This window comes from Sebastes fasciatus, chromosome 24 (assembly GCF_043250625.1).
Source record: "Sebastes fasciatus isolate fSebFas1 chromosome 24, fSebFas1.pri, whole genome shotgun sequence".
NCBI classification, from domain to species: domain Eukaryota; kingdom Metazoa; phylum Chordata; class Actinopteri; order Perciformes; family Sebastidae; genus Sebastes; species Sebastes fasciatus.
In genome coordinates, this window is record NC_133818.1 from 14,563,530 (window position 1) to 14,682,826 (window position 119,297).

Below are 119,297 nucleotides of genomic sequence, written 5' to 3' on the forward strand. Positions count from 1 at the left end.
TGCTCCAGACAGGAAGTCTTTGGTAGCGACATGGATTAAAGGAATAGCTCGTTCGCTTTATGTCCCAGAGTGAAATGTTAGATGGATATCAATGTCATGTCTGTGTGTTAAGTTTTGGAGTCAGGACATGGTTAGCTTAGCTTAGCATTGAGACTGGAAGCAGAGGAAAATAGCTTGCGGTACTCTGTCCAAACCTCTATAGCTCACGACCTCCTCTCCACGCCAGATAGATAGAGCCAGAGCAACACGACCTCCTCTCCACGCCAGATAGATAGAGCCAGAGCAACACGACCTCCTCTCCACGCCAGATAGATAGAGTCGGAGCAACACGACCACCTCTCCACGCCAGATAAATAGAGCCAGAGCAACACAACCGCCTCTCCACGCCAGATAGATAGAGACAGAGCAACATGACCTCCTCTCCACGCCAGATAGATAGAGCCAGAGCAACATGACCTCCTCTCCACGCCAGATAGGTAGAGCCAGAGCAACACGACCTCCTCTCCACACCAGATAGATAGAGCCAGAGCAACACAACCTCCTCTCCACGCCAGATAGATGGAGCCAGAGCAACACAGCCTCCTCTCCATGCCAGATAGAAAGAGCCAGAGCAACACGACCGCCTCTCCACGCCAGATAGATAGAGCCAGAGCAACACGAACTCCTCTCCATGCCAGATAGATAGAGCCAGAGCAACACAACCGCCTCTCCACGCCAGATTGATAGAGCCAGAGCAACACAACCTCCTCTCCACGTCAGATAGATAGAGCCAGCGCAACACGACCTCCTCTCCACCATGGAACTTTGAGAGAGGACCGTTTTTTTTTCATTTTCCACAGGGTCTTTTCAACATACTTCTAGGTAGTTCTGTCAGCTCTGCCATTCATGCAGGGTGCTCAAGTCTAGTCTGACATGCCGATGAGTCTCTCCCACATCACCAGAAGGCCAGCCAAAAACCCAGCAAGCTTTCGAGGGGGTTTTGGATGCCATATATTGTACATATGCAGCTGCGTGCACCCTCTACCCAAGCTCTCACTAATGGGAATCAAAAGTCCACCCCATTATCATCCAGGTAACCAGTGGAGCAAATTGCCTGGTGACACGTGTAGGCAAATTATCCAGGGTCTACCCGTGAGTCTTTCATCCTGGCCAACTCAACTGTCATACTGTCAACTGTCTATCGGGGATGGAGAGCAGGCCGGTCAGGTGGAACAGTGCAGTACAGCCCCTCAGAAAGTTACATTATTTATAGCACGCTGTGTGTTACACAACATGGATGTGGCGTTGACAGACGGAGGCAACATTACAGACGGAGACAGGTCCTGTGAGACGGATGCTGGTGAAGGGTGGCAGCTATTTATCAAATAATGATGTAACAATATAAAAATGTCTGAAACGCAAAAATAAACAAAAAAAAAAGAAAGAAATGACCGTCCACCTCTTCTGCCTTTTTCTTCTTCTATGATAATTTCATGTGACATCTGCTCTGTTTTGGGGTGGTGCAGGTGAGGCTGGCATCTGGACACCGCTGCTGTTGGTCCGCTCTACTGCGTCTGCCAGTTTCTTACATTTTCCAGTGATGGTGACCAGCCCTGAGTGCATCACTCGTTCCATCCTAACGAGGCGGATATTTAACACGCGTCTAATGGAGGTAAATCCCTCTTCTGTCATATTAAACCCGCCTCGCTGGAGGCCGAGGAAGCACTGGTTACCGTCATCACTCCTCTGTCTCATTTTTCAATAAAATGTTATCTGTGTTATTTTTTCTTTATAGTTTCAAAACTCTATTTACAAGCGTTTATAATTTGGTTTTGTTGATGCAGTTTTAAATACACAGTGTGCAGTTCTTTACTAGAAATGCCAACCAACTGTCCCTCCAATGAGATGCCTCCATCCACTGCTTCAAGGGCTTGCTGATTGGACCACGGTTCTAGTTGGTCCAGAAGACTTATTAACCAAATTAGTAATCTCCTCCCAAGCCAATTTGACCACATCTGGCCATGTAGTCGGTCTTGGCGATTCTCCACTTTCTGCACTAGGACACCACTTTCTTCTGGGGAGAATTTCTTTAGATTTGTGCCAGCTAGGGGCGTGGCTTAGGTGTGTGTGTCTACACAGAGAGGCGACTGTTGATTCTGTCACATACTATGTTATAAACGGTAGTTGAATTTGCTTCCGCATGTACTGTTGAGATTTACGGAAGTAACTGAAACGATCCACTTGTAACTCAACGGCTGTTTGACGGTGTTCATTAAAAGTCAGGAAAGTTAAATAGAGCCTAAATTCAATCCCTAAACAACAATGGTGGCTCCTACAGAGGTTTGATGCTGCAATAGCATCAGTTCTATCCGAACGGGAGAGGATTTCTTCATGAAAGAAGAGCAAAGAACGACACAGAAAGATTTTCTTGATAGAGAACATGTTTTCGCTCTTCTCCCGACTGGATTCGGCAAGAGTTTGATTGACAGACGGTTCATCCAATCACCTGGCAAGTATTTTTTTGTGCCTGCCCTTTCCCAAACAGTTTCCAATGACAACTTCTCAGATCACCCATCCCAGGTTAATCTCTTTAGATTTAGGCAACAGAACTACTTGGTTACCTATCCCAGGTCACCTTAGAACCAACAGAAAGCATCCTTAATAATGGAAGAAGGAGCATGAACACACCTACTTCCTCTAGTTCCTTGATGGACCTCCTTGACTCATGAAAAGGTTCCTCGAAGGTTCTTGCTGTAAACACAATGCACAGGCCTGGTTAGTCACACCCAATTAGGCATGCATTATTTTGTGCTTTACACAAATGAGTATCCTAAACCCTGAGGCGCTTTACAGGACGGCGCTTATATTTACTTACGGAGAACGCCGGTGTTTTCTGTAAATAGCAGGGAGGATGTGGAGGGCTGCGGCTTTGTCCCGCTCTGATATGAATATTTTATTGGACTGCTCAGGGGTCAGTGCACGTCAGCCACGACAGCCACATAAATCAAGGGGCCGTATCAAACAGGAAGATGTTGCCGAGGCGCAGCAGACTGTTAATGCGGGGCAACTGTGACCCAAACACACAACAGGAATACAGATAATGAGCCTCATTTATCAACACATTAGTGTGGTTATATCTGCACAAAACAAATGAACTAAAACACCCGACACATCTCCATCTGGGAGCCACCACGTGAGACTTGAACCATGTAGAGACGTTGAATTGTTAAACAGCATCGACAACCATTAAATACATTTTCTTTGAAAGCAAAATTAGTTTGTTCACAAGCTTTCATAATTGTGAACACAATTCCTTTCAGTCCTGGTTGTCCTCAGCAGGTTAAAGGTAGAGGACGCAGGGACACTGCTTGTCATAAATTCACATCAAGACCCAGTAGGGCGACCATAAGACCGTTTAGACATATTATTAATACATCAACCACTCATTTAAAAGTGTGGTTGATATATGTTCCTGCTTCCACTTAGAACTAAAGTATTTATTTTATTTTATTCTATTTTATTTTATTTATTTTATTTATTTTATTTATTTTATTTATTCTATTTATTCTATTTATTTTATTTATTTTATTTATTTTATTTATTATAAATCCTATCGCCCATATAATCTGTTGTAAAACTGTGTCCCCAGATGACAGATTAGTATATCAGGTCAGTATTGGTATAATATAGGTCTAAGTGTTATAACCCTAGTTCTATAGGCACATGTGGAGCCCTCTATATGGGGCCTGTTGCTCCTGTGCTGCTCGTTGAAGAGGGTGTGTGATGGCAGACAGCGCTGTGTGCTGCCTTTTTTATACGTACGTATTCGGTAGGCACGTCCCGATATTACCCATAAAGGGCTCCGCATGTGCTTATAGAAATAGGGTTACAATCTTGTAACCTTTTGTTAGTGGACAAGTTTCATCACCGTCTTCTATAAATCTGATTCGATGAGAACGGTTGTTGCCCTCCGGCTGACTGCTCCCTCCGGCTGGCACACTCTGAACTACTATTTTATTCCATTCATATATTTTATTAATTCCTCCATCTTTCAAATGGGTGCCGCAAAACTGAACAGCTAAAGACTAAAATATGAAAAAAGTAAATCTGAGTTCATTCATACTTTATGTAATAAGTATACTAATATCAATGTACTAGTAGTATACTTGCAAGTGTCCTACTTCAATACTTCTTGGGACTAAATTGGCCCACTTTTTAGTTTATAAAAGTATACTTTAAATGTAAAAGTAGTAAACTTTGAGTACACGACTAGTTTACATCCAAGTTGTATTTTGAACTGCAACTATAATGTGAACTATACTACAAGTGAATTGATGCTGTTAGTTTACTAGTTATATACTTGTAGCCCATTTTTTTTATAATGAAGGTACACTTTAACGTATACTCTCAGTAAACCACAGTTTAATAGTTTTTACTTAAGTTTTCTTAAGTAAACTTATATAACAATGTACTTTTCTGTATACTTTTCAGTATAAGCCAAGTATATTTGGACTTCTTTGTATACTTGCCAAATACACTTAGACTTTTCTGTATACTTGTTGGTATAAGCCAAGTATACTTGGACTTTTCTATTTACTTGCCAAGTACACTTAGACTTTTCTGTATACTTGTTGGTATAAGCCAAGTATTTCTAGACTTTTCTGTATACTTGTTGGTATAAGCCAAGTATTTCTAGACTTTTCTGTATACTTGTTGGTATAAGCCGAGTATACTTGGACTTCTTTGTATACTTGCCAAGTATACTTAGACTTTTCTGTATACTTGTTGGTATAAGCCAAGTATACCTAGACTTTTCTGTATACTTGTCGGTATAAGCCAAGTATACTTAAGTATAATTTGTTAGGTTTATATCTGATAAGTACACAAAAAGTAATCTGAAAGCCTACTCTCATATTTTAAGTTTTAAAAAAAGTATACTAATAGCATACTTGCATAAACTTCTTTTTTGTGAGGGTACATACTTTAGTAATGTGGAAGCACCTTTAGGCACGCCAGCATGGACATTAAATCAATTGATTTTTTGAGTGTGCTGTTGATGGACACTGTTGTCCCACAATGCAATGCAAACACACTTGTGGTTTCCAACACCATGACACTGTGACAGCCAGCATTGATAACTACGAACATATGACACACTCACTGCAAATGATATGATACAAACAAAACATCCCAATAACTTTGAAAATGAGGGTTTAAGTATGAACAGAGTCACACACACACAGAGAGAGAGAGAGAGAGAGAGAGAGAGAGAGAGAGAGAGAGAGAGAGAGAGAGAGACTGGGTAATGTAGAATGAACTGTGTGTTTATTGGTATTTTATTCAGAATTTAAAGCATGAATATTGCAGCTTTAAAGCAGGGCAGCAACAATAAAAAAGACACAAGTCATGTTGTAGGGAGATGAAGTGAGGCAACAGCACTGATATATTTCTCCTTTTAACTGCTCAACGGTGGAACAACAGACGTGTTCAGGCTCAGCTTCAAAGCGCCCTCAGTAAACACACCGAGCCTTTGTGCATATTGTATGTCTCTAAATGGATCTCTGCATCCAAACTTGAGGCTGCTCGAACCTGGGTCATCTCAGGTTACATTTGTTTAGCACTTGAGCAGAATCACAATATAATTTCATTCAACTTAAGAGACAATTTCACTGAGTCTATGTACAGCAGGTGAGGGGAAGCCGCTGCTGCTGCCGATGCTCATACGAAGTTGAGAGCAACACAGATAATGAAGATGGAGCACTAAAAATGATCTAGATACTGAGGATCCACTGCAGTAATTGATATGTCTGTGCAGTTTAGTGTCTGGATTTCACAGCGTCTTTCACGGCATACTTGGCATTCTCGAGGCAGAAATGAATCAATGTTTCAATTGAAGAGCCAACAATGAAAGAATGAAACGAAAGAAAGCCACTGCAACGGCTAATTGTGCAACAGAAAGCATACCCTTATCTCATTGCATGAGTTTATAGAAAATGTGAGGATTGTGATAAATACTTGTTTACAACTGTTACATACATACAATTGGAATTTACATAGTTATATCCTTCATTTCCTTTTCTCATATTTTCTATTTAAACGCCACCACCCTTAGTGGTTTATCCCTCTAGACCAGTGATCTCAAACTCAATTTACCTGGGGGCCGCTGGAGGCAGAGTCTGGGTGAGGCTGGGCCGCATCAGGTATTCCACAAAAAAAGCTTTGTTAAAAAAAAAACAATCTTCTCAAACGTCATTATTAACAGTTCTTTAACTTGAATGGGTTCTTCTGAACATGAACTGTCCTGAACATGAATGGAACATTGAAGAACATGAACGGTTCTTCTGAACATGGCCTCTATTGCGTCTCCCACTTTTCCTGAAATTGTCTGTGCTCGTCACCAAACCTTTCTCTTCACTGCAGGCTTTGAAAAAGACATGATTGGGGCTGTGTGACAAGATATATATTCATTCCACTTGGTGTCACTCCGCAATAAAGTTGTGCCTGCTGTGTTTGTGTTGCTCTGCAATTACACCACCAAACCGCTAGTTGGCGGCGGCGTCTCTATGAGTTTCCTTCTTCTTCTTGTACTACAAACAGAAACTGAGCGGAGTTGGAGCTAATAACTGTTGAACCACAGAACTTTTACTGACATTACTGGAACGCCGAAAAGAGAAAATATATCTGAGTGGACTTGTGTGAACAAACATTGAAAAGATCGAGGCAGAGAGAAGTAGAACTTTCTGTGGTTGTCCGGGGTCCTGGCCGCTCAGCATCGCTGAGAGACTGGACCAATCACAGCTGTTGCGGTCTGCGTCGCCGCGACGTGTAGTTACATTTCTGGAGAGGTGTACGTCAGGCTACGGCGTCGATTCAACGCAGAAGTATAAATCGAGCTTTAATCAAGCTTATGCGATGTTACACGGGCGCCGCCATAGTTGTTGTGAAATGTTTCTCTGCTTGCATCAAGCCCGGCCGATTGCCCGTCCCCGGGAGCCATATACCCCGCTGTGATGGGTAGGTTCGTTCAGCTCGGGCTCGCGCAACAAAGGGACCTTCCACACACAACGCGGCAAAGTGCCATTCACATAAATCTCGCGGGCCGAGGGCGCCTGGTTAGCTCAGTTGGTAGAGCGGGCGCCTATGTAACAAGACTTGGTCCTGACCGCGGCGGCTCGGGTTCGAATCCGGCCTGTGGCCCTTTCCGCATCCACTCTCTCTCTCTCCCCCCTTTCCAAGACTCTATCCACTGTCCTGTCAATAAAAATGAAAAAATGCCCCCAAAAAAAAAAACTTTATAAAAAAAAAAAAAAAGAATTTGCGGGCGCACTAACATTAAACTTTCATATCAAGGTGGGGGCCACAAAATATCGTCTTGCGGCTCGCGAGTTTGAGACCCCTGCTCTAGACGCATGGACCCACACGCCGTGTCCTCTAGCACCAACCTCAGAACAAACTTAAAGGTCCCATATTGTAAAAAGTGAGATGTTTTTTTATATTATAAAGCAGGTTTAAGTGATATATAAATACTGTGAAAGTATCAAAACACTCAATCCATGGAGAAATACACACAGCCCGTATTCAGAAACTGTGCGTTTGAAACAAGCCGTTAGGATTTCTGTCCATTTGTGATGTCACAAATCTACAATATTTAGACCATGTCGCAGTTTTAAACGTAAACATACTAAATGTGTCCCAGTTTATTTCCTGGTTGCAGTGTATGTGAATGACATCAGCTGACAGGAAGTAAACATGGACCCAAACTGTTGCCCAGCAACGCAATTCCATTGCCAATCCGTTGAAATGTACTAAAACGGAGCGTTTCAGACAGAGCGTGAATACAGGTATATTCAGGCAGACAGTATGAGAAAAAGAATGTGTATTTTGAACATTTAAGCATGTAAACATGTTCTAGTAGAAACCCAAAATACAAACATGAACCTGAAAATGAGCACGATATGTCCCCTTTAAGGTTTTAGCATGCAACCTATGTGGTAGTCTCATACTCTCGTCATTGTGGTGCGTTCAAGTGCAACTTTTTGGCCAAAACAAAAGCGTAGTGAGGCGACTCAAACGTCAGCCTTTGTTGGCGCTAGTTCTTTTGATGTCGGGTTGGTGCGTCTGGATCTTTAGGAGTGCTCGATGTCGGCTTTCAGCACGTTCTGTAGGGCTCAGGGGGTTCAGCTAAGTTTTGAATGAACTGGGCACACCGAGCTGGGCTCAGAGTCAATGAGAGACGAAAAAAGAAGAAGGCAAAAGAAAGATCTTTAGGGCTGTCCTGTTCTTAAAGTCTCTGTTAATGAGGTGGTGTCTGCTGCCAATGGTGCAAAACTTTACACCTCCCACCATTGAATCTCTGCTGTCTCTTTCTTTTTCATTTCTACATTTTCTTTTTAAAGGAATAATCATGTTAACCACACACTAATTATCTCATGTTGGCACCCGCCGGTGACCTTCTCAGCCAACAAGACCATACTTGTGCACATCTCACAGTGCACAGAGCTGTCTCCAACAAGTCCTGAACTAGAAGGAGCTAAATATGTATTTAACAACTGTGAGAATATGTCTTCTGCTCATGACTCTGTGGCGGCTGAGACTCAGGAGGAGGGTGCTGTAAGAGTTCACATCAACAGTGAGAATAATACAGTGGACTCTGGAGTCAATGAGACGGGATCTGTCCTCACGTCCTGTCCTCTCTGATCCCATTCACATGAGGCTCGTACTGTGATCAGGATGACTCAACTAATCATGATGGTTAATGTGGTTAAATCACCATTTACTCCCAGTAGCAGAACTCTGCTGTAGATTTTAATGGATAGCCATAGCATGGAAAATAAAGTGAAATACTCATATATGTTACCAGTAACCTGAGGATGACTGAGAACAATGACAAGAAGTCGCACAGCAACGTGTTACCTGTTCTGTTCAACTAACATTTCAATGTTCTAGTAGGTTCAGTTTCAGGGCTAGAGTGAAGACACAAATATCATATGAAACTAGAAATCCTAAAGAAACTAGGGATGCACCGATACCACTTTTTTTCAGACCGAGTACAGGAACAAGTACTTACATTTGGGTACTTGCCAATACCGAGTACCAATACGAGTAAAGATGGTGACGAGAGGTTAACATCATGCTGCCGTAAAGTGGTATCGGTGCCATTGTATCGGAGCCGTATTGCGAGTACGAGTACATGAGCAAAGTATTGTACCCGATACCCAATACTGGTATCGGTATCGGTGCATCCCTAAAGGAATCCATTGGTACCAACCCTAACCCATGTTGTCGGGAAGATCACTAAATAATGCTCCCAAGTTGGGCTAAATTTGTCGAGGAAAAACTGTCATGTCCATTTTCAAAGGGGTCCCCTTGACCTCTGACCTCCAGATATGTGAATGAAAATGGTTTCTTTGGGTACCCACGAGTCTCCCCTTTACAGACATGCCCAATTTATGATAATCACATGCAGTTTGGGGCAGTTATTGAACACAGTATGAATGTGTTATTTTCTAAAATGGTCTGGTCCATGAGTCATAAACCCAGTAAAACAAGAAGAGCCGCAACCTTTGGGCTTGCAAACGTAAGATGCTATGCAGTGATTTGATCAGAACCACTTGATTTTACAGGGCAAATGTTACCAGAAGAATTAAATATTCAGACAAAGGCTGTGGTATATACTGTAAATAATAAAATAAATGATTACGGCAAGTTTAGTTTTCAAGCTTTTTGGCCGTTTTCTACCGTAATAATGGTCCAAAATGATATAAAATTGCATGAAATTTCAAATTTTCTTGGGGAAGGACCCTCAAACCCCCTCCCAAATTGACACCAGTTCTGTACCTGTGATGTCTGCAGGTTTTTAATTGAAAAGACCGATCTCCTCATGTTGCACACAGGCCTATGTGGCTCAATAACCTAGCTTTGTCTTGACATATAGTTGACGTGTTGTCTTATATTGATGACTTCCATATTCTGTTTACGGATCAGGGGGGGCTGTCCGTTGACGGTTGGGGTTCTGAAGTAAAATTTCCGTGGTATATTGTGAAGGGAGTGAAGCGCCTTCAAAACGTAGTAATAAGTAATAATAAGGCGCCCTGGGCCGGGGGTGACTAAAAGAAAAGAGACTGCTATGAGACGGGATAATTCACTGCATTTGCTGCACATGGAATTGGCAAAATAAACTAAAACATAAATGTGTCTTTTTAAAATATTTATAAAAATCTGATACAATTTTCTAGTCGTGTGATACTGCTTCACATAAACTCCCTCTTCCTGTAATCAACCTTCTAATTGAAAATGGAGATGCTTCCAAATAAGCGCCATAATTACCATTATCATTAGTGAAGGGAAGCCACTTCACAAACACTTCAAGCCTCAAGTGCTTACAGCCTCTCTCGGAGTAATTTGGTCCAACGCAGTAAAATAAGGGTGGTGGTGGTGGTGGTGGTAAATATCACTTTATTCAGGCTTACTTAGTACTTAGTAGGCGGTCTCTGGTCTTTAGTTAGCGTGGGTTTTCTCCGGGTGCTCAGGTTTCCCCCCACAGTCCAAAGACATGCAGGTTAGGTTAATAGGTGACTCTGAATGTCCCGTTGGTGTGAATGTGAGCGTGAATGATTGTCCGTCTCTACGTGTCAGCCCTGTGATTGACCTGTCCAGGGTGTACCCCGCCTCTCAAACCAACGTCAGCTGGGATCAGCGCCAGTTCATTAGCCCCCCTAATAGCTAAAAAAAACAAAGTTGTTCATTCCCCGTCGCACGTCTCTTTCCTGAGTATGAGGGTGAGCGACCCCTTAGAGGACCGAGATCTACATCCGACTGGTTTTCTTTTCACCGTGGCAGCTCTTTCTTCAAGGTCCAGGTGGCTCACAGACATCCTGACATCCTGTATTCCCATAGCAACCTCCACACACCCCGAGGGACACGATCTGAGCCTTCTTCAAGTCACAAAACAACATGCAGACTGGACTCCTAACTCCCAGTCCACTGGGGGCCTGACTGCATCCATTAAAGGTCCCATATCATGCTCATTTTCAGGTTCATACTTGTATTTTGTGTTTCTACTAGAACATGTTTCCCTCTCCTAATGTTAAAAAAAGCCCTTTATTTTCCTCATACTGTCTGTCTGAATATACCTGTATTCACCCTCTGTCGGAAACGCTCCGTTTTAGCGCATTTTGACGGAATTGCGACGGAATTGCAACAGGATTGCGTTGCTAGGCAACAGCTTGGGTCCATGTGTACTTCCTGTCAGCTGATGACATTCACATACACTGCAACCAGGAATAAACTGGGACGCATTTAGAATGTTTAAAACTGCGTAAAGGGTCTAAATATTGTATATTTGTGACATCACAAATGGACAGAAATCCTGACGGCTTGTTTCAAATGCAGAGTTTCTGAATACGGGCTGTGTGTATTTCCCTGTGGATTGAGCGTTTTGATACTTTCACAGTATTTATATAGGACTTAAAACTGCTTTATAATATAAAAGACATGAAAATGTTACTTTTTACAATATGGGACCTTTAAGGCCACATTGAGGAGTTAATTTCTTCCATCAGGTCCGCGTGGTTCTTTCTTCAGAATAAACTCAGTTTCTTTCACAATCTTCTCAAGGTCCTGATACTGATGATAATGTGCTGCTGATGAGCCAAAAGATGAAGTATTTGGTTATTTGTGAAACATAAACTAAAGTAGAATATCACAAGATGCTCCACATTCCTCACTTTCACACCATTTCACCCTCTAAAATAACACGTGCAATTATAATATTATGACTTTATTCTCATAATACTACAACTTTTTTTTCTCAGTCAATACAGAGAAATGGGAGAAAAATGTATTATTCCTACGACTACTTACGGCTTAATGTACTTTCACATACTTCCACATTGATTTACTGAATCAGTGTTTAAGGTCTCTGAGATGCAGCGTTAATGGAAGCTGCCACACATAATGGTAGTTTGTCTGTTTTGTTGAGAAATGTCACGTCTTTCACCAGGAGAGCTCAAGGACACCACCGCCAGGTACTCTGCTTGACTCTATTCCCCTGGGTGAACAGTATTGATCCTAGCTGCCGAATTAGCATTTTCATATCACCTTTCCTCATTTAAAATGGTGATTGCTGATATCTCACCCAGGACAAATGGTCGTCTGGGGGAATCGCAGCTGAGGGGCGATAGCGATCAGCCGCACAGAGTTAACGAGCTTATCATCACAATGTAAATAGCAGTGTGTGTGTGTGTGTGTGTGTGTGTGTGTGTGTGTGTGTGTGTGTGTGTGTGTGTGTGTGTGTGTGTGTGTGTTGATTGCTTTAGGGCCCGTCCCTCCTGTGGAAGTGTCACGGTTAGTAATCAAAGGGATGAACTGGAGGAGAATTACAAATGACTGTATCATCTGTGGATGTCACGGTGTCGACGGTAAAGGATGAGCAGCCTTGGCTGTTTGTCACACTGTAAGAAGACGGGATTTATCAGCTGCTGGTGTAGTAATAACTCAGAATGCAGTTATTGATCCTGGTCTACCGAAATCAAAGTGAATTCATTTACCGAGCAGGTCGATGAGTCCATCTCCATTCTAACTGAGGACCTTCCTAAATGGATATAATTAGTAATATTTGACCAATAAACATTTTTGAGGGGTTGAAACCAATACCGTTGATAGCTAATACTCTGTGCTGACACAGAGGGCTGTACAGAACCATACCAGTCCAGCTCTATAGGGGACATATTATATTAAAGTGAGATTTTCATGTTTTTTTATTATAAAACAGGCTTAAGTCCTAAATAAATACTGTGAAAGTATCGAAACGCTCAATCCACAGGGAAATAAACACAGCCCGTATTCAGAAACTCTGCGTTTGAAACAAGCTGTCAGGATTTCTGTCCATTTGTGATGTCACAAATCTACAATATTTAGACCCTTTACGCAGTTTTAAACATTCTAAATGTGTCCCAGTTTATTCCTGGTTGCAGTGTATGTGAATGTCATCAGCTCACAGGAAGTACACATAGACCCAAGCTGTTGCCTAGCAACGCAATTCCGTCGCAATTCCGTCAAAATGCGCTAAAACGGAGCGTTTCAGACAGAGGGTGAATACAGGTATATTCAGACAGAGAGTATGAGGAAAATAAAGTTTTTTTTTAACATTACAGCATGTAAACATGTTCTAGTAGAAACACAAAATACAAGTATGAACCTGAAAATGAGCACGATATGGGACCTTTAATGGATGCAGTCAGGCCCACAGTGGACTGGGAGTTAGGAGTCCAGTCTACATGTTGTTTTGTGACTTGAAGAAGGCTCAGATCGTGTCCCTCGGGGTGTGTGGAGGGTGCTATGGGAATACAGGATGTCAGGATGTCTGTGAGCCACCTGGACCTTGAAGAAAGAGCTGCCACGGTGAAAAGAAAACCAGTCGGATGTTGATCTCTACGCAGTTACTCATAATGGGCACTTTGGGTCAGACTCAGAGACGAGTTTTTGACATGACTCAACGTTGTTTTGCGTGAGTCCTTGTTTCTCTGAATCTCTACAGCAGCGGTGGAGACAATGGCGCCTTAATGCATGGGACCCTGAATACCAGGAGGGCCTAACGAGACACCAGCTTTAAAGGTCCCATATTGTAAAAAAGTGAGATTTTCATGTATTTTATATTATAAAGCAGGTTTAAGTGCTATAAAAAATACTGTTAAACTATCAAAACGATCAATATTTGGAGAAATACACACAGCCCGTATTCAGAAATTGGGCGTTTGAAACAAGCCATTTGTGATGTCACAAATATACAATTACATTTAGACCATTACACGGTTTTAAACATAAACATTCTAAATGGGTCCCAGTTTATTTCCTGTTGCAGTGTAAGTGAATAACATCAGCTGACAGGAAGTAAACATGGACCCAAGCTTTTGCCTAGCACCGCAAGTCTGTTGCAAGTCTGTTGCAATTCTGTTGAAATGCACTAAAATGGAGCATTTCAGAGGGTAAATACAGGTATATTCAAGCAGACAGTATGAGGAAAATAAGTTTTTTTTAACATTACAACATGTAAACATGTTCTAGAAGAAACACATAAAAAAAAAGTATGCACCTGAAAATGAGCATGATATGGGACCTTTAAACCAGAATCATCCCTCATGGGTTCTGCTTTATTATACGATATTGTATCCCCATCTTGAAGAGGGGCTTACCACCTTCGTTATTTCAACTGATCTAGGTACAGGTAGTATTTTAACACAGACAAAAACTGTCACAGAGTGGAGGAACAAAGGGTTAGCAGACAATCATTTTTGCAGAACTTTGTACAAAATGCATATAGCATGGATGATATTGTGGACAAAGCGAGGGAAATATAAAAAGGGGATTTGTGGCTGAGTTGAGCCAATCAGTGTCTTGATCATTTCTACATTGAAATGTGTGTTATCATCACATCAAAGACGGGCTACACTGGTTGGTGTCTGAACTGTAATGAAAAGCCGGCGCGGTGTTTATATATGGATCTCGGTGTAATAATTAGGCAGGCAGACATAAAGCTGTGACTAGCAGCATCTCCCAGTCTAATTGTAACAGTGTCTCTCCGCAGCACTCCAGAGGGAGATGTGAAAACTAACTAACTGTGTTTCCTGGCTGTGATTTTTTACCACTCCACTATTTATATCTACAGACACACGGGTGTTTCAGCGAGACAGCAAAGAGTCGCTCCGGGCTAGCTTCATAGCAATCTCCTGCTACTTCTCCCAGACTGTCATCTTTTTGTAGTTGTGTTGATTTGTGGGATTGGAGGCATCATCTACTGCTGTTTCCTCTGCAACCACCATCCTGCTGGAACGAAAATACTTTTTGTCAGAGTTTTTTACACCAAACAATAGTACTTTTCCTTAGTAAGACACATGGTTCCTGCACCTACTTAGTGTTCCGAGCTGAGTCTGAGCAATTCCCTAAACTACGCAATTTGGCACAAAGCACACTCGACGGAACCGGAGCCTCCATCTCACTCTCACCGTCCCCCAATTAGACCTGAAATCCATAAACTCATTAGATTGTCCAGGTTACAGGGTTCTCTCATTCCCCTGACATTTTCACACTAACAAGACAAACTCTGTTAACACGGAGCTTCCAATTATTCAGAAAAAATGTGGCAGCGCCGCTGACAATGCAGTGAACAGCCTTTTTGTCAGTAATTTGCCGCGGCCCCGTCTCGGTGACACACTCTGGAGGACGGAGATGTAGATGTACGCGGAATTTTAACTTCATAAAAAACATTTGTTATTCAGCGTGTAGGAGAGGGGCATCTGAGAAGTTGTGTGTCTTATTTAAAAGTTGTGGATATTCACTTATAAAAGTCAGTTTACTTAGTGGAACTCAGCCTGTGAAAATACTTCTGTGGCCATGGAGGACCTTTGTCAAGTCTGGGAAAATAATCCTGATGATGTCATGGTGATGTCATCATAGCTGGGGCTTGTAGACTACGAATGTATTATAGAAAGGTATGGAGTTTGAAAAGATATGGGCTTTTACAAGGAGGGGAGTCTAATGACAATATGCAATTGAGTTGCATCATGGGAAATGTAGGATCCAATGTTTTTGCAACTTCTAAAAGTCAGAATATCGGGATCTCTATTGTTTAATTTCATACCAGTCTTTATGGTCATGTGGCTAATAAATGTCTATTAAAGGATTTCATATTTTTATTAGCCATTAGAGTCGACAAAAAGGGTAGAAAGAGATGACAGATGGCATGCAACAAAGTTCCCATTCAGCCCTGAATCAGTACTGTACAGTACAGTACAGTGTGTGTGTGTATATATATATATATATATAAATATATTTTTATTTATTTAGTATTTTTGCATTTATTTTATATTTATTTTTAATGTATGTATTTATTTCTGTATTCTTTTCTTTATACATTTCTTTAAGAATTTCTGCCTCATTATCCAAATGAGAGGGCTGTCACTCAACATTTATCATAAATAAATGCATCAATACATGAATAATTACACACCTTTAAAAATGAATAAATTTTAAAAAAATAAGGCAACAATAAATAAGTATATTTCAAAATTAATACAAAATAAATACATAAATAAAAGGGATAATTAAACAGAAGAGTAAATAAATGAGGGAATTAATACAAAGATAAATTTTAAAAAAGCAGCAAATTAAAATAGAAATATCACTTTATGTCACATATGTTAACATTATTTTTGCTGCATTTAATATCATATTTATTTATCTTAACTGTGTTGTCAATAAACTGAGTACTGAGTACTTACAAAGTGGAAGTTGCACATTAAGGGGATGACTTCCGGATGTTTCTGGACACAAAAAAACAAAACAAGACAAAACAAGACAAAAAGTTTCAAAATAGAAATGAAGCAGGAATTCAGTGTGGACTTAATTTGGAGGGACGACTAAAAAGCATCCCTGAGCAGGCTGAAGCTCGATTTCACACTAAAATATGTCATTCGTGGTTATTTTTTTGGACCAGTTCAGTTAAGAACGTGTATAAACCATCTTTGGGTCTGTTTTAGAACTATTACAAGCATTAGCAGCCTTTTTTATGATAGAACATATACACCGGGTTACTTTTTTGTCTGCCCCTCTCCCTTCATTATTCCACCCGGAAGTAAGTCCATAGTCAAGCATGTCTGCACCGAGTACCTACCCACTCGTGAGCCATGTCATTTTCGACATGGATGGATTGTTATTAGGTCCTGAAACGTCCTTATTTGTGTCATATCTTGTAGTTGTGTGTAGGTTGCACCTACGTTAAAGCTGCGTTGATAGAGACACTCATTCATTCACTTTTGAGCTCGTAATCGTGAGTGGTGCAGAGTTGTCACGCCGAACTCCATAGAGAAAAGTTGAAATTCATGATTTCTTTGCACAGGGTCAAAATAACGTGTCACACCGAGCAATATGACTTAATGGGTGTTTTATTAATAACCTACGGTCGAATTCGGCATACATTTAAAATACCTATATGTGCTGCAAACCTTAGATATGTGCTATTGTTTAACCTGGTTGCCATGTTACCCTCATAAGAGGCTACAGGAAACCAACATTTGAAAGTTGATGTTTTACAGACTTTAGGTTTAAAGTTCATTAATCAGACATGTGCCGAATTAAATATGTGTATCTACTGACCAGTTTAAATATGGATCAAGTCAAAAATGACCTCATATTTTAAATGATGTGAAGCTTTTAACCCTGATCATGTATTTGTTTTGCTATTGTCTGGTCAGAAATAGCCTAATCAGAATCAGAATGGTGTTTATTGCCAGGTGTAAGAGGTAGATGACTAGGAATTTGCTTTGGTTTTGTTGGTCCAAGTAAACAGTATAATAACAAAAGAATAGATAAAAACGTTAGAATAAAATAAGAATTAAAAAAAATGAATTTCTACCAATATACAAAGTAAGCTATAAACATGATATAAACAAATAGTGCAAATATTGCCTAATGTTGAATTCTGCACTTTTTTATTAGTGCATAATAACGTTTTTAGTAGTATATAATAACTTACATTTTCTTTTGACTGAGGCTACAGTTTGAGGTCACATCCAGCTGTTAAAGTCATTTTCTGAAATAAGCTAAAATAGATTTGTGCCCCAAAGGTTCCATTCATATGCAATCTTAAAGGTCTGAAAGGTATTCATTTTGTATTTTCTCATTTTTTAGACACAGAGCGGCTGTACACTGTGTCCTTCCAGGAAGTGTGCGACCGCTTTGGGAAGCGGTACACTTGGGACGTGAAGGCGTCGGTGATGGGTAAAAACGCTCTGACTGCTGCCCAGACGATCCGGGACGCTCTGGAGCTTCCGATGACGGCCGAGGAGCTCCTCGCTGAAACCAGACAAATACAAGAACGGATCTTTGCCTCTGCCGAACTCATGCCAGGTATGCTTGATTTACCTTGCCGTATTTGACACCAGAGAACAGAACTATTAGTGGCATTTCCCTTTAAACGCATGATGGACAACTGGCAACCAGTTCATGACAATATACCTTTCTACAATGGCCCATTATTACCAGTATATACACAGTGAGGCTGTAAAGGAGGACGAGTCGGCGTGATGACGTCAACAGTCTTGCTCACAGGACCGGTAGTTAAGTGGCAAGTATGAGTGCTCTTCCCAGGACAAAGAGTGGAGTTATTGCCTGGCTTCCATTATTTACACCTTTGTGTTGGTCTAGTTTAATAAAACATTTACCTGCCGTGGACTTTTATATGATTCAGAATTAGGATGCAGCTGTGATATGTGGTGAAGCATGGAGCGGCAGCGTTTACAGGGTATGTAAGTGTTCAGTGTCCATGTTCTCTTCACCTAACCGGATCGTGTTCCTTGAGGGAGTTTTTATTACATCTTTATAGACCGTCATCCTTGAAGCTGTAGATTAAAATCCTCCCACAACTCCGCTCGGCTCTCGGCTCACCATTGAACCATTGATAAGAAAAAACATATTCAGTAGCTGTGGGGCCATTCCATACCGACTCACCGTGAGCTCCCAGATCATGTCGTGGATTTTCATGTGAAAAGAATCATGTCTTAAATTCATGGGACCTTGTAAAATCCTATAGCTCTACTCCAGATACTTTTTAAGATTTGGAAGTTGAAATTTGTACTGAACATCCCAGAAAAAAATGTTTTTTACTCAAATGAAGAATCTCCACTAGTTTTCACTTTCTTTTTCATTTGTTCCTGCATTAAAAAAATGGTGCCACATATCTTGCTAAATATTTATTTTTTAAAGGTCCCATATCATGCTCATTGTCAGGTTCATACTTATACTTATACGTATTTAGTGTTTCTACTAGAACATGTTTACATGCTGTAAGGTTAAAAAAAAAACTTTATTTTCCTCATACTATCTGCCTGAATACGCCTGTATTTATCCTCTGTCCGAAACGCTCCGTTTTAGCTCATTTCAACGGAATTGCAACGGAATTGCGTTGCTAGGCAACAGCTTGGGTCCATGTTTACTTCCTGTCAGCTGATGTCATTCACATACACTGCAACCAGAATTAAACTGGGGCACATTTAGAATGTTTACATTTAAAACTGTGAAATGGTCTAAATATTGTAGATTTGTGACATCACAAATGTACAGAAATCCTGACGGTTTGTTTCAAACGCACAGTTTCTGAGTACGGGCTGTGTGTGTTTCTCCGTATATTGAGCGTTTTGATACTTTCACAGTATTTATATAGCACTTAGACCTGTTTTATAATATAACAGACATGACAATCTCACTTTTTACAATATGGGACCTTTAAGATATTTTGACTGTATACTTCCCAAGAAGGATTATCTTAATTTCCTTGAAACTTTTTGAAGGGAACATGTTAATATTTATGGCAGATATATACAAAAAAATATAAAATATGTTGTATTACTCCTTCAACATTTAATCTTTTTTTTTATTTTGTTGTACTTTTCACATGGCTGTAATATTACATTCAGTTGTTTTATTTCAAATGTACATATTTGCACTACTGAGGACCCTGTTTTTCATTGGTTCAGGAAATGTGCAAGTTCCAGCTTGTAATGGCATGGTGTGTTGCATACTATGATCACTACTATGATCAAAATATTCGGTTCCTTAGCTCAGTGCACATATTATTTTGCAATTTCCCACTTTTCTGAGCTAATTTCAGACCTCGTCAACTCGTAACATCTGGCTAATCCCACCTGAAACGGGTTTGGGAGGATTATTCCAAAATGCATTGCAACACACCCAGAAGTATATAAAAGAGTGCAATCATAATTATTTTCATCATTAAGCAGTTTGATGTGATAGTGAGATTTAATATTTCATAGTGAATGTTTCTCTGGCTTTTACAAGTGTAAGAAATGCTTGTTTATTTCTTATTTTATTGTTGGTCATTGGTGCTTTTTATATATATTTGTATACTATTTATTCATCCACCTTTTGTCTATTCCTCACCTTTATTTGCCCAGCTTTGTTGTCCTTGTCCCTATAGCTGTTATTTCTATTTCTGTGTAAGTAGAGAGATGCATAAAAGCTGCAGTCAAATCCCTTGTGTGTGTGTACTTGGCAAATAAAAACGATTCTGGTTTGCAGAAACTTAAATTACTCCCATAAAAGTAAAGCTCTCAAAATATATATATCTCTATCTATATATCTATAGTAGAGTTGGTATGGAATGGCCCTGTGGAGCTCCGTATAAACAGGGATTTCTAGCCTTCTACAGTCATATATTAGTCTAACCCTCAGTCTCATTTTGCAACATGTGTCCCTCTAGGTGTGGAGAAACTGGTGCAGCATCTACAGAAGCACAACATCCCCATCGCCGTGGCCACCAGCTCAGCCAGCGTGACGTTCAAGCTGAAGACGAGCCGACACGGAGACTTCTTCGGTCGGTTCGACCACATCGTTCTGGGCGACGATCCCGACGTGAAGAACAGCAAACCTCAACCGGACTCCTTCCTGGTCTGCGCCAGGAGATTCAACCCTCCAGCTTCTCCAGAGAAGGTTAGTACGACCGGTTACACATGTACCAGTACCTGCTTGTTCATCTAAATGTAGGCTCTGCTAGTTCAAGTGTTGTTTGAAGCGTATTTAAATGCTGTAAAATGCATTTAGAGTCAGTGGAAAGCTGTGTGTGGAGGGAGCTAGATGCACTTTAGGAAAACACAATTGCGTTTTTCACCTTTGATTAATCTTAGTGTATGTGAACGTAAGCCCAGGAGCCTCACGCTCTCTCCAGCAGAGCTACAAATGATCGGTGTACATAATAAAATGTGACTGCAGAATATAAGAACGGAGTTCTGGACCAACTTTGCCACCCACACAGTATTGACTGTAAGAGTGAAGTACAAGTTTGCTTCCCACAGAGCAGTGAGGGAGTGTTGGACTTTCACTTCATAGTCGCGACAGGGAGGAATGTATTGAAATCTGATCGATCCAGCGGTTCCTTTTGCTCGCAGACTGTATTCTCAAATAAAACATGGTATTCAAATAATGGCCAAATGAAAGCTGGTTGCCACTACAACATTTATTACTTTCCAACTGCTTTTCTTTCCTTTTTTTGTCATTGCTGTCGAGCTCTAGTCAATGAAACTCAACATTTCACATCACAGAACAGTATTTATTAAAATACTGCAACATTTAAGAATACAACAAAACTGAAAACACACATTTCACATAATACAGTATTTCACGTAATGCAACATTTCACATGTCACGACATTTCACGTAACACACATTTCACGTAACACACATTTAAAAAACACAACATTTCATGTAACACGTAACGCAACATTTCACGTAACACACAGTTCACGTATCACGTAACACAACATTTCACGTAACACAACATTTCATGTAACACGTTACACAACATTTCACGTAACACATCATCACGTAACACGTTACACAACATTTCACGTAACACATTACGCAACATTTCACTTAACACATTTCACGTAACACAACATCACATAACACGTTACACAACATTTCACGTGACGCAATATTTCACGTAACACGTAACACAACATTTCACGTAACAACATTTCACGTAACACGCTACACAACATTTCACGTAACACAACATTTCACGTAACATAACATCACGTAACACGTTACACAACATTTCACGTAACACAACATCACGTAACATGTTACACAACATTTCCCGTAACACAACATTTCACGTAACGCAATTTTTCACATTTCACGTAACACGTAAACACAACATTTCACGTAACGCAACATTTCACATTTCACGTAACGCAACATGTCACGTAACGGTGTCACACTAACGTTAACAACACTAACGTAATGTTAGTGGAATGGCAATAATAGTGGAATATTGTCTTTTTCGGAATAAGGGCAAAAAACAGATTATTTTTTGTGCATGTCAGCGTCGCCAATGATAGCTGAACATTATTATTAAAGGCAGAATTTATGTCTGAGCTGCTGTATTGGATTGCATTATATTACAGGTGTACCTGATAAAGTGGCCACTCAGTATCTGCATTGTTTTTAATTGACTTCTGTAATTTATGTGTTTCCTCTATGTGGCTCTGATAACACGGGTATGTAGCACACTGGATAAACATCCTGGATTGATGATCTGATGCGGCAGTACGTAGAGGAGACGTATAACTACATGTCAACAGCATGTTGAACATTACGTCCTATATCTAGTTGCATTTAGCTGCCTGCACGTCAGCCGACGGCTTCTTACTCGCAGGTAATGTGTTCCATTTGCAGTAATGCAGGCAGGGCGTGATGTCAGCCGCTCTCCGCGCTGACAGACGCACGCTTCGACTGTGGCACTTTGATCAAAAGTGGTGAGCTCTCAGGGTTCACGGGCTGTTTAAGATATATTTTCAGACACTCTGGAAGCCTTTCGCAGTGTTGAGTCAGTCTAAAATAGCTGCCAAACATCTCACTAAGAGACACCAAATAACAGTGTGAGACCTGACCTACTTTCATGAAAAGTAGATCACATGTAAAAAAAATAAATAAAAAAAAAGGGAATGCTAATTTGAACAAATCTACTGTTGATCATTGTTCAGCGCACGACTTGCTAATGAATATGTAATTGAATGATATGCTCGGCTTCGTTAATACGATTCCATTGTGTTTGAAGCTCTTAATTGTTACTGTTCAGAACTTGAGTTTGGATTTGAAAGTTTGTTTAAGACGAGTTCTGTGGCCCCCTATCTAAACCTCGACATGCCTCTGAGGTATATTTTGCTGGTTGACCCCCCCACATGCCTCTCATATAGAGCGGCTGGTAAAGTTAGGAAGCCTTCAAGTGATTTATTCCTCTTCTGTGGCAGTAAACACAACAAATGGGCCAGCTACACTCTGCTATATGTAGAGCTTAACGTTATATTCAGGGCAGTGAGGAGCTGACTTTCTTTAAACCCAGCTTGGGGGCCCTTCTGTGTGGAGTTTTACATGTTCTTCCCTGTATTAGCGTGGGTTTTCTCCGGGTGCTCAGGTTTCCTCCCACAGTCCAAAGACATGCAGGTTCATCGTTGACTCTCAATGTCCCGTAGGTCTGAATGTGAGTGTGAATGGTTGTCTGTCCTGTGATAGTCTGGAGACCTGTCTAGGGTGTCCTGAATAGGATAAGCGGTTATAGGTAATGGATGGATCACGCTGCCGTAAAGTGGTATCGGAGCCGTTTTGCGAGTACGAGTACAGTATCGGACCCGATACTGGTATCGGTATCGGTGCATCCCTACTATGTACTATCACTACTACTCAAAGACACACATGTACCCACAAAGTGACTCTCTCAAAGGGCCATAACTGGGCTTCTGATGACCTTAAATGCACCGCTGTCAGTAGCTGCTCATGATCGGTGAGCTCCGACAGAAATGCAGGCCGATATCCATACTACACTGTGCAGTGCCACATGATGGGACATGTTCAGTGAGAATGTTTCTTCTGTGAAAGAAGAAAAGAACATTCACACCCCCACAGAGCTGCCCACCACAGATCCTCACACTATCTCTTCTTCTTTTTATCCAGTGGCTATCATGCTGTACCTGAGAACGACCAGTATTTAAACCAGGCTGCATAAAGATGTATTTTTTATGCTGATGACCATATTTCCTATATTTTTAAATGGGCTGATCAGTTGGTGCTGTGAGGATTCAGAGGAGGGCTTTTTTCTTTTGAAAGGGTATATTCAGATTTTATTTTGTGGGGTGGGGGGGGAACCAGACCATGGACTTTTTCTTGTTCTTTTCTAAGCGTTGCCTTCGACTAGCACATCTCCTGTATTCACTTTTGTTCGGGACTGCCTTGCACACAAAGATTGAACTGGCAACATGCCCTTGGAACATGAATCCTGTAAAAACTGGATTTTTTCAAAAAATGAAAGTAACTTTTTTATATGAAGTGTTTCTTATTAACAGCGGCCCACTCGCATTACTCATTGCATTCAACTGTAGTTTTCAAGAAGCAGTCGTCGGCAGTGAAATCCTTGCATCTCAGGTTCCCTTCAACAATGTTCATTAAATATGTATCAAAGCAAATCACACAAGTAAAAAAAAGCAAAATGAGAATCTAAGACAAAATAGCGCAGAAGGGAAATATATATTATATATGAATCAAGTTAATGTAAACAGTAAGTGATAGAATTCAGTATAAGGGTGAAGCACCGGGACTGGATGCTGAAGGACCGTCTGCCAGACGGCAGCAGCCAGAACAGTTTGTGACTGAGGTGGTTGGGGTCTTCCTCCACCTCTGGGTGTAGAGGTCCTCCATGGATGACAGCTCCATCCTGGTGATGTGCTGAGCAGTTTTCACCACCCTCTGTAGAAGTTTCAGAGTATCCTGGCTAGGGATGCACCGATACCGATACCAGTATCGGGTATCGGGTCCGATAATGTGCTCATGTAGTCATACTCGCAAAACGGCTCCGATACAACGGCACCGATACCACTTTATGGCAGCGTGACGTTAACCTCTCGTCACCATCTTTCGGGTCCGACCCCGCGGGGCCGGGATCCCACCTCAGTCGGTGCGTGCCGGCCCCCTCTTTCATTGCGCCACAGGGTTTTGCTCGCACCCTCTGACTCGCGCGTGCGTTAGACTCCTTGGTCCGTGTTTCAAGACGGGTCGAGTGGGTTGCCGACATCGCCGCAGACCCCTGGCGCCTTTTACGTGGGCCGAGCACGACGCGGTTGGGACGCACTGAGGACAGTCGGCAAACGGTCGTGGTTAACGATGTAACACGAGGTTAACGTGAAACGGTGCCGGTTAGGTTTAGGCAACAGAACTACGCTTGTAACGTAACACAAGCTATAAACCTAATGTCATGTTTCTCAGTGGCGTAAGTGACATAACATGACGTCGTCAGTAAAAATCCCACAACGTTTGGTTTCACACAGGACCCGAACGCCGATCCCGAGTAAAAGTCTTGTGTTGTTTGACCCATCCAATATTAAATGGAGAGCCCTCCTAAACAGATCATGAATCTTATCAGTACAAGACATTGAGGCCGTTGAGTCAACTATCATTTCATTTGGGCCAAATGTTTGGACGGGCTTATTACAGTCCTGCGACAGCCACAGATAACAGATTCATTTCCTTTTTTTTGTCAGAGCATTTGCCCGAGCGTCGGTATTCGAAGCCCTGAGAGTGATTCCAGGCTGAGCCTTAAGTAAGAGCATAGTTTTATGAGGTTGTAAACCTTTTTTTTTTTTCCCAACATACAGTAAATCAGATGTTCATCATTGAGCAAGTCTGCCATCACTAATGCTTTAACCCCTTAACCTCAATGAAAAGTGATAGGCACCATATATCACACTTTAACTATAAAAACCAAGGTGCGTCCAAAAAGAAATCACTCAAAAAGTGAGCAATCGTGGCATTTTCCTCTTACTGCCTTTTGATATTTACAGCCTAATTTAACAGGGACATTTGAGGCATCCAATTGATATATCCTCGCTAACTCCTCTCCTCTCATCTGAAAGGCTTTTTTTTTGCCGCAAATAGGTCCGCCTGTGGCACGGCACACCTGATTTTTTAATCTGGAGCCAGCCACGTTTAGGGCTGGTATTTTTCTTGATGAGATATGAAACCGAGGCTCAGAGGGGGGAATCGACAGAGTGTTCAGCGGAATAACGAATGATGATGCGTCACTCCCTGGCTCCCACTCCGTGACAGGGGAGAGGAGGAGGAGGAGGAGGAGGAGGAGGAGGAGGAGGGGTGAGCGGCAGGAACATGAGACAGAGGGGGAGAGAAGGAGAGCAGACAGAGAGGGAGAGAAGAGGGAGGAGGTAAACAGAAGAAGCAGCCGTATGGTAATCACACACATCCAATTGTCAGCTCTTCCTGCCCTAATCTCAACTCGGAGGAAAAAAAACACCAGCTTGTTTTTAGTCACTAGGAGACGTTAGAAACAGGCAGAAAGGCATGTCACAGCGTTAAGTCCTCACAGACGGACCTAGACGGGGTAATAAAAGGATTTTCTGTCAAATTCAGACGATTCCTTTTTTTTGCAAAATGCAGGAAGACGAAAACGCTACTAAAATATTAGATTGATAGTTATGCAAGAAGAACAAAAAGACCTGGAGAACTGTCATCATTATGCACTTTCAAAAGAAGAGGGTTACATACTGTTTATGGTAGGGATGCACCGATACCAGTATCGGGTACTCGTACTCGCAAAACGTCTCCGAAACAACGGCACCGATACCACTTTACGGCAGCGTGATGTTAATCTCTCTTCACAATCTTTCTGGTTCTATCGCTCACGCTCCACCTCCCCGACGGTGCGGGCGAGATGTGCTTGCACCCTCTGATTCGCACGTGCGTTATGTAATTACTTGTACTTGTACTCGGTCTGAAAAAAGTGGCATCGGTGCATCCCTAGTATATGGGTTATATCCCATACAGATACGGACTGTCAGTACCAGAGACATCCACTTTCATCAGAAAGATCTGCACACTAAATCATCTGTTTCTGCTGTTTGTGTTTCTTGACATCCGGGCTGGTATCCACAGACCGCTGGCTATAACTAGCATTGGCTACCTGACTGAACAAGTGCTGTCGGCTTCACCTCTTGCTGCCAGATAATACCTCGTTAACAAACACAAACCGAGTGCGCGGATCAGTCTACGGAGTCCTTTTCTCTCGTAGACAGATATCCAGAGACGGCTAGTCATCTGCAATGGGGAGACACCTGGAGTGACAACTTCTGCCAATTGCGGCAGGTGCACATACACCGATCAGCCATAACATTATGACCATCTGCCTAATATTGAGTAGGTCCCCCTTTTGCCGCCAAAACAGCCCTGACCCGTCGAGGCATGGACTCGTGTGTGTTAAATACTTGAGAAATCTCCCTTTAAGGTACATTTTGTTTTGAACACACATGGTAAATATTCTTTTAACACATGACTGTTGAAGTGATGCAACATATGAAGAGTTACCGTAGTGTGTCCTATTCACAATGATTTCATGAAAACGTCCCCCCCGCAGCAGAGCAAATGTATTAATATATGTGATTTGATGTGATATTCCGAACGCCAGCGGCGGTCCCCTCACTGTGAACACCGCAGCTCATGCGGCCTCACGGGTGAGTAATGTGGTGTCGATGCTGCCGTGTGAGCTGACCAAAAGTGAAAGAAAAAGCACTGCTCTCCTTTTCCATGGAGAGAAAAGACATTTTTCACAACTCCAATGTAACAGTGTTGATGAGACAGGAGATTTTACCAAAGGTGTGCTCAGCAGCCTGAATAAGATTAATGAAACATGAAAGTGAGCTAGTTCATGCCCACACTGATAGGGAGGGAGAGAGCCAGAGATAACTAGTTCTTCCCCTTGCCATTAATCATACAAGGCGTTACACCTGGGGCAGGCTTTATAATCCAGATATTCAAATCAGGTACAATTAGGACATGAACTTTTCTATCTGAACATTAAATTGGCCCATTACAGCTCTGACAAAGCTCGCCATATTCACCCCTTATACCTTCATCTAACACACACCAGCCCACAGATTTCTAAATGCATATCGTTGAATAGAGGTTTTTATGTGAGAATGTTAAATGTAAGTAAATGTTAAGTGGTTGAAGTCACTTTAGATGCTAAGTGCTCATTGATCGTTTCGCAACTGCACTTCCCAGAGATCACACTATACCTTTTGCTGCTGTGTATAGAATATGTTCCACGTTCTGCTGAGTCTACTGAGCCATGATGTCCCCGAGAGTCCTCTCAGTTCACTCCTCCACGGCTGTGGTGGCACTGGTCTGGTAGACAGCTGTCCATGTGTGACGGACGACTGAAAAACTTGGCTGAAGCGCCTCCGGTGTAGACGCGCCGTGTGAAAGCGAAGTGTCCTCCACTGCAAGTTTTGGTGCCACTGGTGTGGATAGTGCCTTTCAACAACTGTGGGTCCTAGCTAGACACAGTGGAGCCTCTTTAACCAGATTCCATGGATGTATAAAAAGAACTGGAGAGTGTCTCAGTGGCGCAAGAAGCCAAAATGGCTCGACTGCCGAGTCATAAAGTACCCGGATCATCCGTCGATCTTCCGCATAAAGTACCCGAATCATCCGCCGATCTGCCGCATAAAGTACCTGAATCATCCGGCAATCTTCCGCATAAAGTACCCGAAATACCTGCCGATCTTCCGCATAAAGTACCCGAATCATCCTCTGATCATCCGCATAAAGTACCCCAATCATCTGCCGATCTTCCGCATAAAGTACCCCAATCATCCGGCGATCTTCCGCATAAAGTACCCCAATCATCCGGCGATATTCCGCATAAAGTACCCGGATCATCCGCCGATCTTCCGTATAAAGTACCCGAATCAACCGCCGATCTTCCGTATAAAGTACTCGAATCAACCGCCGATCTTCCGTATAAAGTACCCGAATCAACCGCCGATCTTCCGTATAAAGTACCCGAATCAACCGCCGATCTTCCGTATAAAGTACCCGAATCAACCGCCGATCTTCCGTATAAAGTACTCGAATCAACCGCCGATCTTCCTCATCCATTGGGCCCATAGAGCAGGTGCAGTAGGGTTTTCGTTTAACCCCGCCTCCCAGCCCTCGCTCCAGCCTCGGTCTGGGTCTCATTCACATGAACGGAGGAAGGGAAATAACTCTGGATTCAGCTATTAGTGCATTTTAGAGCTTTTAAGACCTAACGATTTAAATGAGGACTATTAGAGTGTTCGATTTACAGACGTCTCTTTTTTTGCTTCCAAGCCTGGCGCTCTTACCAGATACCCACGGGCTGCCAATGCATCCTCCACGTTTGTCCCTCCAAGGTGGTGATTGGGTCAGAATACCAGTGCCATCAATGATGATTCCCATGATTTCCATGGCAGAGAGAAAGTTGGGCAAATTAACCTGTCATCCATATTTGCCCCTCTAAAGCGTTGATCATCGGTTCTCCTTACCCAGTTTTTTCTGAGAGGAAATTGTCTTTGCGTTTTGACCTGACGTGTCAGTCGTTCTCTCCCTTCAAAGCAGCGGACATCTGTGCCCCATTGACGGGAAGCTCTGGTCCTGCACACCCTGCTGCTAAATGTCTTGGACAGCCTTGGATATTTAATAGGTTCCATCCTGGTTCTCACACAGTACACATTTAGTACTATTCCTCAGTATGCTTCAGAAGAAGTGCCTGTTGGATTGTAACAGTCTTAAACCCACTCCAGGTCCACTTTACGCAGCAATCGATCAACAACGTTCACTCATTTTGTTGGAAGTCCGTATTATTGAAGCTGAAAGCATCACGCCAGTAGTACATGCAGTCATTTTGATCAGCATATAAAGGAACCATATATGTGGCTCTTTATTTTTCTACCTTAGATATATATCTTATGTCTGTTTTGGAGTCAGTCCTTCCCTCTGTTGTCTCGTCCCAGCTGGACTAATGTCACAAGCCTAAATAAATCATCAGCAGCTGAATAAAGACTGTTATGTAAAACAACAGAGCTCGGTTCTCCTCTGGCTCGGCATCACTTGATTTGCTTCTTTGTTTTTTTTATTCACCTCTCCTTTCAACTACCCAGATCTTCTTCTCTTTGTATCAAACAAACCAGAAACTTCAAATAGATCACGCTTTGTATATCAGAGGATTTTTTTTCCAGGGAAACACCTACCAGTCTTGTTGGTCAGGCTCACCCTACACAGACCTTCTTTTTTCAGCTCCTAATTTAGGCCTCCCTTATTCCCGCCCCGACATGAGATAGAGTACAACCTCTGAAGTGCCTTATAAACCAATAAGAACCTTTCTCTGTAGAGAATCAGAGGTTTAAACCTGCGACCCTGCTATGGTACGTGTCCACAGGATCCGTCCTTTCCACGCTTCCCATTCATTGTCTATGTAAGCAGTCGTGCAATGCATTCTGGTAGCGTGGCGGCGCGATTCGAGAGACATAGCGTCACGACGGCCATTCTCCATTTGCATAAAGTTGAGGGCTAGTCTACTTAATGCAAATCACGGGCTTTTTTTAAAAATCTTTTTTCCTGACATTTTTTCAGACTTTTTTCTGACTTGTTTCAGACTATTTTCAGACTTTTTTCAGAATTTTTTTGGACAATTTTCATAAATTTTTTGGACATTTTCAAACTTTTTCGGACATTTACGATTTTTGGACAAAAACCCCTCACACATTCCCATATCTGGAGGTCAGAGGTCAAGGGACCCCTTTGAAAATGGCCATGCCAGTTTTTCCTCGCCGAAATTTTGTGTAAGTTTAGAGCGTTATTTAACCTCCTTTGCGACAAGCTAGTATGACATGATTGGTACCAATGGATTAATTGGGTTTTTTAGTTTCATATGATACCAGTATCTTCACTCTAGCTTTAAAACTAAGCCCGCTACAATCGTAAAATTGCGTTAAAAAAATCAGTGGCGTTAAAACAAATTTGCATCAACGCATTAACTTTGATAGGCAATATCAACCTTTATCCCATACCCATATCTAATATAACACTTTTATTACAAACTGTTTTTAAACCACACAGTTTGGTGGAGGAGCGGTGGATTAAGATTAAAACTTTCACTGAGAAATGAGGGAGAGAAACAAAAGGTTCTCACACAGGGCGGATAGAGCCGGTGAATTCCCTTTCGGCCGCGGGAGCTTTGGATGTGCGGGTAATGATGCTGCAACAACACGGCAACTATGATCCAGGACCTGCCCCAACCCCGTACCTTTATTGGCTTTCATCCCTCAGAAACTATCAGGAGTTTACAAGGATTCACATAATAATGAATCTCTCCGATATGAAGGAAATAAACTCACTATTTCCAAGCTGCAGTTTGCGGGCCTTCAGCCAATCACTCATCACTTTGTCTATTTCATTTCTCTCCACTATGAGGCTTGATCGTGCCACATGGCCAGGGCCACTCGTAGATCAGATGCATCTGTTGTGAGAGAGAGAGAGAAGCTGTGAAAGGTTTCCGTAGAGAGGTTTGAAACGGTGCTCAGGCTGAGAGGCTGCTCTCTAAAATATTCAAGATGGTAAGCTTTTGGAATAAACAGTGACAAAATATTATGGGTCAGTGAGTGGTTTAAAGTGCAGTGATGGCCAAGTTGAATTAAAACCACTTAGTCCATTCCTCCTATCTAGTGTAGCTCCATCCCTCTTCCCTGTTTGTATTTTCCTAGCTGGATGCTTTATCATCACACACTTCAAATGTGTGAGTTAAGCCTGCTGCAGGGTCCTCCTCTGATCACTAGCGAAGCGGAGGGAGGGCAGGGTGGCTCTGAGATTTGCAGACACTCATTTTGGCTCAATGGTGATTTTTTTGATTAAGTCCTTGGGCTGTCCACGGGCTTTTCTTTGAGCCAATTGCAATCTCTTGACACTCGGCACAGCGGTAAGTTATCTCCTAATGAAAACGCGCCGCGGTAATAGCCGCCTCTGTTGCGAATGCATTGTGTCAGTCAGCAAACATGTCAAGCTGCGCTTCACAAAAGAGCCTTTTTGAAACTGAAAGTCATACCAGTCGACTCCAAACAGCATACAGATTCAACTTTAGATAGCTCCTTTGATTGATTCCTTTTGATTGCAACAAAAGAAAGGAACTATAATCAAACATTTCCATTCTGCTGCACTAATATAATTTGAACTTGAATAATGGCATCCAGGCTCAAATACATTAGACCATAACACCAACATAGACCTGTTCCAGAACTGGTCTGCACCAACAGAGGCGACACACGGACGTACTGAGTGGATGGAAACTGATGAGGAAATAAGGGGCCGTTCACATGCTGCATTTAAAACTCATGGAAAACGCCAGCCGTGCCGCTTTCATCCTTTCACCCAATGTGTTTGGGAGGTTGCTCTAATGTTGCGCCTGCCGTTACTAAGCAACCAAAACCTGCGCGCTGCGATGACGATGATGATGAAGTTGCGGTAATTTAGCAGTAAGATAGATGGATAGATAGTAACTTTGTTGATCCCGAGGGAAATTCAAGTTTCCAGCATCACAGCTCCATAGTGCAAAAACATATTAGTAAAAAAGGAACATATATAAAAATGATGATGAAAAACTGTTAGAAATGAATATAGTGCAGAGTAACAACTGAGATACGTGACTATTAAAAATGTGAATGTAGTGCAAAAAGTGATGTAGTGCTGGATAATAAAATATAGGAGATATAGAGACCAGGGGATTAAGAAATGTCAAATATGGAATATAATGCAGGATAAGAACTGAGGTAGACTTTTTTTTTTTTTTTTTTAAAGACTAAAGTGCAGAATAATATCGTCACCAGGGAGTCGAGCTCCACGCCGACCACAGAGCCAGCTTGTTCTAGACTTCCTGAAGTCTATGACCATCTAGTAAGCCTCACTGACTAAGCTAAACAAAGTCAAAACAAAGATCCATGGAGTTCACTTCACTGTTATTCAGTTCTTACACGCTCTTACCGTAATGCCCTAGTAGATACACGTACCGCAACACAACGTGCGGACTAGTTTGACCATCTTTTTGGAAAGCGGAGGCGTCCGTCTTCCATCACCTTTTCCGACCTCAAAACGTATAAAACCGCGCTTTGGCGCTTCTCTCCTCCGCTCTCTCCAGGCTCCTCTGTTCCCTCCAGATACAAAAAACACACACCCCATATCAACGTACGCCACACACACCCAGGAGAGAGTGTGTCTGCGAGAGGAAGAGAGCAAAACGCCAGAGCGAGTCTCGCGCCGGCGGCTTAAAAAAAAACCGACTTGATAATTAATATTTGTACTCGATGTCAGCGATGTAGAGATTTACTGCATCCCACGTAGAATAAGCCGCAATACATGGAGTATATTTATCGCCCACACCTAGTTTAATAGCATTTTCCTCCCGACATCTATCTGACATCAGTGTGTTGTTTACCCAGCCAGTCGGGACTCGGCCTTGGGGAGGGAAAGGCCTCAGAAACAACCTTGAACCAATCAGGCTGTATGTGTGACCTTTTGGCACACTATGCTAACACACTCGCACACATGCACACTTCTACTTAGGGTCTGTCCATCAGCTTTATTTCCACTCTCCACAACAGAGATGAGGAAATGTTCCACATCCCTGGCTTCGGCTGCCCCGCAGGCTCCGGGATCATTTAGAAGATGCAGTGGCCGATCTGTCACTGTCGCTTACTCACCGGCCGCTGCGCGCCGGACACAAACACACACATGCAATTCCCCTTAATCTCACATGTCATATGTGTGTTTGACACATACGTAGAACGCGCCGGCGCATCTCGCCCGTAATAACAGCCGTGTTTTATTGCTGCTGTTGTCTTATATGTCTTCCTTTCATGGCTCTCCTGGGAACAAGAGCAGCAGCATCCCTGAGTAAAGCACATGATCCTCGTACACACCGCAATCATACGAGACCGGGAAGGGGATGTATTCTGTGTTTCATGAGGCATGTAATATCCCCTCTTTATTCCTGTAGATTACGCAAATATCCCAGCCTGTTTGAGAAATGTATTGTGCAGCAGTAACATGAGAGAACTGCTTCCAGAAGCATGCAGCAATCGGGTGCTTCTCAGTTTCGAGGACGGCAAACTGACAAACAAATATATAGTCGACCTAAAAAGAGGGGTGCATTAGTAGAGCAGGATTTCAAATCTGTTGGATAATAGATCCAAGGATGGAAGTTGGCATATCCAATGCAGTATAATCACATCAGAAGCAAAAGGACACAGATATATCTAACAAAGAGAAAGTACAGAAGGTATAAATATTAAATAAGTGTAGGGGATTCATCTACTGCATCGATTTATATTCCTACAATCCAACTACATCGATAGGTACTCGGCAAGTTGTTATTCACAGGGGATTTATATCGATCTAAAATTGATTTGCAAGGTAAATAATTTATTGTATCAATACTACGAATTTTTCACCTTGTATTTAAGCACGACAAATGTTATATGCAGGGTCTGAAATTGTCAGCAGTTGCGAATAAAATTGTCAGGTCATCCGCCGCTTCAGCAGGCAGGGAAAACGCTGGGGATGGGGATAGAGAAACGACATCTCATGCCTCCGTGTCTTCTGATTCCTCTGTATTGATGCTTTCCGACAGTTACGCGTTCACAATGACGTAACGACATACGCACGCGGTGTCTTGTTTCAGTTTGTTTGGGACCGGAGACACGGCGGAGAGAAGGAGAGTTAGTACCGATACCTATCAGCAGTCGGTGAGCAGCTCAGTCCTGCTGGGTTAAATAACGGAGTCTCTAACGTTAACGGAGGTGCCATTGAGTTATTATTATGAGGCGTTAATGCTCTGCTCAGTAAAAATTACCATCGAGCAAAGATAAATCACAACGTTATCATGATGTGTTCTTCTAGAAGCTACAGTGTAATTCAAACATTGGAATTTACCATACATACAGTATGGTTTTTTTATGTCAAATATATCGAACATTGAATGACAGCGCCAATCTCAGAAAGACAACAACAAAACAATGCAGGCTGATGGTGAGGAAGAGACGGATAAGCCAGAGATTTTCAAGGTCCAGCGTGTGGAAACATTTTGGCTTTTGCAAAAAGGGGAGATGTCCTTATATGCAAAGCCCAGATAAAATACAACAGCAGCACGAGCAATCTTTCCTTTCCTCTTTTGGGCAAAAAAAAGGTTACTGTATTGATTTCAAGACATTGAATTGTATCGTATCGCTCTAGATGTGCCAAATATCATCCTTGAATCATATGGGAACCATGGAAAGTGATACGTATCGTATCGTTACACCCCTAATTAGGTGTAATCAATCAGAGGAGTGTTAACTGTGTTCAGCTGTCTAACATTAACAGTGAGCTGGAAGGAGATTGGGGTAGTTGGGGTCACTGTTGTGAACTATAATAAAACCAGGGACTATACCTTTTTAAGAATTAAATTCAGCAACTGAAATGTTCAATACTTTCCCCCCCGAATGTTATCTGCAAGCTGCAACTCCAAAGGCATCTCCACTGGGTGTTTATGTGCAGATGTCAAAGAGATGAAAAACATGGCAGCTGCATCAAACAGTCCACCACGTCTTGAACTGAATCCCAGTCCGCCCAAACTGGTTAACAGACTCTGGAGCCAGGAGCCAAATGTGGAACTACAAAACTGGCTGACGGAGGAAAACGCAGCAAACTCTGCCAATAGCCAAAAGTTACTCTAAAGGTATCCACCTCACACGGACAGCTGCTAAAATAGCTTCTTTCTCTCAATCACATCATTGGTACAAGGGGTCAAAATGCCATTAAGCATGAATCAGTGTTCATTAAGACACTATTAAATGGTTTCTGTGGTGAACTTCCTTCCTCGGCCATGTCGAGGTTGTTAGACACACCGACATGTCAGGCATGCAGCTGACACGTTGCCTTCACCTCAGGGTCACATGCTGGCAAAGTCTCCAAGTTGAACAAAGTCATCCAGGGCGGATCGTTCTGTTGATGGTATAATCCATTGGAAATGCTTCTGCTCTCGACATTGTGTTTTAAATTCTAAGCACAAGGACACACTTTTGTCTGTAAAGCTCCTTTAGTTTGTATTTGTTTAGGGGAGGTGAAGTGATTTTAACATTCATTTAGATTTCACATCTGCAGGTTTAAGGTTAGGGTTAACCCTGACATTCTTGTATTTTAAAGTGGATCTCTGGAGGGAGGAGCTGCTTGTCTTACTTTATGTTTTTCTTTTTATTCATTGTGGCAAATTTAACTTTTCTGTAAAAATGGATTAAGTCAAAAATGGTTTTGCACGCTGACACCAACATACAGATTAGGCCTATTTGGGAACAAACAGGCTGTTTTAATGTCAGCTAATATTGGTGTTGTCTTTTAAGCCCCATTTTTAGCCTTTATTTGACATTTTTCTTCAAATTGGCACCATTAAAAGTTCGCCGAACGAGCGACTAGCATTTTCAGTATACCACACGGATGTACGGGCAACTATCACCGGGTTACTTTGACACTGAAGAAAACTTAAAATGAGATGATTCTCAAGCTAGTTCTGAAGTGCAAGCAGATTAATGGACGTTTATCAGGAAATAATGATATTTCTGGGAGGTGTAAGTCACACTGGGTGATATCGATATGTTGTTTCTTGTCAGTTTAGGACTTGAATGAGTTATGGCTCAGTAGGATTTTTTGACTCAAATTCACCTCGCACTGTATCTTTGCCTCGCGTTCCTGCCCTTCGGCGCCAACCTCTGGAAGCTTTAGTCTTTCTCTTTTGACTTTGTCCTGCTGAACGTCCACGTCTATTACAGACCATATACTGTAATTTCCCTTGTAGAGAAGTCACGATACCAAAAATGTAATAGTCGATACCGATACCAATTCGATACCACAGTAAAAAAACAACAATAAATCCCATTTACTTCAACATTCACCCCTCTGTTACCTTTTGGTTTTTGCTATAAAGTCATAATTCTCTCTCTATTATCTATTTTAATATTGCTGTGAAAACATCTCCTTTAAACAACTGGATTTATTCAAGTTTCTCACCAAAAACTTAATTTTACAAGACTACATTTGAACGCATCATGATAACGTTAGAATTATACCTTCGACATCAATACAACCTGTCCTCAGGCCTACGCTCGTCAACTAGCGCTCGACCTGCCGATTTCAAGACATATTTGTTGTTCACAATGTAGCATGATCAGGGATACAAATAGTGAGTTATTTCATCCTAAACATCGTTCTCGGGACAACGGGATACCGTTCGTCTCAGTACCTGTGGTACTGTAGAAAAATGAGAACCGTTTTTAGAATTTTTGCATCGACTTCGTATCAAAGTATCGGTTCTCTTAACACCCTTATTCCCTTGGTTAAAATATTGTCCGGAATTAGGGATGCACCAATACCACTTTTTTTCAGACCAAGTACAAGTACTTACATTTGAGTACTTGCAGATACCGAGTACCGGAGACGTTGTATCGGAGACGTTTTGCGAGTACGAGTACATGAGCACAGTATCGGGTTTCGGTGCATCCCTATCCGGAATGATGAGTTCAACTACAGAGGAGCACAGTGAATATTTCAAAAACGGTGCTCACAAAATGCAGCGCCGGCCAGTATGTTTCATGTCTTTCATCTCCTGATTGGCTGGTTTGCAGTCGTGGGTCGTAACAGCAGTCACACTGAGAATTTGCTCCTAAATTTCAGATTTCGCTGCAGGCTTGTCATCGTCATCAAAGCTCTACGTCGGCTGTCGGTGTCTCACGGTGAGATCTGAGACCAGTCAGTTTTCCCCGACTGATGACCAAAGATTTCACCACGTTTTCTCTCACGATTGTCAACTTTAATCTCAGACGGCCCCGTAAAAATCGCACAGCATAAAGGGGGCCTGTAGTCAGAAGCTGTTAGCGAGAGCCGTCTAACGTTCCTCAGTGCTCAGACAGCTGGGAGCAGTTTTCAACTTAATTTTGACGAAGTACTTCTGTCTGCTCAGTTTTTTCCCCATTAATTTAATTTCCTCATGTTTGTTCTTTTCATGTCAACCATGCGTTTGTCGAGAAGCTTTTTTTGTAAAGTCTGTTTTTGATGTGACTGCTATTAACTACATCTTGAATAATTTACATGAGGTGTATTAATGATAATACAGGTGCTATAAATAGTTGTGCGTCACGTCGGCTGCTCTGGATTTGTTAGAGAATCCTCAACGCTACACTCTCTGTGGGAATTCTTCTTTGCTTATTTGCAGGTTTAAAGACCGGTGGAACATAGTGAAGTCTTTATATGCAAACAGCTGAATAAGGGTGTGTCTACACACACTTATGATTAACTAAATCAGGCTTGTGTAAATGTGTGCACAATGAGTGAGATTTGTAACGAAATGCTGACAGAAGAACTCTGTTTTTGCCTGATTTAACTTTTTAAAACAGTATAACACACTGAATGCATTGATTCAAAGTGGGACATTTCAACTTCGGCAACATCTTCACCTCGTCTTATCGACATAAATGTGATTTCACGACAGATCACTGACGCTTACAGTACATTAAATGCTGCACCCAAGTGACAACAGTAAAGTATTGCAAACCTTTAATTGAATTTATGTGAGGGTTTCCCCGGGACTGCCAGCAGCGGTTCAACTATAACTATAAAGCTGTGATTGTCTGCTCTCATTAGAACGTTGACTCATCTCTATACATCAAACATCGGGGGAGTAAATGCACATGGCACATGGCACCATGTGACCCCCCTCAGGGTGAAACCCCTGCTTGTCTGAAGAGATGATCTATGCGATTACGAGCGCCTGTGAAGCCAGCTGATGCGTAAGCGTCATCGAAGAGGCGTTTCTCATTGAAGTGCTTGTCCACAGCCGGCAGCGCTGTCTGCAGGCTAACGAGGCCTGGGTCGTCTCCAAATCACAGCACGCAGGCTGCTGTCGTCCTCCCACAACACGCTCCCTCTGAAAGGCTTGACTCTGTGTTGTGTTAGGGGCCAATTGTGTTTGAGACAATGGGATGGTGTTTGTATGTGTCCGTGCACACCAAACGGTCACAGTGTACAGCTCTGGCCTCGCCGCACGTCCCCTTTTCTTTGTCTCGTCCCATTCAGCGAGCGCCGACTCGGGTACACGGCGGCTCCAGGTTCAGTTGGCTCTGATGAATCTTGCATGTGTTTGGGTGTAGGCCTGAGGACAGGTTGTAAATCTTCCATGGCACCTTTTGAGGAGGGGAGGGGCACTGCGTCTCTTCACAGTTCCACCCAGAGGGAAGGGAAAAGTCAAGAGACCAGCCGGCACCGCTGGGAACCAACTTTAAAAGATCGCTTCATCTGAAACTTTGTTCAGCGACGTTGACAGACTGACAGCTGGTAGATCCCTTCCTCCTTTGTTTAAAACAAGGCTCTGTATCCCTTCAATCCCAGCAAAGACGTACTATATTAAAGAGTGGTGTTTAAAGCTCAACTGTCTTTTTACTGCTACTCTCTTAGAAATAAGGGTTCTTTCTGAAAGGCTGAACCATTTGCTTCTGAAGAACCATTTTTTGAAGAAGGATTGTTGTCCTCCCAGCCCACACCCCCAAAAACTGTCATTGTGACGTGGTTCCAATGACCCCGGGTTAACCTGTTAAGCTAAAACCAATGTTAGCGTTGGAGAAAGATCTGTCGATAACTAACCCTAACCATAAAATGAGTTCAAGATTTCTCTGTGGATCGTCGGCTGAGACAGCAGGGATTCATCTTAACTCTCCTGACATGGTGATTGGGGATTGAGACACACGGGTGTGCAGGAGGATGTGGAAGTCAGGTGACCAGGATGAGGAGGGTCTGGAGACACCTGGTGGACAGGTGAAGAATCACAATTAAAGCTTAATAGAGATGCAGGGAATGTGGCAAAAGTAAATACAACAAAAAAGCTGTCCTGACAATTTATTCCAATTATTATAACAATTATTTTTTGATTGATATATTCATTGTTTCCTCTAGTGATGCACCGATACGAGTACTTCTCTGTGCCAAAAGAGAATAGAAAAAGAGATTATATGTGTGTGAAATAAACAGTAAATACTCTAAACCCTCAGCGCTGCTAATGTTTGACCTTCAGTCGACAGCCGTAGTGATTCCCCCCCCACCCCGTCCCCCCCCGTCCCTGACGTCAGCGAGTGTTCCTGCTCGGCTCTGAATCCAGGTTATTTATGTTGGCATGAAAAGCTGGTTAAACTCTTTCCTCCCTCTAAAAGGTTGGTAAAGTGAGTTTCAGTGGATTTATCTTGTTACATTTTTATGAGGCTTTGTGTTGCTGTGTGTGTGTGGGGGGGAGGGTGTTTAACAAGCAGAACACCTCCTCTTTGTGTGACAGCCACTGTAGTCAGCAGTACTACTGATGCTGCTGTGGTTTTCCTTCTGCCGCCACTTGAAACATGTACTTTTAACTGTACTATCTAACAGTTGGATACATGTTTACCAAATGGACTGGTATGTTTTTACAAGTATTTATACCATTTACACAATTCAGATGTGATGCAGACCCATGAAAGACTCTTTAAAACCCACCTTTTTCCTTGCTATGGATGCAAATCAGGGTGAGCCCTCGTTGCTTTAATGTGAGAGAGAAACAAACAGCTAATGTAATATAATCAGTATCCACTGTCCCTCTGTACTGCTTTTGTTTCCACTATTCTCTGCCAACTTTGGGGACGAATTCTTGGAACTATATTTGCTCTAGAGGTGGTACTAAATGTACGTTTCTTTCAGGTGTTGCTGGCAGGGCTGTTGACTGGTTAAGCAGATGTGACATCAACAAGCACAATGTCTGGCTTCTGGTAGAAATTGGGGATTCAACTCACAGCTAAACAATACTGGGGGAACATTAAAGAGATGAAATGAGATGATGGGAAGGGTTGGGGGGGCACCAACCGGATGGCTCCAGCTCCATGCAGCAGCAGCAAGACCAAGACGGAGTATTAGGGCCATGTGGAGGAAAAAAAAAATCGGAGATTTCGAAAATAAAGCCATAATATTACGCGAATAAAGTCATAATATTATAAAGTAGTAATTTTACGTGTTATTTTCTTTTTTCTCGTAAAGCTATGACTTTGTTCTCGTAATTTTACTACTTTTTTTCTTGTAAACTTATAACTTTATTCTCATATGACTTTTTTCTCGTAAACTTCAGACTTTTTTCTCATAAGATTCCGACTTTTTTTCCCATAAAGTTTTGACTTTATTTTCGTAAACTTCTGACTTTATTCTCGTAATATTCCGGCTTTTTTTCTCAGAACGGCCGTCGTGACGCTCCGTCTCTCGAATCGCGCCGCCACGCTACCAGAATGCATTGCACGGCCGCTTACATAGGCAATGAATGGGAAGCGTGGAAAGGACAGAGCCTGTGATCACCAAGTCACAAGTGTAAGCTATGTCGACACTTGTTGCCGTTCGGCTCGGACATCTGTGTGTTCAGAGCCGTGTGCAGGCAGGCAATTCCGGCTGTATAGGCTGCGGTAGTGGGCCAATCACACGTCGCAATAAATCGAAGAAAGCTCGCGAGCAAAACAGTCATCTTGTTCTAGATGTGGGCACAGAATGGATCGATTGCAAGCATCGTTTGACTGGAGAAGTTTGGATACCACTTAGTTCTGGGTTGTGGGTTGTGGTGCAGGCACATAGTACTATCCATTCAGCTTTTTCTTATTTTCATAACTTCCATCTGTAATCCACCCCAGCCATCAGCCCAGTGAGCTGCAATGCATCTGTGTCTGTTTCCATCCGTTTCAATGCAGCACATTGGAAGCAGATTAAAGGGTCATTTCACCAGCTCACTGGGTAATTACCAGTTTTAATTGCTCCCAATCAAGGGAATTAGCGAAGGGCCCCTCCGTCGTGCACTCTGTGTTTCCTCCGTCATTGTTCCACGTCCTCCAGTTTCGGGCTTAGTGACATCATAGAAGTCAATTAGGGTTTAAAGAGACTCGCGGAGGCCTCTTTGTTCTACCTGAGTATTAGAGTCGAGACGAACAAAGGTCCTTAAGGCTTTCGCTGAGGCTCCGCTTTTTGTGTCTCCTTGTTCAGCTTTAGACTCATTGTACGTCTGTTTCCTTTATTCACACTCGAGTGCTGCCTCCAACCACGGCGTTAAAGCTGTGTTTTAACCCAATAATGATTCTTAATAAAAAGAAGGGAAACAAAGAGGCTTTTCAAATTCAGGTTAAAGGGCAGGTGTGTGGCATATATTAATGCTCATTTGCAAATATAGGCTCAATATTTAATTAAACAGATTTGGTATCGGCATCTCGAGATGAATGGAATATGCACAACCTTTGATTCCCTGATTTATTGTCGCTCTTTGCACATGTGCGTTACATTGTGGAGCGACAGGAAGTCATGGGTCGAGTGGTTTCTGTTTGTGTTAGCCTCTCAGGATTATTTGCCTCACCTGCATGCCGAGGGTTTAATTTCATTAATCACATTTTAGCAAAGTTAATTAGCAAATGGTTAATACAAAACACATAATAAGATTATTTGTATTATATATATATATAAATGCCTTTTAGCGGTGGCAGTAAATGGACAGATAACCACAGTATTGTTTGTTGGAACATGGTTAAAATGGATTTATAATAATACAAATGTGACTATTTTGTGTCTTATTTCTCTGCTAGTATTCATGAGAGATTCCAAGAGAGGCCAAAAAAGCCTTTTGGATAAAACAATGCACTCACTCCTCCTCTTCAGTGTGATTCAGAGCCAAGAACACTTCACTTACCTACTTACCAACAAAACAGTGTTGTTGTTTTTTTGTCCAGGAAATGCTCTTCCTGCTCTCTCTGCCTCGTTGAATGGGAAATAAGATATTCAGCTCTGACGACTGGAGGAAATACAGGCTGCTTAAGTCCATATCTTCTAAGACTTGTGCATTGAAGTTGTGCTTGTGTAACCTATACTGTGTAGCTATGCAATAAATACAAGCAAGGAAACCGATTGTCAGCAAATGTTACTTTATAGATGAATAGACTTCTACACATTCAGTGCACTTTAGGGTAGATGCTTGGCTTAAATACTTGGCCACCAAAACCGTCCAATGAAAGAGTTTTACCTGTTAGACCTCTTAGTTTGTTCGTAACAAGTCAGCGAGAACATGAACTAAAAGACTACAGGTGTGAAAGCACCCTGAGAAATCCGATATGTTCTATAGGTAAGTCCCTAGAGGAATATTAAAGGTCCCATATCGTGCTCATTTTCAGGTTCATACTTGTATTTTATGTTTCTACTAGAACATGTTTACGTGTTTTAATGTTAAAAAAACACATTATTTTCCTCATACTGTCTGCTTGAATATAGCCGTATTCGCCCTCTGTCTGAAACGCTCCGTTTTAGTACATTTCAATGTAATTGCAACAGAATTGCGTTGCTAGGCAACAGTTTGGGTCCATGTTTACTTCCTGTCAGCTGATGTCGTTCACATACACTGCAACAGGAAACAAACTGGGATACATTTAGAATGTTTAAATTCAAAACCGGGAAATGGTCTAAATATTGTATATTTGTGACATCACAAATGGACAGAAAACCTGACAGCTTGTTTCAAATGCAGAGTTTCTGAATACGGGCTGTGTGTATTTCTCTGTGGATTAAGCGTTTCGATACTTTCACAGTATTTATATAGAACTTAAACCTGCTTTATAATATAAAAGACATGAACATGTCACTTTTTTCCAATATGGGACCTTTAAGGCCTGAAATGATCAAGTTCAGTGAAACTGTTTCAGCACTTTTAGCATGTAACATACTGCTTACATTCTTCATGCATTTCATTCTGACACATCTTCTGTCTTCATTAAAGATATTAGACATTAATAATACTTTATTTGTCTCTGGACGGCAGTTGTTTTTTGCAGCACGACATATAAGATACAATAAGCTATCAATTTTCGGGACATTATCATATGAATAGATAAATCACTGGTACAAATACAATGATAAGTAAGTGCAAAAACAACCAACACCACCGACATCATCATTATCAGCATAGTCACCATCCTCATCAGCAACACAACACCAACAACAACACTCACCCACTACCTCCCCCCCGGCCTGGCCTGAGTTCAGGAGGGAATGAATGAGTGTCTGTATTTATTACTCATTACGGGGGGAACCTCAACTGGGAGCCAGGAGGTGGTCTTAACTCAGAGGAAAAGGGGGTCGGCTTCTCACTGAGAGTATGGATTTAGCTTTCCGCGCTACCTGTCTGTAGTCACCTCGGATTTTACTGCTCATCTTCACTATTTGAAAGAACAGTTTTGTCCTTGACACTGAGATCGCCATTCCAGCGGATTACAGAGGAATGTTAATAGAGACTCAATGTAGGATTTGTAAAAGAGGGTCATATTCACATGTATTTGGAGCAAGCATTACATCGGTAGCTAGATCAGTTTGTCACTGAGTCTGATGGATCTGAAATTTTACATTTCTGTTAAACTGTGATGAGCTTCATGATACATAAACAACAAAATAGTTCATCAGTAGTATAGTTCTCAGGCCTACATGTTTTTTTGTAGCTCTTTCTATGCGTCCAAATCCAAACGGTGTTTTAGGTCTCTGCAGACATTTGTAAAACTGCGGCCAGGGTGAAGATTTTCATTTTATTTTTCTAAAATAAATATGAAATATTGGGATGCACGATGATCCAAAAGGGTCGCAGGTTCGAATCCGGCATGGGGCCCTTCTGTGTGGAGTTTGCATGTTCTCCCCATGTCAGCGTGGGTTCTCTCCGGGTACTCCGGCTTCTGGTACGTGTCCACAGGGGCGTTTTTTTATCGCGAAGGGACGCGCCGCTTCCCAGCATTGGAAGCTTGGTGGGCTGTCACTAGAAACAAGGCACTAAGCTCCTGATTGGACGAAAGCTTTCCCTCCGTGGGCTGCTGCTCCCAGCTTTCAAACTGGAAACGGTATGGAGGCTCGTTTGGAAACTTTCTCCTCTTATTTCACGAACATAATTCACCGAAATGTGTTTCTGAGAATGCAGTTGCTGAATCCGTCAACGTTTATTTTAAAAGATTCTCGGGAGTTTCGATTTTGATTTACATAAAGTAGACTGGACCTCAACTTTATGCGAATAAGGAGCAGGCGTCGTGACGCTCCGTTTCTGGAATCGCGCCGCCAACGCTACCAGAATGCATTGCACGGCTGCTTACATAGACAATGAATGGGAAGCATGGACACGTACCATCACTCCCACAGTCCAAAGACATGCAGGTTAGGTTAATTGTTGATTCTAAATTGCCCCGTAGGTGTGAATGTGAGAGTGAATGGTTGTCTGTGTTTACGTGTCAGATGATGATGATGATGATGGAAATAGGAAATAAAGCAATATATGGGGGGATTGTTTATTTTCAATGAATAAATAAATCCAAAATACAAGTTTTTCCACAATCACTAGTAGGCATATACTAGACACAAACAATAGGTCAGTGAAAGTTTCATGATGCACGACTCATCTTCAATGCTGTGACTGACAATATAGACAAAGCCACTGACGCGTTGGCTGCAGGGAGCAGCGTAGCTCTAATTGTAGATGAAATGGATATTCCACCTGGCAGGTAAACAGCACTCCTCTGAGGAATATCATCACACTGGAAATGGAAATGCTCCATTTCCCTGTTTGTTTTTCGGTCTCAGCTCCGCTTGCGTCTGCGAGGGGTGAAATCCTGTAGACCTAACAGGCTTAGAGGATAATATCATTTAGCTCTCCTCTCCTTTGTCCTTGCACAGTGCTTGGTGTTCGAAGACGCTCCCAACGGCGTGAAGGCGGGGCTGGCCGCGGGGATGCAGGTGGTGATGATTCCCGACGACAACCTGGACCCGAGCTTTACCCAGGAGGCCACGCTGCGACTCCGGAGCATGGAGAAGTTTGAGCCGCAGCTCTTTGGCCTGCCGGCGTACGACTGAGCCAGAAACCCACCACGACGATAGAGTAAAAGAGCCAAGCTTTCCTGCACACCTCGACATGTTATGGGTGAACATTGATGATTTTTGTTGGTGTTAATTACTTTTCATTGTTTTCTGTCAGACGTCACAACGGGGGTCAAAACCTCGTTATTGCTTTTTGAAAGCTTTCATTATTCAACCCTCGGTGTGTCCAGACATGTAGATGGTTGAGGTTTCTAGATATCAGCCTCCTTGATAATGAAGTGATATTTTTCACCGGTTGTCCTCGCAACCCCCGCTCTATACGTACGTCATTTGGACGTGAATCAAAAGACGGTTTCTGTTGGAAACAGGAAGCTGTTGAACGAACACACAGTGGATCAGCGTCCTCGTCTTACATTGTGTTTTTAAGCGGCCTTATTGAAATACCGGAGACTGTACTCGTCTCCTCGGTGTAATCCGGTCCTCACCCTTTCATCTCTGCCTCAACACTTAACCACGACTCACATGTGTCCTCTCTCTGAGCGGGCTTTAACGGAGGCCCGCCGGAGTCAACCCGGCACCGCCGGTGCTCCCTCAAATAGGATTTCACCGCACTCCCATCCACGTCCCCTCCACGCCTTCCCTGGCCTTTCATCCTCCAGGAGGGGGGGGCTCAGCTTTATTTCCCTTCTCCTGCTCACACTTCACTCTGTGTGTTCGTTTACCCTCTCCTGGCCTAAAAACGTGCTTCATTTTGTTCCTTTAAGTCTCACCAAAGAGTGGCTGTACCGTTAACAAACGGATGCCTGTATTTTCATTTAGATTCAAATCAAAGGCTGCATGAAAAATACCACCGGCTCCGACTCTAATAGAACTTCATCCATGCTGTGTAACAGTTTGTTCTGATGTGCAAAATGTGTTAAAGTTTCATTATCAAATAAAGAAATCTATAACACAAACCCGGAGCGTGATACTTCTGCAATTTCCTTTCATTTTAAGTTAATCTTCATGTTGACTTTGACTTCAGATTGAAGTAGGCTATGGGTTATTTTTCAGACATATTCATATTTTCAGAGAACCTAACTGATGCATGCATTTCATTTATTGAAGTTATAGCTTTTAGTCATGTTGTCACACTCGGTTCACCGGCTGTATTGTTAGATGTAAGTGTCCACTTCCTGTTTATGGCTTCATATCAGATACCCAGATACCCAGATAAAAAGAAAAATTACTGGCATTTGGGTAATAGGAAGTAGTCTGTGTCACAGAGGATTTATGATATAATGGGCTATTAACATTTTTATGATGAGATCCAAAAAGCATCCTCTGTTGTCGTAATCGGTTCTTCTTCTTCTTGGGAGGACTGTTTACACTCGTTCTAGTCTACAGTTTCCTCTCTTCTTTTTTTTCCGGTAAACTTCTGACTTTATTCCCGTAATATTACGACTTTTTTTCTCGTAAAGTTATGACTTTCTCTTCGTAATATTAAAACTGTTTTCTCGTAAAGTTAGTCTCGTAAAGTTATGACTTTATTCTCGAAATATAACAACTTTTTTTCTCGTTTAGTTATGACTTTATTCTTGCAATATTCTGACTTTATTCTGTAAATCTCAGATGTTTTTTCCCTCAATGTGGCCCTAATACTCCGTAGTACATTTGCTCTTTGGCCCTCACTGCATTAGACTTATATACTATATACTTAGACTATAAACTGTGTTACCTTCATCACAATGCTCAAACGTTTTGCAGCTCCAGACAGATTCCTTATTTATTTATTTTGCCTAAAATGGCTCTTTTGATAGTAAAGGTTGCCGACCTCTGCCCTTTCAGTATCACCTTATTCACAACAAGCCTCTCTCTTTCACTTTAAGCTTTACTAGTTTTTCATATAGCAGGAGAAGAGTCCTGTTAAGCATCCTGATAGCCATTCATACATAATGCACCTTTTAATCTTGTGTTGCTATAATTGAAGAATTGAAAGCTTTAAAGTGATTTTGATGCTCAGCTGCGTTGCCATCCAACATGTTTCCACCGATTGGGAGCACGTGGAAGTGTGCGTACTCTACAACAGTGTTCACTAATGTCTTTCTACATGTCTTTGAAATTGAAATCCGGCTTGCGAAGGAGCGTTAGCTTGGCATCTTTCCTCTCGTTTGTGCATAGCGCTGACCCATTTCAAGATAATGGCTTCCAGCTGGGGGGCGAAAATCATTTCTCAGCCTGGCCTCAGCCTTTTTGTCATTCTCGAAACGGCTATCTTTAGGCTTCTTGGCTTGGCGGCCGTAATCGTGGGTCAGCCGTCCAAATGTCCCTCTGTGAACATACGTGTTATAAAATCCACCCTACTGCCCTTCTTATTCTTCTTTTTCTTCTATCCCATGTCTGCCAATCACCCTTCTCTTTTATCCTCGCCGCAAACCTTTCCCACTTTAATTCTCCCTGTGACTGAAGAGGGCAGGAGAGAGGAGGGGAGATAGCTCCCCGACATGTTTCCCAGGCTCCTCTCCTCGTCTGTGCTCGCGACTGATAGGGCGAGAGTGGCTGTGGGACACATTCATCTTCAACGTCAGGTTTTTATATCCGGATTTTTATCTGCAGCTACTCAGACAAGCAGCTCCTCTACAGGCAAAGTCGAAAAAACACCGGACGCCAGAGAGAGAGACATTGTATAGATGACCTCATTTTGAACATTAAAGCTTTTTGTATTTTGGGGCTGCCAAACTGTCCCTCTGACAGAATGTGGAGAGAGCAGGATGGGGAGGCTCATCAGATAATGCAGGCAGGCCTCTTTCTCTATATTCCCTTCAATCTTGTCTCAGACGAGCGGTCTCAAAAGATACCGACTGGATGTCATATCTTTGAGGAGGCGGTTGAAGCAGCTTTTGTATTTTTCTTTGGGGGGATTTGGAAAGAAAAGTCATCACCTTACTGAAGGAAATGAGGGATTAAATATGCAGGAGCTTCTGTATTATAGTCAGGGAATCCACTGAAGCAACAGTGATTTAAGTATTTTAATTGATTTGTCTGACAGAAACAGTCATAATCCAAAAAGTTTGCATCAAAATACTCGGCAGTAGTTATATGCATGCCAACTTCTTTGTGTTTATGGTCTTAAGAAAATCCTCCTTTTCTTTAAAAGCCAAAACAAATAACTCTTCTATGTGCAAGGTGGCAGAACTTAGATAGATTCCTCTATTCTTGACACCAAGCGAAAAAAAGCATATCTCGAGTCTGCATATCTCCAAAGCGCAGGCGATGGCTGAATTGCCAAGAAGGGGCAGAGCGCAGAAGAATGTCAAGATCCAATGGGAGTAGTTCTGCTGGATGCCATTTTTGTATTCTGCTGCCAAAGTGTGCAACCTCGACTCGAACCAGAAGGGATTTTATGGAGATGAAGATATCGAAGGACTCTGACCGCGAGAAGCACTTTGTCTGTTACGAGATAGGATGCGGACGCTCTGCTATCCGCACTTGCTATGAGACTCCATGCTTCCTCAGTGATGCAAATGGAACCTCATGTTTTATTCAGCTTCCAGTGATGAGAGTATAAATTTGATTAGAGGAGCAGGTGATAGAAGAGGACGATGTTGGGGAGCAGATTTGTAAACGCAAAGAGGAGTTTAATGCACGATTAAGGCCAGACAATATCACATTAACATGTTAATAACTTTATTTGTTGTCTTTTCGGTGTCTTGGGAGTTTGACGTCATGGAGGATTTATCAATATTTTTTAGATGAGTGGGAAGAAAAAGAAACAGGGAAGTCGTAGTTATGCACGCTAGACAACACGCCACAGGGGGGATCTTTTGTCTGCTACTACAGTATAGTTCTTATTATTAAGGCTCGTTCATGATGAGCCAGGCTGGCGCAGAATCGATCGCCACACAACACATGTCCATTAGATTTGTGTCTGACTTGCTCTGACATCATGCACACTAATCAATAACGATAACGATAATCAGGGCAGCCGCAATCTTTATATCTCTGCGCCACTCTTTTCAGTTGTACAAACTAGGGATGCAGCGATACCAGTGTCGGGTCCGATACTGTGCTCTTGTACTCGTACTCGCAAAACGGCTCCGATACAACGGCACCGATGCCACTTTAAGGCAGCATGACGTTAAACATCTTTCAATTTCGGGTCCATTAAAGTGGTATCGGTGCATCCCTATTTTGAAGTAAACAAAAACACTTACTTAGTTTAAGGCAATAAAACCACTATAATTAGGTTTAGGAAAAATCAACATGGTTGGGCTTAAAACTAGTATGTTTGTACAGTGAAAATGACGCCGTGAACACGGGACATGAACAACAGTTTCCTGGATGTAAGTCTAAGTTTGTTGGACCCATCCACCTTCAAACCCGCCCGGAGTGTGTCTTTTTGCTCTAAAAGCTACGTCACCACACTATCAGCGGACTTTCCCTGATCGTTTGATATTAACGCGAATGGGTTCACTTACTGGAAAGCTTGGTGCGTCTCACGCCTTAAGCGTTGGTATCTAACGCCGATGGCCGTGACAAGGCGTTGGGCTGGGTCACCTCCTGTCTGAGGTGAAGAAAAGTAGCCTATAGATTGGGATATACCGTTAGATCCCAATCAATCCTGTCTCTACGTTGGAGATGATACATAATAATAATGAAATTACTGCTGTTGTGCCACGTGTGTAAACGTGCGTACAGCTCTATCGCTTTGGAGACAACATCTGCATAATGGATGGGCACAAATTGATGTCCAGATGTTCATGGTTCCAAGAGGATGTGTCTTTTTTTCTCCTTATTAACTTCCTGAATTGTCATCAAATGCTGCCGTTGAAGATCACATATGAAAATACCAACAACTAATTGGATGGATTGTCATCAAATATGGTGCAGACGTTCATGTTGCCCTCGGGATGAATAGCAAATATGAATAATATTGTCCATACATCCAACCACTTTCTGCCACTTATCCAGACATCCCTCTCCTCAGCAAGGTTTTCCAGCTCCTCCAAGAGTGTCTTTCCCAACCCAGATGAGATATGTAATCTCTCCAGCATGTTCTGGTTTACCAAGGAGTCTCCTAGGCGTGCCTGGAAAACCTCAAAAGTTAGGCACTCAGGAAGCATCCAAATCAGACGCCCAAACCACCTCAACTGGCTCCTCTCGACGTGAAGGAGCAGCGTCTCTACTCGGAGCCCCCTCCGTAGACGCTCTACGACGAAAAACTCATTTTGCCGGCTTGTATCCGCAATCTCATTCTTTCTTTAATAATGCTGTATGCTTTTAATTCGAGCCTGCGCTGGTCTGTTGAATTATTTATGCCAGGAATTGATTCCTGACTTAATTTTTAATCACATTTATATCTATTCCACCTTGCTTTTCCACTTGTAAGACACAGCCGGTGTTAAACTGGCGAGGGAATAGTCGTTTCGGTATGCCCCAGCAGACATTCTGCCTCAGCTGCGACATCACACTGGCGCGTCGTCGCTGTTCTCTCAAAGATTTTTTTGCCATGGAGGTCTCAGCGATAGTCAATAGTGATCTAATGTAGAGAGGAGAATGTAAAGTAAAAGGGAGCCCATGAATACTTTACAGGGGCTTTCCTGCAAAGGAGAACAGTGACAAATGAGCTAACAGAGCATCAGCATCTCATTTTCCACGGTCTGCACGCTCTCTCAGAGCCTTCTCTCTGAATCTTTTTATCTCTCGCTGTTAATCTTCTCCTCTTTTGAGGCGTACACTACGTGGCTTAAAGCTTCCATTGAAGCCGGCAGTATGTGTGTGAACAAGTGTCCCACAAAGCGCCTCTTCCTTTCCCCGTACATCAGAGCCGTGAGGACGACTGGTACGGCCCTCCACTTTAGGAAGACGTCTACCTGTTACAGCTGCAATAAATGGAATATAAATGTGTACAGTCGAGAGAATACGGCCATTTAAAGGAAAAAGGGTTCGATAAAAAGGGCCTCGGGCTTCACCGTGAACACGTCAGGAGAGCTGGTCGCCCTTGATTCCCTGAATTATGTATGTGGGCATCAAGTCTGCTTGGAGCGACATTTCCATTTTACAGTAGAATCTGCAACACACCACACGTCTCACAGTACCTCGGCCCAGTTGTGCCGTTATGGATGTGCAACACAGTTCTTTAGTTTACTCACAATTTTACAAAAAAGCTTCTGTAGCCACATACCTTAGTTAGCATGAAGTAGCATTAGTATTATCTGTATTTGAACCATAGACTGTAGATAAGAAGAGGATGTAGTCACCATGACATCACCCACGTGTACTGCCGTTTTCAAGCCTTGAGTTCGGCATTTTGGCCATCGCCATCTTGGTTTTTGGCTGTGGCCATCTTGGTTTTTGCTTGTCGCCATCACGGCCATCTTGGTTTTTGCTTGTCGCCATGATGGCTATCTTGGTTTTTGGCAGTGGCCATCTTGTTTTTTGGCCGTGGCCATCTTGTTTTTTGGCCGTGGCCATCTTGTTTTTTTTGCCGTGGCCATCTTGGTTTTTGGCCATGGCCATCTTGGTTTTCGCTTATCACCATCTTGGTTTCTGGCCGTCTCTATCTTGGCTCTCCAGCCATTGCCATCTTGTTTTTTTTCCGTCACCATCTTTGCATTTCAACTGAATGCTGAATGAGACAATTTTTAGGCGACCAATAAAAGTTACAATTAACTTTTGATGAAGTGAAAACACACTGAGAAAGGGTTAACGTTGTAAGACGAAAACACGGACAACTCTCAGACCGGACAACGCCGTGGTAGCGATCTGTCACAGGCAGAAAAACAACGTCATACATGAACAAGATTCTTCCTCTCTGTCAGTAAACACAACCAATGGGCCCACCGATAACTGTGCTGAATTCAGAGCTTAACGTATTTAACAGTTATGTTAACCGTGATAAACGGCAGGGATACGGTTATGTACTGACACCGGAAAGCTTCCCGTAGTGGAGCTGCTGGTCAAGCTACGACACACGTACCCATCCCATAGTTGTTGAAATATTTCAGTCTGGACCTACAAACATTGCCATTCATAGAGCCATGCCACTAGCATGATTAATATTACCATATAAAGTCTGTTCAGAACACATTTTCTGTTCACACCAAAATCATGCATAATTTTTTTTTGAGTTATGTCCCTAAACCATTAACCATCATTATTCTCCAACTTGTTGAAGTACGTCGCTGTACGGGGCAGAGGGACAACATTGCTTCCATCAGGTCTGTCAGAAGTGATTAAGAATAAATTCATACCCCACCATGCTAATGGATTAAAAACGCCCTCATATTTACAGCAGGATTAATACCAAATCATTTGACACATGACTAATTCTCCTCCTACAGTACCTAACCATCAGGAGACCTTCCATTTACAAGCCCTTGTTGTAAAGCAGCCTTTAATGACCCACGCTCCAGGCCTGTCGGGATGGTAATGGACAGTGAGGGATGCCCCCTTGTTCCTCCATTTAAATGGGCGTATCAGCACCGCGCTGAGTGGCCAGGAAAGGCTCCTCTGAGCTCCGTCAATCGGTCTCAGAGCTCAGCTCTGATCAGGCACCGAGCGGCACGTCGGCGCTCCGGGGGCCAGCCGGGTCGATGGAAGTGTTTCTCTTCCAGGCCGTCATCAGCCAAGATGTCAATATCACTCAAACCATGACAACACGCCGCATTAAACAACTCCAGCTGTTTGTCCATGAGCTCCCTTTGTTGTTGCTTTAAAACGGTAGAGGCAGTTTAATTTTATCCATATTTCTTATAGACTTTTTTATTGGACAGTTGGGCAGAAGAAGAGAGGCGAGCGAAAGATGACAAGACTATAGAATTAGAGTTGTGTCTCCAGTGGAAGTCAGCTCTTCAATTTACAGTGGCCTCCAGCTGTCCACACACTGTACAGTACATGAAGGAAGTGTTTAAGTGTTGCTGCTGGACGGAGAGGAAGAACTCTGGTTCTCTGTATGGCTACAGAAACATTCTTGTATCTAAATGATAAAATAGGGTTGAATAAACTTGTTGTTATCTGCATTTTAATGGCATGCTTCAGAACAAGAAATTTGGGGATGGCAAAGTCGGGCTTCAAGGTTAATTCTTGACCGTTAAAACAGCAGTTTAACAACAAAATTCTCAATTATATGAGCAACTCCATCCACTCAGGAAGGCCACGACATGTAGCGACAAGTTGGACCTCGTGTTGATCATTATTTTGTTAACTGATGATGAACTTGTTGATGATAAAGCTCGTATTTTGGAGGTACTAGTACAACACATATTGAGGTTTATATAAACTCATACATGACCTTGTTTGAAGGCACCGATGAATCACCAAAAGCTCTGACAACCTACAGTACTCGCTTTTCAGAGATTTCAAATCCTTGGACCTTGAGGAGCACCAAGTACCCACTTGTCATTGCCCTCTAGAATGACTCATACCACATCAGCCGGACGACATCCTCGGTCTGTCCAAAACCATGACATCACTTTTGAAAGATAGTTGTATCTGACCTTGCTGTGGTTCAGGTTTGGTTCCGGTTAGGCACAAAAATATCTTGGTTCAGAACAAACGTAGTGATGGTTAAAAGATCCAACGTTGACTGTCGGGACGTGAAACAAAGCAGTCTCCCGTCCTATCCATGCACCCCGGTCTCCACCCCCTCTGGAGTTTGTGGTTCTCTAACAACATCGCCACACTTCCTCCTTTACCCCCGATGGCCAAGAGTCATCATTTCTCCAGCAGCTCCAGGACTTTGTAGCTTGAACGTAATCATATGTTGTCTTTGGGCATTTGCTGAAATGACTGATGCTGTCGTTTTTCTTGGGAGGACAGTCTCTTGAGTGGACATTATTGTTTCACTCACACAAAGTTTTAGTTTTATTCCCTAAACCTAAATAAGTGGTGGTTTTGTTGCCTAAACCTAAAGAAGTTGTATTTTTATTGCCTAAACCTAAAGAAGTTGTAGTTTTATTGCCTAAACCTAAATAAGTTGTAGTTTTATTGCCTAAACCTAAAAGAGTTGTAGTTTTGTTACCTAAACCTAAAGAAGTTGTAGTTTTGTTGCCTAAACCTAAATAAGTTGTAGTTTTATTGCCTAAATCTAAAAGAGTTGTAGTTTTGTTACCTAAACCTAAAGAAGTTGTAGTTTTGTTGTCTAAACCTATAGAAGTTGTAGTTGTATTGCCTAAACCTAAAGAAGTTATAGTTGTATTCCCTAAACCTAAAAGAGTTGTGGTTTTCATACCTAAACCTAAAGAAGGTGTAGTTTTATTGCTTAAACCTAAAGAAGTTGTAGTTGTATTGCTTAAACCTAAAGAAGTTGTAGTTGTATTGCCTAAACCTAGAGAAGTTGTCATTTTATTTTATGACCCCAATGAACTTCAATGTTCAGATTGACAATCCTGTCACCTAGAAAATGTTTTGTACAGTATAATACCCGTTTCCTTTTGGAAATGTGTTTTGTGGGAAACCTTTTTCTACAGAAATAACATGTGCTTTGTATTGCTTGTTGTCTGCTGGTGTTTGAGCTATCTGGTTGTTCTTTCGGGGTCATGTACCTAAAACATGTGTCCTTTGTAGGGTTGACTGGTACCTATACCTAAACAACCTGATCTCTGTCCCTGAATCGGCTCCTAGCCAAACCGCTACAAACTGAATGAACAGTTTGCCATTATGGCAGGAATTTTCCATGCAACATTAAAATCAAATCCAGCAGAGAGCAGGATACAGCTGCAATGCTAAATTTAGAGCGCTGTGTTAAATTAGTTTTCATGAGGAGGTGGAAGGAAGGCTTTTTTCTCCTTTTTGAGATGGAGACGTGTCGTCCATGTCAGAATGAAAATCACAGCCAGGTTGAGCTCATCGTCGCTGACGCAAGCTGACGGAAGCCTGGAACAGTTTCCTGTGGGCTCTCTGGCTGCAGGGACAAACAGTTTGATTCAGAGTCTGAAGAGGGTTTTTAACATGCCAAACTTAAGAATTACCAACTCATGCAGCACTATAGCATGTATATCCATGTCCTGAGGTGGCACATTACTGTTTTGAGACACATAATATTGACATATTATTGTTTCTTCTGTTCTTACTACTACCTGGCACCCGATACTGTTCAAGATTTGGAGACGTGCTCGCTGCTATATAATATTGATAACATGCATCACGGACCGTGGATTATTTATAACATGCTTCAAGAAACAGATGGGCTCCGTTGGATCATACGTGATCCAACCGAAGAGGAGGAGGAGTATCAACAGGCTTCTGTTTGTGAAACAAGCACTGTATTGGGGGGGAAGGTGGCTGTGGTCCACTTCTAGGAAGGGAGGGTCAGATGTGAGCAGGAGGGGGGTCCCAGCGAAACTCAGTATGTGGTGGTGTGTAGCAGGGTAGTGATGGAGCTTTGCTCGAGAGATGGACGGAGCAGGGCAGCCTGGTTTCCATACACCGAAACAGCATCGTCAATTATGTTTCAAGGGAAATGTGTCTTCAGTTCGTTTTTAATCAAAGTCCACGTATCTCCATATAGGGAGGAGGTTGGGGTGGATCGATGGGTTAAACACAGGACTTTCACCCAGGAGACTGGTGTTCATGTGAAACCAAAAGAGTTGTACTTATTTTAAACAAATATTATCTTGTACTAAACCTAACCAAGTAGTTTTGTTGCCTAAACCTAAACGTCATTGAGAATGCATTTTCGGTTACAACACCATAACGTTGATAAACACGTATGTAGAAATGTTAATATGAAACGTATTTCTGGTTCAGAAACGTCAAGATTCAACGTATCCGAGGCTTGCAGAAACGTACAAAGGCAACATTTTATTTTGCCGGCTGGGTTGAGCAGGGAGAAGTCCACAGAGACAGCACAGACTTGTTTATAAGAAGTGGACGTAGTCACCTTGACGTTACCCATTGGTTTGTGGACTGCTATTTTGAAGCCTTCAGTTCGGCATTTTGGCCGTTGCCATCTTGGTTCTTGCTTGTCGCCATTTTGTTTTTTGGCCGTGAGCATCTTGGTTTTCGCTCGTCACCATCTTGGTTTCTAGCCGTCTCTATCTTGGTTTTCAGCCATCGCAATCTTGGTTTTTGGTCACCATCTTGTTTTTTGGCTGTCGCCATCTTGGATTTTGGTCACCATCTTGGTTTTTGGCTGTCGCCATCTTGGATTTTGGTTACCATCTTGGTTTTTGGTCAACATCTTGGTTTTTGGCCGTTGCCATCTTGGTTTTTGGTCACCATCTTGTTTTTTTGCAACCAGAAGTGACACGAGTGGGTAAAACTAAGTACTACTTAATGTTGAATAAGACGTTTAAAGGCGACCAAAATGGTTATAATTAACTTTGATGAAGTGAAAACACACTATGAAAGGGTTAAAGTTCTAAGATGAAAACGCGGACAACTCCCAGACCAGTCAACGCCGTGGTAGCGACCTGTCAATCACGAGGTAGCCCCGCCCTAAAGCATCTCCTGCTTTATGGTCTATTTGACTCTAAATGGGACTATAATTTACTAAATGAACATCATGCTGTATTGAAGAAGACTTGAAACTAGCTTAATCAGACTTTTTTTAGCAACCAGAGGAGTCGCCCCCTGCTAGTTATTAGATAGAATGCAAGTTTAAGGCACTTCAGCATTGGCTTCACTTCTCAGACCCGGAGGTTGCACCTGCTGCTAGTTCACCTGTGGATGTATACAGTATGTATGTATGTCAGCAGGTGCAGAACAAGCCGAGTCACAGTGTGAGAGCCTCAGACGGCAGGCTGCTGGCAGCAGGAGGTTATGGCCTAAAAACACTCTTTGTTCATTTATAGACTGATTGGATGATCCCCGGAGGAGGAGGACAGACTTTCAGCACACACTTTGAATTATACAAGGTCTGCTTTGCTTCGTGACAAATAAAACAAAGACAGAAATGGAATCAAATCTCCAGAGTCTCTGCTACAATAAAAGCCTGAATAATTTTAAGGCTTTATGTTGGACGGCCAAACTTTTAGATAGCCATTTTCCAGCTGGCTGGGTGGCAGAGAAGAATCAAAATCCTTTCTTCTGTCACACAGCGATCGCTCTCCTCTATTCTATTTGAGCTCTACTCAGTCTGTGGGGAAATCCATGATATGCAAATAAGTGATCTTTCCATGAAGTAAATGCTTGTTTAAGTCACTATGTGGAGAAGTAGAACATTTCTGGCTTCGGCGCTCCCAGTAGGATTGTCTGAGCTTTCTAAAACCCCCAAAAAACATTTATGTCCGAATAGTTTGAAAGATGATACAATCACATCATTTATGATTCATACAGTGGCTTTAGTTGACTGAGTTTCAAATGTGGAAAACTGCATTCATATTTCCAATCCCATAAGTGCATAATAATACAATAAGACTACATCTTTTTCATTAAGTTCTATAATAATTGCGTTCAGTTATTTGAGGTAAATGTATATTGTATATTATTGTTCAATATGCTCAAATAATAATTACAATAACCATAATTTATAAATGGTAAATTGATAGTTAATTAAACTTAGGTAATAGTTATTTTACTGTTACAATCTGTACAGGATACGACACCCTCTGTCCTTGAAAGTACGACCCTCTCATCGGATAAGGAAAAACTGATAGAAGATAGAGCAACACGACCTCCTCTCCACGCCAAAACGGTAGAGCCAGGGCAACACGACCTCCTCTCCACGCCAACCAGATAGAGCCATAGCAACACAACCTCCTCTTCACGCCATATAGGTTGAACCAGAGTAACACGACCTCCTCTCCACGCCAGATCGATAGAGCCAGAGAAACACGACCTCCTCTCCACGCCAAACCGGTAGAGCCAGGGCAACACAACCTCCTCTCCACGCCAACCAGAAAGAGCCTTAGCAACACAACCTCCTCTTCATAGGTAGGACCAGAGAAACACGACCTCGTCTACACGCCAGATCCATAGAGCCAGAGCAACACGACCTCCTCTCCACGTCGAGATAGATAGAGCCCGAGCAACACGACCTCCTCTCCACCATGAACCTAGAGAGAGGACCATACGACAGTAGCTGTTGTGGTGTTATTTTTCCCCTCCTGCTTGATCAACACACAGATATTCATCGATGTCGCAGAGTAAATCACAACGTGCGCTCCACAGAGGTAAACTTGATAAGCAGGTGATGCATTCATGGGACGCCACGCCGGTAAACAAACTAGCAGAGATGGAGGAGAGTCGCTCGGCCTCTGTGCGCTTTTTGAATTTAACATTTGAAAACATCTAAGAGCTGCTCTCTCCCTGTTGACACCCCTCCTCCCCCCGTGTGTGTTGAAGTACTCACTTACCTGGAGTGGTGTGAACAGTCAGTGTGTGTTTACAGGCGGTCAGCAGAAGGCATGACTCAGCACACATACACTCGTGACAAATTCACCGAATGCTGAGGACAGAGTGTCGGGGTGTTTTGTGAGAGCTGTGTTGGCATCAGTGCTGCTGCAGCATCGTCTGAATTATGAATTACTGAAATGATGACATGTCTCCTGGTGCTTTGGAGTTAATGCATTGATTACAGGCTGAAAACCGAGACAAGAGATGTCACATTAAAGCCCGGTTAGTGCTCAACAAATAGGTGTAGCAGCGGTGAGTTTGAGAACGCTCACCACTCCAGCTCAACGGCCGGACTTCACATGGCGTATTATGGTTCATAATTCATAATGGAGACCTCTGGGAATATAAACACCCTAAAAAAAAAAAAAGGAGTTGGTTGCTTTGCCCTGGGAGGAAGTGTTATTACTTTTGCTGAGTCATGAATAATGGATAAAGTTGCTGTATAATCCCCGGGTGATAACTACCCCCGATCAGTGGTGGAGGAAAAGGCTGAAAATAGAAGCGGAAAACAAAAAAGAAAGATGACCTCCTTTTTACGGGATGATAAGGACGATGCAGCGGCAGCCATCGCCTCCTGATGACCCCCAACCTTCCCTCCAACAGCTCTGACATAACCGCCTCTTTACACGGACATTTTTATTTTTTTTTTGATCTGGAAATCCATCCACCTTGACAAAGTGTGTGGCAGCATGCAGGGGTCCGGCTAGAGATGTGGAGGATTGCTATAGCAACAGCGACTATGGGATGTTTTATGTCAGCTGCAAAATCAGCCCACTGCATAGATGGATATCGGTAACATCTCCGAGGTAAGTGATTGTATTACAGCGACTGACGGGACTAAAGCACATCTATTTCAGAGGAAGGTTCTTTGGAATGTGTTAGAGAGCTGAATAAAAAAGCAGATCTAGGAGCATTAGCAGCTACAGAGCAACTGCTCCCCCACATGACAGCAGGCGGTACTACACGTCTGCTGTCTCCAAGCTCGTCCCCCTGAAGAGCTGCTCGCAGTCTCAGAGGACACACCTACGCATCAGATGTAATTCAGCGTGCTCACACACTCTACACCGCAAGCCCCCTCAGACACACTCAGAGGAGCCGCTAACCTGCACAAACACTCCCCCGCACAGACAAATGTATGCATGTTACTCATGTCCACAGCAGCACTAAAAAAAAAGTTAAAAAAAAAGACAAAAGCAGCCTATTGTCTGGCCATCCTTGAAGGATGAAGCAGCAGCAGCCATTCTCAGCTCTGTGGCTGGCTGAATGGATGTTGATACCGCGGCCTGCAGCTGTGTTCGAAAAAGCTTTTCAAGCTAAAATGAATGTTGAGACAATATCCATATACACTGAAAAACATGTCCAAGTAAAGGAGTTAGGTTGACTTATATTGTGTCCTGCAATTAGATTGACTTAGAATCAGCCAGTCTGGAGAGAATTTATAGATTTAAGTGTCAAACTAGGCAGCGCTGATCAAATATGAATCTGTTACTGTAATGCCTATTTCTCTCCTTCTCAGAATCATCTTGTAGTGTACGGTTTAGCTGTAAAATGAGAACGTTTGTGGCCCGGCAGCCGTGTTGAGATCAGTTGAGGAAATACCACCGCTGCTTTGACAACTGACCTCGCCCCAAACATGAGCGCACGCTTGTGCGCACACAACCGTTCCAGACAATTGCGAAGCAGACAATTGCCGTCCCACCATGGAAAGGCTCACCATGCAACTCCCATCCTGCAAACCAGCCTCAGATCACCAAATTTAAACCAGCCTCAGATCACCACATTTAAACCAGCCTCAGATCACCACATTTAAACCAGCCTCAGATCAGCACCTCGGACAGCAGCCAGAGAACTAATTTAAACCAGCTTCAGATCAGCACCACGGACAGCAGCCAGAGCGCCAAATTTAAACCAGCCTCAGATCACCAAATTTAAACCAGCCTCAGATCACCAAATTTAAACCAGCCTCAGATCAGCACCACGGACAGCAGCCAGAGCGCCAAATTTAAACCAGCCTCAGATCAGCACCATGGACAGCAGCCAGAGCGCCAAATTTAAACCAGCCTCAGATCACCAAATTTAAACCAGCCTCAGATCAGCACCACGGACAGCAGCCAGAGCGCCAAATTTAAACCAGCCTCAGATCAGCACCATGGACAGCAGCCAGAGCGCCAAATTTAAACCAGCCTCAGATCATCAAATTTAAACCAGCCTCAGATCACCAAATTTAAACCAGCCTCAGATCAGCACCTCGGACAGCAGCCAGAGAACTAATTTAAACCAGCTTCAGATCAGCACCACGGACAGCAGCCAGAGCGCCAAATTTAAACCAGCCTCAGATCACCAAATTTAAACCAGCCTCAGATCACCAAATTTAAACCAGCCTCAGATCAGCACCACGGACAGCAGCCAGAGCGCCAAATTTAAACCAGCCTCAGATCAGCACCATGGACAGCAGCCAGAGCGCCAAATTTAAACCAGCCTCAGATCACCAAATTTAAACCAGCCTCAGATCAGCACCACGGACAGCAGCCAGAGCGCCAAATTTAAACCAGCCTCAGATCAGCACCATGGACAGCAGCCAGAGCGCCAAATTTAAACCAGCCTCAGATCATCAAATTTAAACCAGCCTCAGATCACCAAATTTAAACCAGCCTCAGATCAGCACCACGGACAGCAGCCAGAGCGTTAATTTAACCGCGTGCCCTGAACTCAGCAGCCAAATGTTCTTAAAGACACAGATTGCAGTAGGTGCACATTTACCAACATATGAGACGTAAGTATTACAGTGCTATAGATTTAAATCCCTGATCCCACTCCATAACAACAAAAAGAAACCAGTACTCACCCAGTAGAAGTTATCCTACAGGTCTTGCAGCGCAACGTTGCACGTCGTTTTGAGCTGAACTTTTGTCAGACGCTCAGCTGTTTCTATTTATTCCTGGCGCTCGCGTTGAAATCACATAAATAGACGAGGAGCGGCTGATTGGTGAAGCTGAAATGAGGAGTTATCCATATGATACCTCCTCATTGTTGGCTATATTGTGTGTCATTTCCAGTAAATAGCACAATATTAAACGTGTTTTCTGTTTAAAAAGTACAAGCGTATGAAGATAAGTGGTTACGTCTCCAGTCTGATGTCGAGCTCACAGCTGATAGGTCGATAGGACAAAATGTTATTTCCGTCAGTCAACCCATGTGAATGTTTTCTGATCAGTCACCTTGAACTTTTCTTGCAAAAGCACATCTTCGATATCTTTTCCCCTCCGTGTCCCTTCTGGGGCTCCGTAAGAAATTGTTTTGCATTGAATCCGAATCTTTTTTTTACCACTATAACAACTTGATGCTTCTTCCACCTGTGTCTCTGAAAGAGGACATTCATTATTCAAGCCCAGCTGCAGAGTATTTCTATTCTTTCGTATAATGTTTCTCAGGTCTACGGAGCTGTTATAGTCAAAAGTTTTCTCAGAGAGTACTTTATGACATAGTCCCACTGGGTTCTGCAGTCCTGGCTGAGGTCTGGAGTACAAATAAACTACTCCAGCTCTGCTTGGTGTGCAGCAGGATGTAACTTCCGTTGCAGTATTTCTACCTCTAGTGAATAGACAATAGTAAAATCAATTATTCCTGATTTCGTGGTCTCTTTTTTTGGCCTCGTCTCAGCTCTTACAAATCCATACAGTCCTTATTACACCGAGGAGTTTTGCTCGCCGACACCTCTCTGAGCTGTGAAGCTAAGCAACACCGTGTTGACATTTTTATTACGAAGTTTAAACACAACGAGGTGACAGCTAATTACGGAGCAAATTGCCCTCCGCAGACTCAGAATCTATCTGTGGTGATAACAAACAAGGATCTAAGGTCAGAGTGGAGGAAAAACTCTGCTATACATTGTTATGAACGCCGCTGACACACGCCCACACTGTTTTCTGCTGTGTAGAAATGGTAGTATATGAACCGCCAGAGTAAAAAAAAAAAAATCATGTCAAGCCAAATGTCATTTTTTTAAAGAAAACTACAATGCTGAGCGGCGGCTTGACTTTTACGGAATAGTGGCCTAACCTTTTCAGGTCAGATCCACGGGGGAATAGAAATAAGTGAGAGAAAGGGCATCTGCATTCTGCTCGGTGTGCCAAAGAGAGGCTGCTCTGCTCTGACGGAGCAATGTCAAAACTCAGCGATGACTCTTCCTGACCCCTCGTCCAGAAATACACTCATTAGATAAGACTTAAAAACAAGAGAGCTCTACGCTAGCACTTGACTTCTGGTACAAAATATTTAGTCACACTGATTGCTGAGGGTGCAGCGGCACCATGCAAGCTGTCTGTTGAAAGGAAATTAAGAGGCAACACATTTGTATAAAACAGGACTATTAGGGCCACGTTGAGGGAAAAAAAAAAAAATCTGAAATCTCGAGAATAAAGTCATAAGTTTAAGAGAAAAAAGTCATAGTATTATGAGAATAAAGTCATAATATTATAAAGTAGTAATTTTACGTGTTATTTTCTTTTTTTTGTCGTAAAGTTATGACTTTATTCTCGTTATATTACCACTTTTTCACATAAAGTTATGACTTTATTCTAATAATTTTACAACTTTTTTCTCGTAAAGTTATGACTTTATTCTTGTAATATTACGACTTTTTTCTCGTAAAGTTATGACTTTATTCTCGTAATATTACGACTTTTTTCACTTAAATTTATGAATTTATTCTCGTAATATTCCAACTTTTTTTCACGTAAAGTTATGGCTTTATTCTCGTAGTATTACCGCTTTTTCACGTAAAGTGATGACTTTATGACTCTTTCTTCCTGTTTCTTCTCTTCTCTTTCTGTCTCCTCTCTTTTGACTTCTGATCTTTCTTCCCGTCTTGCCTCTTCTCTTCTCTTCTTGTTTCTTCCCATCTTTAATGCAACTGCCTCCATTACTAATGCAATAACTACTAGTTAGTATAGAGTGCTACAGGAATGAGACCTAAAACCCGTAAATTAGTTAGCATTTTAGCACTTTGGTTCCCTCGTCTGGAAGTCAATGGGTTTTTATTTAGATGCCTGAAATATGGTTAAGAGATTTTAACGTTTTGTTCTACGACATAAAACACATTTTATGCGCATACACAATTTTGAAGCCTTTACGTGTCTTAAAAAAAGGCGGTTTCCAATAATCCAAAACCCAATGGAATAATCCCATTGGCTTTTTGTCGAGGGCGATGCTAAAATCCATATACAACATAACATAACTAAAATATATCCTCTGTATTTTACCAGCAAATGTTCAGAAGAACAAATGTAACGTGGGAGCACTGTAAACTGAGAATAACAAACATTACATTTATATTTCAAGTGAATACGCATCACCATGTATACTGAGAATTGTAAGCAGTACTGGTATGACTGAATATTTATATTTCTGGAAAATTCAACTTTTATGTCAACAAATCCTTTAAGATGACACATAGTCAGTGTTCGCCCTACAGAGGACAAAACTGCATTCCTCTGTAAACCAGTTAATGAGAATCTTTGAAGCTGTTGCCTCAGTGGGGGTCCCTCACCCATGGGTTGGTGGAAAGCATTAATTGGTTAATATCCTATTTTCTATTAAAGGCCAATATGATCTGATTTCTATAGTCTAGAGCCACTATTTATTTCCCAGTAGAGACACTGATGCAACATCATCCTGTAGGCCAAAGCTACTGCAGGTCACTTTGGGAATCCACCAAAAGGCAGATATAGTGTGATGATAATATTATTTATCTTTATGTTACTCAGCCACTGTACACTTTTGGAAGCAATTAGTTTCAGGTGTCACAAACCAAAAACTGAGCAGCGCTGCCTCTGAAACTCATCCCGCAGTGTAAATGAAATATATACAAGTTTGAGCAACTCAGTGTGAACTTTTGTAAGTTCCTAAATAATAAGAGGCAGAGACTGAGGCGGTGCCAGGGGAGGCTGCCAGGGGTCGTCGTACATCACAGACTCTGAATCAGTTTAGGAGGCAGCAGTATTAGTGCAGTTTAAAAAGAGAAAACACGGTGAGTTCACGCTAAATTCAATCATTTGTTATTATGAAGTACTAAGTGAAGGACAGGTTTATACCTGCGCAGCCCTTTTAAAACATGAAACAATGTCCCATCCCTGGCTCCATCTCTCTGTTTAACTGTCCTTGTCTGCTACATAAATGTCCTATAATGGTGTGAAGTTGACACTCTCCTCTCGTTTGTAGCCAACATGAATAAGAACACATAACAGTGCTCCGACTCAATGTGCAGTTCCATGAAAACTAAGCACATTCACATTTTTTTTTCGTAATGGCCAGCATGAAATCAATTTGTATGTGTAGGGAGGAGGTTGCCTAAGCCTAACCAAGTCGATGTATTCCTAAACCTAACTGAGTAGTTTTGTTGCCTAAACCTAACCAAGTCGATCTATTCCTAAACCTAACTAAGAGGTTTTGTTACCCAAGCCTAACCAAGTCGATGTATTCCTAAACCTAACTGAGTAGTTTTGTTGCCTAAGCCTAACCAAGTCGATCTATTCCTAAACCTAACTAAGAGGTTTTGTTGCCCAAGCCTAACCAAGTCGATTTATTCCTAAACCTAATTGAGTAGTTTTGTTGCCTAAACCTAACCAAGTCAATATATTCCTAAACCTAACTAAGTAGTTTTGTTGTAAGTTACATTGGTGACGTTGGTGACGTTGGTGACGTTGGTGACGTTGGTGACGTTGGTGACGTGTTTTCTGTAGTTGTGTTACAATGTTTCCGTACGTGTTTTACTTAGTTTACTTATTCTAAGCCCAACCATGACGTTTCCCCTTACCCTAACTAAGTGGTTTTCTTGCCCTAACTGCGGACGTACAAATGACGCGAAAAGGCTAAAATGTGTACTCGTGACACGCGGCGTGTCCGTGTGGTGTCGTGGTAAATATGCCTTCCCGTGAGACCGGGGTTGACTGAAATAGATGAGTATTCATGTCTTCATTTTGAATACATAATGACACTTTATTCCACATGGCAGTGCACTTAAATGGACTGTTTGTAGGAATCAGAAATGTCTTGCTGACAGCGACACCTGCGGCCGTTAAGTCAACGAAGGTCAGCGTCGGGCTCGCGCTTGTGCTCGCTCTACATAGACATGAACGAGCATCGCTCAAAACAGTGAGGCGACACATGTCAGCTAAAAACACAATATCACTCTATATTTCAGCTGCTTGGCAGTAATGTTAGCTGACCAGACGAAGGTCTCTCCATGAATCACTGCTGATACTAGTGTTGGCCTTTCCTTTTAATACGTAGACTAGACATCTTAAAGGATTTTGTTTATGCCGAGGCTCAATGACAAAAAAAAAGATAAGATAAGACATGATCTCCAGAGGGGAGATTCATGTAGGTAGGAAACAGGTAAAGAGCTTCTTAAAACGCTGTTGATCATAATAAGAAAGCTTCTCCTTCCTTTTGGCTCACCAAAATCTATGAGGTAACATTATATTGACCTTTACTTTTGTTGAACATTATAAGACCAGCTAGACCTTTTATCCAGTGTGGGCGTTTTTTATGAGGCTTCTTTAAAAACTACAGGTGCAATATGAGGAAATATTTTCAAAGAATGTATTTAAAGCATCCATTCCAAGGTTAATGGGTGTGTTATTACACTCAGCAAGCGTTTCAAGGTATTTACAGTGGAGCAAAGATCTCAGACTCCCTAAAACTGTTATAAGAAGATATAAAACAGGCATGTGCTGAGCAGTTCTCACCTCCTTCTGTAGAGCGCTACGGTTGAGGGCGGTGCAACCTCCATACCAAGCTGGTATGCACCACCTGTAGAGGTTTCAGAGTTATCCTGGAGTCCATATTTGAACCTCCTCAGCCTGCAGAGGAAGAAGAGCAACCATATTCTTTGTAGCATCTGTTCAACTCACTGTGGATTCCATACCGCAGCTCCATTGTCTCATCAGTGACTCACACCGACACCGAGGGTGTTGCAGAAGACTGAATGTAACTGTGTTTTTACTCAGTTCCTCAGCAGGACTGACACATAAAACATATAGTGTAACACAGAGGGGAGAGTAGAGGAGAATTATTGGTCGCTGACACGGACTCCTGATCCTCAGTTGCTGTGGTACATGCCCCCATCCCAGCTGTCTCAAAGCTTTATAATCCTTCAGTCCTACAGTACAGTACATGATCTCTATGCTCTACGTGACTCCTTTTCTCTTTTCCACATGCACACGCATTCTTGAATCGATCTTTTGGAGGTTGTAGCGTTGTGGTTGTGCCTCTGTTTTAAAGCTAGAGTGAAGATCCTGGTATGATATCAAAAAATGTCTGAAAATGTCCTAAAAAATTTATGAAAAAAAGTCTAAATTTTTTTTGAAAATGTCAGAAAAATCTCAGAAAAAAGTCTGAAAAATGTCCGAAAAAAGATTTTAAAAAAAGTCCAGAAAATATCCAAAAGACAAGCAGAAGAAAATTCAGATACTGATACTCATATGAAACTAAAAAAAACTAATGAATCCATCGGTATCAACAATGTCATACTAGCTTGTCACGAAGGAGGTTAAATAACGCTCCAAACTTGTGCTAAATTTTGGCGAGGAAAAACTGGCATGGACATTTTCAAAGGGGTCCCTTGACCTCTGACCTCAAGATATGTGACTGAAAACGGGTTCTATGGATACCCACGAGTCTCCCCTTTACAGACATGCCCACTTTATGATAATCACATGCAGTTTGGGGGCAAGTCATAGTCAAGTCAGCACACTGACTTGTTTGCCATGTTATGATTTGAGCATATTTTTCATGCTAAATGCATTCCCTTTGAGGGTTTTGGGTAATATTAGTCAATGTTTTGTGCTGTTAATTGATTTCCAATAATAAATATATACATACATTTACATAAAGCAGCATATTTGCCCACTCCTATGTTGATAAGAGTATTAAATACATGACAAATCTCCCTTTTAAGGTACATTTTGAACAGATAAAAAGATATTTCCATGCATATATACTGATGATACATACTTAAGAATGAATTACATTATTAAAATGAATGCATGCATTCCAATAGGCTCTACAAGCTCTCTAATGTAATGAAATGTAATGAAATGTAATGTACTCTTTGTGTTTAAGTCCTCTTCCTGCAGCTAATTATGCAGGCTTCCCCTGCTCAGCATTTCCAGGCCGGCTGCGATCAATGAAATTATCCGAACGCCCCACTTTGACCAGGAGGCCTAAACACAACAGAGCTAATGTCAGTCTGCTGCGTCTCTGGGTATTGATCATTCTATACGCACGGCGCTCTGAGGGGACCCGCTACTTGCTCTCATGCAGGGATCCGGCATTGGAATTGAAAACAGAGAATGCCTCGCGGCCTCCTTGTGTATAATCAGTTTGTATGTTGTTCAAATTAGTCAGGACATGGCATCTGTCTCCTTAGAGACCCGCCTGCCCCGCAGCATACAACCATGAAATGTTGTTATGTGTGCTGTAATGCAGGGAGGGGGAAGGATTCCCAGTCCAACAGGAGCTGTGTTTGGAGACAACACGTGTCTTGACTCTTATTTTAAATAAGATTCAAACGACAGCAGCATGCTGACAGAAAACACAGCCGTTGTTAACAATCTCACCTGTAAGCGAGGCAATCTTCAAGATGACAGGGCTGGGAGATTTTTTTTGGAGATAAACCTCTCATCCCTGAAATGACTATTGGATTTCAGGGATCAACATGTTTGTGAGAATATTTGTGAGGCAAATCCTACATCATGTAAACATAATGTATGAATACAAAAACAATATTGGTCCCAGTGTATCCTGAAAGATTGTTTGTGGTTAAAGGTTCCCTTAAAGGTCCCATATCATGCTCATTGTCAGGTTCATACTTGTATTTTGTGTTATACTAGAACATGTTTACATGCTGTAATGTTAAAAAAAAAACTTTATTCTCCTCATACTGTCTGCCTGAATATACCTGTATTCACCGTCTGTCTGAAACGCTCCGTTTTAGTGCATTTCAACGGAATTGCAACGGAATTGCGTTGCTAGGCAACAGTTTTGGTCCATGTTTACTTCCTGTCAGCTGATGTCATTCACATACACCGCAACCGGAAATAAACTGGGACACATTTAGAATGTTTACGTTTAAAACCGTGTAATGGTCTAAATATTGTATATTTGTGACATCACAAATGGACAGAAATCCTGACGGTTTGTTTCAAACGCACAATTTCTGAATATGGGCTGTGCGTACTACTACGTATATTGAACATTTCAATACTTTCACAGTATATATAGTCACCAGACAGTGACAATGCAAAGATGTGATTAGTTGCATTATGGGAAATGTAGGATTCTGTGTTTTTGGAGCTTGAGTCGTTGATAATCTCATTACTGGGTGGTGTGGTAAGAAAGTAAGATCTGGGATTGGTATATTGATCAATATTGGTGGATTTTACACGGATCCAAGGTCAGCCTTTATGCTCTCTCTCTCTGCCAGTGTTGCACTCGTGCTTTCCAAGATGCCAAAACAGAAGAGCAGGAGTGAAGTGAAAAACCGAAATAGCTCGTACATCTAGCTTGAGTTTAGTCATTGATTAGATTTGTAAGAGGAGCCCGGAGGCTGCGCTGTAGTGGAATGTATAACGTCGTGGAACAAAGAGCAAGATGAGAATATGTTTCTGGGCTAATAATGATACAAAAAGCCCTGGTGTCTTTGCCTTCCAATTCAGAGAGATGGATTTTCAGCTTTATTTTTGGATCAAAAATTATAAATATTTAATCAGTCTGAAAAAAAAAAAAAACCACAGTATGAGGACACAGCCTTGTAACTAGCTTCAAGGCAAGTAGCAATAATTCATGACCATTTCTATTTGATGTTTATAATTTTATCAGCGACGTTCTGTGACTGTTCCGCGGGACTATCACAGCATGAATACAAGTTCTCATCCCTGATGAGAAGTGAGCCGACAAACCTGGACTCTCAGAGAAACAATGTTTCCTGTCCTCGGTGGTTTAATTTGACCTTCCAGAAGAGACGGTTCACCTAATGTTCAGCTTTCCCATTCTGGTACTAACATGTGACCTGTATCCCAACCTGATCTCATAGAAAGGTATATGAATAGCACAAGTCTTTAAGGACATTCCACCTATCATGATAACGCATTTTAGACTTTTTGCGTGTCATTTAACGCCACGTTGTTACTGTGAAACGGTTGCAGTTATGTTTAGGCAATAAAACCACTAAGTTAAGTTAAAGGTCCCATATTGTAAAAAGTGCCATTTTCATGTCTTTTATATTATAAAGCAGGTTTAAGTTCTATATAAATACTGTGAAAGTATCAAAATTCTTAATCCACAGAGAAATACACACAGTATTCAGAAACTGAGCGTTTGAAACAAGCCGTCAGGATTTCTGTCCATTTGTGATGTCACAAATCTACAATATTTAGGCCATTTCACAGTTTTAAACATAAACATTCTAAATGGGTCCCAGTTTGTTTCCTGTTGCAGTTTATGTAAATAACATCAGATGACAGGAAGTAAACATGTACCCAAGCTGTTGCCTAGCAACGCAATTCTGTTGCAATTCCATTAAAATGTACTAAAACGGAGCGTTTCAGACAGAGGGTGAATACAGGTATATTCAGACAGACAGTATGAGGAAAATAAAGTTTTTTTTAAACATTAAAGAATGTATACATGTTCTAGTAGAAACACAAAATAAAAATATGAACCTGAAAATTAGCACGATATGGGACCTTTAAGGAAAAGTGTCAGGGTTTGGCTTATAAGAAGTATGTAAACTAAATACAATACATATATAAATACGGAAAACACGTCACAAACGTCAGTTCAAAATAACTCAACAAAACGTTGGTACACACCGGTTTTCTGGTTGAAAGTCCTGTGTATGTTGGACCCATCCACCTAACTTCTTATTCTACGTCACTAGCTCCGAGCTTAGCATATTCACGTGGATACGTTTGCATTGAAGTCAGTACAGACTATATGGCATGAAATGACACGCCAAAAGCAAGAACGGCGTTGTTATTGCACGTAAATTGCCTTACGAATTCATACAGATACAGGTCAAAGCATCTCTAGATAAGTATAATCATAGATGTTGGTGATCAGAGAGGGAGTGTAGCTCACATTGAGGCGTACAAACCAGCCACAGGCTGTATATTGGTCATTTACTGAAAGGTCCAAATGGAAGCTGAGATCTGGGACGCTGCAGTCTTGTTCTGTTGTTGGATGTGAAGTTGTCCAATTACAGCAAGGTCCCAAAACTTTTAGCCCTTTTCTTTCAAGTACACTTGTCCCATTGCAGGGAAGCGATTGAGTTTCGACTGGCCCCTAAATGTGATACAGAACACAGTTTTTTTCTTTTCCTCCCCCTTGCCCGAGCATCCGTTCTAAGAATCACAATTACATTTTTTTCCCTCCTTCCTCCTCCTGAAGGATATCCAATTCTCCCTTTCCTTAAATAGTTTGTCCTCCATTTTCCTCAGGAGACACAGTAAGATTTCAAAAAATTGCCCGAGACGACAGGCTGCCTCTCGTTCCCTGTGATCGATGCAATTGTGCTTTTTTTTTTTTTGCACATCTGCTGCCTCTGAATGTCCTCACACAGGCCCGTCACTTTAGCCTCAACTCGGATGTAATTCAATCAAGGCTGCTTGTTGTGTATTTGTGGAAGGAAAAGCAACTCTCTTTGTTGTCTGTCAGTAGCTGGTCTTTAATTAGTCTCACAGGATCTGCTGGCTCTGATACCGGGCCCCACATTATGATGATTCATGTTCCAATGAGGTGAGTAATCCTCGTCTCCTCGCTCTCTGTATGCAGATCTGCAGCGATATGACAGGTACATGTTGACACTGCGGTGATGTGATTGTCCTAATGGCCTCTCAGCGAGCCGTCACCTCTCCCCTCTCATCTGTCACATCCAGTCTGTTTCGTGTTTTCTGTCCTCTGCCGCCTCTCTGCTCAGCTTTCAATTTCACTCTGATTTCTCTCCTGCCTCGGCTCCCCGCATTTCGCTTTTTTCGATCTACAGGAACTATTTGATCTTTTAACAGATTTACTTTATCTGTATGACCTTGCGATGTCTTTCCAAGTTGTGTGGAGGGAGGAGGCGGAGAGGAGAGAGGAGGGGGGGATTGCTTTCTCCTCGATCGGCCCGTAAAAATAGCCTTTAGGACTTTTATCAGCTGGCCTGAGCCCTGAGAAGTATAATTACCCCCCCACCCCTGTTTCCAGGCAAACACAGAAACACACTCCTCGCACTGGATGGGACTCAGATAATGTTCCCTTCAGCATTTTTTCCGAAAGTGCCTCTTAATTATAACTTTGCTCTGGATAATGAGTCTGATATCTGAAATTGGACTTTTTCATTTCTTTTATCCGTGAATTTCATGGACTCTGGGCTGAGAGTGTGTCCCACACTTTGTGCTCTCTCTCTCTCTCTCTCTCTCACAGCTAAGCTTCATCGCCGCAGGCTTCCCGCTGAATAACTAGCAGATCCTTTATCTGGGGGAATAATTAAATCACAGCTCAATGCTAAAGCATCATGACTTTGACCTCTGCTGGTACTTGAACAATGTTTGGAAGGAGCCGGTTGCTCTGGTACATGTGTCTCTATCCTTGGGCGTTTGTTTTGGGTCTATTGAAAACCTCTTGTATTTCTTCCATTGAGTCTATAACATGCTCCCCTTAAAGGAGTCTGATATCACACTATAGGTGTGTTGAGGTTGTCTGGAGCTCCTTCATTAAAGGAATAAAAACGTTAGTATAACAATGACTTGACCTCAGCTCGTCTCCAACTGCCGCTGTGAGTAATACCGTCGTCTTTATGAGGCCATTTTCAGATCTAGTCTCGGAGCTACGGAGGGCGCTGACTGTCCTGACATCTTCCTTCATCGCCACGAACACACACACCGGAGGTTATTTTGACTCAATCCTACATACACCGTCCAGCTGCCACAAATACTCAACTCTACTGTCTCCACTCGGACGACAATACAGCTACAGCTAATGTCGTTTGCTGGTGGAAGAGAGCTGCTCGCGACCATAGATATATAGACGCTTGCGACCGACACAACACGGTTTAAGCTTTGCTAGATGCAATGAAAAGCCGCCATTGGAAATAATGTGTTTCAGAGCGCAGTGGTGCCTTTGTGTCTTAAAAGGACCTTCAATGAGTGAGAGAAGGAGAGAGAAATGGAGAGAACTAAGAGAAAGAAATACTCCATCAGGGCCAAAAAAATGAATGACTGAATAGAAACTGATGAATATTACTTTATACCAGAGATTCACACAAGTTCACACCAGAGGGGCGAATTTATTCATTTTTCTTTCCTTAGAATAAAAGTCAAATTAAAAGTTGGCCTATTTAACATAAAACTACTGTTGCAGTGTACTTATTGTTTTGCTAATTTCATTCTTTAAAATGTCCCCAGATCCTCCCTATTTTTGAGGTTTCAAGGTTGGCAAATATGACAATAGTCGTGTTCGTTGTTTGTGTTCATAATGATCATTTTGGGGGAGTGTATTTGGAGAGAGGCCTGAAGGGACGGACTGTCAGTGTTGATGACTTGGTGACTTTCTCTCTAGATTTAGGGACTTTTGGAGCTGCTAGCTGCTTTCACTGGGTTTTTGGAAAGGGTTTTTAGGTTGGATAAGTTTTAAAACCTACCTTACGGTCATTTTTTTCTCCAATGTTACCCACCTAAGCTTTTTAACAGTATAGAAAGTGGTTGAAATGAGCTTCACCTTGCCCAGCTGCAACATTAAAACACTGCTTACACAATAATGCATCAATAACAGGTACCGGGTTCGGCTGATGTTAAAACACTGCCTTTAAAAATTTCATAAAATGCCGTGGTGGTCTTTTTTTTCCGAATTGTTTCTAAAAGACGAGGCCTTAACGCTACTAAAACAACACTCCATGTGTAATAATATTGTTTGCATACCGGCGATATTTGCACGATCTGTTTATATTAGGTTTATATCTTACTTGCAATACTTGCAAGGGATTGTTTATATTTGTATATGGGGGAAATTTCAATTATTTAATTCTTATTTAATTCTTATTTTAGTCTAATGTTTCAATTATTCAATTGTTATTTTTTACTGCTTATTTGCACCAACGAACCAAAGCAAATTCCTAGTGCATACCTGATACACCTGGCAATAAATAAAGATTATGATTATGATTCTTCTTTTTGTTCTCTTATTTACATTGTTACTGATCTTATTTGTTATTATCTACTTGATCATAGTTCATTAATATAATAAAACTACTCCATTTGGAGTTAAAATTATACAAGTTAGTTTTTTTTTTTATTGATTTTCTACTGTGCACAATGGTAGAATGTGATGATGCACAGGGTAAATGTCATGGCCAAAGGCTCCATTGTGTGCACACAGCCTCCTGTAGTGGATATCAGCAGTATTTTAGAGCCAGATTCCCTTTCAAGAGGTAGAAAACACATTTGGCACACTTTGGGTATCCAAGTGTGCCAAATGGAGAGTCCTCCTGGTCCTATCCTCACTAAAACCTTTGTAGAATCTATGTGCTTTGTGTTATTTATATCTGCTTTGGCACAGTTGTAGTCAAGGAGTTGCTGAATGAATTCAGTGGCATCTCTGTTGTGGCATCATTGCTATAATGGTGTTATCCACTGTCTAATGTAGAAAACACTTTAGGCGAGGATAAAAATGTATATTTTTCCTTTGGTTCATCACAATTTACTCAGACATAGTAACAGTCACAATGTTACTGACAGTGGGGATGAATTCTCTGAGGTGTTACCTATCCATAGAGACCAAGATCATGCATATAGACCTGGTAGTTGTGGAGCTATTCTGGATTTATTTTGAGTACGTCTGTCTAGGAGAAGCAGACCTTCCAGCACCCTATAGGGCTTAAGAGGTTAATAGTTTTAGAGCATCATTATGAATGCAGTTCCTTTTTAGTACTTCAGTTCATAAACTCCACATCAAGGAGTTAATCACGTCCTGACTCATTCCTTCCAGACACTGCGACATTTCCTGCCGCCTCAAAATTATCAACCACATCTCTGTTAATCCTTCACCAAACAAAATGCATTATCCTCCCTCCATTATTCCAGCAGCCCACTGACACCATCGCCTCCTCTGACGGGAGTTCAGCTCTGCTTCTTCTCCACAGTGTGGAACCCACCTAATCCACTTTAGTCTATACATGATCACAAGCAACACTAAAGGAGCGAGACATTTTTTTTTGCTGATGTTGCCAGGAAAAGCAGGGCGAGAGCAGAGAGAGAAATTCCAGTGGTGGAGGGTCCATGGGAAATAAATGCTGACTGAAGTGGTTGCAGAGGAAGAATCGCACTCCGGGGACACTGCTTTAGGCGGGAAAACGACAAAGTAGAGCTAATAATAAAAGTGCACTCTGGTTTATTATTTGGGTTATTATATGACCGACTATCTGGGGGTTGCTGCTTTGTATTAAGGATGTTCGGGATCTTCATCATCGCACATACAGAGATGCTTAGTCTCTGTTTTAGCAGCAGCTGTGGATGCGAGCTGTATGTTTTGTTTCAACAGACCTTGAGTCTTACCTTGTACTGAAGCTGCCGGCATCACACAGTTAATTGGACTCCTGTTGTTTCTGTGTGGTTGTCAGGCAGCTGGAGCTTCTCAACAAGTTGTAATGGAACGATATAACAATTAAACCTCACGGATCTGATCCGTCAGACTGAGTCATTCCTCACATGTACAAAATGACACGTCAACGTGTCTCTGCTGTGGCTTAATAAGCCAATAAAATCAGTTTGGTACTATATTACAGAATTACAATGCAATACATGTCAACAGCATGAGGAGATGTTATTTATCTGTAAACTACAACAACAACAAAAATGCTTGCATTCCTTACATGCTCCAGAGAGAAGCAACATTATGGAATATAAAACTACATCTCAGAGATAAATATTGTTCTTTTTTACTGCTCTGTGTTTATTTAATCACTTTTAAGCAGCAGTAGGCAGATTATTCTATCTTCAACGAGATCATTTTTGATGTATTATTATAGATTAAACCACCCTGTAGTATGTAAAGTCATTAGAATGAGCTCCACCTTTACCAGCTGCAGCATTAAAGTGATGAACACATTAATGCATCAATAATTATAATCCAATAATGTAATATAGTAGGCTATATATTATTATGAAATGGGCCATTACGCTTAAACAGTACTTTTAGTACTTTAAGTCCATCTTCATGCTAATGCTTTAGTACTTGTCCTTCAGTCCCTCGGTAGGATTTTAAATACAGGACTTTTAGCCTACTTGTAACAGAATATTTATTTACGTAGCTTGTTTATATTGTGTATGCTATATGTTCACTGTTCATTTTATTTGTTGTATAATTTATGTTAAATATTTTTTGCAGAATTGTAATGAAAAATATGAACATGCGAATATATTGTATTGAACTCTTGAAATAAAGTATTTAAAATATACATATATATATATATATATATATTGTATTGAACTCTTGAAATAAAGTATTTAAAATATACATATATATATATATATATATTGTATTGAACTATAGAAATAAAGTATTGAAAATATACATATATATATATATATATATATATATATATATATATATATATATATATATATATATATATATATATATATTGTATTGAACTCTTGAAATAAAGTATTTTTTAAAAAAAAGTACAGTTATTCCTTTAAGCGGCGGATGTTTTATTTTGAAAATCATGAGCGGAAACAGACCGTGTTGTTACTGTATCCGGTTCCGTCTTAACTCCGGTGCAGCAGCCAGTAGTGTCGTAATGTTGTTTAGCCGCTATGGTTCACATGGAGCTTCTGCAGCTAACTGTTAGCAGTGAATGAAAACGAGTGAGAAGGAGTACACGCTAAAGGGTCCGACTGTAAACACGGTAGGTCCTCTTCTTCTCATCTTCAACTATTCGTACTATTAGTAGTAGTGTGTTATCTGAATGAGCAGCAGAAGAAGAGACACATGGTGACTTTACAAGCCAGCCTTCAGTTCTACTATGGGGCAGCAAATATCACATGTATTTCCTATTGGATGGATGAACTGAAGTAACAGCTGTTCCTGACTGGCTAACACTAGAGAGAGACTCTTGTAAGAACACCTTATTACTCTCCTTATTATGATCTAGCCTGCCATAATCACAGCCTATTACTAAATACACTTCTTTTTTTATTATTTATTTATTTATTTATTTTTTATTGTGTTATAAAGTGATTACAAAACAAGTGAAGACATGTGCAGGGACATATATAAAAAAATACCAAAATATATTATACAGAGGAAGACAAAGAAGAAAGTAGAAAAACAACACAAGGGGATAAAAGCAGGTTGAAGAATGTGTGTGTGATGTGGATAATGGGTGTGTGTTGGGCATTGAACACATATACTAAATATACTTCTAACCCAGTTATTCATTCTTTAAAAAATTGGAAAGACAATCTTTCGAGATCTGTAAATGTTCAATACTTACTCCCATTGTAAATAACCATGCCACCTTTGACGGATGCCGCAGCTTCATGTCTTCAAGTATACTCAATCAATGACATCACATCATCCAGAAAAGGGAAAGATAGGTGACATCTATTCCTTATTAATGAGAGAAAATATGACAAGTCTTCTTGCCTATATCTTTATTGAATTTAAAAAGAAAATTAAAGTGTAATGGATTCTATGTGACTGATGATTGGGTGCCATCGTGTCTTGTTCAGGTTGCTGAGGATGACGGTGTTGAACTTGTCCTTTGCTGCATGTGGTTTCATGGGGATCTACCAGCTGGGTGCTGTGGGGGCCTTCCTCCGCCACGGGGACAAGCTGCTGGGCTCCCTCAGGGCGTGTGCAGGGGCCTCGGCCGGGGCCCTGGTGGCCGCCGTACTCATCACGGCACCTCACAAGTTAGAGGTAGTGTTGGCCTCCTAAGCTTTATTATACATACAGTATGTCTACACTTCAACACACCTTTTACCGAGCGATATTACGCCAGGTTTGATTCAACAATATGTACATTTGAAGCTCTCTTGCTGATTGTGACAAAAAGGTCAGCACCATATTGGTGCTTTTTTCTAGAAAAATCTCTTTTTGCACGACATAAAACTGTGAAAACATAAATAAAAAATAATTTCTAAAATAGCCTCCTCATATATGAAAAATATCCCAGCTATTTAGAAAATGTATGAATCATGAGCATATTTAAATAATAAGGATTAAAAACAGTATTTTTACTTTTTATCTGTTCAAAATGAACCTAAAGGGAGATTTGTCAAGTATTTTAATACTCTTATCAACATGGGAGTGGAAGAATATGCTGGAGGTCAGAGGTCAAGGGACCCTCAGGGGTCTTTGAGGGGTTTCCAGAGGTCCCAGAGCAAAATAGAAATAGAAACTTGAATATCATTTAGAAGAAAACAGTGAAATCAGAACGTACCTAGAGTAACTTGTACGTTTCAATGTCGCCATCATATTCCCTCCTCTGTAGAAGCTGACAGGTTTGCGAGTGTTGAATTAAAGACGTTCTCAGGGTGAAGTGCTGTTCTCAGATACACCGCCATCAAAGATTTGACATCCCAGCAGGAGAACTGTCAATCCTCTTAATATTTAACGCTCACCCGCTCTTAAAAAATGTCTAAAGTAACATCCAAAGATCATAATGTTTGGAGAACACACGGGTAACTTCATCTGGATTTTAAATAGAGATATCTGTGGGCTGAGTCAAGGGCCACTGGACTTTCTTTAGATAAGTAAATTGACAGAACTGATTTCGAGGAGTGATGTGTGAATGTGGATCTAGTGATGGATTATAACAGGATGAGGTATGATGTCATCACCGTGTTTGTTCCAGGACTGCAAGGAGTTCACGTACAGGTTCGCCGACAGCGTGAGACAACAGCGGTTCGGAGCCGTCACGCCGGGATACGACTTCATGCTCAAACTGCGGTAACTACACATTATACTGACGTCGGTGTTACATCACAACTGTTGCAAAGTGATCTGATTCGTATCGAGGGGTGTCGTGAAAAATCACAGAACAATATTGCCTGATGTAAAGGACAGTAGCCGGAATGCCAAAATGGGTCGGGGATGTAGAAGGCCTAAAAAGTTTGGGAACAACTATTCTAACATATCCAGAAAAACTACGGTTGTATTGTTTGTTTGTACGTTAGTAGTGGGAGAAGGAGAAAGACAATGGAGAGGAAAAAAAGGAGACAGAGAGATAGTTTTCTTGCTGTTAATGCAGGAAATGCAAGCTGTAGTGGTAATATGGTCATAAAAACGGGAGTAAAGTAGAGCCACAAAGCAGATGGGAGGACATTTAACTGAGCTTTAGGGTTACATAGAAAACAACTCCAGTCACATACCGGTCGGTGTGTGTGTGTCGCCCTTCAGTCTAACCATCTTTATCTTCATGAGCACGTTTTGAAGTAGACATCTGTATAAGTCAGGTTAGATTTTAAGGATTTTTGCACTAAAGAACTGAACAAAAAGAAGGAGCTGAAGTCCATGTTGTGAGCTGACTCTATTGTTCCAGCCTTCATTAGTACGCGTCAGTGCTTCTGTATATGTTCGACAGTGATAATTACATGTTGCTGTAGGAAGCTGTGTGTTTATGACGCCCTGTGGGGGTATTATCATTAAAAGCTTCTGTGTGTCTGTGTGTGTGGATCCTCTCCAGGGAGGGGATAGAGGAGATTCTGCCCAGCGAGGCTCACAGCCTGGCCGCCGACCGCCTCCACGTCTCAATCACACACTCCAGAAGTGGCAAGAACCACCTGGTATCCAGGTTCAGCTCCAGGGAGGAGCTCATAAAGGTACGCACTCTCTAAAAACACCTTTACAGTATATCAATGTTTAGGATTATCATAGTTTCACGTGACTGCGTGGTCAAAGAGTGTACACTTCCTGATGAAAATCACCCTCATTTGGAACTCTTCCCAGGCTCTACTGGCCAGCAGCTTCGTGCCCGTCTATGCTGGACTCAGACCGGTGGAGTTAAGAGGACAGGTAATGGACTCTTTTTACATCATTCCTGAAGATGACTAATAAACCGGTGCAGACACAATATCAGGCGTTCTACTGTGTCAATTTGAAGAAATTCCAAAGTAAAAGTCCCATGTTTGGAAATTTAAAAAATGCTTTTATAAAATTTGAGATTCTGCAAAAACTGTCAGCGATTGAAATATTGTAATCGCATATAAATATATCTATGTTTTCGGGTCGTCCATTCTCATGGTATCTCAGGAAACACCTGGAGGGAATTTCTTCAAATTTGGCACAAACATCCACTCGGACTCAAGAAAGAACTGATTTAGATTTTGGTGCTCAAAGGTCACCAACTCATGAATTCATATGACAATTTCATACAAATGTCAAATAAGATAAAAACGATGAGCTCCCCTTCTTCTATCTGCTATCTGTTTAACGAGAGCACTGTCGCTGCATCCTGTGCTTATTAGCGCCAAACCAAGATGAATGGGATTGGTTTAAAGCGGGGCTGTCAATCGATTAAACTATTTAACCACGATTAATCGCCGACTGCATGTGATTATCATAAAGTGACCGACTCTGGTTTTGTTTTCTCAGAAATGGATTGACGGAGGGTTCACCGACAGCCTGCCGATTCTGCCCGTGGGACGAACCATCACCGTGTCTCCCTTTGCCGGACTGCAGGATGTGTGTCCTGTCCACAGGGGACGCTTCAACACTCGACTCCGACTGGCCAACATGGACGTAATGGTGAGCACTGGATCATTATTTTGGCTTCACTTTTGGGACAGCGGGAGGAAGTGGAGACGTGTCGTCCATCTTTCTATACAGCCTAAGACCCAAACGCAACAATGTCCATCTCTCAATACTTTCTAACTGCCCCGTCTGTGGCTCCAGAGTTTCTTAAAGCAGCTGTAGTTTTGAATCAAACGGGACTCAAACAGGAGGAAATGAGGCTTTTGTCGGGGACTATTTTCATCGGCGGAGCGATCCACATTTGTGCTCGAGTAGTGTCTGGCAGCAGGACTGTGTACGACGTGTAAAGGATAAATCTGGTCTGTATTTTCTCCTCTCAAGAAACCCTGTGTTTCAGATCCAAACTGACAACGACTGCAGTATTGTGCGTGTGTGCATCCAGTATGTTATTAAATACTGTCAATCCAGAACACACTGTGGCAGTAAGTAGCTCCAACACAGACAGTTGACAGTGTGTTCTGTGGGTTATCCATAGTAACGGGGAAAACAAGGGCTTCATCGGAAATCTCATATCTATTCACTACATTCTCAATATGTGTACTATTGTTCAACAGATTTTTGTATGAATATCGGACGCACATAGTAATTTATCACTGAGAGCCCTAAATACTGTATGCCACTTTTTAGTGAGAACGTCTTGCATTTACAGTTTCCTTTTGGTTTCCCTCAGTTCTCCGTGGAGAACATCAAACGTCTGAACCGGGCTCTGTTCCCTCCATCCAACAGCAGCATGCAGTCTCTATGTGAAGACGGCTTCAGTGATGCCGTGAGCTTCCTGAAGAGAGAGGCCTGGATGAGCTGATGGAAAAGAACTGACTCTTAACAATCATGAAGCCAAATAGCATTTCTGTATTTATTCCCTGTGGGATTTCAGTTGTTCTTCAATACATTTCTTTTTAAACTCAAGACTGTTTCCTGTGTTGGTTTGTTTGGTGAAATCATTAAGATTTCTCCAGCATCAAGGCCTCAGTGTGTGTGTGTGTCATTGTGAGCTTCACACACACACACTCTGGGCCTTTTCTTCTGCTCTATGTGACAGCAGCTGAACATGATGAAAAGCTCTCATGTGAACACGGGACTCTTCATCAATTTTCCAAGGAGGCGTTTAATTTCCCCCTCGCTTGAAGCAGTGAGGGTAGGAAGAAAAAAAGAAAATATTGGATATCGCAGCACTTCACAGGAAGTTCAACGCCGGCGTCATGGATGTCGGAGAGCTCCCCCTCGGGACGCCGGGATGGAGCGTCGGCTTTGAAGTGCCGGACGTCTCCCGCTGGGTTTTTTCTCTCCACGTGAGCAGGTTCTCCATCAGCTTTTTCAGCCTGTTGAACTGGTGATAGAGAAGCTTGCTGCTCCTCCCTCAGGACACAGTCACATGACGTACGGAGGCCGCTGCTTCACTACGGAGGGCTTTATGAGGAATCAGGCAAATTGATTATGTTGTACAAATCTACACAGTTCTGCCCAAAAGGCACCAAATTGGAACACTAAATAAGACCTTTTCTTTAATTCACTGCAACATATCAGGATGATTTAGGTCTAAATGCCCTCTGACAGTCCTGTGGCGTGTACTGTGCTTCCAAAACAGACTAAAAGAATATGATGGCAAAGATGATGATAATAAAGTCTAGTGAAGCTGACGGCGCTTAGATTCTACGGAGAGGTTTGTAAGCGAGATAAATCCTCCCCTGTAAGTAATAAACCGACTATGGATCAGCATCACCTCGTACAACCCCACTTCAAAAAAGGTTCAGATCAGAACTATCCCTTTTAACAGATTCATCTCCATGGCAACTGAACAAAACTCCACGTTCTTGTACGGTTGCCAGTGTCTGAAACTCACATTTCAGATGATATTTGACTGATGCCGCGAAGCATCACGAACATACGTAATTAACATATAAAAGGAAATATCTAAAATAGCTTTCGTATGTAAACCGAGAAGACGACGCACGCAGATGCACCCGGCAGTGTTTCCCCCACCGGTCTTATGTAAGCCCACCTGCTAGTTCTGGTAATGAGGCTCAATTAAGGCTTCCCTTAAATAACAGTTTCCAGCCGGGCTGAGAGAGATTCCCCAGCTCATGCTTTTTTTTCTTTATACGTTTCAGCTCGTCTTGTTGGAAAATTCCCCCTCAGTAATGAAGCTCTGAAGGGGCCTGCTGTCTGGAAACAGGCCAGCTTAAAGTAGCCCGTTTTCTTCCTGTAATGACTTCACCGTGCGGCAACATGCACACACACCTGCCATATGGTTCCACTCTGATACGCATGTTGAAATGCACTGACTGTCAAACACTGTCTTCATAGTGTAAATGAATGAAGTCCACAGAGGCTCTCTCTCTCTCTCTCTCTCAGGTCTGGTCTGTATGCAAGTCACAAGCATTGTTGTGCTTCTGCCCACGTCTAAACTCATTTTGGGGAATGTGATTGCGGCCTGTAAACCACATTACCGCAGAAGAGGTTCCTGCTGAGCCGCGGAGCTGCTGGGAGATCCATCCTTTACTGGAGCTAATAAACAAATAGACCAACAAGCTCCCGTGCTTTCAGGAACAATCCTTTGTTTCCTGAGGGCCCCGACGACAAAATGAGATTTACTCCGAAAGCAATAAACCCAATTATATAATAGCAACTTAATGATTAGGGATGTACAGTATATGCAGGGCTTACTGGTCTGACCTCAACCCATCACATTTCACCTCAATCTCTCATCACGCTGCTGTTGGGACTTTAAACCACCGATGACTCACACTCCACATGTTCATCAGAAGCAGCTGTCTAATGAGGTCATGGGGAATCCGGATCACATCCATCCACATCTCCATCACCTCCACCAGTATTCCAGCTCATGCTGTGACTTCCCATTATGAAGTTAAAGGGATAGTTCAGGTGTTTTTCAGTAGGGTTGTTTGAGGTACTTAACCATAGTAGGTGTATTACTTCCAGTAGATGACGGTCGGCGTGGCCCCAACCCTCCAGATTTTCTCCCGTTCTCTCCAGTTTCCAAACTGAGCGACTGCATCGCCGTTCAAATGCACACCATACGGTATGTACGACAGTAAGTGAATGCATCACCAGCAAAACCTAAAAGATATTCACTATACAGTGATATAAAACAGCAGAAAATGGAACGTGGACAAAGGTTGGTGTCCAAGTTTGTTCACAAGACTCTTCCCCTTTAATTCATCACTTATTTAATTTGTACGTTTAAGGGGATATACAGCAGCATCCCAAACCGAGAGGACTGGACACTCTGTAGCTTAATAGAGCAAAAGCATTTTCACCATTAAAGGAAAAAACCTGCGGTGCAGCATGTCTGGTGCAGATGCATGTGTGCTGTGGCTGCTTTTCCTCACAGCCTCAGATGGGGTTTGTTGTTGGAGGTCAGCGGTGTACACTGAGGTCACAGTCTGAAACACTGAGGTCAGACAGCTACATACTGCCCAGCGCAGTCAGCTGACTAAACTGTGTCCATTGCTGCAAACTCAGGAGAAAAAAATCTATTACAGATTTATTTTGGGTATGTCTGTCTAGGAGAAGCACACCTTCCAGCACCCTATAGGGCTGTAGAGGTTAAAGAGACAAAAGCCAGAGTGTTTCCCCCCCCCCACTCCCCCTACATCACAATGATGATGTGTGGAGCCAGACCTTTCTAAAGAAAAGAGCTGACACAGCGCTGTGGAGGATGGTCTAGCTCTGAGAGACTAAAGCACATGCCCACATAACTGCACTGTACCTGTTGCATTGTTTCCTGTCTGCCTCTCCATCATCCGCCCAAAAAAAGGCATCAAATAAAACGGTCCCAGTTGTTTTCACAGTCTGACTCCTCGTGATGTTCATGTGTAAAATCAGTTGAGGATCGCTTTAACTTCTTTTACTAGACTTTATTACATTCCTCATTACATACATACATACAGTAGGTAACACATAACCCATCCTTAGAAGCAGTGGGCTGCTTTAAAGTGCCCACTTGTTTACATTTTCATCTTTATTTATCATTGGTGTAGGTCTATGGTACGACAGAGTATTAGGATCACACGGAGGAAAAAGAAATGAATCTGAGATTTAGAGAATAAAGTCGCAATATTAAGAGAATAAAGTCATAGGTTTACGAGAAAAAAAGTCGGAATATTAAGTTAATTATTAAGTAGTTATTTTACGTAAACTTCTGACTTTATTCTCGTAATATTACGACTTTTTTTCTTGTAAAGTTATGACTTTATTCTCGTAATATTACGACTTTTTTCTCGTTAAGTTATGACTTTATTCTCGTAATATTACGACTTTTTTCTCGTAAAGTTTTGACTTTATTCTCGTAATATTACGACTTTTTTCTCGTTAAGTTATGACTTTATTCTCGTAATATTCCGACTTTTTTTCTCGTTAAGTTATGACTTTATTCTCGTAATATTACGACTTTTTTTCTTGTAAAGTTATGACTTTATTCTCGTAATATTACGACTTTTTTCTCGTTAAGTTATGACTTTATTCTCGTAATATTATGACTTTATTCTGGAAATCTCAGATGTTTTTTCCCTCAATGTGGCCCTAATACTCCGTGGTACATTTGCACTTTGGCCCTCACTGCATTAGACTTATATACTATATACTTAGACTATAAACTGTGTTACCTTCATCACAATGATCAAATGTTTTGCGGCTCTAAACTGATTTTTTTTTTGTTCCCTAAAATGGCTCTTTTGATAGTAAAGATTGCCAACCCCTGATCTAGTTGGTTTCCTCCATCTACTCCGTCTCTTTGGCTGCTAAATGCTCCACTATGTTCACCAGTATAGTCTCTACCTGTACAGTTTATTAGTTATATAGTCCGAGGACTGTAAAACCAAACCACTGAGCTATAAAAGAGCTCATCACACATTGTCATTTCTCCCACTGTTAATATAAAAACTATTGATCAGTGCAGCTTCAAATAAAAAAGAAAGTTTTTTCTTATAATTAAAAGAACACCATTGTAGCAGCCTGCCGCACTTTTTTTAGTCCAATATAAGGATGAATCGATGCTCCGACTTGAAACTGCCTCTTTATTGAATTAGAGGCTGTTCACTGCAGCCTCCTGCTACACACATCCAACAGTACAATAGAGACCCTAACAGCTAAAGACCAGTAAAAGTGAGAAACATGTAGGCCAGTGGACGGGGATTTCAAGCCAATACATGAAACAAACATAATTGTCATATTTCCATCACATTTTCTACATTGTTTTGCACAAGTTTGCCTTCAGTTCTTTCTGCCAGAAATATTCTTAGACCAGTCAAACCTGAACGGTTGAAAACAAAACCTAAAAAAACAAAAATGGAATGCAAATTAGGTGCATTTCCATCAGCTGGGTGAGGCCAACACGTTCTCATCCCAACTCCTCACTCGTTGGGCTTAAAACTACCACGTTTGTTCTAGGGATGCACTGTTCTAATGCATTGTTAACCGCCCTCTTCATCCTCCCGGCACTGACAGAGCTGTGTGAACGTGGAGCAGCAGGGCTGCAGCCACGGCTTCCATATCATGTTCCACCCGGACAGCTGGTTCTCCACGGGCTCCACCGACCTCTGATGCTTCTCCACGGCCTCCTTCATCACGGCGAGGATGGAGTGAAAGGCCGGCTCGGTGTCGGGAGTCAGCGGCGTGCTCTCTGATGGGTCCCTGGTGAGATCGTAGAGCAGCGGAGGATCGTGGTAGGTCACGTAGTCCGACGTGCAGAAGCACATGTGTGTGTGGAAGCAGGCCGTCTCGTTCTCTGGGTAGAAGTTGGGGGTGAAGTAAAAGGCTTTCCACACCGAGGTACCTGAAGGAAGAGAAATGAAACTGCTAAATGAAAGTTCTAACACATAGTGAATAAGCTGCAGTTAAAAGATTATCTAAGAGTTCAAATGTTCTGCAGATTGATAATTCACTGAAGAAACCTTTTTAATGCAAAAAAAACAAATACATTTACAATTCAATGACGTCAGCTATGGAGGACAAAATAAATAAATAAATACATTAAAAGTAGCAAAAATAATATTAAAAATAAATTGATAAAATGTGACATTAATTGATATTTCTGTTTTAATTTGCTTTTTTTTAATTGATCTACCTTTGTATTAATTCCCTTATTTATTTACTCTTCAGTTTGATTTCCACTTTTATTTAGTTACGTATTTATTTTTATGAATTTTAAAATGTATTTATTTCTGTATATATTTTTGCTTTTTTATTTATTTATTTATTTATTTATTTATGCATTTATTATTTATTTTATATTTATTTTTAAATGTATGTATTTATTTCTGTATATATTTTGGCATTTATCTTTTTATGCATGGTTTTCCCTTCGCATTTTTCCCCCTATTTATTTCCCCAGACTTATTTATCTCTGTATACTTTTCTTTATACATTTATTCATACATTTGTTTTTAAAAACAATATTTATGGTGACTGTATTTATTAAACTGATGGTATATTTCTTTACCAGCTGTGTGCACATGAAGTTCATACACACAATCTTGTGGACAACTCTTTGAGCGTCTGATTGGGCGATAGTTTGGACTTACTGTCTCGGGGATGCCATCGGACTGCGTTCATGTAGGCGTTGCAATAATGGAACAGGAACTCGTGATTCGACCTTTCAACTGTTCCCTGAAGCAAATCCATGAGGTCATGACCGTCTATCTCCCTGCAGACCAGAGGACAGGAAGTCAACAGTGAGTCTCTCTTCTTTAAATGTGACCCAGATTTCTCTTGTTTTGACTGACATGTGGAGGTGCTGCTGTCTCACTGCTGTCTCACCTGTCCTCTGGGACCGCAGCTCCGCTCAGCTGCACCACCGTAGGAAACAGGTCCATGTTGCTGGTGGGCACGTCCACCTGTCTGCCGCTGGGGATTTTCCCGGGCCAACGCAGGATTCCCGGGACCCGGATCCCTCCCTCCCAGTTGGTGGCCTTCCCTGCTGCTCAGAGGAAAGAAAAAGAACAGACCAGAACTCAGCATGGCCGGTCTCCAATCAGCTCTGGGTTGATAACAACCTGCTTCTGAAGACCACTGAACGAACATTTTTAGGGACAAATTGACGCAGCGGTCGCTGCGTCTTCAGTTAAGGAGTTGCTGGGGCAACCAAGGTCACAGAGAGACCGTCTCTCATAAGTCAAAACAGTCAGCGAATTATTTTTTGTTTTGTTTTGTTCTAATCCTGTTTCTTTTGGCCAATTAATTTCTAAATGTCTATTTCTTTGTGTCTGTTTTAATCGTTGAGGAAGGCCAAGAAGTCATTTCAGTCACATGTTCCATACAATCCAATCCAATCCATACACCTTCCAATCACGACCTATCTCTCACAATAGGTGGCGCTAATTCAGTCTGCATACAACATTTGACTCCCTCCACCTCCCCATGCAGCCTCCTCCTGCATTTAGTTGTATGTGTATTTTGCACGTTTTTAATATGCGTTCATGTTCATTAGATGTTGCGTATCTCAGGCTCAGGGATAGTTTGTGTCACTACCACCAAACTAAAAATGTGTATTGCCGCAACAAACAGCATTTAATATGGAATAAATGTTTCCCATCATGCCGTAATATACCTTTATATATCCCGTTCCATCCTCGGTGGACCTCCCCCGTGGCGGTGATCTCCTCCAGGTGAGCGCCCTGGTCTGAGGTCAGGTAGACAAGAGTGTTTTCTCTCAGCTTGAGTCTGTCCAGAGTCTGCATGATCTGACCTGAGAAGAGACACAATGTACAATATAGTCAGATTTTTGTGTTATTATCGCATTAACTTTGGCAGCCCTAGTAAAATATATATTGACGTTAACATTAGCTTATTGGAATATTCATATTTTTTTCAATATCTCTCTCCATCCCCGAGGAAGATGAGTCGGTTTCCATTTTAGTTTGTTTTGGAGCCACACCATAAAGTAAAGTAATGCTAGACTTAGGAACCAATAAGTATTCTTGCAGCTCTGGATGACGGCTCCAGATTGAAAGAAGGTAACAATTCTTCTTCTTCTTCCATTGAGGAAGCAACACACAAAGCAGTGATCGCTTTGTGCTGACACAATACTGCTCCAGCTAAAATAATTGGTGTAATTAGACATTCATTAGGAACCCCCCCCCCCACCATTCAGCCCATTGTGAGCTCTTGTTGTTCTGTCCTTGAGACTGAACAGTAATTAGAACAGAGAGAACCAGCTGATGGACTGGAAGAGAATATAAAATATAGATAGATAGATAGATAGATACCTCTGACACAATATAATAAAGGTAAAAAAAAAAAAAAATCTCAAAAGTAATTTGTCTTTCCAAAACTAAATATTGCAGCTAATCCTCAGACATCCCTGTGTTTTATTGGAACAACATCCTACCATACTATAGTCCCACGAAAAGCTGTTGACTGGGAGACAAGGACAAAAAGGACACCGTTCCTGGAAAAACAAGTAGCTGTTGAGTTTTTAAATGAGCAGAAACTAAACTCATGTATATAACATTCAGAGACGGATATAAATACAACCAAGACACAAGATTCCTGGAAAACCTGGACGAATAAAAGCAGACACTACGTTGTTGTTGATAGAATAAAAAGCTCTTTCATTTCATCAGCACATTATTGTGTTAATTAAAGGAAACGTCTGGTGATATTCTAAAACCAACAATGACTTTATCTACCAACAAGTATAGTGTGTGTATCAGAGCCTGACATCTCTTCCACCGTTTTTTTTCCACAAATACTCACTAGAGCACCACATGGTGGATTCATCCGCCGCTGAAAATAGTCCCCAACAAATGCACTCTGAGCCTTTTTAAAATGACTAAAACTATATATTTGTGAGCTACGTCTTCAGTAGGATTTGTCGACAATCACAAAAATACAGAATAACACCGTTAAATAAAGCCGACCGCGCAGACCTACCAACGCTCCAGTCCACCTCGTGGACAGCGTCTCCGTAGATGCCGTGGCGGCTCGTCCCTCTGAATGCTTTCGAAGCAAACATGGCCGTGTGCACCTGGATGAACGAGAAGAACAGCAGGAAGGGTCCTGCCGAGTTCCTGCAGGAACACAAAATACTCTTTAATTACCAGCATGAATATATATATTTATTTCCATTGTCGATTTAATCTGCCGATTATTTTCTAGATTAATCGTTGGTGTATAAAATGTCAGAAAATAGTGAAAAATGTCCAGTTTGTCACTGTCCAAGGTGATTTCTTTAAATGTCTGCAAAAGATATTCAGTTTAATTTGAAATAAAACAGAAAATCTCCATATCTGAGAGGCTGAAAACAGCCTTTTCTGCCATATTTGCAAGAATTTTTTTTTATTTTTTTTTTATTTTGATCAATCAGTTCTTTTATTATGAAATAGAAATGACACAAATGAGACTGGTCCCCTTTAAACTCCATTATTATTAATAATTATACACGTGTTCAGAAGAACAAAGCTTTATACAAAAAGGACAGTGTGATAGTGATGCATCATGGGAAACATGTTTAAGGCACTAAATCTCCTTCTTCTCCTCAATCTTCTTCTAATCAATTACTGTAGTTGTCAACTATTTAATTAATCATCAACTATTTTTTTAAAGAAAAAAGAAGTCTCTGATTGCAATTTGTTAAATGTGAATATCTTCTGGTTTCTTTCCTCCTCTGTGACAGTAAATACATTTTTCACCGTTTTATAGACCAAACAAGCTAATCGATTAACGGAGAAAATAATCCACGGATTAATCGACAACGTCTGCCGTTTCTCTGAAAACGACGTCACGACAGGGTCGACAACGACGAGCTGAAACTTGTTCGCACCTTACGAGCAAAATTCATTCTAAGAATCACGTGAATTTTACCTGATAAAGGACGAAAATGTTGTTAATAAGACGAGTAAAAGTTTGTGGGATTGTGGAAAAAAAAAAAAACTTTTAAAGGTATTGATTATCAAAAATGATTTCTCTGACGTACTCGGCGCAGCTCTGGAATAAACAATTTTATTCAAAGGGTCAAAGACTAATTCTCTGCAGCTTCATCCTATTTGAAGAAACTGCTTTCTTCTTTTTTTCTTAATTTGCGCTCTTTATGAAGCATGCTCTCTAAATGTGTAGCATAGCATAATAAAACATGTGATGATCATTAAACAAGCCCATGAACAGAGTTTTGTGATGCGTATGGATGAGGAAGGCTGCCATGTACCTCTCTAAGAAGTCCACGGCCTCATGCGTCATCCTCTGCGTCAGGTTCTCAGATACGAACGGCTGCTCCACGACCACGTGGTCCCTCATGAGGACACAGTTGAGGTACAGCGTCATCTTAATGAATCCTACTGTCAGACCCGTGAGCACGGCCAACAGAGACAGCAGACCCAGAACCAGCCTTCTGCGCAGAGTGATGAGGCCCACATAGTGGAGTAAGACCACACTGACCAGGATGACGCCCAGCGTCCTGTACGGTAGATATTTATAGAGCTGGAACACGGTGCCGTGTCCGGGCTGGCAGTCCCGCAGGTTGGTCAGGGGGATCCCGAAGAAGTAGTTGAAGCCGTGGGCGTTGGGGTGGTGGCAGTGATCGTCGCTGCTCTCACAGTTCAGGCCCAGGTGCCATTTACCTGGGAACAAGATAGAAAATTAAAGAATTGAAAGAGAAACTTTCAGCTTTCATTGTATACATCAGGGGTCGGCAACCTGCGGCTCTTCAGCCCCTCTCCAGTGGATTTATAAAAATGGAAATGAATAACTGTTTTTTGTTTACATTTTCATTTTTATTTATCATAGTTGTAGGTCTATGGTACGACGGTACGACGGAGTATTAGGGCCACATTGAGGGAAAACAAATAAATCTGAGATTTTGACAATAAAGTCAAAAGTTTATGAGAAAAAAAAGTCGTAATATGAGAATAAAGTCAGAAGTTTATGAAAAAAAGTTTTAATATTATGAGAATAAAGTCAGAAGTTTACGGGAAAAAAAGTTGTAATATTATTAGAATAAAGTCAGAAGTTTATGAGAAAAAAAAGTTGTAATATTAGAATAAAGTCAGAAGTTTACGAGAAAAAAAAGTTGTAATATTATTAGAATAAAGTCAGAAGTTTACGAGAAAAAAAAGTCGGAATATTATGAGTATAAAGTCATAATATTATAAAGTTGTAATTTTACATGTTTCTTTTTTTTCTCATTTAGTTATGACTTTATTCTCGTAATATTCTGGAAATCTCAGATGTTTTTTCGCTCAATGTGGCCCTAATACTCTGTAATACAATTGCACTTTGGCCTCACTGCATTAGACTTACATACTCTACACTTAGTCTAACAATGCTCAAATGTTTTGTGGCTCCAGACAGATTTTTTGGGGTTGTTTTTTTGCCTAAAATGTCTCTTGATAGTAAAAGTTGCTGACCCCTGATATACATGCAGTTGAAACCTTTTAACAAAGACCAGAGAGCCACTTGTGAAATGAAGGATAACTGCCACGTACCGATAAGAGCTGTTTCGTAGCCCTGCTGTTTGGCTATCTTAGCAAAGGTAACCTCGTGGCTGGGAAGACCTCCAGATACTCCATTCAATATAAAGACTGAAGTTATTTGTTTAGCAGCTATACCTGTTGGAGAGGAAACAGGTTTAAAACCATGTGACACTGCAGGATGTGTTTAATTTAACAGTTGTATATATCTGAGGCCGCAGCCTGCAGACCAACATTAAGCTCTGTGTCCATTAGTAAAGGGTCTGAACTGGCCTGAACGTATCGGGTAGCGTCCGGTGAGAAACGCCGCCCTGCTGGGGGTGCAGACGCTCGATGCAGCGATGTGGTGGGTCAGCTTCACCCCCTCCTCTGCCAGCTGGTCAATGTTGGGGGTCCTGCACATCACAATTCATCCGCAGTCACATGGCACATTAAAAAAATAAGACTTTTTTTTAAAGTAAAAACAAATAAATCTTATAATCCAAAATTAGTGGGAAAAGGGTCCAATGGAAACATATTGTGTCCAGTTTTAAATTATCAGTTCATTCAATGAAAAATAAAAATAAAAAGTCATATTACGAGAATAAAATCTGAAGTTTAGAATAAAGTCAGGAGTTTACGAGAAAAAAAAAGTGGTAATATTATGATGGAGGTGAATGGAATTTAGTGTGGTGCAGTAAACTTATATAAATACTTAACAGAAACTTCCTTCCAGAATCAATGTCCCAGTTACTGAGGACAAATCCACAGATTATACCATCACTACTGAAGAAAAAGACCTCATGAAAACGGTTGACGGTGCTTTTTGTGAGCAACAGGGACAGTTTTTGTCGAGAGAGAGCTGGGGTCGGTAACACTGCAAAAACCAACAAGAGTACACTAGATTTCTAAAGTATCCAACCTTTAAACCCAGCCCAGTTTTGTTATTTCACCTGGATAGGCGGTGGTTTTGAGAGTGCTCCGAGTGCACGTAAATGAGTAATAATGTCGATTACTATTTAAAATGTGCACTATCCAGTCACGCTAAAAATTAGAATGTCATAACACGTGGCCCCGTGTGATGAAATTGACTTGCTGGCTAAATGTTAACCAGCTGACATTAACAGGTTTCTTTTGCAAACTAATCTTGTCGGTTAATAATCAGTTAACAAGGGTCGGTTATCGGTTAAGATTTTTTTTCTTCAAAATTAGCATCCCTAGCCAGGATGTAGTGACAGTTTAATAAAAATAACTTATATTTTCTAAATGTTCCCAACCGCAGCTGTGGTTTAAGGTTGGGCACTGGTCCCACTGGTTGGTTAGGACGCCTGTCTGGAGGCATATCTACACTCTCCCTGGGAACACAGTGAAGTTAGTGGAGACGAGAGCCGAAGTCGATGGGATGTAGGCAAACTGGGGAAGGAAAGTGGGGTAAAAAGATGGCAGCTCTAGAAGTATCAGCCTGCAGGATTACAGGTTAGTCCAAAAACCCACAGTCAAACTCTCCTGAAGCCCAGCAGGTCTTTACCTCAGCGTTGTGTTTCCGAAGCAGCCCAGGTCTCCGATCCCCAGGTCGTCCACCATCATCAGGACGAAGTTGGGCTTGCCGCCGTCTTGAAGAGACACACAGCAGCTCAGCTCTACGAGCAGCAGCAGCAGAGAGGACGGCAGCCATGTGGACTTCATGTTGTCAGAGCGGAGACACTAGAGGAGGAATGTTGTGTAGTTATACACAGCCGCTGGTTTTATTACCGCGGACAATAGCATCCGCACACTTCACCTCCTCCCACTCACTGATGATGCTTTTAAAGTGCACAGTTGAGAGGGTGGAGTATGATATTAAAAGATGTGATGATTAATGTTACCGCAAACTACAGCAGCAGCACTCCAGAGAGTGTTACATGTATCATTAAGGCTGTCCCGAAGCTTCAAATAGTCAAAGATATTTGAAGCTTCGCAGCGCGGCGTTCTTCTCTCTCCGTCTGACCACTTACAAACTGCACACAACAAACAGCGACATCCATATGAGAATAACTAAAACTGTTGAATATGAATAATGTTGTGGGATTATTCCTTATTTCATGGGCTATTTTGGGATATATATACTTTATGACTACATACTTATAGAAACTATAGAAATTTTGTGATGTCACAAGTATACAATATTTAGATTATTTCACAGTTTTAAACGCAAATGTGTCCCAGTTTATTAACAGTTGCAGTGTATGTAAATAGCATAGGCTGACAGGAAGTAAACACGGACCCAAGCTGTTGTCTAGCAAAGCAACTCTGTTGCAATTCCGTTGAAATGCGCTAAAACGGAGCGTTTCAGACGGAGGGTGAATACAGGCATATTCAGACAGACAGTATGAGGAAAATAAAGGTTTTTTTTTAACATTAAAGTATGTAAACATGTTCTAGTAGAAACACAAAATACAAGTAAGCACCTGAAAATGAGCACGATATGGGACCTTTAATACTAAATATTATAAGCTGTGGTGTATTATAAAGGAGTATAGCGTTAAAATGAGCACCTTTACCAGCTGCAACATTAATGCATCAATAATTATAATATAATAATATACCATAATATGTTATTGTGAAATTCTGCATAAGGAGTAGACTACTTTAAGTATATATTTTTTTTTTTTTAAATGCAGCTTGTGATGATGCATGAATAATAGTAAACCATCAGCATAATGAATATAAATATTGAGAGGAAGTGCAGTGTAGTTTAGTGCGCAGCTCTCAGTTAGAACTCTCACCTAGAGACTGAAACAGCTGGACTTTGTACTTTGTACTTACTTTGTAAGATAACAGGATGTTCTATTATCTTACAGTAAGCTATCAAGGCTGTATAATAATTAAACATGAACTCCTCTGTGTGATCTGGTTGGATGCTCTTTAAACATAATAAGTGTGCTATTATTGTGGTAAAGGTGTTCAACACTCACCTTCTCCTCCTCTGTGCTGTAATCACGGTGCAAACTATTCAAACTTTCCAGAGGAGGATGTGGGCGAGTCGCAAATCTCGCGATACGTTGAGTTTCAGCTGTCAAGGTCAAGTTAGGTCAAAATGTAGAAGAGCGCTTCTGGTCTTGACTTTCAAAACAAAACTTAAGGGACACGTTGCAGGAATAAAAATAAAAAGATAGAACAAAAAGGTGAAAGGCAGTGCTTGAAATGTATTCATTGTTTCTTTAAGCATGTTATACTGTGTCATTCATAATCAGTTGTAATTTTATTGTTTATTATTATACTTGAATCTTCTATAGTTGGCCTATAATACTCCAATAATATTTCAGTTGGAACATTATAGGGTTAAGGTGGTGTGTTTATTGTTAATAGTTAAAGTGCTTTCCTGTGTTATTTGTAGCCTGTACTGTATAATTCTGAAAAAGTATAAGCTGCTCAGTTTTGATAGTTTTATCAAGTTTTCTTTTATCAAATTGATTTTTAAATATGTGAACAATCTTGCCCCAGCTGTAATTTGTTCATATGTCACCAAAATGAATACCAATAGAATAGCCACTAGGGGATCAACAAATGGTAACTGCAGAGTGGCACAGCGCAAAACTACCTTCGGTCTGTCATCTTTTTCAGTAAAAGGAACACATTTCTGGAACGCCCTACCAACGGAAATAAAAATACAACCTGACCTGAAACCGTTTAATGAAAAGCTGAAACACTGGCTGAAACTAAACCAAACCTGTGATCACTGATTATTGATTGGGGACATACACTGTGTGCACAATTATTAGGCAAATTGTATTTTTGAGGATTAATTTTATTATTGAACAACTACTGTGCTCTCGGTCAATCCAACATGTTAATAAACCTCAAACCTGAATATTTAAGAAAGTAAAAGTGAGGTTTTGACTTTCTTAGGAGAATATCTATGTGTGCACAATTATTGGGCAACTATTAGTGTGCAGAATTATTATGCAACTAAATGAAAAACGAAAATTTTCCCATCTCACTTGTTTATTTTCATCAGTTAAAGTGAGAATATTAAACAAACAATTCAAAATTTATAAATTAACATTTCTGACATTTAAAAAAAAAAAATCGGTGACCAATATAGCCACCCTTCTTTTCATTAACAGTCATAAGCCTTCCATTCATGGAGTCTGTCAGTTTCTTGATCTGTTGATGATCAACTTTTTGTGCAGCAGCAACCACAGCCTCCCAGACACTGTTCAGAGAGGTGTACTGTTTTCCTTCACCGTAAATCTCCCGTTTAAGAAGGGCCCACAAGTTCTCAATAGGGTCTAGGTCAGGTGAGGAAGGGGGCCATGTCATTATTCTTTCATCTTTAAGGCCTTTACTGGCTAGCCACGCAGTGGAGTACTTCGATGCATGCGACGGAGCATTGTCCTGCATAAAAATCATGGTCTTCTTGAAAGATGCAGACTTTGTCCTGTACCACTGCTTGAAGAAAGGGTCTTCTAAAAACTGGCAGTAGGTTTGGGAGTTGATTTTGAGTCCATCTTCAACCCGAAAAGGTCCAACTAGCTCATCTTTAATAATACCAGCCCATACCAGTACCCAACCTCCACCTTGCTGGCGTCTGAGTCGAAGTGGAGCTCTGTGCCCGTTACTGATCCAGCTACGGGCCTATCCATCTGGTCCGTCAAGAGTCACTCTCATCTCATCAGTCCATACAACCTTTGAAAAATCTGTCTTCAGATATTTCTTGGCCCAGTCTTGACGTTTCAACTTATGTGTCTTGTTCAGTGGTGGTCGGGTTTCAGCCTTCCTTACCTTGGCCATATCTCTGAGCACTGAACACCTTGTACTTCTGGGCACTGCAGGTAGGTTGCAGTTCTGGAATATGACAGTACTGGAGGATAATGGGTTCCTGGTTCCTTCATGTTTGATTCTTCTCAAATCTTTGGCAGATAATTTGTGTCTTTTTTTCTCAACACGTTTCTTGCGACCCTGTTGACTATTTGCAACGAAACGTTTGATGGTTCTGTGATCATGCCCCAATATCTTAGCAATTTCAAGAGTGCTGCATCCCTCTGAAAGACTTTTTACAATTTTGACTTTTCAGAGTCAGTTAAATCTCTTTTTTGGCCCATTTTGCCTGAGGAAAAGAAGCTGCCTAATAATTATGCACACCTTGGTATAGGGTGTTGATCTCCTTAAGCCACACCCTCCCTCATTACACAAATACACATCACTTGATATTTGATTCATATGATAATGTTGTATTCATAACTGCTCCTATAGTACTTCACTTTCCCTCATTGGAATCACTGAAGTGTCTTTATAATCTGTCCCCTTTTGTCTTTTAATGTGTGATATTTTCCTCCGTACTTCGCGTCACACAGGCAACTTCTCAAACTAATTTGCTAATCCACGGTCACAGACTCATACACAGACCTCGACGTCGTTTTCAATCCACACAAAACGTCAGATGTCCTTGCTATTCAAATCCATTCCATGCCTTTCACGCTGCACCTGATGTGTTCTGGTGAATGTACTGTAGGAGGGAGGGAGGGAAGCAGTGGAAGAGTGGAGAAACACTGGCATCTGTTGTTGGGGTCCGACATTGCAGAATCTGCACCAGAGGAGTGAATTGCAAAGCTGGGCTCGGCTCCAGGGTCCATCAGGGGGCTGATCCATATTCAGTAGAGATGATTCCAACTGCTAAATGTGTGAAAGTAAGTTTAAAATGAAAGGTTTGATTATCAGAATTATCATAAATCAACAACAATATACAATATAGAAACTTAAGTACGGAAGTTACATGACAAATAAATCAACACTTCTGGTTTCACACAGGATACAAATACCGGTCTCCTGGTATCCTCTTCTGAAAAATATAGAAACAAAGGTTATATAATACTCATTGCACATAGAATGAAAACATTCAAAGTCTCTAATAATGTAACAAACAACGTTGAATGCGGTGTTGACACATTGCAGACAAGGACACACGTCTCTCTAAGATCACAGCTCCGGGGGCTGAAGCTCAACACGCTGTCCTTCCTGTCTTTGTGATACATGAATGTGTCTCTGCATCTGTTTGTTGAATGAGCGCGCAGCAACGAGGCCGACCGCTCGGTAGCTTGCAACGCGACATAATAGACCGTCCGCACTCGACTGCACCTCTATCCATCTGCCACAAATCCAGCAAATTGGGCGTCGTCATGAGCAGTCGAGTCACATCCCCTCAGGTTTCTTAAAAAAAACAAACGCTGCTCTCTTGTCTGAACTATCTGATGCATTAAAGGCTTTTTTTTCTTCTTCTTTTAAGGCCTCTTTTAAGGCCTCTTCAAAGGCCGCTTCATTGTCGGCCTCTAACACAAAGGCTGGAGAACGCAGCACGCAGACCTCCCGCAGGTTGGGTAGATCCAACACCTAAAGGACCTGAGAGAAGACTCATCAGACGCATGTCGATAAAAGCCATTTGTTGAGAAGCACTTTGAATTAAAACAGCGCCACAGGGCATGTTGGTGGACAGAAAACACAGAATATGAGGTAATGCCGGTAAACATGGTGGCATCATACAGCAAAGTCACAGTCAGATTATCCAACAGGTGTGTCCAGATTATCTAAAACACTTTATGTGGAGGTCAAACTGAAAGTAAATGCACCTGAGTGACGCCACTGTGTTCTTCTGGAATCAAACAAACCAATCCAACCCTTCAGGTCAGGAGTCGGTGCACGGTCTAGTGATATCTACGTCTCAGATTGTAGATTTAAAAGGATATCTTGCAGCAGAAATGTGTTTTGTCAGCACTGTTACAACCCGGCTCTTAGGTTGCAACAAAAATGGGAGTGGAGACGAGGTAAATGCAAAAAGTATCAGTTTATTTACAAAACACTAAATTCATCAATAAATGTTTAGATCATTATCAGTAATCAGTGGTGTAGGAGTGCATGGATGCGTGTGTGTGAGAGCATATAGAAAAAGAGGAATAGCCGCGCCGCGATGTCCACAGGAATGGAATGATGTGCGTGCATGGAGAGAGAGCGCGTTCTGAATGGCGAAGAGGGTTTTATAGTCAGCGCTACACCGGGCCCAGGTGTAGCTCATCAACCCATCATGTCCTCATGTCCCCGCCTCAACCAGAGCCTGCAAGAAACAAAAGAGACCAGCGAGCCAACACACCCCTAGTGGTGGGGAGGGGTCGTCACACACCCCCCCATCAAAAAAGGAGTTCCAATAAGAACACCGCAACCGCTATTCACTAAATCAACAACAAAACAATTTACTTTACCTACGATTGATGTTCTTCATTTGTAATATAATATCTAAACTTTAGTTGTAACACTTTACTTACACTTACAACTATATCAAAATCCTTACTGACCATTTGTAGTTTATTCCCCAGCAGCCAACCAATCCCCATCCCGCCCACTCAGCAACTCCGGCGCCTGAAGAAGCATTTAAGGTGACAGAACAGGTACATAGCAGACCAGAGGGGTTAACAATTCAGTCAGACACATATTTAAGAGCTAGGAGCTCTAGATAAGGCATCGGCCACAACATTATCAGAGCCTTTGATGTGGCGAATGTCCAAACAATAAGCTTGCAAATACAACATCCATCGCATCAACCTGCGATTTGGGCAATGTACTGAGTGCAAAAAAGTTATGGGATTATGATCTGTGTACGCAACCAGAGGAACACTAGAGCCTACATAAACCTCAAAATGCTGTAAGGCCCAGATGAGAGCCAGGGTCTCTTTCTCAATCACCGAGTAGTTCAACTGAAATGAGTTAAACTTTTTTGAGTAGAAACTCACGGGACGATCCACACCACTACCATCCGTCTGGAACAGCACCGCCCCTGCCCCCACATCACTTGCATCCACCTGCAGTTTGAAAGGTTGATCCATGCAAGGAGCTGCGAGAACAGGAGGTGAACACAAAACAGACTTAACATTGTCAAAAGCCTGCTTACACGAGGCTGACCATACAAATCGAGCTTTTCCTTTCAGCAAATCCGTCAGAGGGGCTACCACAGTCGAAAAGTTTTTACAGAAGCTGCGATAGTACCCGACTAAACCAAGAAAACGCTGAAGTTCTTTTTTCGTGGTGGGAACTGGATATTTCTCAATGGTCCTCACTTTGGCCTGGACTGCACACACCGTCCCCTGTCCTACAACTTTACCAAGGTAAATGACAGTGGCCTTGGCAAACTCACATTTTGCCAGGTTTACTGTTAGACGCGCATCACTCAGACGGTCAAACAATTTTTTGATACGAGCCAAATGTTCTTCCCATGTATTGCTGTAAATTACAACGTCATCCAAATACACAGCACAACCTTCCAGCCCCGACACCACCATGTTCATGAGGCGCTGGAATGTTGAGGGTGCATTCCGCAGTCCAAAACTCATGACATTATAAGTGAACAAACCGTTGGGTGTGATAAAGGCAGAGATTTCTTTTGCCCTCTGAGACAGTGGAACCTGCCAGTAACCCTTCAGTAGATCAAATTTACTTACAAATTTCGCAGAACCAACCTGATCAATACAATCTTCGATCCGAGGCAGTGGATAGGCATCAGGTTTGGTAACTGTATTTACTTTTCGATAATCTGTACAAAACCTAGGACTTTTGTCAGACTTTTCAACAAGCAAACAAGGTGACGCCCAGCTCGAAAACGAGGGTTCTGCGATGCCATTTTCGAGCATGTATTTAATTTCTGTGTCCATTACCTTGCGCTTCTCTTCAGACACACGGTAAAAACGCTGACGGATGGGCTGCGCGTCGCCTACATCTATGTCATGCTCGACCAGATGAGTTTGGCTTGGTGTATCACCAAACAAGCATGGATAGCTGTGAATAAGAGCAGACAACTCAGCACTTCTTTCCGCAGACAAATGAACAAACAAAGAATCAAGATTACGCAACGTTTCAGCGTTCTTCAGTCGCCCACGCAACAAGCTTTCATCTGGTGCGGTAACCCCATCATCCTCCCCTGCAGGGAACTGACTCCCAACAGCCGCCGCTGCTGAGAGAGGTCTAGACTCGCTAGCATAGTACGGTTTCAACATGTTGACATGGCAGAGTTGAGTTGCTTTCCTACGCTTCGGCGTGGAAAGGATATAATTTTGGTCAGACACCTGCCGCAGTACAGTAAAAGGGCCAGTAAATTTAGCTTGAAATGGCGACTTAACTATTGGAAACAAAGCAAGGACCTGATCTCCAGGACTAAACCCGCGCTGCTCGGTTTTCCGATCATACAAACGCTTCATTTTTTCCTGGGCAGACGACAACTTCTCTTTAGCCATCTCCCCAGCGGAGTACAAACGATGCCGGAACCCATTTACATACTCTATCAGATTACTAGGCGGTTCTGATGGCGTGACAGTGTCATGCAGCAGCGTGAGCGGCCCACGCACTGTATGGCCAAAAACAAGTTCGTTAGGGCTAAAACCGGTGCTTTCCTGCACAACTTCTCTAGCAGCCAACAGAAGCCATGGCAGCCCTTCCTCCCAGTCCTGATTCAGCTCAACACAATAACTACGCAAAAGAGACTTCAGAGTCTGGTGGAACCTCTCAAGTGCTCCCTGACTCTGTGCGTGATATGCGGAAGATTGGTTATGTTGGACCTTCAACTGTTTCCACACTTGTGCAAAACGGTTGGATGAGAAATTTGAACCCTGATCACTCTGTATCACTTTCGGGATTCCGAAGATAGAGATGAATTGTGTCAGTGCTTTCACTACCGACTTCGTGGTGATAGAACGCAGTGGATATGCGGCTGGATACCTCGTGCTCTGACACATCACAGTAAGCAAGTAGTTACAGCCTGCTTTGGAACGAGGTAAAGGACCGACACAATCAATGATCAAATATTCAAATGGCTGTGCAGTCGCTGGGATGGGGCACAGTGGAGCAGGTTTAATGCTCTGATTGGGTTTACCTGTCATTTGGCACGTGTGACATGATTTAATATAACGAGACACATCTCTCTTTAAACGAGGCCAAAAAAAATACCGTAAAATGTAATTATACGTCTTACGGACGCCCAGATGTCCTGACTGGTTATGTGATGTTTGAAGGACCTCGTCACGAAACTTTACAGGAACCACAATCTGAAACACTGGCTTACCGACAAAGTCTTCCCCATGCGACAGCCATTTTCTCACCAAAAGCTCTCCTTGCAACAGATAACCACTGGCGGCGCTGTTTCCATCCTCAGTGGAGAGAACAGCCTCAAACAGCTGACTCAGGGAGGGATCAGCTCTCTGCTCCGCCACTAGGTCACTGCGAGATACAGACAACAATGAGTCAGGAACAACAACAAGATCCCCCTCACTCAACTCCTCTTCACCCTGCTCAGGTTCCCCCTGTGCACGGCTCATAGCCCGTGTCACAGCGCAAGCGGTAAACACTTCTGGGAAACACAGAGCGTTCTCATCTGGGTTACCAGTCACAGTGGGTGAATATGACACTATAGGAGGTGGTGGACGCTCGGCCCACACCCGGCTGCCAGCCAGGCCGTTACCAAGAATGATGTCCACACCTTCGATCGGCAGTGCAGGACGGACTCCCATGGCGACCTTACCCTGCACCAAACCACAGTTAATTTCAACAGAATGCAAAGGAACAGGCACAACGTTCAAACCCATACCCCGCATCAGGACAAAGTCCCCAGTGTCAGAATCATCACAAAATGGCAGAACAGAGCTCAAAATGTACGAGTCATATGCTGCGGTATCTCTCAAGATTTTTACCGGCACACTGTTACCTCCCACCAGTGACACACAGCCGTCAGACACAAAGGCAGAGAAGTCAGGTTCCTCCAACCTGCATGGCTCTCCAATGTTAACCTGTCGAAAGGGAGAGACAACAGGGACAGGTTCCACAGATACAGCACAAGCACCAGAGTTCAACCGACCCCCGCTATACCCTCTTCCAGCATTAGCTCTGGGACAGTCAGCTTTCCAGTGCCCTCTACCCCTGCAAAAGTTACATACTCTTGAAGAGTCAAAATGCATCTGACCTCGTGTACAGTGTTCCAACCTACCAAGGCGTGGATGAGGTTTCTCCTCTCGTCTACCCGAGGCACGATACATACCACCTCCGTCTGGGACCCTGAAGTTGCGGTCACCTCTGTGCGTCAGCACGTAGTCATCAGCCAGGGTGGCGGCCTCAGCAGCAGTCTTCACCTTATGCTCACCGATGTAAACAGCGATGTGGCTGGGGATGGAATTTTTAAATTGTTCTAAAACAACCAGATCACATAAAGCATTATAAGTGTCTACCTTTACGGCATTGCACCAACGACTGAAAAAAGTGACCAGATCTCTGGCAAACTCCACATGACTCTGTTTACCAGACTTCTCCCAGGTCCTGAACTTCTGGCGATACGCCTCTGGGACTAACTCATAGGCCTTTAATACAGCAGATTTAACAGTTAAATAGATTTTACTTTCTGCCACTGTCAGAGCAGAGTAGGCCTCCTGAGCCTTACCTATTAAAACACACTGTAATAATAATGTACGATCAGCATCAGACCACTCTCTGCTCTCAGCTACACGCTCAAACAGTGAGAAAAAAGTGTCTGGGTCTCGCTCACTAAACTGAGGAACTAACCACAGATTACTGGCAACATCAAATGACGAAGTCGATCTACCAGATAAGTCAGAGGCACGGCTAGCACCTCCAGCAGGTAAACTCAACCTGTGCTCTATCTCCAGCCTTTTAAGTTCTGCCTCTCTCCTCAGTTTCTCCACTGCCAGCTTCTCCATCTCTGTCTGCAGTAGCAACAGCTCTCTCCTCTGCTCAAAAGTCAGACCTGTATCTCTGCAGCCAGACACATCAACACTGTCCACCTCAGGACCAACAGTATACATTTTACCTCTGAAAATACCCCTATCACTGAGATTTGCTTTAACAATACCTTTAATGTTTTCCTTCATCCTCTTATCACCAACATCTAAATTAAAATGTTCGGCAATACGGATTAACTGTTCACGTGAGCAGCTCTCCAGCAGCTCCTCCGATGGCGCTCTCAGAAACTCCTCTACACTCGCCATAACTCACTTACCTACACGCACAATCCTCTACTGACGCGACAAAAACATACCTGGCACGCTGAGCTCACACAGCCCGCACAGCCGTGACGTCACCGTGCACCGTCCCTCTAACTGCCTGACAGAGAACTAGGTAAACTCCCCCCTAGTCTTCAGGTGCTAGTTGCGGTGGGTATTTATGCACTATCTACCGCAAAGCCCAGCGAAGCAACCGGCAACCGGCGACTCCCCCCGCAGCCTCGGCCGTGCTCCCGAGCTGACAGCAGCTCTAACCGCGTTCACACCACACTAACACCCCCCTACGAACTCCAAAGGGAGTCCGCACTGAAGCCTAACAGGGACAGAAACACCGGTAACTTACAGTAGCTGGACCTGACTGCTGAACTCACTGCCAAACATCACCAGCACATCAAACCTGGCGACACTAAGAAACAACCAGCGGCTTCACTGAAATGAACACAAACAGCACTTACCCCCGTCAACGCTACTCCCAAACATTTAGCTGAGCGCTCATTGACAAAAAACGCTCCTGAAATTGGCAACAGCTGTGTGTCGACGTCACACTACAAACGGTCCTTCTCACTAACTCCGCCCAACAGACCTCTTACTACCTGAGAAACTAGGTCCACCAAAATAGACGAGTCCCCATTTGTTACAACCCGGCTCTTAGGTTGCAACAAAAATGGGAGTGGAGACGAGGTAAATGCAAAAAGTATCAAAGTTTATTTACAAAACACTAAATTCATCAATAAATGTTTAGATCATTATCAGTAATCAGTGGTGTAGGAGTGCATGGATGCGTGTGTGTGAGAGCATATAGAAAAAGAGGAATAGCCGCGCCGCGATGTCCACAGGAATGGAATGATGTGCGTGCATGGAGAGAGAGCGCGTTCTGAATGGCGAAGAGGGTTTTATAGTCAGCGCTACACCGGGCCCAGGTGTAGCTCATCAACCCATCATGTCCTCATGTCCCCGCCTCAACCAGAGCCTGCAAGAAACAAAAGAGACCAGCGAGCCAACACACCCCTAGTGGTGGGGAGGGGTCGTCACAGCACTAAATTGTAGAAAATAATCTGTCATCCAATCTTTATTGGATGGTTCAGGCAGTTATGTAAAGTAGACTTTTTTTAAGGGTTCTACAATAGAATGTCATCTGCGTAGAAGTGATCGCAAATGTGAGAATCCGGGCACACAAAAATACCTTTTTTCCTTTCTTGTCGTCTAATGTGTCTCCTACAAAATGTTCAGGATTCAGCCCCATTTGAAGCGTCTCTTTGGAGGTCAAAGTACCGTTTCCATGTACTTCGTGGCCTCATACCTGGTGGACGAGCACAGCTGTGTACTCAGCTGGTAGCAGGTCAAGCAGAACATCCTCAAACTCCTCCTGCGTGAGACACCACCACCCTTTGTGGCTCTGATTCCCCCTGAGGTCCTCCCCACCAAAGGTGTGTTACTCTCTGTACACCATCAAACAAGAAGCACCCTGGGGACCCCAGCAAATTCAATGCAGAGGAACATCACTGAGCTCCACAGACAGCCTCTCCTGGTCTCCGCTCAGTGACCGTGACCAACTCACGGCCACAGGGTGAGGCTCAGAACAAAACCCAACCGGTGGTAAATGGAGAGCTTTGCCTCGTGGCTCCCAGCACAGACCATAGATACAAAAGAGGAAAAAAAAGATGTAATGTTCCAGCTCTCGATGGATGGAGATGGAGAACTCCCTGAGTGTGGCTTGTAGTGGATCACTTAAGTGAGTATAAAGTCTTTAAGCGCCAGGTTTATTCTGTCATTTCCTTCCATGGCTATCAAATCACTGAGCTGACTCACATTACATGAATAACAGTTAAACATGCACTGGATGGGGATGGAAAGTTGAAATAAAAGATGTTAAAATCCCTGGAAATAACTAGTTTTTAACGCCGCTGGTGACACCAAACACCAGTTAGCCAACTGTCTGCGGAGGCTCCGGTGATTCAATGTCTGCAGTAACACGCTGATGATGTCCTTTCTTCCTCTGACAAACTGTACAACTCATCAACATGTAAATTAGAGTTTTTTTAAATGGATCATCGGATACAGTAATTGACTGACACACTTGTCGCATCACTAACAGAAGTTTCAGCGGCCGGTTTCCACCTCCGACGATTCCTTTGTGGTTCGTCCACGGATATCTAAAAGCGGCACAGACTCAGCAGCTCGGCGCACACGGACACATTCAGACACGCTCGGAGACACATTTACTGTGTGAGACTTTAAACTGAGCCGGATGGAACAAAAGCACCTGGGTGATAAGATTGTCTTTAACACTTGTGGAGGTCAGTCACCTCAGCTGTTCAGCTCTGTGTGCAGCTGAGTCAGTCAGAAGGTTTATGAGTCACACAGCTGCAGTTAAAAACATACATTTATAATATTTGATTATATTTAGACTGGTAAGGCTGAAGTTACTTTGCCACAATTGAGTTTTAAGTCTGACTAGTAAACAAAGCTTTATTCCAATATGACATTTACTTATGAAAAACTAAGATATGACTTGTCAAAAGGCAGTCGCAGATATCTGGAAAAGTAAAGTAGAGATGGCTTTTAGAAGAAGTTATGGATGTCCTTATGTTCTAATGCTGCCTGAAACCTAATATTTCCTGCGAAAAGGCCAGAAAAAAAAGGTGACCTTAAGTTTTGGAACTGAGTTTCTTTTAGCTTCATATCTGCTAAATCACCCAAAGGACATGAGAAGAAAAAAAATGAGTAAGCAGCATTTAAAGTGGTTAAAGGTGCTATCGGAGCAGTAAAATGAGTTATCTCCAGGAAGTGGAGAGAAAAACAGCCTCTAGCTTTCACCAGGGATTCAATACTTTAACTGAAACGTCACCTTTTGAACATCCTATACGTGAAATAAATGGCGAGGAGGATTTCACGGCGACCCATTCCAGTCTAAAAAAAACTCCAAAATCAAATATCTGCTGTCCTGCTCTGTATTATTAAGCATTAAGTCGGATATATATCGCTGCTCTCAGAAAAACACAATAGTTCACCAGTTATAAGAATGACTTGTGTGGTGAGGTTTTTACATAAACATTAATTACAGTTTAAATGTTCTATATATATATATCGTAGATTTGTGACATCACAAATGTAAACGGTAATCCTGACGTAGTGTAGTGAGTACAACAATACCTGTCCTCCACAAACGCCATGTCTCATATACTGTGGTGATGGAAACACTCTGATTAGCTCTATATCAACCCCTTAAAGACTGATGATACGTTGACGCATACCGTGCCTGAGCCAGGCGTTGTCATTTTGCGTACAGTGTTCCATCAATTTCAGTTATCCCTCAGCAAAAAGTCTCTCATGCATAAAACTATATTAAAATGTTCCGTTCTTTCATGTTCATACACCTGAATAGTCAAAACACCTGCTGGGTAAGAAAAGCTAACCCCTGCTGACACCATTATAGCAGCAATGTTGCAGGTAACCTTTTCATACGCATTATGATGCAAATTTGAGTCCCAACACCGAGAGCATGTATTATTTATGCCCTGTTTTATTGATAGAACGGCACAGCTGGATAAGGAAACCACGGTTAAAGACGGGGTATGATCTTTTTACTCTGACCCCAACAAGGGAAAGGTACTTTTTTTTTTTTAAATGTTACTGACACTTTTATAGCAAACAAACACAGGGGAAGGTAAAGGAGACGAACATACGTAATGGCTGAAATTGAGATTCTTCTCTTCAGTTGATCCTTTAACCGTGCCACAAACGTGATGCATGGCGCTTTTTGTGTTGCTTTGTAGACGCTGCTGAACCACAGCAGATGGCTGATGGCTTTGATTTCCCTCACAGCTATATCAAACACTCTATAAAACCCAACTGGAATTATGAGACAGCATTCCAGTTGAGATTGTGGTAGGAGTCGTACGTCGCTGTGAAGTTATACTGATGTATATTTCATGAGAAGCTCTTATTTTCAGGGTGATATCCGAGGCCATACTGTGGTTTTTGCTTCATTATTGCTGAACAGAGGGCTCTCTCTCTCTCACACACAACACACACACTCCAGGTCAGAGCGATGAAAGGCATCTGCAGCCTGCGGCAGATTGGGAGAGCTCGCATGTACCCGTGTCTGATAGCAGAATTAGGGCAGCAAGTGCATGTGACAGCGGGGTGCAGATGTATGTGCATGTGAGTCAATACAGCACTGCGGTAACACAAAAACAAACAAAAAAAGAACACAGACTTGATCAAAACTCCTGGCCCTCTGGGTTTTCAGTCATGCAAAGAGAAACAGTTTGAGTTCTGTCTTACAAAGAAACAAACATCTAATAAGACTGAAATATCTTTTGGACTCAGAAATAAAGTAAATCTCTGATCGTGCTTATGGCGTGCTTATTTGCATTTAATTCAGTTTTGTATCTGCATATGTTTGTTGATTGCGGAGATCACAGCAGACAGAATCTCTCTAATTAGATGGATGCTCACTTTCTGGCGTTTTGACTGGCTCTTCATGTTGATTTGTGCCATGGCAAGGACATCCAAAGGGTTAGCAGCGTTCAGTCAGACGGCACGGCTCTCCGTCCAACACCGATGGAGTTCAGCATCTGCAGTCAATTTTCACAACGTAACCTCCAGCTCTACAGTTAAAGTGGTAATCCCGCAACACATCCTGTGCAGCCGGAGGCCATTTGAAATCGTTAGACACCAGCTGGCACAGGGGTGGCAAAGTGAAATTTACGAGTGGCGTCGCAGATGTGTTGTATTTTGTTGAGGAAAGAAGTGATGTCATCATAGGTTTTTATTCCTTTTTTTTTTTTATATAACAGATACAAGCTTCATGAATGTCATTCAGAGAGCCTATCACTCACCTGCAGTGTCACGGTGCAGTGAGCAGAACAGGCAGGAAGGACCTGAATGTGGACTTTTGAGACGGGCAAATTCAACAAAGATATTTTAATAGAACAAAAGGTTCAAAAGGCAGGCAGGTACAGCTGGCAGGTGCAGGCAAACCAAACTTATTACAACAAAGGTTATGTCTAGAAGGTAACCCACAATTTGCGAAACTTTCGCAAGATGGTTAAGGTTAGGCATTGACCTTGAATGGTTAAGGTTAGGCATTGACCTCGAATAGTTAAGGTTAGGCATTGACCTTGAATAGTCAAGTTTGGGCATTGACCTCAAATAGTTAAGGTTAGGCATTGACCTTTAATAGTTAAGGTTAGGCATTGACCTTGAATAGTTAAGGTTAGGCATTGACCTTGAATAGTTAAGGTTAGGCATTGACATTGAATGGTAAAGGTTAGGCATTGACCTTGAATGGTTAAGGTTAGGCATTGACCTTGAATAGCTAAGGTTAGGCATTGACCTTGAATGGTTAAGGTTAGGCATTGACCTTGAATGGTTAGGGTTAGGCATTGACCTTGAATGGTTAATGCATAATTTTCATTTTACTAGTAATACATACTGCAGCTGCCCTTAAAAAGTACATACTGTTGCATGCAGTATGCATACTTCTTCATAACTTTAACCCTCTTGGGGTCAGGATACAGACTAAACAAATCCCAAGACCGTGACAGGTTACGTTCAAATAATACTTGGCAGGTGATTGGATGAAGCACCTGTCAATCAAACTCTTGCTGAAGCCAGTCGGGAGAAGAGCAGAAACATCTTTTCCATCAAGAAAATCCTTCTGTCCTTTGCTGTTCTTTCAATGAAGAAATCCTCTCCAGTTCTGATAGAACCGATGCAGCATCTACGCTAACCAACATGGGGGGGGTGTGAGTATCTGTGTGTGAGTAAAGTACAGCCTGAGGAGAGGATCAGAGCATATTAACACCTAATGGTGGAAAAAAAAACAACTTCATCATTTCACTTGAGCAGTGAAGGTGTGAATTGATGGATTTGCAGCTGCCACGCCGCAGCTTCAGTTCTCTCCATGTAAACTGTAAATAATTGATGTCGCCCCTAAACATGATTATGACAGCATCGATTCTCGCACACCAGTTTTTCTTTTCTTCTTTGCTCAGCATGGGGGCCAATAAGCTTCCAACACCTCAGGCAGCAGCGGCTTCCAACAGGAGGCTATGAAGGAGTTTATGATGCATCTGTGACACTTTAGAATGTAATGATATGAGGTGTCTGCCCAAGTACAGTATGAAGGAACAGTGGATGTTAAGTAAACAGTCACACACTCAGTCATGAAGACAATAACCTGGGACTGTTTGTCAAGTGATGAAGTGTTCAATCAAAAGGAGGGAAAATGTCGTCAAATAGTTCAACATGAGTAAAACCAGACATGACAAATTTCCCATTTTGTTCGTGATGGTCGGTACAAAATCAATTCTTAGGTAATCCGTGTAATCGCGAACCGGGAACAAATCATTCTCACTCCCAACTCGTCAAATACCGCCGCTTGGTCAGTACTCCTCGCCATCCGAGACTGACCCCTCTTGCGTTACTCTTGGACGGACCGGGGGCTCGTCAAATGCATAGTGTCCTTTCAAAATAAACTTCACAGGAAGTTAGGTTTAGGCAACACAACCACTTAGGTAGGGTTAGGAAACGGTCGCGGTTGACATTAACTTCACTGACCAGCGACTCACGGGACTGACGATACCGACGAGACTGGCGTGACAAAATAAGTCAACGTTACTTGACCCATCCGCCTCCCCTCCTGCCCGCCCTTTGCGGACTTTCACATTATCAATACTACGTCACTTGCTCCGACCGTCGAATAACGCTAATAAGTTGAGAGCCCGGTTCGTCACAAACTGTCGCTAAAGGGTACCCCCGTGCGTCTGTTTCCGATGCCGAGGGGCAACGCCCAATCGGCAGTGTTTGAAGAGTTCGGAGTGAGAACGGTTTGACCGGTAGTATGAAGCGGCGAACGGGTGGATCAAAAAACACAAGACTTTCACCCAGGAGGCCGCTGTTTGTGTCCCGAACCACAAGTCAACATTGATTTACTTAAGTTACGGCACTTCCGGAGTTCTTTTAAGCCAAACCACAACCTTTTCCTAAGCCTAACTAAGTAGTTTTGTGCATGTGCATCATGTGTTGCTGGATATTTGTAGGAAAACTCAGGAAAAATCTTTTGTTGAAAGTCGTGCTGAGTGTCGTCACAAAACATTTGTCTATGTATGTGAGACTGTGTTGCTTAAGGTCTTCTTCACCAAAGTGTGACAGGAAAGTGCCAGGGATTTTGGAAGGCAGAACAGCAAACCTAGCAAAAACAGTTTAAATCCTTAATACTTCCAATAATCCTCCACTTTGGTCCAGAATGAGATATCTTAACTACTGGATGAAGGATGAGAACTTTGACTTTGAGGATCCACTGACCTTTCATAGTGTCACCATGAGGTTGCAACTATTAGATGGATTGAAATTTGGTACAGATGTTGCCAATAATGCAGCTGATCATCAGCACCAAGGACATGTCACATGTGAATAAACACTCCTTGCAACTAAAGCGGATGTATGGTGTCAGCAGTGTGTCAGATATATCAATAACTCCTAATCATCCAGCATGTGGAGGAGCCAGAGAGCTTCACTCAGAGACAACGGTAACATGGCCATGTTTGGCTTTTTTTTTTAGATTTGATGTAAATCATATTAGTCATGATGCTGATCTGTACCGCCGCGATGTGAGCCGGCTCCAACGCTCTAATCTCACCGGTGCAGCCGGAGTAGTAGAAGGCTAAATGAAGCAGACAGTTTGTAATTCACAGACCTACAGGAGGAACACAACGCTGACATTTTTGGGGGAGAGAGAACCTGAAGAAATGAGGGCAGCTGTCTCTTCCCTCCAAGACAGCTCTGATGCATTCACGAGCAACACGAGGCTGCCTGTGTTGTATCACTGAGGAGGCCTGTGTGCAAACACAAATGCAGTATTTAGCTCCGTGTGACAGCACTGCTTTGTCTGTATGAATGAGTTATTATTATATTACATTATTATTATAGTACAGTTCTGAAGGCTACACAGAATAGGGTTATATGCAAAACACAAGGTGAGATCTATCAAATATAATCCACTGTGTGGCAGGTTTTCTTTTACTTGTATTTGAAATACTTTTGAGTGTTTTGTAATTGGTATTTAATGTAATGTGCAAACAAGATACTTCAGAGTGCAGGAATACTTTCTCTATGAATCATTAAATGTGAAAAATACACTTCACAAAAGTACACTTAGACACACACATTACTCACAGTATTGACATAATCAAGTTCATCTACCCTCAAAGCAAGCAAGCCAGCACGTTTCTGCCTCAACCAGTCCAGTGGACTTTCCGTCAAGGTCAACAATTTATGTGAACTGCAATAAACATCTGTGTAGAAGCAGACCAGATCTGGGTAGAATAAAACCAGATCTGTGTAGAAGCAGACCAGATCTGGGTAGAATAAGACCAACCAGATCTGGGTAGAGTAAGACCAACCGGATCTGGGTAGAATAAGACCAACCGGATCTGCGTAGAGTAAGACCAACCGGATCTGGGTAGAGTAAGACCAACCGGATCTGGGTAGAATAAGACCAACCGGATCTGGGTAGAATAAAACCAACCGGATCTGGGTAGAATAAGACCAACCGGATCTGGGTAGAATAAGACCAACCTGATCTGCGTAGAGTAAGACCAACCAGATCTGGGTAGAATAAGACCAACCGGATCTGGGTAGAATAAGACCAACCTGATCTGCGTAGAGTAAGACCAACCAGATCTGGGTAGAGTAAGACCAACCGGATCTGGGTAGAATAAGACCAACCGGATCTGGGTAGAATAAGACCAACCGGATCTGGGTAGAATAAGACCAACCCGATCTGGGTAGAATAAGACCAACCGGATCTGGGTAGAATAAGACCAACCAGATCTGGGTAGAAGCAGACCAGACCTGAGTATAAAAAAACAACCAGGTCTAGGTAGAATAGGACTATATCTGGGGTTAAAAATGACCAGTTCTGGGTAAAGTAAGACCAAATCTGAGTAGAATAAGACCAGATCTGGGTAGAAGCAGACCAGATATGTGTAGAATTAGAGCAACCAGATCTAGGTAGGACCAGATCTGGGTAGAATAAGACCAGATCTCTGGTAGAATAGGACCAAATCTGTGAAGAACTAGACCAGATCTGGGTAGAATAAGACCACATCTGGGTAGAATAAAACGATCTGGGTAGAATAAGACCACATCTGGGTAGAATAGGACAATCTGGGTATAATACCCAATCTGTGTGGAATAAGACCAGTTCTGGGTAGAATAAAAAAAGTTCTGTGTGGAATAGGACCAGATCTGTGTGTAAGTGTTGTTTTTTGCTTCAAGCCTGGTCAAATCTAGTATGCACAACAGTGTAGGCTTGTCACTGAAATATGGCTAAAAAGGTTTTTTTGGTAGGATCATATTTAGGCGATTTTCAAAACGTCCTGTTCTTACATACAGTATTCCTCAGGACTTTCTCTCATTCAGAACGTTTTGAGGACACAAAATCCTCCCGAGTTTGTTTTTTGTTGCAGTTTGTGTGAAGTTGACCCACATTTTTCTGGTAAAATGCCTGGACTGGTGTAAAGGTTATTTAATGAGCATCGGAGTTTTTCAAAGATGAATGTTTCATTAAAAACAGAAGCAGCGCTCTGTGAATTCAAACCGGGCCCAAAATGTGTAGAAGACGAACGTTTGCGAGGACGAAGAGGGTGGGCCAAAAATAACAGAAGTATGTGGCGGCTTTAATCTGTCCTTTTCTATTTCCCTACTCTTCCTGTAACACCGTCGTACTTTGAAGCGTTTTCAAAGAGCAGCGGCTACAGTTGAGATCAGCCCGAGAAGGATCGATCTCACTTGTGAGTCTCCTTTGTGGGGCCTCTTTCCTGTTTCTCACTGCCGGATAGTGATTTCTGTGGATCCAAGAAGGACCTGAAGCCGTGTTGGATCAGCCACGGAACACAAATCAGCATTAGGAGAAACTGCCAGACAGCGCTTCTTCAAAAGATCCCATCGTTTTGGATCTTGGGGGGATTACCGCACGCAACAGTGTGCGGGTGGGAGGGGTGCTTATGCGTGCACATTTGCACATGCATTTGATTGCACTCCCTCTTTGTATGTGCTCCACACACACTCCCAGCTATTTTTCACAGTCCATCTGCTTAACACTTCAGCCGGTGTGGAGGAAGCAGCTGGTGAGGAGGATGGGAAATGAAGAATTGAGTGTCACCATTTATTTAAGTTAGCGTCTCTTCTGAGGTTTTTTTTTGCAACGACGGCGAGCTGGAGAAGCCAACAGGGAGCGTAAAACTTTCTCACTTTTCTAAGATAAATACTTTGAATAAAAAAAAATATTTTGTGCCTTTTAGATCGTATTATTTGATCTTTTTTAACCTGGAGTGTGCTCATCCCCGTGGCACGGATGCTCACTAATGCGGTGGAATCAATAGCCATCATCTAATGAATAGACTACAACAACACTGGCCTGCATTCATGTGAGGAGAAATGCTCTGATCGATGAATCCAAGGTTGTTACCAGCGCTGTGGCTCACTCTGCTGGCCGAAGGACTCGCACAATGACCGAAGGCTGCTCGGACTGAGGCGACCCTCATCCCACCTCTTTGTCACCTGAGGACGTGATGAGGAGAGGTCTGTCTCTCTGTGGGTTTTCCACAGCGGTGGTGTATCGATGGGAGGTGAATGCAGACTGACAGAGGTCAACGTTCATTCACAGCCCAACCACTGCGCTGCCAATGCTTCTGGTTTCTATTAAACATCAGTGGTGTGCCTTATTATGAAGCCGGTGTATATGCACTGTAGGAGGATGAGTCATTCCCCGCACCCAACTTCTGATCTCAGCCTCTTCTCGCCGCCGACAGCCGAGTTAATCATCTCTGACAGTGTGTTTCACAACAACGGGAGGGAGCGACTGGAAGCTGTCATTACATAATGTATTTCTGATATGTGACTGTTGATTTGCTCCCACCATAGTAGAACACACAGGGCGTTAAACATTCACTGCACAGCTGCGACACACTTAAAGCTGCACTAATAATGAACGATGGATCAACTCTGTGTGTTACAGTGTTCACCATCTGACTTAGCATGTTAACTAACTAGCTGTCAATCGATTGAAATATTTCAAAATGTACCTTAAGGGGAGATTTGTCTAGTATTTAATACAATTATCAACATGGGGAGTGAGTAAATATGATTGCTTTATGCAAATATACCCCTAAGAAAAAGTAGTAGTCAAGTAAATTTTATTTGTAGGGCAACACGACCTCCTCTCCACGCCAACCAGATAGAGCCTTAGCAACACGACCTCCTCTCCACGCCAACCAGATAGAGCCTTAGCAACACAACCTCCTCTCCACGCCATATAGGTAGAACCAGAGCAACACGACCTCCTCTCCACGCCATATAGGTAGAACCAGAACATACGACCTCCTCTCCACACCAGATCGATAGAGCCAGAGCAACACAAACTCCTCTCCACGCCATATAGGTAGAACCAGAACATACGACCTCCTCTCCACGCCAGAATGATAGAGCCAGAGCAACACGACCTCCTCTCCACGTCAAGATAGATAGACCCCGAGCAACACGACCTCCTCTCCACCATGAACCTAGAGAGAGGACCATATTTTTTTTTTTATTCACAGTTTCTTAGTAATATAAACGTATATTACCCATGCCAATAAGCCCCCTTGGACTGAGGTATAGTATACTTCAAGTTTATTTTATGAGGTAAAGTTCAAGTATATTTCCCAAGTACACTTTATGTACTAAGTATACCACTTATAAGTGTACTACTTCAATACTTCTTGGGACTAAATCGGCCCACTTTTTAGTCTAGAAAAGTATACTTTTGAGTGTACTTTAAGTGTAAGTATAGTAAACTTTGAGTACACAACTAGTTTGTTGTATTTTGTACTGCAACTATACTATGAACTACACTACAAGTGAACTTATAGGTATACTGTTAGTTTACTAGTTATATACTTGTAGCCCACTTTTTAGTTTATGAAAGTACACTTTAAAGTATACTCTCAGTAAACTACTATTATATTAGTTTTTGCAAGTAGACTTGCAAGTTTTCTTCAACTCATATTACTTAGCCAATGATTTATGCATTACATAAAGAGACTTTTGCAATTTGACTTGATGTTTTGTGATGAGATTAAAAAAATGCATTCTCACATGCCTCCGTGGTGAACGGAGAACGCAATAACGTCGAAAATTCTTGAAGATTTAAAGTAAATTAATATCAAAACATACGTTTACAAACCTCTAATAGGCTACTCTATCAAAAAGTAAGCACAAGCCAAGAATACTCAGACTTTTCTGCATACTGGTCAGTAGCAGCCAAGTATACTTAAGTATAATTTTGATAAGTATATCTCTGATAAGTACATAAAAAGTCAACTGAAAGCATACTCTCTTATTTTAAGTTTAAGAGAAGTATATTTATTATTGGAAATCAATAAACAACACAAAACAATGACAGATATTGTCCAGAAACCCTCACAGGTACTGCATTTAGCATAAAACAATATGCTCCAATCATAACATGGCAAACTCAACAGCTGTCAGTGTGTCAGTATGCTGACTTGACTATGACTTGCCCCAAACTGCATGTGATTATCATAAAGTGGGCATGTTTGTAAAGGGGAGACTCGTGGGTACCCATAGAACCCATTTACATTCACATATCTGGAGGTCAGAGGTCAAGGGACCCCTTTGAAAATGGCCATGACAGTTTTTCCTCGCCAAAATTCAGCGTAACTTTGGAGCGTTATTTAGCTATAACTCATTTATGACATGGTTGGCACCGATGGATTCTTTAGGTTTTCTAGTTCATTTCAGTATCTTCACTCTCGCTTTAAAACAAATTTGCATTAACAACGTTATTGCATGAACTTTGACAGCCCTAATGCTAGAGGAAAAGTCACCAAAGTTATTAGGATTCATTCTCAAGGGAACATGAACGTTAAATTGTTTATGAATTATTGTATGCTCAAATGTTTTTAATGTGGATTCTTGGAGGATTAACCAATGAGCAAAAACAGATCCAAATAAATATCCAATCAAACCACAAGAGCAGAGCCACGGTTTATTATTCATTTGTAAATATGTCTGTGCACTAAAAAATGAGTATTGGAGACTGTTGTTTTTTTCTGTGCACTGAGAAAAAGCTACTTCTCATATCTGAATATCTGTTGTTGTTCATAGTTATTTTATTGCGCTGTGGTAAACATAATAAAGAATTGCTCCAAACCAGAGTGGGGGAGGAAAAAGCTGGAGACACAACTTGGCAGCGTTTGAACATTTCAATGAGCAGAGCTGGGGCCCGGTCTGGAGCTGCTGGAGTGTGTGCTGGTGGTGCACACTCCATGTTTCCACCTGTTGATTTCTTATTTACTACTCAGATACATCATATGCTGCACCTGAAGACAATGAACTAGAGGGCTCTGTGTGGTTATCTTTTCCTCAGTGTGTTGAGGACGTGCAGAGAGACAAAGAAATAAGATAAACAGCATGGGGAAAAGACTTCTTCTTTGGGGCAGATTAAATTGTAAAAATTCCATTTCAAGGTCTTTTCGTTCATTAAGAGCCAAGGATTCATTATCAAATCTCGTTGTCCTGCTTTGTCCTTGTAAACTGTTCACACCGAATAAGTAGTCTGTAAGACGGACATTAGCATCAAGGCGTCGCCTGCTTTGTCATATAATCAATAAATTCATGATGAGTGGAGTGATAAAGTGTTCTTCAGAGCATTACACACCAAGGATATTGTTATTCAAACACTAAATGAACGCCTTGGAGAGAAAGGAGGGATGTGTGTCTCCGACAGATGTGCGCAGTCCTAATCAGAATAATGCATTTCTGACGTGCATATAGATATAAAACATTTCCCACGCAGCGGGGTCACCGTTTCATTCCAATTCCTTTAAATTCATGTTTCACACGGTCCATTTCAAGGGGAAATAACACATCCCCTTTGATGTTTAACACATCAAAAATCCAATTTTTTCCCCTCCTAAACGAGTCCTTTTCGACCAAGGCCAACTTCTGTGAGCGTTCAGGGGAGGAGATGGGGGGGGCTCTTCTGAGTTCACACCACGCATGAGATATTGTGCAATATTTGAGAACATCCAGTGGGATCTGAAGCCTCTCTCTCTCTGGTGCACAGGAATTTAAGGATGCTGAAAAATGAAATGCACATTTTTCTTAGTAGGTTACCCGGAAAAAGTCGCCGCAAAACAATGTCAAACACCCACAAGTATCGCAGAGGCTGGTATTGTTTGTTAATTAATATCCGGTGTCCACAGACTTTCCGTTCTCTCTGACCCCAGATTCAGACTTTCCCTTGTGAGCTTTCTGGGGGGAACAAAGATCAAATGGTTCCATCAAAATAGTTCCTCATCAAGGCTGCCTTTGTGTGCACCATGGGTCATAAAAGTATGCTATGCAGAGGACAACAATCTTGTGTATCAGACACAGTCACAATCAACAAGTACATAATAGGAGCAATATGTCCGTTGGAAAGAAACACAGAATCCACTGGATCATTATCGGTATTGACTAAACAAATCAACAAACAATGTTGAGAAGTTAACGTTTCAACAATTTGTGTTTCAGAGACTTTGTTTCCTGCGTTCTGGTGACTTTGAAAAAGCAAAAATAATAACATTTTTATGTGAAACTTTTCATTTTACCTTGAATTCTCAGGAAAGAAAACTGAATAATTTGCCCCTCCGACGTAAACTTGTATGAATCTTTGACATAAACTAATATTCATCAGTTTTTATTCATTTTTTGCCCCCTTCAGATAGTACTCTCCATTTCTCTCACTCGCTGAGGGCCCTTTCAGACACAACACGACAAACCCGTTATATCCAATGAGTTGCATCGCGCCACGATGGCGTTTCGCTACGTCGAGCAAGGCCCTCTCTTCCACCGGAAACAACCTTTGGTGCAGCTCTATTGTCATCCAGGTGGAAACAGTAGAGCTTATAGACGCTGTACAGAGCCAGAAACAGGTTGAGATAATTGTGAAAATATGCCATAAATCGGGAGAAATATGGGAGAATTGTGACCCCGGGAGGAAACTAGGAGAGGGCGATGAAAAAAGGGGAGTCTCCCGGGAAAATCGGGAGGGTTGGCAAGTATGCATTCGGCTATTTGCAGTGTTGTCGGGGGGGGGGGGGGCGTGCCCGTTTGGAACGCGTCGTGGCCATTCCCCTGATCCGCAATTGCGTCCCTCTCCCAGTTTTAGCCCCGAAACATCTTGTATTGTATTGTTTAGCTGTAAAATGAGAAAGTTTGTGACCCGGCCGCCATGTTGAAAACAGTTCAGATTGCTTTTGTTTTCAAAGTTTATTAATATTGAAACGTGTGGTGCGTTTAAATTGCAACGATTTTGACACTGCTCTCCCTTGGATCCCCAGCTGTAATCCTGCCAAGTGTGAAGTAGATCAGCTGAACGTTTCTCCAGATAAGTGAGGGAACA

At 42.1% G+C, this 119,297-nt stretch overlaps 3 protein-coding genes and 2 long non-coding RNA genes across 9 annotated transcripts; 2 read left to right on the top strand and 3 right to left on the bottom strand.

Moving 5' to 3' along the window:
- Positions 1-13,976: 13,976 nt before the first annotated feature.
- On the bottom strand, positions 13,977-17,667 carry LOC141763276 (uncharacterized). Its single transcript, XR_012593071.1, has 3 exons — positions 17,510-17,667; positions 16,257-16,298; positions 13,977-14,802 (listed from the first exon to the last, which is right to left on the bottom strand). It is a non-coding gene; the product is annotated as an uncharacterized LOC141763276 (long non-coding RNA).
- pudp (pseudouridine 5'-phosphatase) lies at positions 16,597-46,253 on the top strand. Its single transcript, XM_074627834.1, has 5 exons — positions 16,597-16,694; positions 17,665-17,883; positions 20,252-20,481; positions 45,157-45,380; positions 45,590-46,253. The coding sequence occupies exons 1-4, from the start codon at positions 16,628-16,630 to the stop codon at positions 45,331-45,333; spliced, it is 693 nt and encodes a 230-aa protein (XP_074483935.1). The 5' UTR covers positions 16,597-16,627; the 3' UTR covers positions 45,334-45,380; positions 45,590-46,253.
- pnpla4 (patatin-like phospholipase domain containing 4) lies at positions 20,353-82,851 on the top strand. Of its 5 annotated transcripts, none has more exons than XM_074627831.1 (7): positions 20,353-20,481; positions 77,388-77,577; positions 78,515-78,609; positions 79,346-79,481; positions 79,609-79,674; positions 80,254-80,406; positions 81,083-81,313. In XM_074627831.1, exons 2-7 carry the CDS (start codon positions 77,398-77,400, stop codon positions 81,212-81,214), a joined length of 762 nt encoding a protein of 253 aa, XP_074483932.1. In that variant the 5' UTR covers positions 20,353-20,481; positions 77,388-77,397; the 3' UTR covers positions 81,215-81,313. The 5 variants fall into 5 exon arrangements, with proteins under 5 accessions (XP_074483932.1, XP_074483934.1, XP_074483930.1 ...); XM_074627833.1 differs by lacking the exons at positions 20,353-20,481; positions 81,083-81,313 and adding exons at positions 76,405-76,561; positions 82,765-82,851; XM_074627829.1 differs by lacking the exon at positions 20,353-20,481 and adding an exon at positions 76,405-76,561.
- Positions 82,852-84,275: 1,424 nt separating this feature from the next.
- LOC141763272 (uncharacterized) lies at positions 84,276-85,249 on the bottom strand. The gene is made up of 2 exons (XR_012593068.1): positions 84,732-85,249; positions 84,276-84,689 (listed from the first exon to the last, which is right to left on the bottom strand). It is a non-coding gene; the product is annotated as an uncharacterized LOC141763272 (long non-coding RNA).
- Positions 85,250-85,428: 179 nt separating this feature from the next.
- On the bottom strand, positions 85,429-93,609 carry sts (steroid sulfatase (microsomal), isozyme S). Its single transcript, XM_074627841.1, has 10 exons — positions 93,343-93,609; positions 92,109-92,230; positions 91,851-91,973; positions 90,575-90,986; positions 89,305-89,441; positions 87,980-88,117; positions 87,190-87,349; positions 86,955-87,076; positions 85,842-86,206; positions 85,429-85,811 (listed from the first exon to the last, which is right to left on the bottom strand). Exons 1-9 carry the CDS (start codon positions 93,498-93,500, stop codon positions 85,845-85,847), a joined length of 1,734 nt encoding a protein of 577 aa, XP_074483942.1. The 5' UTR covers positions 93,501-93,609; the 3' UTR covers positions 85,429-85,811; positions 85,842-85,844.
- Positions 93,610-119,297: the final 25,688 nt, after the last annotated feature.

What these genes read in the sequence shown, in the direction of transcription:
- sts (XM_074627841.1), bottom strand. Translation starts at nt 93,500, where the DNA reads ATGAAGTCCACATGGCTGCCGTCCTCTCTGCTGCTGCTGCTCGTAGAG. An exon ending in GCCGTGGACTTCTTAGAGAG is followed by an intron (nt 89,442 to 90,574) that starts GTACATGGCAGC and finishes GTGTTCCTGCAG; the next exon opens with GAACTCGGCAGGACCCTTCC. An exon ending in GCTGCGGTCCCAGAGGACAG is followed by an intron (nt 87,077 to 87,189) that starts GTGAGACAGCAG and finishes TCTGGTCTGCAG; the next exon opens with GGAGATAGACGGTCATGACC.
- pnpla4 (XM_074627831.1), top strand. Translation starts at nt 77,398, where the DNA reads ATGACGGTGTTGAACTTGTCCTTTGCTGCATGTGGTTTCATGGGGATC. An exon ending in GACTTCATGCTCAAACTGCG is followed by an intron (nt 78,610 to 79,345) that starts GTAACTACACAT and finishes GATCCTCTCCAG; the next exon opens with GGAGGGGATAGAGGAGATTC. An exon ending in TGGCCAACATGGACGTAATG is followed by an intron (nt 80,407 to 81,082) that starts GTGAGCACTGGA and finishes GGTTTCCCTCAG; the next exon opens with TTCTCCGTGGAGAACATCAA.
- pudp (XM_074627834.1), top strand. Translation starts at nt 16,628, where the DNA reads ATGTCTGCACCGAGTACCTACCCACTCGTGAGCCATGTCATTTTCGAC. An exon ending in CTCTGCCGAACTCATGCCAG is followed by an intron (nt 17,884 to 20,251) that starts GTATGCTTGATT and finishes GTGTCCCTCTAG; the next exon opens with GTGTGGAGAAACTGGTGCAG. An exon ending in CTCCAGCTTCTCCAGAGAAG is followed by an intron (nt 20,482 to 45,156) that starts GTTAGTACGACC and finishes GTCCTTGCACAG; the next exon opens with TGCTTGGTGTTCGAAGACGC.